General features: G+C 36.4%; 1 protein-coding gene across 1 annotated transcript; it reads left to right on the top strand.

Moving 5' to 3' along the window:
• Nucleotides 1–28,589: 28,589 nt before the first annotated feature.
• Nucleotides 28,590–98,949, top strand: SLC9C1 (solute carrier family 9 member C1). Its single transcript, XM_079155739.1, has 26 exons — nucleotides 28,590–28,690; nucleotides 31,532–31,660; nucleotides 32,604–32,769; nucleotides 35,511–35,639; nucleotides 44,934–45,095; nucleotides 49,116–49,215; nucleotides 52,082–52,225; nucleotides 53,319–53,493; nucleotides 57,106–57,187; nucleotides 58,397–58,563; nucleotides 61,458–61,583; nucleotides 69,575–69,672; nucleotides 72,093–72,212; nucleotides 75,817–76,012; nucleotides 80,680–80,868; nucleotides 82,952–83,101; nucleotides 84,555–84,606; nucleotides 85,810–85,958; nucleotides 87,894–88,019; nucleotides 89,154–89,252; nucleotides 89,746–89,919; nucleotides 92,683–92,814; nucleotides 92,927–93,112; nucleotides 95,190–95,316; nucleotides 97,521–97,576; nucleotides 98,868–98,949. The coding sequence occupies exons 1-26, from the start codon at nucleotides 28,601–28,603 to the stop codon at nucleotides 98,910–98,912; spliced, it is 3,369 nt and encodes a 1,122-aa protein (XP_079011865.1). The 5' UTR covers nucleotides 28,590–28,600; the 3' UTR covers nucleotides 98,913–98,949.
• The last annotated feature ends 14,151 nt before the right edge of the window (nucleotides 98,950–113,100 follow it).

The following is a 113,100-nucleotide window of genomic DNA, read 5'->3' as shown; positions in this document are numbered from 1 at the left end:
CTATTATTTTTTCCCTTCCCCCCCACCCCTCCCACCCTTCTTTTCCCTCTAAACAGTCCTTTCTTCCTCCATTCTTGTCCCCCTCCCTAACTCTAACCCTAACCCTAACCCTAACACTAACTCCCCCCACCCTCCCCCTTATGAGTCATCATCCACTTATCAGCGAGATCATTCGTCCTTTAATATTTTGAGATTGGCTTATCTCACTTAGCATGATGGTCTCCAATTTCATCCATTTGCCTGCAAATACCATAATTTTATCATTCTTCATGGCGGAGTAATATTCCATTGTATATATATATATGCCACAGTTTCTTTATCCATTCATCAATTGAAGGGCATCTAGGTTGGTTCCACAATCTGGCTATTGTGAATTGAGCAGCTATGAACATTGATGTGGCTGTATCTCTGTAGTATGCTGATTTTAAGTCCTTTGGGTATAGACCAAGGAGTGGGATAGCTGGGTCAAATGGTGGTTTCATTACAAGTTTTCTAAGGAATCTCCACACTGCTTTCCAGAGTGGTTGCACTACTTTGCAGCCCCACCAGCAATGTATGAGTGTACCTTTCTCCCCACATCCTCGCCAACACCTGTTGCTTGTATTTTTGATAATCGCCATTCTAATTGGGGTGAGATGGAATCTTAGGGTGGTTTTGATTTGCATTTCTCTTATTACTAGAGATGTTGAACATTTTTTCATATGTTTGTTGATTGCTTGTACATCTTCTTCTGTGAAGTGTCTGTTCATTTCCTTAGCCCATTTGTCGATTGGATTATTTGTATTCTTGGTGTAGAGTTTTTGAGTTCTTTATAGATTCTGGAGATTAGTGCTCTATCTGAAGTATGATTGGCAAAGATATTCTCCCACTCTGTAGGCTCTTTCTTCACATTACTGATAGTTTCCTTTGCTGAGAGAAAGCTTTTTAGTTTGAATCTATCCCAGTTATTGATTCTTGCTTTTATTTCTTGTGCTATGGGAGTCCTGTTGAGGAAGTCTGGTCCTAGGCAGACATGTTGAAGATCGGGACCTAGTTTTTCTTCTATAATCTGCAGAGTCTCTGGTCTGATTCCAAGGTCCTTAATCCATTTTGAGTTGAGTTTTGTGCAGGGTGAGAGATATGGGTTTAGTTTCATTCTGTTGCATATGGATTTCCAATTCTCCCAGCACCATTTGTTGAAGAGGCTATCTTTTCTCCATTGCATAGTTTTTTGGCACCTTTGTCTAGTATGAGAAAGTTGTATTTATTTGGGTTTGTGTCCGTGTCCTCTATTCTGTACCATTGATCTACCTGTCTATTTTGGTACCAATACCATGCCGTCTTTGTTACTATTGCTTTGTAATAAAGTTGAAGTTCGGGTATTGCGATACCCCCTGCTTCATTTTTCCTGCGAAGGATTGCTTTAGCTATTCTGGGTTTCTTATTCTTCCAGATGAATTTCATGATTGCTTGCTTTATTTCTGTAAGGTACATCATTGGGATTTTAATTGGAATTGCATTGAATCTGTATAGCACTTTTGGTAGTATGGCCATTTTGACAATATTAATTCGGCCTATCCAAGAACATGGGAGATCTTTCCATCTTCTAAGGTTTTCTTTAATTTCTTTCTTTAGTGTTCTGTAGTTCTCATTGTAGAGGTCTTTCACCTCTTTTGTGAGATTGATTCCCAAGTATTTTATTTATTGGGATGCTATCGTGAATGGGGTAGTTTTCATAATTTCTCTTTCTGAGGATTCATCACTTATGTATAAAAATGCATTGGATTTATGAGCATTGATCTTGTAACCTGCTACTTTACTGAATTCACTTATGAGTTCTAAAAGTTTTCTGGTGGAATTTCCTGGTTCCTCTAAGTATATAATCATATCATCCGCAAATAGGGATAGTTTGAGTTCTTCTTTTCCTATTCGTATTCCTTTAATTTCCTTGGTCTGTCTAATTGCTCTGGCTAGAGTCTCAAGGACGATATTGAATAGGAGTGGTGAAAGAGGGCATCCCTGTCTTGTTGCAGTTTTTAGGGGGAATGCTTTCAGTTTTTCACCATTTAGAATGATATTAGCCATGGGCTTAGCATAGATGGCCTTTACAATGTTAAGGAATGTCCCCACTGTCCCTATTTTTTCTAGTGTTTTGAGCATGAAGGGGTGCTGTATTTTATCAAATGCTTTTTCTGCATCTATTGAAATAATCATGTGATTCTTGACTTTAAGTCTATTGATATGGTGAATTACATTTATTGATTTCCGGATGTTGAACCAACCTTGCATCCGTGGGATAAAACCCACTTGATCGTGGTGCACTATCTTTTTAATATATTTTTGTATGCGATTTGCTAAAATTTTATTGAGAATTTTTGCGTCAATGTTCATTATTGATATCTGTCTGAAATTTTCTTTCCTCGATTTGTCTCTGTCTGGTTTGGGTATCAGGGTAATATTGGCTTCATAGAATGAGTTTGGGAGGGTTCCCTCCTCTTCTATTTCATGGAATACTTTGAGAAGTATTGGAATGAGCTCTTCTTTAAAGATTTTGTAGAACTCGGCTGAGAACCCATCTGGTCCTGGAGTTTTCTTTGTTGATAGGGTTTTGATGACCTCTTCTACTTCATTACTTGAAATTGTTCTATTTAAATTGTGTATGTCCTCCTCGTTCAATTTAGGCAATTCATATGTCTCTAGAAACCTGTTGATGTCTTCGAAATTTTCTATTTTGTTGGAATATAGATTTTCAAAATAGCTTCTAATTATGTTTTGTATTTCAATCCTGTCTGTTGTGATATTTCCTTGTTCATTCCGAATTTTAGTGATTTGGGTTTTCTCTCATCTTCTCTTTGTTAGAGTGGCTAAGGGTTTATCAATTTTGTTTATTTTTTCAAAGAACCAACTATTTATTTTGTCAATTTTTTGTATTGTTTCTTTTGTTTCAATTTCGTTGATTTCAGCTCTAAGTTTAACTATTTCCTGTCTTCTACTACTTTTGGTGTTGGTCTGTTCTTCTGTTTCTAGGGCTTTGAGCTGTAGTGTTAGGTTGTTTATTTGTTGATTTTTACTTCTTTTATTGAATGCGCTCCATGAAATAAATTTTCCTCTAAGTACTGCTTTCATAGTGTCCCAAAGATTTGATATGTTTCTTTGTTCTCATTTACCTCTAAGAATTTTTTAATTTCCTTCCTAATATCTTCTGTTATCCATTCATCATGTAATAGCATATTGTTTAATCTCCAGGTGTTGGAGTAGCTTCTGTTTTTTACTCTTTCATTTATTTCTAACTTCAATCCATTATGATCTGATAGAATACAAGGTAGTGTCTCTATCTTCTTGTATTTGCTTACATTACCTTTGTGGCATAATATGTGGTCTATTTTAGAGAAGGATCCATGTGCTGCTGAGAAGCTCTTGGTTGGATGGTATATTCTATAAATGTCCGTTAAGTCTAAATTATTGATTGTGTTATTGAGATCTATGGTTTCTTTGTTCAATTTTTGTTTGGAAGATCTGTCCAGTGGTGAGAGAGGTGTGTTAAAATCACCTAGTATTATTGCGTTATGGTCTATTTGGTTTCTGAAATTGAGAAGGATTTGTTTGACATACATGGATGAGCCACTGTTTGGGGCATAGATGTTTATGATTGTTATGTCTTGCTGATTTATGGTTCCCTCAAGCAGTATGTAATGTCCTTCTTTATCCCTTCTGACTAGTTTTGACTTGAAGTCCACATTATCTGAAATGAGGATGGTTACCCCAGCTTTTTTGCTGAGTCCATGTGCATGGTATGTTTTTCCCCATCCTTTCACCTTTAGTCTATGGGTATCTCTTTCTATGAGGTGAGTCTCTTGCAGGCAACATATTGTTGGATCTTTCTTTTGATCCAATCTGCCAGTCTATGTCTTTTGATTGATGAGTTCAGGCCATTAATATTCAGGGTTATTATTGAGATATGATTAGTATTCCCGGTCATTGGTTCATTTTATTTATTTATTTATTTATTTTGACACGACTTGGTTCTTCCTTTATTTGACAATTCCTTTAGGATAGTTCCTCCCATTGCTGATTTGCTTCTTTGTTTTTCATCTCTTCCTCATGGAATATTTTGCTGAGAATGTTCTGTAATGCTGGCTTTCTTTTTGTAAATTCTTTTAGCTTTTGTTTCTCATGGAAGGATTTTATTTCATCATCAAATTTGAAGGTAAGTTTTGCTGGGTATAAGATTCTTGGTTGGCATCCATTTTCTTTCAGGGCTTGAAAAATGTTGTTCCAGGCCCTTCTAGCTTTTAGGGTCTGGATTGAAAAGTCTGCTGATATCCGTATTGGTTTCCCCCTGAATGTAATTTGATTCCTCTCTCTTGCGGCCTTTAAAATTCTGTCTTTATTTTGTATGTTAGGTATTTTCATTATAATGTGCCTTGGTGTGGGTCTGTTGTAATTTTGTATATTTGGAGTCCTATAAGCCTCTTGTACTTGATCTTCCATTTCATTCTTCAGATTTGGGAAATTTTCTGATAGTATTTCATTGAATAGATTGTTCATTCCTTTGGTCTGTTTCTCTAAGCCTTCTCAATCCCAATAATTCTTAAATTTGGCCTTTTCATGATATCCCATAGTTCTTGGAGATTCTGTTCATGATTTCTTACCATCTTCTCTGTTTGGTCCACTTTGTTTTCAGGGTTAAATATTTTGTCTTCCATATCTGAGGTTCTGTCTTCCAGGTGTTCTATCCTATTGGTTATGCTTTCTATGGAGCTCTTAATTTGGTTTATTGTTTCCTTCATTTCAAGGATTTCTGTTTGGTTTTTTTTCAATATCTCTAACTCTTTATTAAAATGATCTTTTGCTTCCTGTATTTGCTCTTTTAACTGTCGATTGGTGCGATCATTCAGTGCCTGCATTTGCTCTTGCATCTCGTCATTTGCTTCCTTGATCATTTTAATTACGTACATTCTGAACTCCCTTTCTGTCATTTCTTCTGCCATGCTGTTGTTGGGTTTCATTGATGTAACATCTAGATTTGTTTGCAGCATTTTCTTTCCTTGTTTTCTCATATTGTTCAGGTATCAGTTGACTGCTGTGATATTGCAGATTTCCTCTATTGACTTATAATATCCCTGAAGATTTCTAGTATATCCCCTCTTAGCCTTCAGTAGCCTGAAGTCTTGGAGGAAGTTGATAATGCGGTGCTCCACAAGGGAGCTGACTCCCTAGGGGTGGTGGCCTTCCGGTGGGGTATATTCCCTGCTAGTGGGCAGAGGTACCTTCACTTGCTGACGAATGGTCATCCAAAGGGGAAGTAGGATGTGGGCTGATGCAAGGCCTGTTTGGGCCTGTGTCTCTGGTTTTACAGTCCTTTTGGGAGAACCTCAACCATCAGGGAGGACTCACCTGGTGGGGAGGTCTCGCTGGTCGGTTCCCCTCCCAGAGGTTCGGTTCAATTCACAACTACCGCCTGGGCTGGGCAGCCTTCTTCTGCAATGTTCCCAGGGACCTGGACCTACCTCCTGGGCCTGGAAGCCTCGCCCTTCGCAGACGAATCTCCTTAGGCTGCCTCTCCTCAGAGAAGCTGCCTGCAGTCCTGGAGCCTTCGCTCCGCCCCTCAGTTTGTCTGTGGGGCTCTTTCACCAAGAAGCCGCCTAGGCCCTGGGACCCTGCTCTGCACTTTTTGCCTGGCTATGCGGCTCCTCCTCTGAGCAGCCACCTGGAGCCCCTTACAGTCGCTCGAGTCCCAGTGACCCGCCACACGCCTTTTCCTCCGGCAGCCACCTGGTGTTCCATGCGGTCGCTCTAAGTCCAAGTGACCCACCACGCACCTCTTTCTCCACCAGGCAGTCACCCAGAGATCTGGTGCGTTTGTCACGAGTCCCAGGAACTCACTGTGCACCTCCCTGTCCCGACTGCCACCCGTAGCCCTGGTGCAGTCACTTCGAGCCCAAGCACCCTGCCGCACTCCTCCTCCTTCTCCAAACAACCCCCCTGTGTTTAGGAGCGGATGGTCTGGGTCCAAACCACTCACCACGCTGCTCCACCGGATAGCTGCCCGGAGCCCTGGCGCAGCTGCTCCAAGTCTAAGCGACGTGCCGGGCCGTATTTCTCCTTCTCCTCTGGGCAGCCCCCTGTGTACAGGGGTAGTCACTTTCAGTCCAAACAGCTCACCGTGCACCCTCTCCTTTGGGCAGCCTCCCAGAGCCCAGTGGGTTGCGCCGAGTCCAAGCGCTATGCTGAGCAGCCACCTCTCCGATGCTCCCAGTTGTCCACATTCACTGCTCCAGCGGGGGGAGGGGTGTCTCGCTGGCAGCTCTACTTCACAAAGTTCCCTGCCTTTGGGGCTACTGCCCCGTCCGGGACGCCTCCCCAATGGGAGAGACTCACCCAGCTGCTTTGAGTTGGTCCCAAGTCTCTCTATATCTCCTCTTCTTGAGTCCTGAGTCCTGGAGCAACACAAAACGCAGCCACCCTCTAGTCCGCCATCTTGAATCTCTCCTAGCTGCTAATTCTTTTCAGGTACTTAGATCTATGAAAATATTTTTTCTAAATATCTGTCACTATTTGTGGCTATCACACAATTTACTCACAGGTTCCTTTTCTACTGATTTGCAGGAAATTTCAATTGGTACTCCTTTTGAGAGTGTTACTAAGCCTTTCCTAATATTAATGTTCTGTTAACCGTGCACATGAAAAATATCAAGCTAGTTTACCCACAGTGAGTGAGATCAAGAAACAAGACTGCTTTGGGTGCCTCATGTTACGGGGCAGAATCCTGCTACAAAGCTGAGGCAGCCCTGAAGAGCCCCCCTTATCCCAATTCTTACAGCCTTGCCAGAAAGATTTCAGACATGTCGCTCAGAGTAACAGACATGAGTTTATTAAAAGGGAAAAGGGGACATTTTCAAGGCAGACAGTGGGTCCCCTCACAGAACAATGTGCTTCTCCTGCCCTCCAGTTTTATTGAGGTTTCCATGGAAGTTTCCAGAGAGCACCACCCAGGTCCACCATTTGACTTTTGACTAATAGCATAAGAACTGCAGACCACCTACAAGAGAGGATAGTGTGGTGCTCCCACAGTAGGAGTTTTCAAGGAAATTGAGTTCTTGCTGCGTCTATTTCCTGCCACTCGGACACTTGACACTGTCTGTTGGAGTAGAGGACTCAACACTTGACACGGTTCTGTTGATTGTCCTCCCTCTTGGGGGCCATAAGCATGGCATGTCTCTATGTGTAGTTGCTTTTTAATATTAATAATCAATATATCATTTAGAAACTTATTGGAAAAACATTGGGAAGGTTTTACAGTATTGGGACACAAAATAGTGCACAATAAAAATTTGGCAGTAGTACATAGATAAATATATGAAAATAAACAATTGTGGCTGTGCTTGGGTTTAAAGGAGACTGTGATTGGTTTAGTATAATAATAGATGGACAAAGAGGCATTCCTCTGAGCTTGGATGCGGTGTTTAGCCTTTGTTGCTTTCTTAGTTTCAATAGTTGCTTCTAGAGATACTTTACATAATAAAAACATTTAGGTTAGTCATAAATATAATTTGTGCTTTTACTATGTTTAGTCTAATTCTTTGAGAATCAGAATAAGATTGTAGTCTGCCATTATATGAAATTAGAATAGACTAAATATTAATTATAAGTTGATTTCTTTGCCCTTTAATAATAGTAAAAACTTTTCACTGTTAAACATTGGAGTTCACGGTGGGGGCGGTTTCTCAGAAAATCTAGTGATGGGTTTGTTCTAAAGGTTGAAGGTGGGCAGATCATGGTGCCCTCAGTTAAGCTGGGAGATAAGGTTGTTTTAACTTAGCTGGAAGACAAGGTTATTTTAATCTAGCTGGGAAATAAGATTGTTTTGGTCTGGACTGTCATACAGAGAGAATGTGTACTTTGAAAAGAAGCATAGATTGTACTTTTTGTAAGGAAAAATGCAGCTCAGCTCAGGACCCGCGGTAGCTCCAGCCCTTCCGATGGAACTGGTGCTCCTTACGCCTGTCTCAGTTGCAGCTCAACAATAGCTCCCAGAAAATCCACGATGGACACAGGGCCTCATGCAAGAGACTTTATTATGCAGATGACTAGCGGCTCAATTCACAGTATCTACATTGTGGAACCAACCTAGATGCCCTAGATGGATAAAGAAAATATGGTACATATACACAATGGAATATTACTTAGCCACAAAGAAAAATGAAATTATGGCATTTGCCCATAAGTGGACGAAACTGGAGTCTATCAGGCTGAGTGAAATAAACAAATCCCCCAAAACCAAAGGCTGAATATTCTTTCTGATATGCAGATGCTAACACATAATGAGGGGTGGAGGTAGGGAAGCATGGAAGTTCATTGGATTAGACAAAGGGGAAAAAAGGGAAGAGAGGGGAGATAGGAATAGGAAAGACAGTAGAATGAATCAGACATCACTTTTCTATGTTCATACACATGAACCAGTATAACTCCACATCACGTACAACCACAAGAATGGGGAGTTATGCTTCACGTATGTATATGTTAAAAATACACTCTACTGTCATGTATATCTAAAAGGAATAAAAAAGAAAAAAAAAAAAAGAAGGACTCTAAAGAATTTGATAACAAAGGATATGGAGAGGGGAAAACTAGCCAATTCCCTTGTCTCCAATCTTTAGGTGGGAATCAAAGCAGAGCAACTTTGGTTATAAAATAAAAGAATGCACTCATAAAACATCTGAAGAAATCCGTCTGCACAGTGGGCATGCAATTTGTTCTGTACATTCCCCCTGCTTGCAGGAGTAGCGGGGTCCTCCATATTGTCCCAGTCTGCAGCTACCCAGAAGTACATGGATTAAAAAATGTCCGAACTCTCTCTGTTGAGTCATTCGGGTTCTTCCTTTGGGATTGGAAAACAGTACTGGGGCTTCCCAACCCTGGGGTTGAACATCTGTTTTCCAAAGATATAAGTCTCTGAAAAATATTCTTCTTGGCATCTCCCCCAAAGAATGGAGTAGAAAAATTAAAAATTGACTTATAAGATTGTTAAACAGTTTCCAATTAAATACTTTTACTTACTAAAATGAAGACAAAACCCATTTAGACATTTTCTTATGAACTCCTCTTACGATACAGCATTTTGCAAAGAGGGGAAGCACTCCTTATCTGGTACTTTCAATTACCCTTTTTGTCATTTAATCCCAATCCAACCACTTGCCTATTGGCATTCCATGTACACAGTTTTTCATGTTTCCCCAGAATGTCTTCCTCCTGGAAAAACTGTGCTCATTCACTATCAGTTCACAGCATATTTTAATGCAAACAATCCATTTGAAGATGAAGATTTTTTTTCCAAATGCATTTAGTGTTTTAATCATTATGGGCTTCAAAACTGTGTGTTCTACTTTACAAATTAGGGGTGAAGATCTTTACCCCAAATCTCCCAGCAGTACACCTAAGCAGCTGCATGAACCACAGGTGGGAGAAATTGAAGCCAGATCCAGGATCTGGGACAAATACTGTTCTCAGAGGAGTACAGTTGGTCTTGGCTTCCTTAGACTGAGATCAGTAGCCTACTTCCACGTTACACATACATAGTTATACCACCCAGTCCACCAAAGGGCTGCAAAGTCCCCAGTATACTATTTTTCCAGTCCCAAAGAAAGAACTTGGAGCACTCACCAGAGCGGATTTGGACATTTCATTACTTATGCACTCGGGGGTGGTAGCAGGCTAGGATACAATGGACGACCCTATCCTGCCTACACACAGGGGAATATATGCGAGGTAGACTGCCTGCCAACATGTGGGATTCTTTAGTTGTTTTATAAGGACATGACTTTATTTGATAGCCAAGGCCATCCTGCTTTGATCCCCATCGAAAGATAAAGGGAAATGGCCAATTTCCCTCCTCTTTACCCCGCTAACACATTCTTGAAAGTTTCATCTTTAGAAGAAAAGGTCTAAGCACTGACTTTTGTTTTACCCCAAACCGCCCTCACATCAGTTAATAACATGTGCAAACGAAAGACACATTCTAGATAATAGACCTTTTCTTTTCTCCTATTGTCACATATAAATCCCTATTAAAATTTATCTTCCCCTTTCCTAACTCCACCCCTAGCTTCTGTCTTAGAAGAAACAAAATCCTAAAAGGTGTGGTGGATGAGACATGCCCCACCTCATACATCAACATTTGTCTTTCCTATGGCTGCAGGTGTTGGAGACTTTGCTTCCCTTTCATCCCTTCAAACAAACCTTCCCTCCATCTATGTTCCAGTCTCTAAGCTACTACCCACCTGAAAGCCATTTTCTTGGTTAATAAGGCAGAGCAAATTCAGTTTCCAAAGAGAAAATGAAGCAGATTCTGTTACTTTGAGTTTTGGAGCCATTCCTGAGGTCTCATTAGTGGCCCAGTTTCTGCATCGACAAGGAGCACAGCTGCTGTGCTGGGGGCCAGAAATTCTATTGAGGAGAAAATCCAACCTCTTACTCATTTTTTTGTGAGTAATGAAGATATGAAACACAAAATTTACAACTTTAAACAATCACTCAGATTCCTGATCTAAAGAAAACTTTGTCTAAAGAATTAAAGTATGGCAGTGATAAGATGGATGAATGTATAATAAAAGAACCAACTACCTGCTTCCATTCTGTGTCAGTTTTAAGAACCCACATTGATTGCAAATGAAGACAAGAGGAAAAAGATATTTCAAATGGTAACCAAAAGAGAACATGGGTGGCTATATCTGCATGAGATGAAATAGACCTTATATGAAAATTGCCACAAGAGACAGAGAAGATCATTAGAAAATAATAGAGGACTCAGGTCATCAGTGGTGTTATAAGCACATACAAACCCAACATCAGAGCACCTAAATAAATAAAGCAAGATCTGAACAGAGAAATAGACATCAAAGGAAGGAATAATAGAAGAAACTTAAATATCCCACTTTCAACAATGGAGAGATCCTCCACACAGAAAATCATACTAAAACAGCAGAACTAAACAACAGTGTAGATTAAGTGCACCTAACAGACACAGGTAGAACATTTTATCCCACAGTAGCAGACTAAATATTCTTTTCAAGTGCACATAAAACATTCTCTAGGATAAATCACATGTTAGATCAAAGAGCAAGTCTTAAAACATTGAAGAACATTGAAAAATGTCAAGGAAGGATTCCAACCATAATGGTGTGAAAATATAAATCAATAATAGGAAGAAAATTTGAAATTCAAAACCACCAGGAAATTGAAAAATCAGTCAATAATGCTGGGCATGGGGGCACACACCTGTAATCCCAGCAGTTTAAGAGGCTGAGGCAGGAGGATTGTGCAAATTCAACACCAACCTAGGCAATCTAGCAAAGGCCCTAAGCAACTTAGTGAGATCTTGTTACAAAAACAATAATAAATAATAAAATTAAATTAAAAAGTTAGGGAATGTAGTAGCTCTGTAGTAAATTACCCTGGGTTAAATCTGGCCTGTACCTTCAACCCCCCTGTAATTTCTGCTACTCAATGACTCAGAAGATTGAGGCAGAAGAACAGCAAGTTGGAGGCCAGCATGGGCAACTTAGGCCCTGTCTTAAAATGAAATGAAATAGAGAAGGGAATGTAACTCTGAGGTAGGCCACTTGCCTAGTCTGTATGAGGTCCTGGGTTCAATCTCTACTACCACAAGAACAAAACAAAGCAAACCCTACTTTTACATTTGAAGGAAAAAGAAAAAGAAAAAACAAACTGAATGCAAAGTTAGCAGAAGGAAAATAATCATAAAGATTAGAGCATAAATAAGTCAAATAGAGACTAGAAAAACAGTAGAAAAGACCAACAACAACTGAGAGTTGGTTCTTGAAAAAGACTAAAAGAAAAAAAAAATCTAGAAATCACTCGCTAAAGAAAAAAAGAGAAGACTTAAGGAAATAAAATCAAGAATGAACTGAGTCATCACAAGTGATATCACAAAATACAAAAGGATCCTAAGAGACTACTATAAACAATTCTATGCCAACAAACTACATAGAAAAAATGCACAAATTCCTAGAAATATACAAGCTACTGAAACCAAGTCATAAAGAAATAGAAAAGTTAAAAATAACAATAACAAGAATCTTGAATCAGTGATTCAAAAAACTACCAACAAAGAAAATCACAGGACCAGATTGCTTCGCTAGTAAATGCTACCAAATATAAAGAACAATTAAGGCCAATCCTTTTCCATCTCTTCAAAAAATAGAAGGCAAACTCATCTTATGAGGATAATATTACTCCGACACCAGTAGTAATGAATAATAGAAAATTGAAATTAAGAAATTAACCCCATTATAATTAGATCAAAAATAATTCAATACCTAGGAATAAACATAGCCAAAGAAGTGCTAGTCTTTTGAGCAATTTTGTTGATATTTAAAATTTTATTAAATGCATTTTCTGCATCTAAAATTTTCATTCAGTTTTCCTTTTTATCACATATTTGTTCCTCTGAGTTTTTTTATTTGTCTAGAGTTCTTATTTTTCATTTGTGACAACTGTGTTCATAATTATTTGGTGAAATATTTTTATTTTTATTATTTTTATTTTTTATTTTTTTGGTACTGGAGATTTAAAACAGGAGCACTTCACCATTGAACTACATCCCCAGCTCTTTTTTGTTTTTTATATTTTGAGACAGGGTCTTGCTAATTTGCTTAGGGCCTCGCTAAATTGCTGAGGTTGACCTTGAATTTATAGTCCTCCTGCCTCAGCCTCCCAAGTCGCTGGGATTACAGGAGGGTGCCACCATGCCCAGCAGTGAAATAGTTTGATGATGACTGTGTTAAAATCCTTTTCAGAGAATTTTAATGTTTACGTCATTTGAAGATGGGATGATCTTCTAATTCAAGTTGGGATGATCTTGGTTCCTGAAGGATTTTCACCTGGATTTTCATCCAGATATTATAATATTTTGGATTTTATTTAAATCCTATGTTTTGCAGGCCTTCTCTAACACTGCTTTGTTGGAAGAAGCAGGGATACTACCTTTTTGGTGGCAGGTTGAGACAAAAGTTCAACTTCTCTACTTGGTCTTAACTGACACTGAGCTGGGGAAGGAGTGTCTTCAACTAGCTAAGAGTAGCAGTTAAGGCTTCCCACTGGGTCTCTACTGAGGTCTGAGGTCTCCCTGTGGCCTCCACTGAGACACTGAAAAATCATTTTTTGGTACAAAGTCTTGACTCTTCTTTTGACTTCCTTCCTTTTGGTCAGGTGTGAAAGTCCCAGATCCCACTGGGCCTTTTCTGATTCCACTTGTTCTGGGGCAGGTGGAAGGGCAAGGTTCTGGAAACTTGTTACAGCCTGGCTGGGTGAATTGTGGGCTTCTCTCTCAGCTTTTGCTGGTTTATGGGTGTTGGAGGTGAGTGAGAACTTTTCTGTGGTGCTTAACTAGAGTACAGCAGTTTTGGTAAAAATGTTCAGTCTTCTAGGCTACCTCTTTCCTCTTTCTTTATCTGGAAAAAACAGGCTTCTCTCTTTTTTGTTTTTGTTTTTAAATGAGTACTCACTGGCATTTCCAGTGCCCAGTCTGGGACAGAAGAGACAAAAAACAATAATTAGAATCCAGGGAACTTGTTACTGATTCATTTTCAAGGTCCCTATCTGGTTTCCTTTCTCTTTATCTTCAGAGTCTTCTTGTACTTATATTATATATAATATACTTATTATATAATGTTCTTATTTTACATATAATGCCTGGGGCTTTTAGCTACACTTACTGAGAGGGATTGAGAAAGACATACTGACTTCGTACTCCCAGGCATCAAAGTGGTTAATTTATCATTTTTTAAAATTGGTGCTGGGGATCCAAGCCAGAGCCTCATGTCTGCTAGACAAGCACATTGCCACTGAACCACTTTCACAGTTTTTAAGAACAGGTAACAGATTTCAACAGGCACTTTACAAGTAAAAACCTTCTAGTCAATTAATACATGAAAAGATAAGCATTTGGCATTATCAGTCATTTCACTTTTCTAACCATTCTTCAGCTCTTTCTGCCTAAATTACCATTACGTGTTCTCTTCAGATCCTTAAAATACACCATCTCCTACCAGTCTATCAAGATCAATGGCATAGCCCCAGTGTCCACTACAATGACCTACTTGGAGTATCCTGAACACATCATATTTTTTCCAAAACCCAGCATGTATACAGCTTGGTCTGTCAGAATCTGCTAGTGCCCTATTTTTACCAATTTCCTATTAACTCTCAAAAAAAGATCATTATTTCCTTGTATCAATAATTAACATAACCAGTTTTATTGTGTATAACTCACCATTGATAACTATTTGTTTACATACAAAAAAGTGTGTGGGGAAAGAAATCACTTGCCGTTTATCTTTATATCCCCCGCGCTTTTATGTATATAGAAATAATGCATGTAAGATGATTGTTGTGTTTTCCAGAGACCCTCATTTCCTCACAGAACTTGTACATTCAACAAGGCTTGGTGAAGCTCAAATCCTGCTTCCTTTGGAAAGCCTTCACTGATCATCTCTGTCAAACTGATCATGATCTTATTTCTGAAGAGCAATAATACAATTTTTATAGCATTTACTTTATACCAAAATAATTTTAAAGGAATCTGAGTTTAGTAGGCTTCAAAAAAATTTTTTTTCATTCTTGCTGGGCATGGTGGTGCATGCCTATAATCCCAGCTGCCGGTAATCGGGAGGCTGAGGCAGGAGAAAGTTCAAAGCCCTCCACAGCAATTTGGTGAGGCCCTAAGCAACTTAGTGCGACCCTGTCTCTAAGTAAATACAAAAAAGGCCTGGGGATGTGGCTCAGTGGTTAAGTGCCCCTGAGTTCAATCCCTGGTTTAAAAAAAAAAAAAAATTCTTCAAAAATTGGAACTTGCCTGGCGCTATGGCTAACGCCTCTCCCATGTGGGCAAGGGAAAGGGTTCCCAGGAAGGATGGGCTGGTTGCAAAATTAAAGCTAAGAAATATATGTATCAGAAATAAAGACGAAAAGGCAAGAATATTTTTGAAGCAGGAAAGTGACTGAGTCCTCTAGAAGGGTCTGGCTCTAACAGAGCAGCTCGCTTGCTTTATTTATAGTGGTACAGATCATAGAGGACTGGTAGGAGTTTTTCTTGCGAAAAACAGGATGGGAGGTGGAGGTGAGCAGGCCATTTTTCTGTAGCGGGTGACTCCCATCTCTGGTGCCTGTACTGGTGCCTATACTTGAAACTGAGCGGTGAGCTAACTCAGGATACCACATGACTCAGGCATTCTCAAATAGTCAATATCCCATTGTGAGTTCCTGAGGCCTGGCATTCCTGGTTAATGGCTCTCCACATATACCTACAATCCCAGTGACTTGGGAGGTAGGCAGGAGGATTGAAAGTTCACAGCCAGACTCAGCAACTTAGCCTCAGCAACTTAGTGAGGCCCTACGCAACTTAGGGGGACTCTGTCTCAAAATAAAACATAAAAATAACTGGGGATGTGGCTCAGTGGTTAAGCACTCCTGGGTTCAATCCCTGGTTTTAAAAAAAGAGAGAGAATGAAAGAAACAAAGGAAGGAAGAAAAAAGAAAACAGCTTTTAATTTTAAATTTTGGAAGTTGATAAGTTTTAATATTTAGTAAACTTCTGGGGTGGTGTGCCAGGAATTGAACTCAGGGGTACTCAACCATTGAGCCACATCCCAAGCCCTAATGTGTATTTTATTTAGAGACAGGGTCTCACTGAGTTGCTTAGTGCCTCACGGTAGCTGAAGCTGGCTTTGAACTCCTGATCCTCCTGCCTCAGCCTCCCAAGTCACTGGGATTAGAAGTGTGTGCTACCACAACTGGCTAGTAAACTTCTTAACCACAAAAGAGGATATCACTTAAAAATTCAAGAAAAAATCTGTGAATGAAAAACATCAATAGGTTTGAATGTATAAAAATTCTAAATTTAATAATGGTGACATTTTAAAAAATCATAATCAAAACAGGAAGCCAAATAACTGCGAGGAAATCACTTACAGTAAAATATATGTAAAAGAAACAAACTATGAATATTATCTATTGAATTTCAGTCAAATTAATTAGAAATAACAGTTACCTGATTCTTATAGTCACTGGAGTGGATTAAGAGAAAGAGGAAACACAAATAATAAAAAATAAAATTAAAATAAAAAATAACTTTAAAATATCTTTCTCAATAAAATATAGTGATTGTTTCATTAACTAATCTAATTCTATCTCTACTACTAGTTATGTATTTCCTTCCAAATGAATGACTCAAAAACAATTTTAATTTTTATTTTATTAAAATATTATGTGCATTTTATCGCTTTAAAAATTCTTTCTTAGTTTCCTTGAGTGACCATTCATCAAAATGGGTTTACATTTTTAACCTTGTGAAGATCATTTCTTTCAACAACACCTATTTATTGTTTTGTGTAAGGGCAGAAAATGCTTCTCTGACAGCCAAGAAGAAAGTTTATCAGCTATTCCTAAGCATTTACTTCTATCTTTGTCTTCCTCTTTCCTTTTTCCAGTCTTTGACCTCTCTCCCCCTCTTCATCCCTTTTCACAAGAATCAAAATAGCTTCACAAAAACTTTGAGCAAAAGTGTAAAGAGACATCCCATACCCCCAAATTATCTGGTTTTCAAAATCATTATAAAATTTCTTACCAAATATTTTGTGAGAGTAGGAATATGGAAATCACCCCTTAGTAATAATGCCAAGTAATTTCAATTAAAATAGTTAAATATTATGTTCAGAAAAAGGAAATGAATGTCATTATTCCTAAACATTTTCTCACATACGACCCAAAATGAACATCCACCTAGTTTGTCTGTCTTGATTTCATTCTTCTACTTGCCTAGAATAGACATGCTCTTTTTTCTAACCCAGGAATCAATATTCTTATATTTCAAAATCTCAATCACTCTATTTTATCCAAGAAAGTCCCTCTCCCTAGAATTCTGAGGAAACAGCATCTATCGACTCTTTGCCAGAAATCTACTGTTCCAAACCTTTACATTAACATAAGCAGTACAATATTTGGAGGTTTCTTTTCACAATATTTATTTATTTATTTATTTATTTATTTATTTATTTATTTATTTATTTATTTATTCATTCATTCATTCATTCATTCATTCAATCAATCACTTGTTTTTAAATAAACACAGCCTTAAAATTTTAAATGCCTTAGGTTCACAGGGAAATGAAGATGTATTTTACTAGCCAATCACGTCAGGGCTTGTGAGTCCCAAGCCAATGGGTACAGCCCAGGGCGGGGCGTGAAGCAAATAACTGTCTGTGAGTTTGCAGTTGGTCTTGGTGGTTCCGGAGTGAGTGAAGCTGCTGGCCTTCACTTCTCACTTTCAAACTATCAAATACTCCTGAGACTCTGGAAGGTGAGATCTATAGTTTCCTTTTGGGGAGTTGACCATTTCCATTGGTTCTTTTTCTCTCAGTCTCTTCTACCAGAACAGTAAATGTGCTTTTAACACGGTACTCAGCTACAGATTCAACCACGCCATGTTGTAGTTTCTGTCTTATGGCAGAAAAGCAAGGACTCTCCCAAAGATCAACTGGACTTTTAGTTTGAATGTCTGGCCCTTTACCCAACCCCTCCTTCATTGTGCTTTTTATCTCAACTGTTTCCAAGTGATTCACTGGCACCTTTTCACTGATAAGGCACTGAAAATCAAGCCCCAGGGAAAAGCACTTAGAAATAATGAATATGGTGAGAGTCCTGAGATGAGGAAAGACTTCTTCTGAGTCATAGTGCATTAGAAGTGTGATAGACCACCCACCTTCACAGTCAGTGAGAAAGAAGTTTGCCTAGTGTACTAAGAGAATTTCAAGACAGTCCAGCCACTGTGATTTTTATACACACACACACACACACACACACAATAAGCGATTGTTTGAACTTTACAGCTTGTTCAGATTATTGGAATCCCAGAGTGCCCTCTTAAGGATACTTATGTCACCACATTCCTGCAAAATGTGAATGAAAGGAAGACTTCTTATTTTCAGGGGCAGGATGAATTAGTGTCACATTTCGTGAGAAAGAATTTCTGAAGGCAGGTGACTCTAAAGGACAATCTACATGCTATTTGTAAAAGGGCAATTACCTTCATATTCAAAGAAATTTGAGTTTGTTTGTTTGTTTGTTTGGTTTTTTGTACCAGGGATTGAACCCAGTGGCGCTTAAACAGTGAGCCACATCCTCAACCCTTTTTTATATTTTATTTAGAGACATGCTCTTGCTGAGTTGCTTTAGGACCTTGCTAAGCTGCTAACACTGACTTTAAACTTGTGATCTTCCTACCTCAGCCTTCTGAGCTTCTGGGAGTACAGGCATGTGCCACAGCCCCCACAAAAATTGAGTTCTTAGCTATTGATAAATTAATGCAGAGAATCTCTATAGTTTATCATTATTTTTTTCTTAATAAGACTTGGTCTATAATCATTTCAAAATGGTGGAATAGAGCAGGTCGCTTTCCCTGGTGGCTCCATGTTGTGAAACCAAGAAAGCACATAGGCAGCTTCTCAGCAAGGTGGGTGAACAAAAAACAGGAGGGAGACTTCACTGAAATTTAATACTGGACACTCAGAGCAGATCAGGGACTCAGGAGGTTGGATATAATAATATAAGCAAGAAATCCCAAGAGTGGTCTCTCCACAAGCAAAGTGGAAGGGTAAGGAAATTAAAGGTGTAAGACCCCCAAAAAGGAGACCCTAACTCTGTCCCACGGATCGACGGCAACCCCAATCAACCGCAGGAGGCGTCACTTGATGCAAACCGCTAAAGGCTTTTATTCCAGCGCGCTGGGACCCAACTCGTGACTCACGCAGGAGTCGAGGAGTCAAGTCCCTAGCAGAAAATCTTACAAGTTTATAAAGGCAGAAACCACACATCGGGAGGGGTCGCACACGGAAGGGAAAAGGGGAACAAAGCCGCCGAGAAATTCCAAAGGGGGTCTGGGTTTGCTGGTAACATACAACATGTTTCACAATGTTTTACAACAGGGCGTAGATTCTGGTCAACAGTTTCTGGTAATCTTATATCCTATATATCTTAACTGTCTGAGCACTATCTTGCTCAATTTACCCTTTTACTCTCTGTTTGGGGCTGTTTCCTGGAACAGCTTTAAGGGCTTTGTTCCCATCACTGGGAGGGAGACCTTAGGGAGTTGAGATAAAACAGACAGCTTAAAAAAATGTCCATTCTTTCAAAGGAACCTGCATTTTTAGGAAGCTTGAGGTGTGTCTGGGTACAGAGAGTTTAAAGATCAAAGACACAGCCTGACTAAACTGAAAGGCATACTGCACAATATTCTTGTACAGGAAAAAAGCTGCATCTCCCCCAGTTGCATGGAGGGTCCAGTAGCTGAGTGAGTTGATTCCTGCAAACCCAAGTCTGGCCTGAAATACAGTCCTGGCAGACCCACACTGCACAGCATTGAGTGTGTCTAAGTGACCAAGAGAAAATAAATTGTGAAGAGAAGTTTACACAGGGGACACATGCTTGTGGAAACCCACTCAATTTTCCCCCTCTCTCCAATCTGGCTGCTTGCAGGACTGGTTGGGAGAGACCCACCTGGCCAGGAGTTTGAAAGAGTTCAGACAGAAGAGATTGAGTTTGGAGACTGAACCTGAAACCAGGAAATATGCCATTCACAGGTGCTGTAGTGGATTAAGAATCAGCTCCTCTACTGCACAAGTGGAACCCAGGGGAAATCCCTGGGGTGCAGTCTTCCAGTGTGAATGGGCAATTGCTGGGCCCTGGAGGTGCGCTGATTTTAAATCTCCGACCAACTGGCATTCAGCAAAGAGCCTGTAGCAAACCTAAGCCTAAACCTGGCCTCCATGAGTTCTGCCTACAGGATTAACTATCTCAATCTGACAACTCCACCCTCAGTGTGAAGCAAGCACCATATTCCAGAAGACAGCACCTAACACTGCTGAGAAGGGAAGCTGAGAATCTTTTGAACTCCAGTGGAAACAGTTCTTTAAAAAAATACCCAGGTATTTTTCCCTCCTTTTTTCTCTTCTCTGTTTAAATGTGACCTTAATGGTTCACAATATATTCATATTTCTAGCATTTTTGAAATTAGTTTTTTTCATGAATCAGTTTTTTTAGGACTGGGATGCTTAATTAGTATATTACAATTTTGTTTTGTATTCTTTCATTTTTATTTTTAATTTCATAAATATTTACTTTCTATATTTTTTTCTCTCACTTTTATGTTTCCCTTGATTCTCCTTCTCTTTTTTCTTCTGCTAACAGCCAGTCTCTATTGTTCTGTTTCTCACTTCCTTTCATTTTTTCCTTGTATCTTCTCTCTTCCTTCCTCATAATCATCACATCTTATATCACTCCTGTTCTTTCCCTGTCCACCATCTGAAATTGTAAAACCTTTTGCAAACTTGCTGTTTTTACTGTAAGCAAATAACTGATCATATCACTTCAATTTATTGTGAAAACACTGGAGATGTCATACCAGGAAATATGTTTTTTAATGCTATAAATTGTTTGCACTGGTTGTTATTATTTGTCTTCCCCAAAACAATGAGGTACGGGAAAAATTCAGGAACACTGTAAGTCTACAAGGTAGGAACTCTACTACCTCAGATCCATATTTTTAGAATGATAGATATACAACATGAAAAAGCAAGAGAACAAATCACCCCAAACAAACCAAGATACTCCAATAAAGAATACATTGACCCCACAGTGGAAAAAATGTCAGAGAAGTAGTTTAGAATGTACATAAACTAATCTGTGAGGTAAAGTACAATGTAAGGAGTGAAATTAGAGAGAAAATACAGGACGTGAAAGATCACTTCAATAAAGAGAGAGATTTTGAAAAAAAATTCAAGCAGAAATCCTTGAAATGAATGGAATCAATAAATTAAATTCAAAATTCAATGGAAAACATCACCAATGAACTAGACCACTTGGAAGACAGAGTTTCAGGCAATGAAAACAAAATGTATAATCTTGAAAATAAACTTGACCATGGAGAAAATATGTTAAGAAACTATGGAAATAACTGCCAAGAAATATGGGATAACCTGAAAGGATCAAACTTAAGATTTATTGGGATAGTGAAGGCTTGGAGATACAAGTGAAAGAAATGCACAATCTGTTAAATGAAATAATATCAGAAAATTTCCCAAACTTAAGAATGAAATGGAAAATCAGCTACAGGAGGCTTACAGGACCCCAAATATATGAAATTAAAGCAGACCCACATGAAGAAACATTATTATAAAAATGCCTACAGAATAAGGATACAATTTTAAAGGCTCCCAGAGAGAACTGACAAGTCATGTTTAGAGGGAAATCAATCTGGAACTCAGCTAATTTCTCAACATAGACCTTCAAATTTAGGAGGTCTTGGAATAATATATATCAAGCTGGGAAAGAAAATGGATGCTAATGGTATACCCAGCAAAATTAAGCTTTATAATTGATGATGAAATAAAAACCTTCATTGATAAAAGTTGAAAGAAATTACAACTAGAAAGTCTGCTCTACAAAACATACTCACCAAAATATTTTATGAAGAAGAAATGGAAAATTAAAGTGAAAACCAGCTAAGGGAGAAACTCAGTAGAAGAATAGTCAGTCAAAGGAGAAACTAATTCAAATTAAAAACCAGATATGAATCAAAATGATGGGGAATAAAAATCTTACCTCAATAATAGCATTGAATGTAAATGGCCTAAATTCATCCATCAAAAGACATAACTGGCAGATTGGATTTAAAAACAAGACTCAACAATATGTTATGTCCAAGAGACTCACTTCATAGGCAAAGACAGCCGCAGACTGAAGATGAAAGGATGGGGGAAAGCATATTGTTCACGTGGATCTTGTAAACAAGCAGGGATTTCTATCCTCATATTAGATAAAGTGTACTTTAAGCCAAAGTTAATCAGAAGGTACATAGAACGACATTTCATACTCTTTAAGAAAATTATATGTCAACAAGACATAATAGTAAATATTTATCCCCCCAAACAATGGAGCATGTGTGTACATCAAACAAAACCTTCTCAATTTTGAGAGTTAAATAGATCACAACACAATAATAGTGGGTGACTTTAACACACCTCTCTCACCACTTGATAGATCCTCCAGATAAAAACTAAATAAAGAAGCTATAGAACTAAAAAAATGCAATTAATAATTTAGACTTAACAGACACTTATATGTCTTCAATGACTGAGTACACTTTCTTCTCAGCAGCACATGGATACTCCTCTAAAATAGGCTATATCTTAGGCCACAAAGAAACTCTCAGAAAATATTTAAAAAGGGGGCTGGGGAGATAGCTCAGTTGATAGAGTGCCTGCCTTACAAGCACAAGATCCTGGGTTCAATCCCCCACACCAGAAAAAAAAAAGAAAATATTAAAAAACGGATAATATCTTGCATCCTATCAGATCATAATGGAATTAAATTAGATATCAACAATAAAAATTAAAAATAGAAGCTACTCAAACACCTGGAGATTAAATAAAATGCTATTTAATGACCAATAGATAATAGAAGAAATCAGGGATGAAATAAAAAATACTTAGAGGTAAATGAGAATAGCAATATAACATATCAAAATCTCTGGGACACTATGAAGGCAGTGCTAAGGAAAATTCATTGCATGAGCTCATTCCTTAAAAAAACAGGATGTCAACAAGAATTAATAAATAATTTAACATTACACCTCAGAGCCCTAATGAAAAAAGAATAAGGTGACAAGAAAAGCAGTAGGAGACAGGAAATAATTAAAATCAGAGCTTAAATCAATGAAATTAGAATAAAAAATAAAAAATAAAAAAATTGACAAAACAAAACCTTGTTTCTTTTAAAAAATAAATAAAATTGATAAACCCTTAGCCAAACCAACAAAGAGAAAGAAAGAATTCAAATTACTAAAATTCATGATAAAAAGGAAATATATTACAATAAAAATGAAATTAAGAAATAATAAAAAAGGAAATATGACAGACACTACTAAAATACAGACAATAATTAGAAACTATTTTGAAAATTTATACTCCAATAACATAGAAATTCTTGAAGATATTGACAAATTTCTGGAGACATATGACTACCCAAATTGAATCAGGAGGACATAGAAAATTTAAACAGATCAATTTCAAATAATGAAATTGAAGCTGCCATCAAAAGCCTACCAACATAGAAAAGCCCAGGACCAGATGGATTCTCAGCCAATTTCTACCAACCTTCAAAGCAGAACTAAGGACAATCCTTCTCAAATTATTCCATGAAATAGAAAAGGAGGGAACCCTTCTAAACTCATTCAATGGAGCTAGTATCACCCTGATATCAAAACTAGACAAAGACACATCAAGGAAAGAAAATTTAGATCAATATCCCCCAGGGATTCAAGGTTAGTTCAACATATGGAAATCAACAAATGTAATTCATCACATCAATAGACTTAAAGACAAGAATCATATGATCATCTCAATAGATGCAGAAAAAGCATTTGACAAATATAGCATCCATTCATGCTCAAAACACTAGGAAACCTAGGGATAGTAGGAACATACCTCAACGTTGTAAAAGCTGTATATGTAAACACAAGGCTGACATCATTCTAAATGGAGAAAACTTAAAAGCATTCCCTCTGAAAACTGGAATGACAAGGTTTCCCTCTTTCACCACTTCTATTTGACATAGAGTTTCCAGGGAAACTCTAGCAAGGGCAATTAGAAGAAAAAAATTAAAGGGATATGAATAGGAAAAGAAGAACTTAAAATATTCCTATTTCCCAACAATATGATTCTATCTTTAGAAGACCTAAAAAACTCCACCAGAAAACTTCTAGAATTCATAAATTAATTCAGCAAAGTATCAGGTCATAAAATTAATACCCATAAATCAATTGTGTTCCTATACATCAGTGAAGAATCCACTGAAAGAGAAATTAGGAAAACGATCCCATTCACAATAGCTTAAAAAAAAAAAAAAAAACTATTTGGGAGTCAATCTAACAAAAGAGGTGAAAGACCACTGCAATAAAAACTATAGAACTCTAAGGAAAGAAATTGAAGAAGACCTTATAAGATGGAAATATCTCCCATGTGCATAAGCAGAATTAATATTGTCAAAATAGCCATTAATATTGTCAAAATACCAAAAGCATTATACTGCTTTAGTGTAATTCCTATTAAGGTTTCAATGATGTTCTTCATATAAATAGAAAAAGCATTCATGAAATTCATTTGGAAAAATAAGAGACCCAGATAGCCAAAGCAATCCTCAGCAAGAAAAGTAAAGCAGGAGGCATCACAAAACCATATTTTAAATTATACTACAGAGCCATAGTAACAAAAACAAACATGAAGAGCAATTAAACAGAAGACTATGGAGACAAATTCACATAAATACAGTTATCTTATACTAGACAAGGTGCTATAAACATACACTGGAGAACAGATAGCCTCTTCAACAAATAGTGCTGGAAAAACTGGAAATCCATATGTAGCAAAATGAAATTAAACCCGTATATCTCTCACCCTGCACAAAACTCAACTCCAAGTGCTTTAATAACCTAGGCATTAGACCAGTGAACCTGCACCTATTAGAATAAAAAGTAAACCAAATTTCCACAAGACTCCTAAATCATAAAATCAAGATTCAATCAAGATTCAATCAAGATAAATGGGATGTAATCAAACCAAAAAGCTTCACAGCAAAAGAAACAATCAAGAATGTGAAGAGAGGGCCTACAGAATGGGAGAAAACCTTTGCCACCTGCACCTCTGAATATTAATCTCCAGGATGTATAAAGAACTCAAAAAGCTGAACACACACACCAAAACAACAACAACAACAACAAAAAAAACCTCCAACAATAAATGGGCAAAGGACCTGAACAGACATTTCTCAGAAGAAATACAATGAATCAATAAATATGTGAAAAAAATGTTGAACATCTCTAGCAATTAGAGAAATGCAAATTAAAACTACACTCAGATTTCGTCTCACTCCAGTCAGAATGGCAATCATCAAGAATACAAGTAACAATAAATGTTGGTGAGAATGTAGGAGACAAAGGTACAATCATTGCTGGTGAGACTGCAAATTGGTGCCACCACTCTGGAAAGCAGTATGGAGATTCCTCAGAAAACTTGGAATGGAACCACCATTTGACCCAGTTATCCCACTCCTTGGCCAATACCCAAAGGACTTAAAATTAGCATACTACAGTGGAGCAGTTACATCAATGTTTATAGTAGCTCAATTCACAAGGCTAAACTATGGAACCAACCAAGATGCCCTTCAGCAGATAAATGAATAAAGAAAATGTGGTAAATACACACAATGTAATATTACTTAGCCACAAAGAAGAATGAAATTATGGCTTTTGCCTGTAAATGGATGGAACTGGAGTCTATCAGGCTAAGTGAAATAAGCCAATCCCCCAAACCAAAGGCTGAATGAATATTCTCTCTGATATGCAGATGCTAACACATAATAAGGGGTGGAGGTAGGGAAGTACAGAAGTTCATTGGATTAGACAAAGGGGGAAAAAGGGAAGAGAGATGAGATGGGAATAGGAGAGACAGAATGAATCAGACATCACTTTCCTCTATGTTCCTATATGAATAGATGACCAGTGTAACTCCACACCATGTACAACAACAAGAATGGGAAGTTTTACTCCATGTATGTATGATATGTCAAAATACATCCTACTGTCATGTATAACCAAAAAGAACAAATTAAAAAATTAAAAAAATAAACTAAACTGGAGACTGTAAAAAAAAAAATCTGGTCTGATAAAGCTGTCAAAAATCAATTTAAACTGAAGAAGAATTATAATTGCATTAAAAACTTGTTTACTCTCTCTGCTGCTTCACTGTCCAAAATTTTAAAATATTAAACTAGTGTTACATTAACATTTACAGGTTAATTTAACATGAAGTCTTTTTCATTGGCTAAAAATTATTTTGAATATTTTAGAGTAACATTTTGGGACACCAAACAAAGAATTTACCACATATTCACAGTCAGGATAGAGAAATTGTGTCAGTTGATAATACATGTCCACGAATTTCAAGGATAATCAGGACTTCTGATAATTTTATTATTTTCTGAAAAGGAATATTAGGACTGATTGTGTAAACACTTATTAAGTTTATTAAATAAACAATTTAGAAATGAGAAAGATGCTATGGGAACATGTATCCCTATTTAGAGTTCAGAAAACAATGGGCTTCTTAATGATTTTAACTTCTGAAAGCATGGAGGAATGTGCAACTATCAGAATCACCTGGTATCTTTTTTTTTTTTTTGATGGAGTCAGTATGTTCCAATATGTTTGACCTTGACGTAGAGTGGGTAATTTAAGAGGGGGCAATGAAAATTGTTTCTAAAATGTTTGATGCTAATTAAGAGCAAGTATTACCAATCAAAATGTTCCTCCCTAAAATCCTAGAGCAGTGATTTCAAACCCAGAGGGCTTGTTAGAATCACTGGGAAGCTTTCAGAATTCCTAATACCCAGGATGAACCCCAGACAATTAACTTCTGAGGGTGGCACCAGGCATCAATACTTTTTGGAAACTCTCTGGGTAATTCCATGTGTAGCCAAGGTTGAGAATCTCTAGGCTTAAGGCACAACTGAACTCTGCTCTGTCACTCACATCAAGATCCCCAGGTCTGCCTCACTCCTGATATGCCAAGGTCGGGATAAGGAGTTAAGTATCTTCTGAGAGAAACAAATAAACAAACAAACACTAAACCAAACCAGTCCTTAGAGCTAGGGCCAGTGTTTAAGAGAGCTGTCCTGATGCTAATGGCTAGAGCAAGTTGTTCTCTTCTTGGACATAAACTATCCCATAGAACATCAAGATTGGTCAAAGTTATCCTAAACCACAACAAAGTGAGACAAAAACAAGGTCATTATACAATCCTTGCAACACCAAACATTCCCACTCTCCTATCCTTTACTATGGAGAGCTTTATCCTTACCCTAATCGACTCCCCCCACAAAAATAGATTTATCCCCCCAATCAGAGAATTGGCCTCACCTTTCAACAACACCCAATCTAGAATGAACCCTGACTTCCTTAGACCCTCTCTAAAACTGACCCAATCTATGCCCATGTCTCATAATAGGTTCTATCTAACACCCTTTTACTGAGAGGTCTCTGGTTCCACATGGTGAGCAATTACCTTTGTGGCAACAAATAAACAAAACCTGTCAATCACAGATGTATTTCTGGTGGTCTTTGGCTGAACAGTAAAAAGAATCCTTTCAAATAGTTGAGTAGATACAGTGTGGATAATAATTGCGTAGTGCTTGGTATTGTAAGTGAACCCAAGGTGTCACTGGTTAGTCTGCATCACATGGGATTCTGCCCCTCTCATTTAACTTAAGTTGAAAGTATCATAAAGGGAGAGGCAACCCTAATTATGGTAAACCATAAAATGTCACTAGAAATAATTAAAGGGAAAATGTGGGAGTTTTTTTGTTTAGAAAATCCTCTGAAGGTCACCTAGAAGGCAAACCCTATGCTTCTTTGATCTTCTCTGAATTTTGCAGGGAGACATAGTCACATTCAGACTAACTATAAGAAATAACAGTATGGATGAACATGGAATCTCTATCAATGTAACCTATTATAACAAAGTTCCTGGCACATGGCTGGAATTTTTCAAGACTGTATTATTGAGCACTCCCCCAGACCTCCCTGAAATCATTCTAGTACTGTCTCTGATCTGTGCTGTTGGAGGTAAGTGTCATTCTGTCTCTGACTTTATATTATGGGTATATCACATCAATGTTACTATGGGGAATTCAGGCAAGTAGCAATAGTGGGAAATAAGAATTTTGTACCTAAATTTATACTTTTATCCCAATATTTTCAATCAAAACAAACAATTATGTAGTATAACTTCTATATTTTCCTCTGTTGGATTAAAAGTATGTACAACTTCTCGATTTTTCAAGGTTCAATTTCAACAATGAAGATAACTGAAGCAAATAAACAGAAAATCATATGCAGGGCTAGGGTGTCTCATGAGTTATACTCAAATGATAAATTTATGCCTAGCTATTATACAAGGAAACCAAAAGAAAGTGCTGTTATTTGGGTTTGTTTTTGGTTTTATTTTGTACTTTAACTCAGTTAAGAATCATACTATGAAAAAGCAGAAAAAAAAATGGAAGAAAAAAAACTATAATATTATTTACTCCACTTTGATGACAATGATGTTTCTCAGGAGGTTTCATTAACATTTATTCATTATCCTTTCATTGCAGAATTGCTAATTAAACTAACTTCTGATTTATGGTATATACAAAAACTAATATAAATGTTTTGGTTAAAAAACGAACAATGAATGGTTGCTAGCAATATTTACTAATGATTCTAAGGAAATGAGATACATTATAGGAGAAATACTGATAGATTAACAATTACATCGATTCTGTGTGCTGCAAGTACACAGGGGAAAGGTCTCAGTTATAGGAAAACAGAAAATTAGTAATTGAACCGTAATTCATTGTCCTCAGTATTAAGAAATCATAGCACATGAAAGTTCTAAAAATGTGATATTATATTGCCTTTCAGTAACAACATTTTTTTGCAGCATTTTTGAACATGCACTTGAAAGACTTTCCAATTCCTCTCCCTGTGATATTATTTTTAATTGGATGCAGTTTTGAAATGCTAAGTTTTACATCTTTCCAGGTGTGTATAATAAATGAGTATTCTGCACTATAAGAATTATATGAATGCAAAGATTGCTTAAGAAAATTTGCAAAAATACTCATCCCTTCTCTGCCCTGATTGTGATTGTGATGGAGATGTTTGTGATATAGAAAAAGGATATAGGGCTGAAAAAGATGAAATCTATCTAAACATAGTCAAAGAAGAACATAGGACCGAAAATATGTAGGCAATTCAGAGTGAGTATGCATACAACCACTGAGCAGGAGTGACTAATGGGTGTTTAAGCAGAATTCAATAGCTTAGACAAGAAATTGACCAACAAGATAGAAGCTCAGGGAGAATGAGCTACTGGTGCAGAATTTTAGTAGCAAAATAAATCTAATATTGAACAACATTGACCATCTTTTGGCCTCAGAAATGTTTTGTAGAGTTTCCATAAGAATAGATGATAGTCTATAAGTACACCTAGGGTAGAATATATAAAAAAAAATTATTTATCTGCAGTCTGGAACAAGGAACAAGGCAAACCGTACATACAGTCAAGGCAGCTATAGTATTGTAAAATAGCTGGGAACAGAGTTAAGGAGAGGAGAGAGAAAATGCTTACTGTATAAGTTATATAGAATGCATTACTGTATACTTTAAATAGTACTGAAGTCCAGGAGTTTGTGGCAAACTTCTTCTGTAAAAGGTCAATATTTTACATTATGTGGGCCTTATGATCTCTGTCCAGCTATTAAACTCTACTACTATAGCTCAAAAGCTGCCAAGGACAGCACATAAACGAAATGGCATGGTTATGTCCCAATAAAATGTTATTTACAAACAAACAAACCAAAACCTGTAGGCCAGATTTAGCCCAGTATCTTTAGTTTGCCAATGTCTGACCTAGTCAGTCGCATAGATATGAGAACTTGCCTGAAAAAAATTGACTTTTCCAAATAAAATTAACCAGTAATGTTAAAAATATTACAAGAAACACACATTCAATAATGCTAAGTGAAATAAGCTAATCCCATAAAACCAAAGGCCAAATGTTTTCTCTGATAAGTGGATAATGATACAAAATGCAAGGGAGGGTTAAGGGAAAAATGGAGGAATGTTGGATTGTGTAGAGGGAAATGAGGGGGTGAGGAGGGGTTGGGGGGAAGGAAAGATAATGGAATGAGACAAATATCATTACTCTATGTACATGTATGATTACACAAATGGTGTAACTCTACATCGTGTACAACTAGAGAAAAACTGTACCCCATTTGTGTACAAGGAATCAAACAAAATTTTTAAAATTTTAAAAAAAGTATAAAGGTAATGTGAACTAAAAGAAAAAAAAAAAACACATATTCATGTAAGAACCAGAAGCAGGTTATTACTTCACTTGTCATAAAGAGGTTTTATAATTACATGATTTTAACAAAAATGCAATTTCAATTACTTCTATAAACTTTACTATTTGCCAGTAACTTCCTTAAAGGAATAGAAAGATGTGAAGGGTCTCAGGTTTTACTCCATTTTCAAGTTAACCTGCCACAGTTTCATGGTCCAGGCAAAAGACATAGGATACCTGGGTTAGAGACAAACGATTTACTACACATGGCAATAATAGTAACCAGAGTATGAGTATTTTCCTGTGCTTGTTCTCAGAATCCCAGCTGCACAGGGAAAAGCAAAGGGGGTTAGGTGAAATCTGCACACACAGTGGGACTGAATTACTCAGTGAGACAACTGAGCTTATGGAAACGGAATCATTTAAATTGAGAAGTAAACTTATTTGTTTGCTTGTCCCAGAGGGAGACATTATTTTTATTACTTTGGACTATAAATTAAACCTAATCTTCACTCTGGAGAAAAAAAACTTGCTGTATTTTTCAAGACTGTTAGCCATACAAGCATTCATGAAAAGCTATCAGAGCCTGCATTCATAAGACATCAAGTAATAAAAGTGATGTGTGGAAAATTATCATCCCAACAATAAGGTACTGCCTAATACAATAGATAGTCAGTGTTTCTTTAATGAATGAATGTTGAGTGGATATCCATAGTAAGATTTACTAATGTCAATTAAGTATTTTATGATGCACATCATTAATTAGTTATTTCATGAGTTATATTAAATTTTCAGTTTCTATCTGTTAGTCTTTTATTACTTTTATCTATATAAGCCATGACTAATTTTAATTTCTATAATTTAATATGATCATTTATTCCTTCATGGATATTTGTGCATGTTAATCCACCCATCTGAAATCTGTCTTTCTCGTGTATGCCTAAAAATATACTACATATTTTCTCATACCTTTGTCAATATGTTTCCTATACCTGTTTACAAAAATAAAATAGGCATAGAAAAGTATATTAACTTTCCTCTGTAATTGATATAATAATTATGAAAAATATAAAAATTATGAAAAACCAATAGAATAAAGACTTTAGCACTTACTACCTTTTCACACCATTTCATACTTTCATAGCCCTTCGTACCATTTCAGATTTCCTTTCTTTCTTTCTTTCTTTTTTTTTTTTGTTCTGTTTTGTTTTTGGTAATGGCACTGGGAATGGAACCCAGGGGCACTTCATCTCTACACTATATCTCCAATCCCTTTTTATTTTTCATTTTGAGACGGGGTCTAGTTAAATTGCTTAGGACCTCAGTAAATTGCTGAGGCTGGCCTTAAACTTGAAATCCTCCTACCTCAGCTTCCCAAGTTGCTCGACTACAGGTGTGCGCCACTTTGGTGCCCTTTTCAGATTTTCTTTCTCTGTTGTTAGAAATAGGGGTATGTGGTATACTATATTGGTAGATATCCTATACTAAGAAAGAGATGGACAAATAAGAATAAAAGGATTTTATGTTACTAGATCCAAAGATATGCAGATGCCATTCAATGGATGAATCCAGAGTTATTTTTTGGTATATTTACACCAGTAATTATCTTTAATGTTGCATATGACATGGATGTATACATGCTTCAAAAGTTACTTTGGCAGGTAAGTATTCTTTTTCAGTAATACCATTCATTCATGAACCACATTATTTTCAGATTTTAAAAATTTGGCTACAAGGTAGAAAACAAAAATGATTGAAAAATGTACAGAGTATCAGAGTCATAAATTCAGCTTAGTATTTTAATGAATAAACTGTGTCTTGGCAATTAACTAGCACATTAGCAACCCAGGGGAAAAATGATGGAAGAAAAAAAAGTAATTCTGAAAATATGACTGGCAGAACTTCAATTTAAATTTTTACTCTGAGAAGCTATAAAAGAGCTAATTTGAAATATACTAGCTCTAGGAAAAAGAAATAATTGAGAAAAATCATGTTTTAATTCTTACAGTCTAAAACTTCCTATATCCACATTTCAAAGAAAAAAAGCAGATAAGAAAATTCATAGAAGCAGCTGTAACCCTGTTTAAAAAAAATTTTTTTTTAATCTTAGGAAATTTGGACTGTATCAGGGAATGAACTTAAGATTAAATACTCCGGAACAGGAGCAGGGTGTACATTTCTTTCAAAGTAATCAAAATAGGTTTGTAAATAAAAGGCATGATCTAAAACAAAACTATTAGAACAATTTACATTTTAACCCAAATCCAGGTACATAAAGGTCAGATGAAAGAAAAGAAAAAGGTCAGATGAATGACAAAAAGATGAAACTGAAAAGAACAGAGATCTGATTTTGGGTTTGGTTGACTCAGACGATCTCTGCTGAGCCATTTCCTGCATCTCTGGTTATGTGGGGTTAGGTGGGGTTTTCGGGCAGGGGTTAGCTGGAACAGAGCCAGTGGGTGGTCCCCCAATTCATGCACTTCTTGATTGGTGCTGTTAGTGTTATCTGGTTCTACATTTCTAATAATCCTGATCATCTGCTTTTTAAAATGGAATACAAAACCAATCTGATTTTGATTTTTCTTCTCCAAACTTTCTTTGCAGATACTTTTGATCACAATTCCCGGTTTTGTGATTAATTATGTCTTAATTATTTGGTATCTGCAATCTGTGAATAAATTACCATTGAAGACCATGCCATGGCTCCTATTTTCAGTTATCCTTATAAGTTCAGACCCCATGCTGACTGCAGCTGCCATAAGAGATCTAGGTAGGTATATTTTTCTTATTTCCTTTATTGCCTATATCATATTTTAGAGTTCATGTGTGTTTATATTAAATCTTTTGTTTGTGGTTGTTTTTCACTATGTGAAGTGGTGTGGTGAGATTGTAGTGAGGATTGAGGATTAGCAAAGATTCTGGAAGTGAAGATTAGGACAGAAGGAAATGCCAGCTATGGGCTTACTTTAGTGTCCAACTGTGAATTAGCACACAGGATTATTTAGAATTCTTTATACAAGCTTCTATCTGAACCAACAGAATAATTACAATGTTACATATTCATGTGGCGACCTTTCTCTTACTCAGGTTTGTTTTTTTGTTGTTGTTGTTGTTTTTTTTTTTTTTTTTTTTTTTTTTTTGAAAATGATCATTAGGATGATCACACTTTAAAAGAGAAATTCCTTTAGAGTCATTGTCACCATTAAGACCGAAAGCCTGAAAAGTCAAAAATGATAAAATTATTGATCACATAGTTTTATAATATATATTGCTTTTGGATGAATAAATCTATATTTAAATGTAAAATACCAGGTTAATTTAAGAAAAGCAAAATAATCTAAGAGCCTCATACAAGAAAACTACTAAACTAGTTTCCTCCCCAGTCACTTTTTAATAATGGGTACTAAAAAGATGCTTTAAAATTGAATACTAATATGGTATACCCACATGCACACATGTGCATACATGCATTCATTTCGATTACATTTTCACTTTATGGCCAGCTAAAGACAAAAGACCTACATGAGGCAAGTAGAAAAAAAGCATGAGAGAGACACAGCAAGGGAAAATATATGAACAAATATATGAATAAAAGGAAGTTAAATATTCATGAAAAGGACACGAAGAGAGAGAAGTAAAACTTTGGAAGGAAGTGCCTACATCAGTCACCCCATCTTCAATTTTTGTCTTCCTCCTCCTACTCTTTTATCCCACATTGCTACTTTTATGTGACTTTGCAAGTGCCAGCCCTTTTCATTTCAATAAATTTGAGAGAGTTCTATGATACCTGGAATCTGATTTTTCACATCTCTCTAAACTTCATAATGTTGTTTTTGTTTTTGTTTTTTTTTGGGGGGGTGGTTTGGTATTAGAGATTGAACCCAGGGGTTCTTTACCACTGAGCTACATTCCTACCTGTTTTTATTTTTTTTATTTTGATACAGGGTCTCACTAAGTTGCTGAGAGTCTCATTAGCTTGCTGAGTCTGGCCACACAATTGTTATCCTCCTGCTTCAGCCTCCCAAACTATTGGGATTACAGACATGCACCACTGTGCCCAGCTTAACTCCATAATCTTAAAACCCAATATTCTACTGATTTTTCTAGCCTATCATTTTTGAATTTAAATAATCTATTTGGTATATTTTACAAGGTTATTCTTATAAATGTTAGCCATCTTGGCATTGCCTTTTGAATTTTATTTTTCTCCTCACTTTGTATCTTTCAAAAATTTTTTTTCACTCTTTTTCTCTTAGCAGCATTTTTGCCTGAATTTTCAAAACAAGATTTATAAATGTTTACTAACTTATATTTATAAATGTGCAAATACATACATATTGATATATTACGTTTATATATCTATTCATAAATATATAACTATTTTATACATACACATTTATATATTATATATAATTATATATCTTAAGGATATATACATATGCATTTGAATGATATAGAGTATCTTTAAAAAGTTAACCTGCCAGGACTATCAGTAAAGTACAGGAGTACATTCATATTGTCTTGAGCACTCTTTGTTCTTTGGCTTATATCCTTAAATCTGTTGTTTCCAAATATTTACTTTTTCCTATACTAGTTCTAGTTTCTAAAATAGAATAATCAGCCCACATAGTAGGTTTTTGCTGAATAATAAATAATAAATGTCGTGTCTTTTTGGTAGGGGCGGGGCACCTGGGGTTGAACTCAGGGGCACTCGACTACAGAGCCACATCCACAGCCCTATTTTGTATTTTATTTAGAGACAGGGTCTCACTAAGTTGCTTAGCACCTTGCTTTTGCTGAGGCTGGCTTTGAACTTTTGATCCTCATGCCTACAGGCATGTGCCACCACACCCAGCTAAATGTAGTGCCTTAAAGCAACAATTGTTTATTATTTCTCTTGAGTATGGCAGTTCTTTTGATATGGGCTGGGCTTTCACATCTGGTAGGGTACCCAAGGAATGCTGCCATGATGGTGGTAGGGATACAAGAGAGAAGACGCTCTCATCAAGTCTCCTAACAAAATAGACTGGATCTTTTTATAGAGTCCTACAGCAATGGGTATGGATACCAGGAAAGTGAAGAATTGGACCATTAAGGTAGATAAGCTCTCTCAGAAACAGAATGCCCCAACTTTCCTTCTCTTCTATCAGCAAATATATTATAGTTAGATTGTGATCACAGTTTTTTATAGAGTGGTTGAGTCACAGAAAGGAATTTTGTCATAAAATAATATTTTTCTCCTACAGTTACTAAAAAATCATGAAATATACTCAAAGTTATAGTTTAGGTAGTATAGGCATAGGGAAAGGACAATCAATAGATGTTTAAACTTGGAATGTCATTGTAAATAGACATAAATTAGGAGGAAGGTAGGTAATACCAAGGTGCTTTCTATTCATGAAGCTTGATCTCTTAAACTATTGAAAGGAATGTGTGGGGAAGTCAGACGATTTCTAACTTTAATTAGATAATCTGGACAATTGCTTTAATACTTTACTTACATATACACAGGTCTTTCGAGAGCCCTAACAAATTTAATTAATGGAGAATGTTTGATGAACTCTGTTATATCAATAATTATATTCAGTTGTATTGTGAATATTAACTTCAAAAGACAATATTCAAACACCAGAACCTTAGGTAAGGACCTACTTTTTTTTCATAATTTCTTAAAATCAGAATTCTGGATTTCCTGAAAGCCCACATAGATTTCATAATATCTTGCCATAAACTATGCTTATAGAAATAAAATAGTATTGCGTATTGATTTACCCTTTACATAGTGCTGCCACAGCTACCTTATTTAATATCAGTCATGGTTTTGTTGTGACTTATGAATTGGGGCTTTTCCTGAGGATGCTTACAAGAGCCCGATTCTACATGCCTGGTCTGAACCAAAAGGCTTTACAAGGGTGGGAGTAGTAGTTGTTGTTAATGTGCTGCAGAGCAGCTTATGGGATGTGCCAAGAAGTATACTTATTAGCAGTGCAAGGAGGCAGCTTCCCCTTCCATTTGCCCTGAGACCATCTCCTAGGAGTCTGATAGAATGAGGTCAACCTAGGGAGAAAGTGTGAGTTACCTAACCATCTACAGGGCCAGAGAGCAGTGCTAACAGCAGAAGTGCTCATAAGCACTCTCATTTGCCTTTTTCAAATAGCCCTGAAACATAAGAGCTTTTCCGCTTTAATCATATGCACACGGGTGCATAAAATAAGCAACATACGTGCATTGTAGTAAGTAATCTTAAAATATATCTGTGTAATTATTAATCAGAACAAAAAATAGAGTGTTACTCTTATAGAAGCATACTTAGTGGTCAAAACCATATCTTCATCCTAAAATCCTAAAAAAACTTCTTTTTTTTTTTTTTTTTTTTTTTGTAACTGGGGATTGAATCCCGGGATGCTTAACTACTGAGCCACATCCCCAATCTTTTTTTATATTTTATTTTGAAACATAGTCTCAACGAATTGCTTCGGACTTCATTAAGTTGCTGAGTCTATCTTTGAACTTTGGATCCTCCTGCCTTGGCTTCCTGAGCTGCTGGGATTACAGGTGTGAGCCTCCATGCCCAGCAAGAAAAATCTCTCTTAATGTGTGGTCTGAATCTCTAGGCAGCGGGGAAGGAGATCAGGGTGTCTATGGAGTCAAAATATTTTCATAATAATACCAAGAATTTACTTACCATTTTTTTTTTTTATCATGTTGGCACTTGAACTCATTTTGGAGAAGTGGTGATTACAGGTCTTCTTGAGAAAATGATAACAGACAGTATTCCACTCACCAGGTCTCTTCTGTAGCATCCCACCATCACATTTCTCCCCTTGAGAAGAGTGTTTCGGAGGTGCCTCCAGAGCACAATCCAGTCCACCAAGAGGTCTATATGATGCCAAATAAGCCACTCTGGTGAAACACAATCTTTCTGCTACATTTCTCTCAGAAATGAAGACGATTCCAAATTACCTTTCCAACCACTCAAAAAGTGTGGTTCCAGCTGTAGTTGTTTCTCCTGTCTTGGAGAGTGCTTCATTGTTGAACATCCAGCGACCCTGTTCACCTCTTCTGATCCACCTATATCTAAACTTAATAATAATAAGTAAAGACTATTCTTTCCCAAGAAAACCCATCCTGGGGACTACTTCTCACCTCTGCCTCAAAGGAGCTGGATAGCTAACAGTTACCAGCTTGGGTATAGGAAGCCTTTGCTTTCAGTCTCTGAGACTTGTGAGCTACTAATGGAGTTTTAGCTATTGTTGGTTCACCCATGACACTATAGCTTAGAAGATCAATAAAGCATCAATAAGTGACTCAATAAAGCACTCAGAGAACTTTCACCATAAATCTTCCTGCAAATATAATCTTCCTGAATATGACCAAGATGAAAATAGGAGATTTTCTGTGTCCCAGAGTATCTTAAAAACTGAAGGGCTGCAGGTGCAAGGGCGTACGCCTGTAATCCCAGTGGCTTGGGAGGCTGAGACAGAAGAATTGCAAGTTCAAGGCCAGCCTCAGCAATTTAGCAAGGCTCTAAGCAACTTAGTAAGCCCTATTTCATAATAAAGAGTAAAAAGAACTTGGGATGTGGCTCAGTAGTAAAGTGCCCCTGGGTTCAATCCCCAATGCCAAATAAATAAATAAATAAAATGATATAATGGCCACAGAATTTCAGAGAAATATATCAGAAATTATATCTACTGTGTAATCTAGAGGACTTTCTTGAAAATCACTATAAGGGGAAAGAAGAGGAAAATGGAGGGGGTGGGAAGGTACTAATGTGATTCAACAATTCAATTCAATTCAATTCAACAATTATTTAGTGATATGCACAATGTCATAGATCTTATTCTAGGATCTAGGAATTCAAAAACATATACACAAAGCTGCCTCCCTTTGATAGAGATTGCCTTATAGTTTTGATAGCAGTCAATGGAAGGTAACTTAGTGGGTTTATTTATTTTTTTATCATTTTTTTAAATTTTATTTTAATTAAAAATCATAAATTTACATAGGGCAATGTTGTTTGATTCATTCTGTTATTTTTTGCCTTCCCCCCACCCTTCTTTTCCCTCTATACAGTCCTTCCTTCCTCCATTCTTACCACCCTCCTTATCCCTAACCCTAAACCTAACCCTAACAGTAACGCTAACCCCTCATACCCCCCCCTTATATGTCCTCATCCGCTTATCAGCAAGATCATTCGTCCTTTAGTTTTTTGAGATTGATTTATCTCACTTAGCATGATATCCTCCAATTTCATCCATTTGCCTGCAAATGCCATAATTTTATCATTCTTCATGGCGGAGTAATATTCCATTGTATATATATGCCACAGTTTCTTTATCCATTCATCAACTGAAGGGCATCTAGGTTGGTTCCACAATCTGTCTATAGTGAATTGAGCAGCTATGAACATTGATGTGGCTGTATCTCTGTAGTATGCTGATTTTAAGTCCTTTGGGTATAGGCCAAGGAGTAGGATAGCTGTGTCAAATGGTGGTTCCATTCCAAGCTTTCTGAGGAATCTCCATACTGCTTTCCAGAGTGGCTGCACTAATTTGCAACCCCACCAGCAATATATGAGTGTACCTTTTTCTCCCACATCCTCGCCAACACCTATTGTTGCTTATGTTCTTGATAATCACCATTCTAATTGGGGTGAGATGAAATCTTAGGGTAGTTTTGATTTGCATTTCTCTTATTACTAGAGATGTTGAACATTTTTTCATATATCTTTTGATTGCTTGTACATCTTCTTCTGTGAAGTGTCTGTTCATTTCCTTAGCCCATTTGCTGATTGGATTATTTGTATTCTTGGTGTAGAGTTTTTTGAGTTCTTCATAGATTCCGGATATTAGCGCTCTATCTGAAGTATGAGTGGCAAAGATATTCTCCCACTCTGTAGGCTCTCTCTTCACATTACTGATAGTTTCCTTTGCTGAGAGAAAGCTATTTAGTTTGAATCTATCCCAGTTGTTGATTCTTGCTTTTATTTCTTGTGCTATGGGAGTCCTGTTAAGGAAGTCTGCTCCTAAGCCAACAAGTTGAAGGTTTGGACCTACTTTTTCTTCTATAAGATGCAGGGTCTCTGGTCTGATTCCGAGGTCCTTGATCCATTTTGAGTTGAGTTTTGTGCAGGGTGAGAGATAGGGGTTTAATTTCATTCTGTTGCATATGGTTTTCCAGTTTTCCCAGCACCATTTGTCGAAGAGGCTATCTTTTCTCCATTGCATATTTTTCGCACCTTTGTCTAGTATGAGAAAATTGTATTTATTTGGGTTTGTGTCCGTGTCCTCTATTCTGTACCATTGATCTACCTGTCTATTTTAGTACCAATACCATGCCGTTTTTGTTACTATTACTTTGTAATAGAGTTGAAGATCTGGTATTGAGATACCCCCTGCTTCGCTCTTTCTACTGAGGATTGTTTTAGCTATTCTGGGTTTCTTATTCTTCCAGATGAATTTCATAATTGCTTGCTCTATTTCTGTAAGGTACATCATTGGGATTTTAATTGGAATTGCTTTGAATCTATATAGCACTTTTGGTAGTATGGCCATTTTGACAATATTAATTCTTCCTATCCATGAACATGGGAGATCTTTCCATCTTCTAAGGTTTTCTTTAATTTCTTTCCTTAGTGTTCTGTAGTTCTCATTGTAGAGGTCTTTCACCTCTTCTGTGAGATTGATTCCCAAGTATTTTATTTTTTTCGAGGCTATTGTGAATGGGGTAGTTTTCCTCATTTCTCTTTCTGAAGATTCATCACTTATGTATAAAAATGCATTGGATTTATGAGCATTGATCTTGTAACCTGCTACTTTACTGAATTCACTTATGAGTTCTAAGAGTTTTCTGGTGGAATTTCCAGGTTCCTCTAAATATATAATCATGTCATCAGCGAACAGGGATAGTTTAAGTTCCTCTTTTCCAATTCGTATCCCTTTAATTTCTTTGGTTTGTCTAATTGCTCTGGCTAGAGTCTCAAAAACAATGTTGAATAGAAGTGGTGAAAGAGGGCATTCCTGCCTTGTTCCAGTTTTTAGGGGGAATGCTTTCATTTTTTCACCATTTAGAATGATATTGGCCATGGGCTTAGCGTAGATGGCCTTCACAATGTTAAGGAATGATCCTACTACCCCAATTTTTTCTAGTGTTTTCAGCATGAAGGGATGCTGTATTTTATCGAATGTTTTTTCTGCATCTATTGAAATAATCATGTGATTCTTAACTTTTAGTCTGTTGATATGGTGAATGACATTTATTGATTTCCAGATGTTGAACCAACCTTGCATCCGTGGGATAAAACCCACTTGATCGTGGTGCACTATCTTTTTAATATATTTTTGTATGCGATTTGCTAAAATTTTGTTGAGAATTTTTGTGTCGATGTTCATTAAGGATATTGGTCTGAAATTTTCTTTCCTCGATGTGTCTGGTCTGGTTTAGGTATCAGGGTGATATTGGCTTCGTAGAATGAGTTTGGGAGGGTTCACTCCTCTTCTATTTTATGGAATACTTTGAGAAGTATTGGAATGAGCTCTTCTTTAAAGGTTTTGTAGAACTCGGCTGAGAACCCATCTGGTCCCAGACTTTTCTTTGTTGGTAGGCTTTTGATGACCTCTTCTATTTCATTGCTTGAAATTGATTTATTTAAGTTGTATATGTCCTCCTCGTTCAGTTTAGGTAATTCATATGTCTCTAGAAATTTGTTGATGTCTTGGAGGTTTTCTGTTTTGTTGGAGTATAGATTTTCAAAATAGCTTCTAATTATGTTTTGTATTTCACTCGTGTCTGTTGTGATATTTCCTTGTTCATTCTGAATTTTAGTAATTTGAGTTTTCTCCCTTTTTCTCTTTGTTAGTGTGGCTAAGGGTTTATCAATTTTGTTTATTTTTTCAAAGAACCAACTATTTATTTTGTTAATTTTTCCGATTGTTTCTCTTGTTTCAATTTCGTTGATTTCGGCTCTGATTTTAACTATTTCCTGTCTTCTACTACTTTTGGTGTTGGTCTGCTCTTCTTTTTCTAGGGCTTTGAGTTGTAATGTTAAGTCGTTTATTTGTTGATTTCTACTTCTTTTCTTGAATGTGCCCCATGAAATAAATCTTCCTCTAAGTACTGCTTTCATTGTGTCCCAGAGATTTTGATATGATGTGTCTTTGTTCTCATTTACTTCTAAGAATTTTTTAATAAATCTTCCTCTAAGTACTGCCTTCATTGTGTCCCAGAGATTTTGATATGATGTGTCTTTGTTCTCATTTACTTCTAAGAATTTTTTAATTTCCCTCCTGATGTCTTCTGTTATCCATTCATCATATAATAGTGTATTATTTAATCTCCATGTATTGGAGAAGTTTCTGTTTTTTATTCTGTCATTTATTTCTAATTTCAGTCCATTAGGATCTGCTAGAGTACAAGGTACTCTTCTTGTATTTGCTAACAGTAGCTTTGTGGCATAAAACATGGTCTATTTTTGAGAAGGATCCATGTACTTGGGTTTATTTTTAAGTTATTATCAGAGGGATAGAAACTATAGGTAATCACTACTAAAATAATAATAGTAATAGCTTCAGTAATACAAACTATGCTGGATTAGTTTACTTATTAGACATTAGGACTTTGAACTTGTAATAACTGAAAGGAAAATTTCCCTTAAGAAATTAAAAGAAAGTCTCCAGAGTAAATTTGCTTTTAAACTTATGTAGTTATTTAAATAGTCTTACTCTTTGAAGTTATCACATATTTCATAACAGAAAAATTAACAAGAGTATTTATTGTTCTTTCCTTGTTCAACTTGGATGTTAGCATTTTAAGAACAGTGTTATGTAGTAACAGATTTATTTGCTTTGAGATTTTTTCCTGGCTAACAATTCCAGGTAACAAACATGTTACTTCTTAAATGCTGTTTTCCTTTCTTAAAGGAGAAAGCAACTTTCCAACTGAAGTCTTCTAACTCCAGATGCCTGTGTGCTTCTGAAACCAGAGTCAGCCTCCATCTCATATTTCAGTGCCAAGAGATGCTGGGCTCTCCTATCATGGCAGCTTCCATGGCTGGAACCCCTGAGGCCAGGAGAGTCACCCTTGGGATTCTCCTCTCACATTCAGACTATTTTGAGAGATGTTATTCTTTCTAGGTGGTAAATTTAGAAACCATGGCTCTCTTTCTGCCATGGAAATGAGTTCAGACGGGAAGGAATCTCAGTCACCTCAGCAATCCTGATGGTGGCCTCCCCACCAATGGGGGTTAAGGACGATACACTTTAACAGAAACTACTTTAAGACATATTTTCAAAATATGTGTCATAAAGCTGAACCTCAGAAAGTCAGAACTCTTCACAAAAGATGTCATTTCAGATAGGGATAACTTTTAATCAACCTGTGTGCTTAAGGACAAATACTCTTAAAAGCACTTTCCCCCTTCATCTGCCACCTCAGAGCACCATTTAAGGTTTACTTGTTGTTGGGGTACTTGGTGCTGCTGTGTGGGCCAGCCTTTGCTTGGGCTGATTTTTTTCTTTCTGCTTACTCCACTGGGTTGCCCCTCAGGTTTCTGACCCCAGGATCCACTCTAAGCTGTGGTTTGAATTTTGCTCCCTCGTTCCCCTGCTCCAAAGGTGAGAGGGCTTCCTTACCCCAAAGTGTGCCTGGTGCCACCCACTCAGGCTTCCTGTTTTCCGTGGCAGGGCCTGGGTCCTCATGTTGCTTTGTGGAAAGCAATTAAACAAAACCTAAAAATGTCAACAATAACAAAGGAGTGACTACCTTTCCATGCAATGATTTCACTTTTAGGAACTAAGGAAATAAACAAGTTTTAAAAAAAATGATGTGCAAAAATATACACTGAAGCATTGTTTATTAGGGGTAACTTTAAAGCAAATGAAATGGGCAACAATAAAGAAGCAGTCAACACAATGCAGAAGACTGACCCAGTAGGGACTCAGAGGCAATACTTTTTCTGTCCCCTATGCATCTTATGTTAGATCTAGTATATGAGTTTCCTGAGTTTTGGATTTCCTACTCTTGTTCATTTCTGTATCTCCAGGGCTTATGAGACCATTTGACACAGTGCAGGCACTGGATGCAAATGTACTTCTTATGGAACCTGTAGGAAAGAAGCTCCTAAACTCCTAAAACCAAATTTTACAAACTTAAGTGTGACTTTTAGCAAATAAAAAGAAAGTATTTCCTCCAGTGTGTAGACCCATGCTTGTAATCCCAGTGACTCAGGCTGCTGAGATAGGAGGATCACGAGTTCAAGGCCAGCCTTGGCAGCTGAGGGAGACTGTTTCTCAAAATAAAATAAAAAGGAAAAAGTGCTGGAGATGTAGCTCAATGATAGCGCACCCTTGGGTTCATTCGCCAGTGCCACACCAGAAAAAAAAAAATGAAAAAGAAAAACACTGTGCATATGTTCCAAAGGAAATGAGCTATTTAAAAATTAATATTGTTTCTAATTAGCAGGCCATTTTTGTATGTACTTGCGGTGTACAATGTGATATTTTTGATACCGGTATAGAAATCAGGACGGGGTCCTCATTCCCCAGGTGAAGATCAAACACCGGAGAGGCAAGCATAGAAAGCAAGTTTTATATAAGAGGGAGAGAGACAGAGATAGAGAGAAGGGGACTCAGAGCTGGGAGTCTTGGAGAGTGCAGGTATCTTGACTTTTTTTAGATCCCAGATTTCCTCTCCCACCTGCCAACCTCGCCCTAAGGGTAGGAAGAGAGCAGCCCAGGGATAATCATAGCAACTCCCTGGAGTGGGAGGAATGGACCCCCTGAGGTGTTATCAACCCATTTCCTTTTCTTTGATAATTAACCAATTAGCCCTCATCTTTCCAACCAGATCATTTACTATCTATGCTGACCGCCTGTCCTTTGCCTGTCTCATTTTCATAAATGTACATAAAGTAAAATGAAATGAAATTAATGAACATGTCCACCATATCGCTTACCTATAATTTTTTTTATGTTGAGACATTTTAAATTTACTTTTAATTATTTTGCAACATGATTATTGACTGTAGTCTCTGCTCTGCAACGGATCTCAGAACTTATTCTTTCTGTCCATGGGAAACTTTGTACTCTTTGATCAATAATTCCCTCCTTCCCTTTCCTCCTTCCCTCTAGACTCTAGAAACCATCATTCTCCTTTCTACTTTTATAAGTTCAATTTTGTTAGATTCCACAGATAAGTGAGATTGTGTTATTTTTCTTTCTGTGCCTGGCTTATTTCACTTTGCATAATGTCCTGTTGTTCATCCATGTTGTAGCACATGACAGAATTTCCTTCCTATTCCTCTTAATGGCTGTGTGTGTGTGTGTGTGTGTGTGTGTGTGTGTGTACCACATTTCTTTATCCATCTGTTTGTTGATAGACACTTAGATTGATTCCGTACCTTGGAAACAAATACCCCAATTAAAAAATGGACAAAGAACCTTAACAGACATTTCTCAGAAGATACACATGTATATAACAGGTATTTGAAAAAAAAAATTCAATATCACTCATCTTCACTAGTCACTAGGGGAATGCAAACTAAAGTCATAAGTGAGATTACACATCTGTTATAATGACTTTTGTCAAAAATACAGAAGATAATAAGTGTTGGTGAATATGTGGAGAAGAGGGAACTCTTGTGCATTATTGGTGAAAATGTAAGTTGAAAGAGCCATTAAGCAAATCAGTGTGGAGTTTCCTCAAAAAAGCCAAAGATAGAATTGTCTTATGAGCCAATAATCTCACTTCTGGGTATATATCTAAAGGAACCGAAAGCAGTGTGTTGAAGGGATAGCTGCACTGCAATGTTCATGACAACAATGAGCTAATTTTTAAGATAATGCCAAAAAAGGAAGAGTTGACCCAGAGTATCACTTAAAATTAAGGACAAGTCAGTTCTATTAACTAGTTTTTGTTTTCTCCTTTTTCTTTTAGGATATTTTGTCCTGCATGGAATTTGGTCATATTTTCTGGAAAGTTTCTTGTTTGGAATTCTAAATTCAAAACTGATTCAATTGTGGATGTCAACGGTTTTTGGTGATGATATCCACCATATAAGTCTCATTCTTGCAATTCTGTACCTCATCTTTTATGTTTGTAAGTGAAAGGTCAATGCCTAATAGTGAGTGATATAGAAGGATTCAAAATAAAAATACTAGGAAAATACATACCAGGGCAAAAAGTTTGTAAAATAATTCAACTGATCTATAAGGAATATTTTTGTTAAAATAATCTATCGAAAAAGATAATATGTGACTATTCATACACAGAAAATAATGTACCAAGAATGGAAAGCAAATACTATTATAAAAGAAAGAAAAATGTGACAAAATCATAGCTGCAGTAAGTATTTAATTGAATGCCTTTCCTAGAGAAAAATTTGCATGATCATTTGGACAAAAAATAATTCTGGTTATAAAAAGATTTGTATAACAACTTATTGGCTTGGGTTATAAGATATACTGTAAGGCCCCCAAAAAGGAAACCCCAACTCTGTCCCATGGATGGACGGCAATCCCAATCAGCCGCAGGAGGCGTCACTTGATGCAAACCGCAAGAGGTGTTTATTCCAGCGCGCTGGGACCCAACTCGAGGAGTCGAGTCCCTAGCAGAAAATCTTGTAGGTTTATAAAGGCAGAAACCACACATCGGGAGGGGTCACACATGAAAGGGGGAAAAGGGGGAACAAAGCTGCCAGGAAATTTCAAAGGGGGTCTGGGTTTGCTGACAACATGTTTCACAATGTTTTACAACAGGCTGTAGATTCTGGTCAATAGTTTCTGGTAATCCTACTGTTTGAGCACTATCTGGCTATCAGGCTCAATTTACTCTTTTACTCTCGGTTTGGGGCTGTTTCCTGGAACAGCTTTAAGGGCTTTGTTCCCATTACTGGGAGGGAAACCTTAGGGAGTTGAGATAAAACAGACAGCTTAAAAAAATGCCCATTCTTTCAATACAAAGAGTTTTACTTCCAAAAACACAGTGCTTAACATTTATACATACAGTAGGCTCTTCCTATCTGCAGGTTTCACATCAACCAACCACAGATTGAATGTGTCTCTGTATTATATCTGTACAGAACTTTTTCTGGTTATTACTCCCTATATACTATAACAATTATTCCCTATATAGCTATTTATATAACAACTCACATTGTGTGAGGTATTTTCATAAGTAATCTAGGGATTATTTAAAGTATATTCAAGGATAGGCATAGGTTTTATGCAAATGATATACTATTTTATATCAGTGACTTGAGTATCAGCAGATGTTAGTATAGGGGTGGTGTTACTGAAACCAATCCCCTGCACCTATAGACCATTTGCAGAAATTAACTAGAACAGAGGAACATTTTAATAAAATCCCAAACATTGACTATGATACAATTAAATTAAACATGAATGACAAAAGGAAGATTTTCTTAAAAACCATTCTGCCTAGAAATTAAGTATACTTTTCTTCATAATTTTTAAATCAAAATAAAGATTACAGATGACGTAAGATTAAATATTAGAAAATGTGTCATGTTATTAGGTCATTTATTTCAGAGGAGCCTGGCAGATACTGATAGTTAACCTTATCACTATCTTCTGATATAGCCTCTGAATCATATTCAGCTAATGTAAAAGTCCTACAAAGATGTGAATTTGACTTGTAAGATAATACCTAGGTACCAAACCTATGATATGTCTTTTACATTCATGAATAAGGTTATGGTGTATATTCTCACATTCATAATAAAAATAGTACTGGAATCTCTAGCTAATGCAGTAGGAAAAAGAAAGAAGTTTATACATATTTTAAAAGAGAAAGTGTTTATGTTTGCTGCAACATTTTTTGTTATATTAAAAATCCGACAGCATTCATTAATGAAATAAGCCAGGAAAACTCTTCAATAGCTCAATATCAGATAAATTTACCAAAAGAAAAGGATACGTAGATACAGTATTCTTATAAGCCAGAAGCAACTAGTTGGAAAATATAAGGAAAATTTGACTACACTTATATTAGCAAAGATTATAAAATATCAAGGAAGAAACATAAGAAATTTGTATCTAAACATAGGACATTACAAAAATTTACTGAGATACATAAAATTTGAATAAATTGAGACAGAGAAAAAAACTTCTTTTCAGAAATGCTAAGGTAACAGGATTTATTATTTTCTTGTCTAAGGAGAGAAAGTCAGAGCAGGGGATCTTGAGGCTAACCAATCAGTGAACTAAAACCAATTATAATACAGGGAGGTCAAAGACTCAACTCAGTGAGTTAGTAGACACTAAGAGAAAGATCAGTTTGTTTATTAGGTCTTCACATACTAGTATAAAAGTGTATGTGTAAATTTCTATCAAAATACATTCCAACATAATTTCCTCTAACATCATCTAATAATTACATACATCCTCAAGATTAAGAATTATTCCCCCAAAATAATTTTAAACTTTAAAGTCAAGATGTCACAATGGATATTTTAGAAAGAAAAGTATCAGGACAGCATTTCATGAAAATAAAACATGGAGAAAATATAAATAGCCTGTAATCTATATTTTAATTTATAATTCTATAATTGAAATAAAATATAAGCATAAAGGGACTTTCACTTTGATGTACATTAATGGATACATGATTGGTATCATGACGATGGTCATTATAAATGTTTTCTTGACTTCACTCTCACCTCATAAGTCACAATGACTCATCTAGACCTCAAATACCTTGTGTTCACCATCCTTTTTTTTTTTTTGTGACTCAAAAATAGCCAAATAAATCATGTGTGGAGGTGCACACCTGTAATCCCAGTGACTCAGGAGGCTGAGGTAAGAGAATCACAAGTTCAAGATCAGCCTCAGCAATTTAGTGAGACCCAAAACAACTTTATCAAGACCTTGCTTCAAAAGAAAAAAATTAAAAAGGCTGGAAATGTGGCTCAGCAGTTAAGCACCCCTGGTTTCAATCCCAGGTTCCAAAAAGAAAAAAAAAAAAAATAGCTAAGTAAAGTGTTTGCTTCTGCCCCGGTAGCATTTCTAGCCAGGACCAGGGAAGACTGTTAAATTAAAATTTATCACAATCCAAATCAAACAATAACCGAATTTTTTGGCTTTGAAATTTTATAAAAACAAGTCCAGAGTTCATTTAGAAAAATTATTGTGTGTGAATACACAAGACAATTTATTTTTAAAGTAGAGAAATTTCCTTAGTAGGTAGATATCAAAACACTTAATATGCCTACTACAAATGAAATAGAACTGTATTAACACATATACAAAGTAAGTCAAATAAACAGAGAAAGGACTCAGACAGATGCAAAGATGCATGTGAATGGCAATTTAACATATGATAAAAATAACACATCCACAATACTCCTTAGGATTAACAAAAAGTATTTTAATTTTTTATTATTAACTGGAATTATATCTGTTAAACAGTGGAAATAAGAGCTTAAACCAATTTTACTGTATAATCTATTTGTTTTTTGGATGTGTGACTTTGTGTACATATACGTTGGGTATATGCCTTGGGAGCTCACTGGGTACTCTAGTCCTCTTGAAGATTTTGATCTAATTATCTTAAAGTTCCAATTCTATAGAAATTCTATGGAAATCCAAAGGTCTTATGATTCCTGTTAATTCCTGGGTGTTCCTTCTTCACGATCTCCTCTTTCTCCTTCTGAATATACAATAGTTTCTGGTTTTAGACGAGTTTGCGGAGGATGGGGAAAAGGGAAGCTCACAAGGAAAGTAATATCACCTAGTTCACAATTCTCTGAGCTCTGACAGTTACCTCTAGTTCCTCACTTTTTTCATCTTTCCTACTATTTTCTTCTTTCCTACTTTCCACTTGTCGCCAGCATAGAAATCCAGCAAGAAGCTAGGCCTGGTGGCACACACCTATAATTCCAGCTACTTGGAAACCTGAGGTGGGAGGATCAATGTTCAAGGTCAACATGGGCAAATTTAGTGAGACCCTGTCTCCAAATAAGATAAAATTAGAAAGGGCTGGGGATGTAGCGCAGGGGTAGGGCACTTGCCTACCATATATATGCTAACATATATTATTTCACCTCTGGTAAAAATTTGTACTACTGTTAATACATTTTTTCCCCCCTTGTAACAACAGGTGAGTTAGTCGAAATGTCTGGAATATTCACCTTGGCCATTATGGGACTTTTTTTAAATTCTACAAGTTTTAAACCAGGAGTCGAAGCACTTCTTCTCGAGTGAGTGTCTAGCATATTTTCATTTTGTTTCATACACTGGAAGCTATAAAATTAAAATAGTAACTATATTTACATAGTCTAAGACACTGACATGGAAACTCTTCCACTAAAAACCTGTGCCTTCAAATCCTTTAATTTTAGACAAAAGTGGTATCCTCACCTTGAGTTTGTACGGGTTCTGTTTCCCTAATGAGTCCTGAAATCTCTGACCATCTACTCAATAATTTCTAATCAAAATCCTAAAACCTCTAGACCAGGCCAGGATTAAACAAGTGAGGGACTCATCTCAGGAATGAAATTACAAAGGGAAAAATTCAATAATTGAGATAAATATTTTGATGCAGTATTTTTTTAAATGAAATTTATGTTAAGAAGACTATTGTTTTAAAAGCAAGGAAGATATACTATATAAGGTAAATTAAAAGATTACAGCAGGGGATTTAAAGAGGACTGACAGTACTAGGAAAGAAAGTATGGTCACACTAAACATAAGCCGGACTGTGGGTAAAAATGTTCACATCTTGTTCTGAGGCACCCAGCTGTGGGGTGCGTGGATCTGCATCAGCAGCATCATAGTCTGCAATCCTTTAATGCACACGTTTGTAATTCAACCTAAACACACAATGGATACATATGTGTAAACAGAAGCCCTGAAAGTAAACAATGATTTTTTGAGTCTGAGAGTATATTACAGGTGATATAATAAATTCAGAAACCAGAAGCTTAAGGAATTCTGTAGCTCTTCATCAAGGAGTTCCTGTCAACCACAATAAAAGTCAATTTTACCTGCAGTGAGGCAGAATTAACTGGGCCATGGTTGTGAGAATAATTTAAAAGTTTTCACAAGTGTTTATAGAAAGTGATTCAGAAAGCTCCCTTCACCTTCTTGTTTTGACTGAAGGCTGAATCTCCCCTGAAGATATTCTTTCCCTTGTGTTACTTATAAATTGTGGTGTGTTTCTGACCTGCACATTGGGATTACTGAGTCTGCAGTTGAGGTAGTTGATCTCTCTGCACCTCAAGGTCATTTCTAGGTCATTCTGTCTCCTACTCCAGAAGAGCCCAGTTTTGAAGTTCATGCCTTCAAGTTACACCACCAGCTGCAAAAAGTTACACACCTGGTTATCTCTAGAACCCTGAGCCACACTCTCCATTTTGTGGCAATTTTGGCTCCTGCCTCTCTTTGACCGTCTCCAACGTTTCTCCATCACTAATCTCCTGGTGATGTCAATATCCATTCAGTTGATCCTTATACTCTTGGCTTTTGGTTCCTGAACCTTCTCTCCTTCAATGAGTATGTCTACCATGCTACTTCAGCCACCCACTTCCATGGACATATAAATAAACACTATACAATCTCATTTCAAGACCCTTGCTATTCCTCAAACATACCTCTTCCATGCTCCCCTATTTGGACTTCTGTCTTCATGTTTCCACTCTTGGAATGGAAACATACTGGCAGAAGTGGCTGCCTCACTTCTTTTATGCTTCTATTCATATATTACCTTGTTAGAAAGAAATTCCCAAAATTGAAACCACTTTCTTGCCAGATTACACAATCTTTTATTCCTTTTAAATTGCCTTCCCCAGAATGCCCAGTCCATTATCCTCCCTCTAGACTATTGGCTATTCAACACTGGACAACAAAATAATACAGATGTTTAGCTGTACTAGAATCAAAATCCATGAGAGTACAATCATAGGACTCAAATAATTTTTATTAAACACTCTCCCCATAATCTGGGCATGGTGGTGCAGGCCTGTAATCCCAGTGACTCAGGAGGCTGAGGCAGGAGGATTGTAAGTCCAAAGCCAGCCTCGGTAATTTTGAAAGGCACTGAGCGAAGTAATGAGATCCTGTCTCAAAATAAAAGACTTTAAAAGGGGGCTGTTGATGTGGCTCAGTGGTTAAGCACCCCTGGGTTCAATCCCTGGTAGGGGAAAAACAAACAAACAAACAAAAAAAGCATGTGTTCAACTAGTGGGACGGTCCGTAGGAACCAGGCGAAGGGTGGCTTCCTTCTTGAAGGAAGGTTGCTTAGCTCAGCTGGTGTGACCGCTCTTCTTATTACATGATCACTAAGTACTGTATTATCTTATCATGACATCTTATGAGGGCTTATTTAATTTTTTTCTTATAAATTTGTATTCTTCACTTGCCCTATAGTTTACTGTGTTGCATATTTGGAATTTGCTAAGAGGATTGATAGTGTTCTCATGGGAGGCACACAAAATATGTGAGGTGATGGATATGTTAACTGGCTTGACTGTGGCGATGATTTCTTTGATATTTTGAGGTTTATATTCGTGTAAATATCAAATAATCTACCTGAAAAATACATAATTCCTATTTTTCAATTATTCCCCATAAAGTTGGCAGGGAAAAAAGATGCACATCTTCTGAATATCAGCTAGATTTTACGTGACGACTTAGTTCTATCACTTCATAAATCAGACTAGACTAGTGTTGTAGTATTCTATTTAAATGTAAATGAGTTTCGCTTTCCTAAAAGAAATGAGGATTTTATGATCAGCATTTTCAAGTTGCATTAGTGATGATAACTAGATGCTTGAGTTCCATCACACAGCATGACTACACCTGAACATTTCTTTCAGGTACAATGAAACAAGAAATACCCCAATTTACACACACAAATTGGTTGGAATTGCTTCAGAATCCTTTGTTTACTTGCGTTAGTGTTCCTTTCTTTGTAGTTCAACTTTAAGTTTTATTGTGTGTTAATACATGTCATATTCATGTTTATTTGATAATGAATGGCATAATAAGTCTTACTGGTAAACTTTGTAAAAAAATGTTAGATTAATTATAATTAAGTGTATTTTAATTTTTTTTCTCAAAATGCAGATTCTGGAATTGTCTATCTTTTGTTGCTTTTCTTATGGTGTTTACCTTTCTTGGAGTTTTAATTCCTGCACAAACATATTTATATGTATCATTTTCTGATATATATTATTCACTAAATATCTACTTCACACTGATTGTTTTAAGGTAAGGATGCAATTTAAATTTTTCTACCTATAGGAAACAGAATAAATCTAAAATTATTTTTTAAATAATAATACTTCATACCTTAGATTGAACAACTGACTCAAAATTTTCAGTTATCAGCAAATAATGCTCAGAAGTTTTCTCAGTTAAATACTTCACAAAATTTCTGAAAATTAGGAAGAAAGAAAACACATCTTTCACAATCTGTTAAGATTATAGAGGCAACTCTGTTAATATTTGGCATCCAGTGTAACTTTTCCTGTGAGGTTTCAAAAAGTTAAGTACATATCATAAATAAAAATCTTGTGTTTTTGCTTAAAATATCTAGCAATTTCTATAAATTAGAATTGGAAGTAGCTTTTAAGATATTGTAAGGAAGCATTCTTATAAATAACTTGTCTCCTCAAATAATTTTTGTAGCCCTTTTTTGCAATTTTAAGAGGCAGATGAGTCTGCCCACACAGTTGACAAAGAATAGCAAAATCCACTGTAACTGGAGACTCACAGCTCCTCACTCAAATTGCTAACGTTCCACTTTCACCTAGGAATGTTAGTTGGGTTGCTGACATCAACTCAGCTCCAGCCAAGTAAGTGGAAATTGGTCCCAAATTATCGGATAAAATTAGTGTAAACATAGGAATGATAGGCGACTGAAAGAAGAAATAGAAAAATATTGACTAATCTTGGACAGATTCAGCAATGCTGAAATCTAAGAATAAAAAGAAAGAAAGGACATTTTCTTCTCATTGCTTATTTACTGAATTTTATTTCTTGTTGGGATGTAGAATATAGCTTAAAAAAAATCTCATTTTATTTTTCCACCGAGAAAGCACCACTCAAGAGCGATGTGAAATGACCCTACCGCTTGTTTAGTAGAAAGAAACAAAGAGAACAATGTCATTCTCTGGGCATGTCTCTCTGTGGGATACATTCTGCCTTCCTCTGATAGCATGTCAACCGTGTGTGAAAGATGGCTCATTTGTTTCAGTGTTAGCATCTCCACAGGGAATAGATTGGAATAGAATAGAGGGAAATGGAAAGAAATTTCTATGACAAGAAAGAATAATGTTTGAAAAATTGTTTTATCTTCCAGGCTTCTGGTTTTTATAATGATGAGTCCCCTTCTGTCTCGACTTGGTCATGGGTTCAGCTGGCGCTGGGCATTCATAATGGTCTGGAGTGAAATGAAAGGGACACCAAACATAAGCATGGCCCTTCTGGTGGCCTACTCGAACTTTTCTGTTGGAACTGAAAGGGAAAAATCTCAAGTAAAGAAAGCTTCAGTTTCTTATCTGAATGTTCTATAAAAAGTGTTGCCATGTGTTTGAAATACGGTTTTCCAGTAAAATAGCTCAACACCACTTGGGCAAGATTAGAGAGAAACTGGGTCACTTTCAGTAATGCTGGGGGATAAAAATGCATTGTAATTGGGCTAGGATTGTGGCTCAGTGGTAGAGCTCTCCCTAGCATGCCTGAGACCCTGGGTTCAAGCCTCAGCACCACATAAAAATAAAAAAGGTACTGTGTGCACCTACAACTAAAAAATATATTAAAAAGAAAAGCATTATAATTGTTAGGCATGGTATCTCTAAGGCCCCAGACTCTGTCCAACAGCTCTCCCTCTACTGCATTTCAAGGCAGGATAATTGCAAAGAGTTCTGTAGGAAATTTTAACACATCTGCCATTTCCATTGTGCATGCATATGTTTTATATAAATCCCATGTATAAAGGGAAGCATATAAAGGTAATCTTTATAAGTCTAATTAAATGATAGCCCAAATATTTAACAATACTAAATCTTTTGACTGCTTTAAAAACCAAATGATCTAACTTTAAATGATCTTCATCTTCTTTTCAATCTATTTTCATCTATTTGAATAATCAGAATCAATGTGACCAATGTGATGGTGAACACTGCACATGCATCTGGGTTCTAAAATGTTTAGTTTAGCTGGGATTTGTTGTGTGGCTATCATAAAGTTTCTTCATTCCCACCCCAAAGGTCAGTTTCCTCCTTTCAACACAGGTAATAATAATACCAGTGGTTTGCTACTAAGTGCTCAACAGGACATTTGTGTATGTGGTGGGGGGGAAGGTCCTAATTTGTAGTATTTGCTAATTTCTGTTGTGTATTCACTTCCATCAACAGAACATCAATCTTCCCATAAACTTCCTGAAAATTTAATGATCAGCTCTCATGAGCTGGTAAGAATCAAATCTAGCACACCATTATCTCAAAGGATTATTACGAGAAATGAAAATTATACATAAAATGCTTAGGACATTATCAGATTATAGAAGTTTTATTTATAATAATAAAAAACTGAAAGCAATTCAGAGATCCTTCACCTGGTTCACATATACTGCTGTGTGCTGCTCAGCAATGAAAAGGACCAAGTTACTCATACAAACTGTTGATACCTTTTGAATCTGGAGAGAATTATGCTGAGTAAAAAAGTTGATCTCAAAAGAATAATAGCTGATTCCAATTGTATAATATTCATTAATGTCAAAATTATAGAAATGAAGAACAGATAAGTAGTTGCTGGTGGTTAAAGAGAGGTAAAAGCAGGAGGAAAGTGGAGGGGTCTGTGAAAAGGTAGCAGGAGGAAAATCCCTAAGGTAGTGGAGCTGTTCTGTGTCCTGGTGCACTTCCGTCACTGTGCTGCTTATCTTAGTACTTTAGCTTTGGTTAACTAGGTAAATGGTACACAGGAACTCTCTGTGTTATTTTGTTGATTTTTTTTTCTTTTTCTTCTCCCTCTCCCCAGTACTGGGGTTGAAACCCAGGGTCCCTCTGCCACTGATCTACATTGTCATCTCTTTTTATTTTTTATTTTGAGACAGGGTTTCATTAAGTTTCTAAGGCAGACCTCGAACTGCAGATCCTCCCAGTCTAGGTTTCCAAGTGGCTGGGATTACAGGCATGTGCCACCACCTTTAGCATTCTCTGCATAATTTCTTTAAACTGTAAACGAATCTACAATTATCTCAAAATAAAAATGTTAGACCTTAAAAAGAAAGAGAGAGAGATGGGAAGATAAAGATTGAGAGAGAAAAATGAAAATTACCAGTCTTAGTAATAAAAAAGGGAACGTGGCTATAAATGACACAATTATTAAAAGAATAAGTGGAAATTTTCCACAACTTTTTACCAAGAAATTCAGCTTTTCACATGGTTGAACTCCTAACCACCCCTGCACACACACACACACACACACACACACACACACACACACACACATACAGGATGAACTTACCAAACTGACACATAGAAAAAAAATAAAAATATGAATAGCTCTATGTTTGTTAAAGAAATTAGATATTTAAATTAAAATGTTCTCACAGAGAAAACTAAAAGCCAGATAACTTGATTGGCAAATTCTACCAAACAAATAAGAAATGAATAATTCTACCCAAGTTGTTTCATAAAATAGAAAAGAATGAAACACTTCTTTAACTGGTTTTATATGACCAGACCACTCTGGCCATAAAGATATTACATCATAAAGATATTACAAGAAAAACTAATCTACTCACAAAATAGGATTTTAAAAAATTCCCATAATATTTACCCAATAAAATCTAAATGTGTATATGAAGAATATCATCTTAGGGCTAAGTAGGTTTTATCCAAATATTTAATGTCAGTATTCAAAAATCAATCAAAATCATTCGATATAATACAACAATAAAGGAGAAAACCCCTGTAATCGTCTCCACAGTGCAAGACAAAGCATTTGACAAAATTTAACACATAGTCATAAATTTTAAAGAACAGAAAAACTTTCTGTGAAATAGAATTTGAAGAAAATCATCTTAATCTGATATAATATATATATATATATATTAGTCTAAAACTTATATGGCACTTAGTGGTAACATACTGTATGCTTCCCCCTAAGTTTGGAACAGAGCAAATACATCTACTTTCTTTACTTCTATAGAACATTGTCCTCAATGTACTGTCCACTGCAATGGGGGAAAGGCACAGAGATTTGTTGTATTACATAACCACTAGAACTAATAAGCAAATTTAGCAAGATCATGAGATGCATGTGCAGTATTCAGAACTAAATTTTTTTCTACATGCAAACAACCATCAGAAACATAAAAAATAGGGGCTGAGGGTATAGCTCCAGTAGTAGAGCATCACTTAGCATACCCAAGGCTCTGAGAGAGAAAGAAACTTGAAATAATAACTAAAATAGGATCGGAAAGCATGACATAAGATAAAATAATAAAAATATGTATGTATTAATTACCTATGGCTGTGTGAAACATGATCCTCATATTTTAGCTGCTTCAAAGAAAAAATATTATTTTGATTTCTGTGAGTCAGGGATTAGCTGGATGCTTCTGATCTAGTTTCTCGCATAAACTTCTGTTTAAGCACAAATTAAGGGGTCAGTCATCAAAAGGCTCAATTGAGGCTCAGAAATGTCCTTCCAAATCCACATGCTTGGCTGTTGATAAGATTCAATCCTTTTCAGGCAGCTGGACCAAAGGGCCTTGGTTTCTTGATGGACTTTAGCCGGAAGCCTGCCATAGTTCCTTGTCACTTGGGTCTCTCCATAGCTCAGTTCATAATTAGGTAGCTGGCTTCTCTCGGGATGAGCAAACAAGAAAGCTAGAAAGAATACTTCCCCTAAATAGAAGCCACAGTTCTGATTTTGGTTTCATTCTCAAACATGAATGAAGTATGCTCAGGAAGATAGAATCTCTGGAGTGCTTTCATCGTACTTGTCATACAAATTCCTTACCTGCTATAAGTATCTATTAACATCATAAAGTCTAGCTTAATTTACACAGGAAAAGACAGAATATATTATAATAAACTATCCTGAATACTTACTTTGTATATTTTTTTGAATTCTAGGTACTATTTCATGGAGTGTCAGTATGTTTAATTCACTTAATTATCAATAGATTTATTTTGCCAATGGCAGTTACTAAACTAGGTAAGCCTTACTATTTACTATTCTTAGTGAAGAGAAAATTTTTCTAAATATGCTAATGAAGTACTACTAAGAAAAAGTCCATATAAAGATGACTCAATAATTCCTAATTAAAGGTGAAATTAAGTCTCTACATAAAAGTATATTAATGGCTCAGGCCAATAAGCTTGTTTATTTAAAAGGATTAGTGATTTACTTTAGTGTAGCTAAACTAATAGTACAAATCTATTTAATTATTCAATAACTTTACAAGCCTTCCAGATGGTTGGCACTACTCTAACTGGTAGTATTGCATCCTGAAGATAGAAAAGATTTCTGAACTGAAAGATCTAATATTGAAATGAAAACAAAACAGTAAACAAGTCAATATCAGAATCATATGTGCATCTAAATAAACAAAACAAATATGAAATAAAACAGACAAGAGGGTAGATGCCAAATTCCTGAGGAAGCTAGGTGTGTTTAAGGACAGAAAAATGTTTCAGATATTGGATCTTAAAGAATAATGCAGATAATTCCTCACATGTGCTGAAATGGCTTATGCACCTATGGAAGCTAGGTGCCACATCTACAGTTGAATGCCTGAGTGAATGGTCTAAGTTTCAGCCTGAGCCCAAAGGCAAGAGAAGAGAATGTTCCAGCTTCAAGACCATCAGGCAGACAGAGAAAGTGAATTCTCTTTTGTGTTAGTTTTTTCTTCCCAAGCCTCCACGAGACTGGATGAGTCTCAGTCACATTGGAGAGTCTACCAATTTAAATGTTATTCTCATCCACAAGCACCCTAACAGACATACTTAGGATATGGTTTAAATAAATATCTAGACGCCAATCAAGTTAACACATAAAATGATTCATCACACCTCTGTTATTCTGTTTACTCATCTATCAAACTGGGGAAAAAAGGACTCACCTAAAAAGGTGGTCAAGATAACCAAAAAACTTAATACACACAAACAGCCGGTGCAAGTTTTTCAGCATAGAGTAAGTACCCAATAAACTTTAGCTCTCATTGTCATTATTGTATCTCAACTTTTTGTAAGAAGGAGTATGAAAATTAAAAAAAAAAAATGTTGGCATTCCTATTATTAAACAATTTATATTGATTCTTTAATGTTCAAAATCATTATTGAGAATAAGAACAAAAGTAAACTTTATAATCTATCAAAATGGTGGTGTTCCTGTTGTTTATGAAATGTGCTCTTTTCATTGAAGGTCTTCGTGATGTCACATCAACAAAATATAAAACAGTTTATTATACTTTTCAACATTTTCAAGAGCTAACCAAATCTACTGCATCTGCACTCAAATTTGACAAAGATCTTGCTAATGCTGATTGGAACATGGTTGAGAAGGCAATTATTCTTCAAAATCCATATGCAGTAAGCATGTTATATCTTTCTATTTCCAAAAACTAGATATAATCACCACTAAGTATAGATTGTTATAAATAGTAATTCATGACTTTACATATTTGTAATTGACAGAGAAGTTGTATTGGTTATTCCTTGTTTACCATAAAAGTAAGGTGGGCATCTTGAGAAATTTAGTGATCACAGTGGGACAAATAGAAGTCACAACCCCTTTGAATACATATAAAAATATATCGTAAGTTCAAAAAGAGAAACAGCATATTGGAGCTACCTTTAAAAGATAACATAAAAAATAGGAGAGTGAACCTTAGAAAATGCTTACTTTTTGACCAGATTGGGAGTGGACAGAGTGTTATGTTCATTTGCTTATTTAGTGTTTATTTAGGCAATTTATATATACTAAGCATTTGGTAGACCCTAGTTCATGGTTAATGAATTTTTCAACTATAAAATAGAATTCAAAGTCAGTAGCATGAATTAACTGTTAGTGAAATATAACCCTCTATTTGTGAGATATGCTTGGAATCTCTATGGTGTCGCTGGCTCTTTGCGGTTCCAAAATCCGTGGATATTGTCACCACCTGCAGCAACAACTTGCACGGGTCTTATGGGTGGTGGAGTGGAAACTGAGGCACTTCCTATCTTTCTCTTTAGTGCACTGCTTTCTTGCTTGTTTATAGAGGATAGAGGAAATGAGGTTTAACTTGCATATTGAGAGGAGAGAGAGAGAGACTTTGCTTAAGAGAGAAACTTTGAGAGAAAGACAGGCCGGTTTGCTTAGAGCTTAGAGGAAGAGACTTGCTACACCTTAAAGTCCTGCATACCTGTGAACTAAGGGTACGTCCACCCAGGTGCCCTAGTGATGCATCTCAGTTCTCTGTTCCGCGATCTGCCTTCCGCCACTGCCCCTATTTGCTGCTGCCAGCGTGTTTTTCCTTTCTTCTGGCTGCTGTTGCATATATCCCTACTAGCTACTGCCGAGCATGTATCTTTCTTCTCCTGCTTTTCTGCCAATGGCTGCTGTAGCTGTCTCGCTCCGCCCACGCTTATATCACCTCCAGGAGGCGGAGAACAGGGCCACGCCTCTTACGCAAAGATTAGGCGAGACACACCGAGCAGGCAATTAGTGCTCGAGAACACATGTGCATACATTGTGTGTGTGGAGGAGAAAATCACCTGAGTGTGCTTATGTCAATTAACCTCCTCACTGCCGATGTGATCAGGCGCCATCCCGGCGCCGCCAACATGGCACAGCCCCCAACAAACTTCTAGGAGTACATTGGTAAGAAAATTAGTCTCTACAAAATAGAATTCCCCAAATCCATTTCATATCCATGAACCAGTGCTTGAAGCTCCAGATGGAGACTCAGAACGAAGCCCTGTGCTTACTTGCAGTAATCGTGCCAGGATCTGGGTGGGACAACTACCAAGTCAAATCTGAACATCTCCAGTAACTCTGATTGTAGATTTTTGATGACCCTCCTACCTCAGAATCATCTGGAAAGATTATTAAAAATATTGAGTTCCCAAAGTTCCTATCCTGGAGATTCTGAAGCAGGTAGCTTGTGCAGGGTCCCAAGAATATGTGTCTTTAATCCACTATGCAATTTACTCTAACAGCTCTCTACTTGATGTTTCAGAAAGTAGTGGCATTGTCCTCTTTACCATGCAGACAGGGGATATCACAGTGTTATAGATACAACACTGGCCTTGGATTAAAAAAATCCAAATATATATGCTAGCTTTGTTACTTAATAAATTGCTCTGTGATCTTGAGCAAATCACTTACATTCTATAAGCTTCAGCTTTTCTTATCAGCAAATTATCCACATTCCTATCTCCTTAATGCATAGTCACCTTTTATTCTGCCTTGAGTGATTCTTTAAACCGTGGTTGATAACTGGTATTGAGAATTGATCAGGATTGGGATCTGTTCCCTCAGTGTTAAGGATTGAACATCTGAGAAATGTGGAGGCAAGCACAAAACAGTTTTATTTAAAAGATAAAACAGAGACAGAGAGAGAGAGAGAGAGAGAGAGAGAGAGAGAGAGAGAGGGGTCCAAGTTGGAAGTTGGTGCCCAAGGAAGTGGGGGTGTCCTACCCCTTTTATAGATTTTAGATTTCCTCTGTTCTCATGCTCTCTCCTCCCTGCATCCTGCCTACATGATTCAAAAGGTGAAGTGATCCAAGGGCAGGAGCAAAACTGCCCAGGGGTACAGGCAGGAAGGGAGCTGCCCCAGGGGCATTTATTAACAGCTCTTTATTGGGAGGAACAGTTCCCTGGAGGAAGGTGGCAATAGGCAACAGTTCCCTGGAGGAGGGGAAGTGTCCTGAAGGTATTAGCACTTTATTTCCTTTCCTTTTGAACCAGCCCTCATCTTCCCAATCTCACCCCATCATTTGTTACCTACACTGACTGTCCTTTTGCCCCTGGCCTCATGGTTGCCAAAGTATGACTGAAGCAGAATCATTGAATGAGTTTGTAGCATATCACCGCCTGCCTTTCCCAGTTCTGATTTGGTGAGTCTCAGTGGTCTGAGAATGTGCATTTCTAACACTTCCCAGGTGCTGCTGCTGTTACTAGGGGACCACATGGAAGTACTGGCTTAAAGTATGATCATTCATGTGATAACTTTTACAGACTTTTAATAATGCCATGTAAAAGTAAATATATGATATAACTCCTTCCCCTAAATCTGGCAACTATTTTACCTTTAGCGTTATTGAGCAAATGGTGAGGGCATTTGAGCAAATGATAAGCATAAGAACATTTTTCTATATCTACCAGATTCTCTGTCATTTTTTTAAAACCAAACCAGAGTGAGTATTGTTTGGGTTTTAAGCTAAATGATGCATTCATATTCACGTATTATTTGTTGCTTTTTAATTTGTGTTTTACTTAGTTAAAGCAAGGAGAAACAACAGAACATCAGAAGGTGATTTGTCCAGACTGTAACAAGGAAATAAATGAGACCCTTAACATTGAAGCCATGAAGCTGGCCAACAGGCGTGTCCTATCAGCACAAATTGTTAGTACTGTTTTTCTCCTTTAATATCATTTGGGGGCCTACAGTTACACGAAAACCTTCTCCCTTGCTAAATACATTTGACTGTGCTCACCTGTATAACTTAATAGATTGTCTGCAAAAGCAAAGGGAAGTTTAGCATTTTCTTAGAAATTTGCTTGACAAAAGGAAGCAAGGGAGGGAGGGAGAAAGGAGGGAAGAAGGAAATCTACTTAAATTAGTTTAAGTAAAAGGTGATTTATGATGAAGATTTGGGAATTTCACAGACACTAATGGGCTAAACTTCAGGTGTGTTAGACAGTCAGTTCCTTGACACTGCCTTCTCTGGCTCCAATCCAGTTTTTCTTGGAAGGATTCCACCAAATCCTCTAATAAATGCAGGTAGAAGGTATCATATCTTTATCCAAATCTAGCATAAAAATTATAGACCTTCTACCGTACAGTAGTCTACAGGACTCAGACATTATTTTTCATCTACTGCCACCCATCTCAAATATTCATGTTGGGCTTTCCTGTTGCATATGGAGCTGTCAAGTATTTATCAGCTATTCTAGCCACATGGGGGTCTTAAGAACTGTGCTCACACAGTCTAACTTGGAAAATGGAATCTGTTAGGCACGACTGTTCTGTCCTCAGAAATAGTGCTGATGGGAAACTTTTCTCAAAATCAGTTTTGGGGGTAACCTAAATGACTTAATTAAGCAACTGAAGCAGTTTCATAAAAAATGAAACTTCTGCCCACATAGCTGTACTCCTTCAACAAATTTTCCATTTGTACCAAATTAGGTATTGCTGCTGGCTAAGCAGTAATATCCTCCCGCATAGTTTAATGCGGGGAAAAGTCATCTTTCTTGTTCTTCCCTCTCTTCTAAATCTGATGCTCCAGGGGACATGAGTCTGTGAGGTAAGTGGACAACAGCCAATCATCCAGTTTCCCTTGGAAACATCTCAGAGCAGCTTCCAAACAAAGGCAAAGGGAGGACTGTTCTGAATACAGACAGAAAGAATGAGAGGGAAAAATGGTCAGTGGAAAGGCAAACAATGGAACAGGCTAGACAAGCAATCAGAGCAGAACTCCAAAATAGGAAAGGATTTAGAAACAATGGAGTAGGACCTAATTCTGACATAACACTGGGTGAGTCTGATCAGCCCGTGTGGCTTCCCTACGCTGCAATAATTGCTCACTTTTCTTAGGAAAGCGAGAAAGGGGAAGTTTGCAAAAACTTCCTCCATAACTGTAAAAAAAGTGATAGAATATGGAAAAGTACATGAAAATCTGCTATATAATTTAGGAAGTAGAAATTGCTACTCTGTTTTTTGTTTTTTTTTTTTTTCCTATGAAACCCCCAGATCAAACATTTTCACGTGAGAGAAAAAATAACAGCAAAGGAGAACATGAACACCTAACCTGGAGAAAATCACCCATTAACATAATGACATAATCTTTACCTGTCAAATGTGCTATTCATGCTAAATGTTACCTCTCAAAATCTGCAAAGTGACTCCGTTTCAAACCTCTTCTCAAAAGTTCAGGGTTGGCCCTTCCAGTTGCATATAGAGCCATCATCCTTTTGTCATTCATCAGACCGTCCCTGAAAGCCCACACTGCAGCCTTTATCTCACTTCACCTTGGGTTTGACCCAGTTCATTATGTTCTCCCTTTTATTCCCTTTGCCCCCACTCCTCAGATTTTGTGAGACATACATTTTGATCTCTCTCATTTCTCACTTGACTTTTCCAATATTACCTCCACTTCTCCATGTAATATACTTGCTTAGCAAATTTTCCTAATAACCCTTCTAGAGGAACTCATGACCAAAGGCTCTCCCACTGATTCACTACAACCCAATTTTCCCCCCACCTTACTGTTACACATACTTTGCACATATATATAAATAACTACACACAACACACACACACACCACACACCACACACACACAGTATTTTCCTAATCTTTAGGGAAAAAAAAACAAAACTATGTCTGTTGGTTTGCTGGTATCTTTGTACATCAGTTATTTAATTTTACCTTTTAGTAGAGGTCATTTACTTCCAGTAAATCTAACAAACCAAGGCAGTATCCAAAGGTGTGATCTGTCCATTAAACTATACACCTTTCGTGAGTAGCATAATGTGGAGCACATAATTGGTGCTAAGTTAATGTTTGTTCAATTGATTAATAATGTTTGTTCAATTGATTAATGATTATTACCAGAACAAATAGTTTGTCTATTTTACCATCTCAATTTTGCTCTTGCTTGCCATCTCTCTAGGCATTTTAATTTTCTCTCCTTCTGTTTTCTTTCTTCCTTTTTTCTCTTTTGTATGAAACTATTTTGTTTTAGTCTAACAATCATACTTATTAGTATACATTTTGTTTTTTTTTTGGTCTGGTAACCAACTTAAAAATATCTTTAATTTTTATCTTATAAAATATCTATAAACATTAATACCTATGTATAACTTTTTAATTAAAATGCTAACTACAGCTCTTTGAATAGATATATTTTTTCCATTTCCTTTTCTCCAATCTTGTAATCTAACTTCATTCTTTAAAAGGAAAAAAAAGAAATAATGTCCTAGGCACTGTACTAGTGGCCAAGAATAGTGTTCCAAAACAACTTTGTTACTCCTCTTTTAAACGTGTAGCTATTTTAAATTTTTTGTTCTAACAATCATGCTCATTCATTATTTATAAAGAAGTCTTTTATAGATGTTCTTTCTTAAGCATTATATTCTTCAACATTCAATGATATTTATAGTTGTCACTGATTATTTCTAACATTTCCAATTGAGAATATCTTCAAAATTTATGTTCTAATGGTTTGGCCCAATGCTTTTGTCCTGACACTGTAGCAAAAAGCAAATTTGATTAGTAATATCTAAGATGATTTAGATCTGAAAATATGAAAATTATATCTAATTAATGATATGTTCATATGAAGACAACTGAAGTAATAAGTATGAAATCAATAAATATTTATGAAATTAAATGTAGCCTCTTTTTCCTGCTTAGATGCATGTAGAATTATTTGTTTCTGTATCACTTAAAAATAGGAGAGCATGTCTTTAAGTCACTTCCAGATTTCTTATTTACTTCAGGAAAATATAATATTAAACAATCATCATAACAATGCAGGAGAACTCCATTTCAAGTCTTGCTTTGTTATTAGTTTGGTGCGTAACTCAGGACTACTCCTTTTAGTCTTTATTCTCCCCATTTATGAAAGAGATGTGACTCACCTCTTTGGTTCTTTCCTCTGTGTTTTCTGCAGTGATCACTCCCTGTGTCTTTTGATTCCTTGCCTCAAATGTTTCATGTCTACTGTTACATCTCTGATCGGTGTCTCTGTGTGCTGTGTCCTTAACCAGGAATCCCTAGTTTTCAAAGCAGGCTGAGTCTCTCCCCTCTGCCTCCTAAAGCCTCAGCTCACTTTGTGGGGTTTTAACCCATTTCCTTCTAGATGTATTTTTACATTTATCTTTTTCTTTTAAATTTATTTTAATTAAAAATCATAAATTTACATAGGGCAATATTGTTTGATTCATTCTGTTATTTTTCCCTTCCCCCCCCCCCCCCCCCCCCCCCCTCTTTTCCCTCTATACAGTCCTTCCTTCTCCATTCTTACCACCCTCCTTATCCCTAAACCTAAACCTAACCCTAACCCTAACACTAACCCCTCCTACACCCCCTTATATGTCCTCATCCGCTTATCAGCGAGATCATTCGTCCTTTAGTTTTTGAGATTGGCTTATCTCACTTAGCATGATATCCTCCAATTTTCATCCATTTGCCTGCAAATGCCATAATTTTATCATTCTTCATGGCAGAGTAATATTCCATTGTATATATATGCCACAGTTTTCTTTATCCATTCATCAACTGAAGGGGCATCTAGGTTGGTTCCACAATCTGGCTATAGTGAATTCAGCAGCTGTGAACATTGATGTGGCTGTATCTCTGTAGTATGCTGATTTTAAGTCCTTTGGGTATAGGCCAAGGAGTGGGATAGCTGGGTCAAATGGTGGTTCCATTCCAAGCTTTCTGAGGAATCTCCATACTGCTTTCCAGAGTGGCTGCACTAATTTGCAACCCCCACCAGCAATGTATGAGTGTACCTTTTCCCCACATCCTCGCCAACACCTATTGTTGCTTATGTTCTTGATAATCGTCATTCTAATTAGGGTGAGATGAAATCTTAGGGTAGTTTTGATTTGCATTTCTCTTATTACTAGAGATGTTGAACATTTTTTCATATATCTGTTGATTGCTTGTACATCTTCTTCTGTGAAGTGTCTGTTCATTTCCTTAGCCCATTTATTGATTGGATTATTTGTATTCTTGGTGTAGAGTTTTTTGAGTTCTTTATAGATTCGGGGATATTAGCACTCTAGCTGAAGTATGAGTGGCAAAGATATTCTCCCCACTCTGTAGGCTCTCTCTCACATTACTGATAGTTCCTTTTGCTGAGAGAAAGCTTTTAGTTTGAATCTATCCCAGTTGTTGATTCTTGCTTTTATTTCTTGTGCTATGGGAGTCCTGTTAAGGAAGTCTACTCCTAAGCCAACAAGTTGAAGGTTTGGACCTGCTTTTTCTTCTATAAGATGCAGGGTCTCTGGTCTGATTCCGAGGTCCCTTGATCATTTTGAGTTGAGTTTTGTGCAGGGTGAGAGATAGGGGGTTTAATTTCATTCTATTGCATATGGTTTTCCAGTTTTCCCAGCACCATTTGTTTGAAGAGGCTATCTTTTCTCCATTGCATATTTTTCGCACCTTTGTCTAGTATGAGAAATTGTCTTTATTTGGGTTTGTGTCCATGTCCTCTATTCTGTACCATTGAATCTACCTGTCTATTTTGGTACCAATACCATGCCGTTTTGTTACTATTACTTTGTAATAGAGTTGAAGATCTGGTATTGCGATACCCCCTGCTTTCGCTCTTTCTATTCTGAGGATTGCTTTAGCTATTCTGGGTTTCTTATTCTTCCAGATGAATTTCATAATTGCTTGCTCTATTTCTGTAAGGTACATCATTGGGATTTTAATTGGAATTGCATTGAATCTGTATAGCACTTTGGTAGTATGGCCATTTTGACAATATTAATTCTGCCTATCCAAGAACATGGGAGATCTTTCCATCTTCTAAGGTTTTCTTTAATTTCTTTCTTTAGTGTTCTGTAGTTCTCATTGTAGAGGTCTTTCACCTCTTCTGTGAGATTGATTCCCAAGTATTTTATTTTTTTTCGATGCTATTGTGAATGGGGTAGTTTTCCTCATTTCTCTTTCTGAAGATTCATCACTTATGTATAAAAATGCATTGGATTTATGAGCATTGATCTTGTAACCTGCTACTTTACTGAATTCACTTATGAGTTCTAAGAGTTTTCTGGTGGAATTCCTGGTTCCTCTAAATATAATAGAGAAGATATCCCCCAGCCACATACATTTATCTTTATTTGCTGCTTTGGTTTCTGCAATCTCAATTGTAAATAATAGTAATTCATCTATAACAGTTTCAGAGCTTTGAGAGCTTTCCATTTAAATCTCAGTCACTTCTCCTTAACTGGAGGAATATCTTCTATTATTGTATGTTAGGGAAACAAAGCACAGCATGACAAAAACATGGTTCAGAAGAGGTGGCATACCAATTCTTAGAAGAAAATGTAGGGTCAACACTCCAATACAGAGACATAGGCAATGAATTTCTCAATAGGACCCCAAGGAAAGTTCAGGAAATAATAACAAAAATTAATAAATGGAATGGCAAACAAATTAAAAAGCTTCCTGCACAACAGAGAAACAAGAATGTGAAAGAAGAAACTAGAAGAAAGGGAGAAAAATCTTTTGCTAACTATCTTCTGACAGAGGATTAAAATCTAGAATATGTACAAAACTCAAAAAACCTATATAAAAAAATCCCAATTAATAAATGGGCAAATGAACTAGACAGACAATTCTCAAAAGGAGATATACAAATAGCCACCTATATATTAAAAATGTCAATTGTTTTAAGCATTTAAAGAAATGCAAATCAAAACTACACTGAGATTTCATCTCATACTTGTCAGAATGAACAGTCCATCAAGAATACAAACAATAACAAGAAAGAGAGGCTATTGGAGAAAAAGGAACATTTTACACCACGGATGAGATTGTACATTAGTACAACCACTATGGAAATCAAATAACTAGGAATGGAACCACATATGACCCAGCTATATCACTGTCTCAGGATTATTGTCGAGAATTAAAGTCAGCATCCTATAGTGATACAGGCGTATGGTGTGTTTTAATTCATATAACTATGCGACCAGGCTGTCCATCAGTGGATGAATGCAACATATACATACAATAGAGTTTTTTCTTTTCAGGAAAATGGATGGAAATTGAGAACATAATGTCAGGCAAAATAAGCCAAACTCAGAAAGTCAAGGATTGAATATTTTCTCAAATATGTGGAAGCTAGAGAGGAAAAAGTAAAAGTGGACTGGGGGAGGGGATCTCAAGAAAATCAAAGAGAGATCAGTAAAGGGACCAGGAGGACTGAGGAGAAGAGGGAGAGGAGTTACATTGTGTGCATGTACAAATAGGAGATGATGAATCCCACCATTATGTATAATTACAATGAGCAATTAAAAATAGGGGAAAACAAACAAAAAAAGAGGCAGCATACCATAATGGGACTGGGGAGAATACTTTAAATTTAGGGAAATCTGAGTTTCTAACGTCATCTTTGGAAAGTTACTTAACTCTCTGAGCCTCAGCTTTCACATTTACAAAATATAGGTTCGAATATTCTCAATGTTTTTGCAAGAATATAAAACACATTATGTAGATCAGTTAATTCAATGGCAATTACTTTTTAGGAATCAACCATTTTCTAAATTCTTTTATTTGGTGGAAATGATCATGTAGGATAAACATCTTTCTAGTTTTAACTGCCTTGTCTGTCATTTGTATTGCTAAGCTTTTCATGAGATTCATATTATTTTTGACATCCTCATTTTTTCCATAAACTACAGTTTTTATCTTTAGAGGAAAATGAAAATGTTTTTTAATTTATGTGTTTTTTGTACATACTTTAATGCTCTTTAAGGAGAAGAGTGCCATAGATTTCCTGTCCATTATGAAGAGATAAATTTTTTAATCCCACATCCTCAAATTTAGTTGTATCCCTTTCTAGTTAAATTCCCCAAGAACGAAGAGTGTTTTAATTGTGTTTAGAGAATCCTGCTACAGGACCCAGGAATCTTTAGTCCCTATATATATTGAGTTAAAAAGTTGGTTTCTAGAGTGATTCTCAACAGTGTCAGCACACAGATACCAAGGACAATTCAGATCAAGCTTTCTGCAACACCCTACTCATACATGTAGGAGACTTGAAGCTACCCAACCATCTATGTATTGGACAAATATGTTATGTGCATGTTGACTATGCCACAGTGAGCCCCACTATTCTATATCAGTGTTATATACTAATTTTTAAAAAGACTGTGCTTTGCAACAGTCTCTTTTTATCTTTATAATAAACTGCAGATAGCAGCGTTCTGATTGGAAATAGTTAGGGAAATGAAATTAAATAAAGCTATCAATGGGAATCACATTAATCCTTTAGGATTTCCCAGAGTCTTTAGCATTCAAACATGCAATTTTTTTTTTTTTTTTTTTTTTTTTTTTTTTTTTTTTTACTTTTAAGATGGAGATACAGCTTACAGCAGTTCCCAGAATTATTTGTCATAGAACTCCACTGATTTTTGGGGAACTTAGTTAACAATTGTCAATAGGTCCTTCAGCAATAGTTGTTCTACCCGCAGCTCAGATCTTACCTTTTGTGCTGATCTGATGGTCTGGACTTCATAGAATGATGCTCTTTGTGGACAATTGGATATTCGGGGATTTTGACTTCTTTCTCAAAGATTATCTTTACATAAAGGCAGTAATAAGTTGTCATTGTCTTTCCTCCTATCTAATAATTTGAATCAATGTTTCTTTTAGGCGAGCTACCAAAGACAATACAAGAATGAGATTCTGTCCCAGAATGCAGCCCAGGTGTTGGTTGGTGCAGCAGGAAGCTTTGGTGAAAGGAAGGGAGAGTAAGTATGTGTCAAGAGAAACCTCCTACCTTAAGTCACGGCATGTAGGGAATTATGCAAGTGAGTTTTCCTGCTTTTTTCTGGTAACTTGGGTTTCTCAAGTAGTGTGAGGACAAGCCACCACCTGTTCTACCCTCAGGGTTAGGCCAAATCACCTACTTCCACTTTCCCAAGCTTGCTGAACTCATTCATTCCTGTGCATTTGTGCAAGCGCTCCTTCTGACCAAAGTGCTCCCCGCTTCCTATTTCTGACCCCTGCCTCCAAAGTTAAGCTGCGGTAAACTATTTAAGACAATTGGAATGCCTAAGAGTTAAACTGCGGTAAACTATTTAAGACAATTGGAATGCCTAAGAGCAAAGTGTTCCTTAATCTCTGCATGCCCATCTTCCCAAAGCACAGGTGGCACTTCATACATCATCGGTTAATATTCAACATACAAATTTTGGAATATATGATATTTTTACTCATGAATGTCAGAGACATACATTGAATGCTAATATGTGCAAAGCTACATGCCAGGCACTGTGGAATGTCACAATTAGTAAATTGATATTCCAGCCCATAGAGAACTTCTGTTGATTGGCTTTGCTTCTTTGCTGTGATGTCCTGAGAGTTGACCTTGCCATTTATTGATCATTCATATAGTAGCTCCTTGGGTGGGGTGTCCTGTGACAAGAAAAAGTCTAAGCATAGAAGGAGTAGAGGATTTACACAAGAGCCTAAGAAATTGCCTAAGAAATCATGTATAGTTTATTGTGTTTTGTGCCAGGTACGTTTTTGAACACTTTATATGCATTACTTATTTTTATCTCACAAAAATTCTGAGAGAAGTGCTATTATTGTCTTGGATGCAGGGAAGAAAATGAAGCATAAAGATTTTAAATAACTTAGCCATGATCTTTTGTATAATAAATTTCATAAACAGGATTCAAAAGCAAGGTGCCTCATTATTCAGTTAGAGACATCATCCTGTTTCCTACATCATGTTTAAATAGTGAACATGCTGATGTAAAATATGAATTCAAGAGTCTGCATTACCTATAAATTTGGGCTGTAAATGATCACATACTTATTGATACCACAGAACTTTAAGATTCATAGGAACCCATGAAATCATCAGATCTTAACTTAGACATGAATTCATTTAGGAGGGTTTCCTGATTCTCCAGGAATCTGTTCAATGCCCCTGCCCCCGCTTGAGAGTACCTCTTATTTATTATATCTGTGGCAACACTTACTACATTTCACTACAAATGTTATAGGCAAGTTTTATTCTTCTAGTCTTTTGGGTACACCTTTATGTATAAAATTGCTAGGTCATATGGGAATTCTCTATTTAATTTCTTGAGGTACCACCACATTATGTCAAAGGCAGAGACCAGTAAATCCACAGCACACAAAAGGTGGGGAGGTGTTCAATAGATAATTTTAAAATAGTGAATGGATCAAATCACCTATACACTCAAGATTTTCCATGTAATTAGCACATTATTATATTGAATCTTGGAAAATCAAATGACATCATTCTTTTCCATTACATTAATAGCCCTCTAGCAGAGAAATTGCACACACTCTTTAGAGTGAGAGCATTTTAATCAATAGAGAGGATGAGGTCTACCTTTAAATAGATTCGATTGCCCTTCCATGAAACCACAACATGAGCTTGGGCCTCAGGCCCATTTACCCAGAGTTCTGTCACTTGCCTGATGAAGGCAGTGAGAGTTTCTGTCAACAACAGGAAAATTTCTTATAAAACCAAAAGGGTTAACTGAGCAAGATCAAGTCGCAGCACAGGGATCTGAGCCATCTTAGCACAAAACCTGCAGACAACCTGAAACAGTGCTCATAGAAAGTCTTTGGGGTCTTTCATGACACTGACCTTTCCAAGTAATTATCTTAACCCTTTGTGTACATCGTAACTTAACTGGTTGCCCTGAAGCTGAAACAAAAGAGATGGGATGATGTGTGAGACGGGCTGGATACTTTACATACACAGCCTCATTTAATTATCCTACTCTGACATGGGTATTTTTACCCCCTGCTTGTAGAAGGATAGGCGTGTTTGTGAGTTTATGTGTTCACTGCCATATCAGACAGTAGGGGATCCAAAACAAAAATCAAAGTGAATGTGAATCCTGAATATTTGAATGATATTCTCTTCCTAGGCCTTGAACTCTGCTATTTTAAAGCATGTATACCCAATTTTGTTGGACTCTGTTTAATGAGTGGATCTTACAACCTAACTTTTTGTTTATATATTTACTTGAGTCTACAATTTCGTGACTTTGATCCATACTCATGAAAATGCCTCATTCATGGATAACACTGCACAAAATATTTTTACTGCTTTTTGACAACACTGCATTGAACTTATCTCAAAATGTTTAAGGCCATATTTAAAGATCTCTCTCTTTTTTAGATATATGACTCCTGAGACAATAAAGCATTATTCTGAAAGCAAAAAGCTGCTTGGCTTCCTTAGAAAAGTACTGCTCAATTGGGTATACAATACTAAGAAAGATAAAGGGATTCCATCAAGGTAAATGCTTTTGAAACTTAAATGTTATTTATGTTCTTTTGAAAGTCACTTTTAATTCTCTTTTTAATTATAACCTAAATACTTTGCAAAATATTTTTAAGTAGTTTAAAACTAAATTACTTGTATATTTAAGTAACAAAAAGTTACTTTAAAAAGGAAAGAGGAATAATAATGTACTACTTTTTTTAAATTGAGATAGATTTCACATAACATAAAATTGCCATTAATTATTTTCAAGTGTACAATTCAATGTTATTTTGTACATTCACAATGTTGGACAGCCATCAACTCTGTCAAATTCTATAACATTTTCACTAACCCAAAAGTAAGCCAGTCCTCATTTAGCAGTAATTTCACATTCCCCTCTCTCTCCAGCTCCCAGATAGCACTAAATGACTTTTTTTTTTATCTATTCTGAATTTTAACAGAATCATCAATGTGTAGCCTTTTATTTCTAGTTTCTTTCACTTACCACAATGTCTTTATGGACATAAATGTAGCATTATCATTAGTATAATATTCATCTACTTTGTAGTATATATCTGTATTTTTCTCCTTTTTGCATCTGAATAATATTTCATTGCATGGATATGCTACATTTTTTTTTACATTAATCAGATCATGGACATTTGAATTGTTTCCACCTTTTGGCTAGTATAAATAGCACTGCTATGAATATTTGTGTACAAGTTATTTGTTTGAATGCTTGCTTTCCATTCTTTTGGGTGAACCTCTTTGTATAAAATTGCTAGTTTATCTTATAATTTTATATTTAATTTCTTGAGCTACCACCAAATTGTTTTCCACAGCTGCTGAACAATTGTGATATCAGAAAGTACAAGTTCTTCAACTTCATTTTTCTTTTGCAAAACTGTTCTAGCTATTTGAACTCACTTGAAATTCCATATGACTTTCATGATTATCCTATCTATTTCTGCAAAAAAATATAGTCATTGATATTTTCATAGGGGTTGCATTGAATCTGCATATGCATTGAATCTTTTAGTAATGTATTTAGTTCTCAGAGTATAAATCTTCGGTTAAATTTAATCTTAAGTATTTATTCTTTTTAATGCTATTTTAAATAGAATTGCTTTCTTAATTTCATTTTCAGATGGTTCATTCCCACTGTATGTGCCATAAAAAATAAAGATGATTTTACTTCTTTCTTTTCAATTTGAATGCCTTTTATTTCTTTTCTGAGAACCGAGGGGAAGGAATATTGACCCCTCTTCTCAATAGGAATTTCAAAGAACTTGTGGCTATCTTTAATCCACCACACTCAAATAGCAAATGTTTAATTTTATATTACAACTCTGTAAAAGCCTTTAATAGTGATTTAAGCTGCAACTCTTCTGAGTAATTATTTTTGTTGATGAAATTTGAAAAAAAGAGATTTGAAAAGCTAGTATTGGCAGTACTGTATCCTTTAAATATCACCATTCCAAGGTAAATTGTGGTACAGATTCTGGAGTCAGGTGACTCAGTTTAGAATCCCAGCTCCATGATTTATTAGCCAAAAGAGTTTTTCAGGCCTTGATCTGGGGATGGTTGAGAAATAATATGTGTCAAATGGTCTTTAGATGAACAGTTGACTAGAATGACACTTTTCTTAAGAGAACCTGGTTACAAAAGGGAGGAGATCAACTACTATGTGGTTATTTCTGCAGGTCTCTGAGGGCCTATTTAGGGTAGTATACGTAGTATCAGGTCAAACGTTCACATGGATCCATATCCTCTAGAATAAGATCCATTACAACAGTAGTGGCCAGATGACCAAGTAGAACCAATAACCAAAATAGTAAGTAAGAGGCAATGTAGCATTTTCAGGAGAAATGAAGGAGTTAACACAAACTCTAAAGATTTAAAGGAAATGTAAGTAGTCCCCTAGTCCCCATTCTTTCTCCTGCAAAATTTGCTCATGTGACACCAACAAGACAGATTATAGTCAACCATAAACTTAAGCCAAAAGTAGCTCAAGTGCAGTACTGTACACAGTTTTGCTGCTGGAGGAGATCAAGAACAACAGTCTAGAGAGCAGACTGAGAAGGGCAGAGGTGGCCCTGTTGTGAAGTTAACAAGGCCTACTTTCCACGGCTCCTCTCCCGTGCAAGCATTGCTCAGGCTTGGGAAGAGTCTAGCAATGTAATCACATCAAATTATAAAGAGCTTCTGCCCCATAATATGAATGTACCCCTGAGAGTGAAAAAATAATCCAGCACTACTTGATTTATTGATCAATCACATCATTTGATTTTTAACAATAATGCATTTATTACACTACTTGAAAAAATTTTTAAGTATTGTTAAAAACATAAAAAGTAAATCTTCTCATCTACAGTTCTACTCTTTAGTATAATCCTTGGTATGAGAACTATTTTTTAAAGCACACACATCATTTCCAAATTTTTTGATAAGATTTTGTGTCCATACCATTCTAATACCACACATCACAGGCTTTCTTTCCAATTTTATGCCTGGACAACATATTCATATTCAGTTCTTCAAAAGCAGGTAATAGAAAAACATATACATGCTATCATTCCTTTTCTGTTCATAATATAGGTGAGAGGAATTCTCATTGTTTAATTTCAAAATATTTCCAGTTTGAATTATCCATATTTTATACCAAAAGCATTCTATTAAAGTAAAATAAAAGTTAATGAAAGGTGATAAAAGAAGGAAAGAAAAAGGGGAAACTAGATTCAGAGATTTAGCCGAAGAAGAAAGTAAAAGGACAATGTCTGAGTCAGGGAGACAATATTAGCCAGTGGTGGCTGCTTCCTAGACTTCACCTGGGTCTGTGGCCACTAATTCTTAGAACAGAACTGAGTGTATAATGAACACAATTTAACATAATCCTTTTTTTAATTTTAATTAAAAAATCATAAGTTTACATAGGGCAATGTTGTTTGATTCATTCTGTTATTTTTTTGCCTTCCTCCCCACCCCTCCCACCCCTCTTTTCCCTCTATACAGTCCTTCCTTCCTCCATTCTTACCACCCTCCTTATCCCTAACCCTAAAACTAACCCTAACCCTAACGCTAACCCCTCATACCCCCCCTTATATGTCCTCTCCGCTTATCAGCGAGATCATTCATCCTTTAGTTTTTTTAGATTGGCTTATCTCACTTAGCATGATATCCTCCAATTTCATCCATTTGCCTGCAAATGCCATAATTTTATCATTCTTCATGGCAGAGTAATATTCCATTGTATATATATGCCACAGTTTCTTTATCCATTCATAAACTGAAGGGCATCTAGGTTGGTTCCACAATCTGGCTATAGTGAATTGAGCAGCTATGAACATTGATGTGGCTGTATCTCTGTAGTATGCTGATTTTAAATCCTCTGGGTATAGGCCAAGGAGTAGGATAGCTGGGTCAAATGGTGGTTCCATTCCAAGCTTTCTGAGGAATCTCCATACTGCTTTCCAGAGTGGCTGCACTAATTTGCAACCCCACCAGCAATGTATGAGTGTACCTTTTTCCCCACATCCTCGCCAACACCTATTGTTTGCTTGTGTTTCTTGATAATCGCCATTCTAATTGGGGTGAGATGAAACCTTGTCAGATAAAACTTTCTGTTTTTTTTTTACAGATATTGCATTCCTCGTCTATGCCATAAAATCGTATTTACTGATGAATTTGAGTATATTGGATACCTTGTGGTACTAATGAATATATTTCCTATTATTATCTCTTGGATATCCCAGTTAAATGACATCTATGAGCATGAAATAAGATACACTAACTACTCTTTTCTTGCATTTTATATTCTAGAGGATCTACTTAAGGTAATATAAAATTTATGTGTGAGAATATGTTATGTTTAATGAGACTTCCTAACCTCATGATTTAACACTAGCTACAGACGATTTTCTAAAGGAATATATGAAATTCTCCTTCTCAGTACAGACTTTTATTTTTTAAAGATGGTTTTAGGGGTGACTCAATATAAATATGCATGTTTATAGCATTGATTCCATATTGCAAAAATAAATTTTAAACAGTATGAGTTGCCGGGTGTGGCGGTGCACACCTATAATCCCAGCAGCTCAGGAGGCTGAGGAAGGAGGATTGCAAGTTCAAAACCAGCCTCTGCAAAAGTGAGGTGCTAAGCAACTCAGTGAGACCCTGTCTCGAAATAAAATATGAAATAGGGCTCGGGATGTGGCTCAGTGTTTGAGTGCCCCTGAGTTTAATCTCCAGTACCCAAAAAAACAAAACAAGACAAAACAAAAACAACAGCAACAGCAACAACAACAAAAAAACAGGACACAGTTTAAATAGTATTAGGAATGTTCTTAAACTCAGCAATGTGGTAAGCACATGGATGTTCATTTTATTATTTTTATACTAGATAGATAAACAAATGAATAGGTAGCTTGACATTTTTTTTATACTTGAAAAAGTCATTACTGGATTTTTAAATGCAATGACAACAGTATTCTGTCATATGAATCAACAAGTTGTAGCATAAAATATTTTTAGCCAGAAAATTTAAATAGAATAATTCCATCTAATATTTGGACAAAATAATAAATCTCAAATCTTTTGCTATAAAATGTATATGCTGTTGCAGAGTCACAGTAGTGGAAAAGAGCAGATTCAAATCCAATCACATGGTGCATGGTAAATTCCAAGCTAGTTGGAAAGAACGTAGGAGGTATCAGAATTAAAGGGAATAAAACAATTTGGGGTAGGTTTAATAGTGTGCAGGTTAGGGTAAAGAGTACACTAACATTATTTAAGACACACTGTAGTTGGAAAAAAAAAAATCAAGCTGGAATTCAGTCTACCTTACCTCTGGTTTTGGTATTCTCTGATAAATTATTGATCAAGATACTGAACTTTTCCCAACCATAATTTCCTCAACTATAGAAGCGGGGCAGTGTTGATCTAAATGACAGATGAAGATGCCTTTGGATCTAATAATATATATCTCTTTTTTAAAATGTTATTTGTTAGATGCCTCTATTACTCTCTGTACTGTACCAAGGTTGAGCTGCTGCCATAGCTCTGGTTGGCACATGGTCAGGCTCATTAAGACATCAGAACTGGACTGCAGAGACATCACATGCACTTTCGGGAGATACTGAGAAGAAACTCCCACTGTGCAATCCTGGTTTTGTCTCTACCTTCAACTTAACTCACAAATGAACTCCTGAATCAAATAATTCTTAATTCAAGGATCATTCTCACTGTTCAGTTTGCAACCTGGAACTTGCTTATTATTTTTTAACCTTCTTTTCTATTGATTTCAGCTCTGCCCTTTTCACCCCACCTTAAAATTCCATTATGTTCATAACAATAGTTTACCAACTATAAGGATATCAGTCATTTCAATTATAAGATTTAAAATCCTAGAACTTTAATTCTGTAAGATAGATATTAGCTTGTGTTTTACAAACCAGGAAACCTCAGTATTTGATAAGTTGTATAACATGTCTAAAATCAGATAACTAATGAAAAGCAGTTAGGATTCAATCCCTCAAAGTTCATGTTCTTTCTGTTATATGGTGCATCCTTGAATTTCCATGCCTTGTATTTTCAAGATTTTCCAAAAAATATTTCTCATTCTGTTAGAGAACTGGTCTCTTGAAACTCTTAGGGAAGACCAATCACACTTCTGCAACTGAGATCCAGCACATTACCCAAGCTTCCAGCCATTCCTTGACAACTTTGTGTTCAACAAACCCTTTCTCCTTTTGAAGCCCATGAAATCCTTTTACACAGGGCTTTTCCTCTCCTGTGGTCATATTTCCATAAATTCCAGATCATTCCTTACACATCCAAATACTTGAATCTGGATAAAGTCCTACTTTTTATACCAGTCCTTTCAAGTACTTAAGTGAATAATCTAATCAATGCTCTATTTCATTAAGAAGGTAGTGAGACATCTACAGAGGCTACTGATGACTTGGGAAAAATAAAAAAAAGGAACCAGTCCTTTCCTTTCCAGATTCAGATGCTGAATTTCCTCAGCCTGGACAAATGTGAGCAGGGCTTAAAGAAAATAGTGATCACAAGCACACAAGACTCTGTTTATTAACAAGCATGGCAATTTCTTTGAACGGATCAAATACTTTCCATGAAACATGAACAGGTCCATCTCTGATACGACCTTAAAATCAAGTGAGTGGAGTTAGGGGAAAAAGCTGGTAAAACAAGATGAATAATCAAAATGACAAATTAGTATCTTCATGAGTGTAATGAAGGACTACACAGGATACTATGGGAACAAACAAGAATAATGGTAAGGTCTTTCAAGAGGAGACACTTGAGTTGAAATTTGAATAATGTGTAGGAGTCAAAGAAGAGAATGAGTACACAAGCAAGTGGCATAATGGATGAGAACAAGGGAAAACAGAGAACATTTTGACACAGGCAAGGAACATCACTCCTCAAGACTGGAGCTCAGGAATGGGTTGACTGATTTAGAAAATTGGAGAGGTGTTAAATCTTTATGGAGGATATGAAAGATGAAGCAAGAGACATGGACACAAATTAAATAATAAAGGTCTTCATCGATTATGCTAACTCATCTATTTCCTTAGCATCATAATTATTCATAATTAAATAATAATTATTCATAGTTAAATGACTTCCAAATTTATGTTTCAGACTCAAATTTTATCGAGAGCCCTAGTTCATATAGACAACTATCAAGTGGATCTCCCTGACAGAACACGATGATAATATCTCAAAAATCATATTCAGAAGAAATGTAACTTCTGTAAACATAGTCTTCCTTCTAAGTTTCACTGGAAACCCATTCTTCCACTCTGAAATCCACAGTCATCATTGAAACCTTTGTTATAGCAGACTTTCAATTATTTGAAACAGAGAAGGGCTAACTAAATGAACTATCATAAAATGGAATGTACTTTGAATAGTTTCTCCCTAGGAATAGATGCTCCAATATTTCAGCCACTTCCTTTCAAATTAATATGTTTAGTACTAGTACATGTATATATTGTAATTAAATGTGTCTAAATTAAAATAATTATGTTGAAGAAAAGATGTTATGATATTAAATCACCACAGCTTGTCTCCATTCTGGAATATTTAAAAATTTTGTGTTCCTGTGTTATAAATGCCATGGATCAATCAATTAATTACTATGATAATAGCTAAATGACATAAACTGGGATTATAGATATAGAATATTAAAATTTTCAAGTATCTTCCACTTTAATTTGTAAAATAAGCTCCTTCCAGAATATCCACGTTCTACTAGAAATTTCATATTCACTTAGAAACCTACCTCAACTGTCCAGTTGGCTCTGGAGAGAACTGTCAAAAAGTTTTCTCAGTTGTAAATTTAAGGCAATGAAATCCTTGATTCCAAAATTCATATCGTTATAATATAATGCCTTCAAATTAACATAGTTAAACAAAAGGAAAGGGAACTATGTAATCTTACCTGGTCTTATTCCTAATACTGAAATTAGTAAGAGTATTAATTTCCTATTTCTTTTTTTACTTGTAAAAACCATCCTTTTCAAGGATTTTAAATAAATGAATCAACAAATACTCTGGTTGTCCTCATTGGTTCTCCAGATGTGTGAAGAAGACAACAGGAAAACAAACATGGAATTAGCCTTTAAAAAGGCAGTTTCTCAGCTTATAACAATCTTATTGAAAAGGCTACCCTATAACCTGAACTGTTGAAATTTTCAACATCCTGATAAGCTACTCTTCCCCTAATGTAGGAATATATGATTATATATGGTTATACATAAATAGCTTCTGAAATGTACTTATTTGGATGTGCACATGATGACAAAACCTTATGTTAGTTATAAAATTAAGTATATTGACTGAAATAAAAGGATTGGTGTGATTATTAAGGCAATTCTGGTAAAGAATTTACTTTTACTTTGATTTTCTAGAGATTAAAAGTTATTTTCCATCATGACAGAATGAAATTACACAAGTGATTTCAGTGAGTAAAACATACCCTTTTAATAAATAAATCTTTACATCTTAAGCTACTTTAATAAAATCTTGCCCATATGTATCACAAAAACAGCTAGATTTTTTACATCACATTTTTGAATATCAATCATATAGTTCCATATAATGTGATATAATAACACTCAGAATTATTGTGGCATTGTGGGCTATTTATTTTACATTTAAGGACCGTGACACACTGCGCGTTTGCTTGCCTTTGTCTGCCTTTCCACTGCTGCCACTTGTCTCCAGTGTCATTTATAAATCTGCTTCTTTCCATCTGTGCTTGTACTTTATGACCCATTCTAAGGCAATGGTCCTGAGTGCTCCTTTACAGAATGCTTTGCTGCTGAACTTGCTGGTCTTTGTTTTCCTGGTGGCATTTCAGACATGCAGACTCTTCAGGTAGATAGAGAAGAACCTAGCCGGTGATATTTAAGGTATTGTGGAAAATGATGTCAAAGCAAAAACATGACCATGTCATTTCTTTTTAAATCAACAGATGGCAGCAATGAGGAAGGACTATTTTTCACACACCTGGAACATTTTTGAGTTAGTGATTACATTGATTGGCATTGTAGATGTAATACTTACTGAGACAAATTCCATTAATTATTATTTGAATTTCATTGAATCCAAAGTGGTCTTTATGAAAATTATTCGATTTCTTCGTATATTACGCATTTTGAAGGTAAAGAGCAAGTAAATCATGCAATTTCAGATTTCTCCTGTTTAATGAAATATAGGCTAAAATCAGTTTACTTATGACAACTTTCTGTTGGACTGTTATATTTTAAATTTTAGCTCCCTTCAATGTATCAAGTTTTATAACATTTTGTTTGGTACAATTAAATTATATTAGAAATTAGTTTATCACATGAAAGTATAGACATACTCATGACAGCTTTTCCTTTAAACAGAGAGAACATGAAAAATTTCATATTAACACAAGTTAACCTTGAAGTAATATTTCTTTTTGTGGATACAAGAAGATGAAAGGTGGAGATAAATAGAACAATAATTACCCTAACCTGTCACAGGAACAAAACAAATGGCATAGATTCACACAAATTAAGAATAAAAATACATGTTCCATATTATGTACAGTCATAAACTGTTGAACAATGGTATCAAAAATGACCTTTGATATCTCAAATGTGCTTCTTTTTCTTTTTTTTTTTTTTTGGTATTGGGAATGGAACCCAGGGGCACTTAACCACTAAGCCACATCCCCAATCCTTTTATATATATATATATATATATATATATACATATATATATACATATATATACATATATATACATATATATACATATATATACATATATATACATATATATATACATATATATATATATACATATATATACTTTTTTTTAATATGTATTTTATTTTTGAGACAGGATCTTACTAAGTTGCTTAGGGCCTTGCTGAGTTGCCAAGGCTGGCTTTGTACTCACAATCATCCTGCCTCAGTCTCCCAAGTTGCTGGGATTCCAGGCGTGTACAACGGCACCTGGTTCTAAATCATGTTTCTGTAACAAGTATGATGTGTAGTTTTCATTTCTTGTATGATTATTTCAATAACATGAAACTCCATGACAAGGCATGTAAGAATATATGACTACAGATATAATTTCTCTGGTTCTCTTGCTATTTGTACGCAGGGCATAGACCCAAATAATACAGCACCTGTGTGACATGCTAAGCTAAATGAGACACATTTTATCTAGAGTTTAAGCTAACAGCATAGACTGTTTATAATTTTTATTTTGCTACTGAGAGGCATAAATCAAATAGGTTGAAAAGATGTAATCAATACTTCTTTAGTATTCTATAAAATAGTAAATAATCCTAGTGTGTAATTTAACCCAAGGAAGGCAAGTTTAGTGTATTTTAACATCTAGTTAGTTCTTTCTCATAAGAGGATATACAGAACCTACTGAAAAGTTTAGATAAAGAAACTCATAACCCAACTAAGAAGTTGTTTGCTTATATATTCTGGAAAGACAATTTAGATAGTCTCTGCACCAATGGAGTTTATTACAGAAGGGAAATGACAAGTATTCTAGACACTCTAAAGTTATATGGTAGGATAAATGCAAAACAGTAGTATGAAAGTTAACCCTGAAGTAATAAAGGAAACGGCTTCCTTTATTAGGTGATACTTAAGCTGAATTTTGGGGGATTAGTGGTAAGTGGTTGGGGTGTAGAGTATGGAGATTATGGAGCATAGAGGAGAAAACACAGGGAACAGCTAGCTCTGCTGAAGTTAGGGAGATGCACAGTTAACAACATAAAATCTGGAGACTTAAATCCTTGGCAAAAGGGAGAAGTTAATTGTGGAATCTAGCGGGGATATGGTTGTGGTAGGTTCTCACACAAAGAGACCATCTAGTAGGAAGTTTTATAGTTTTAGCATATGAATGTTTCAATACTTTATAGTCATTTTACAACCTAAACTTAGAAGATAAATCACATTGTTTCACAAGAACTAAAACCATTTGAAAATAGCATTCCACACTCTATAAGGTACATACATAAAGAATAAAGTTGTAAGCTACAAATAGGTACCTAACATCATTCATTATGAGAAATAGCTTTAGTCATGAAGTTATAAAGACAACATGAATAAAATAAGAATCCTTGCAGGTTATGTAGTTACCTTAGAGGGCACTTAATTTTTCATTATTAATTTGTGTTAAACTGATCAACATATAAGCAAATAAAATTTGTGCAATTTATATTACAATAGTAGTCCTGTTTTTCTCAGCTCGTAACTCCAAAGTTGCTGCAAATAATAGATAAAAGGATGAGTCATCAGCTGTCCTTTAAGTATGCTATACTAAAAGGATACGTCCAAGGTGAAGCAGATGTCATGAATATAATTGATCGAATTGCAAGTTCTGAACAAGTTAAACAGGTGAGGAAAACTTTAAAAACTAGGAAAAGGCTTCACTCCTTCCACCTGTGTTGACCTCATCCATCATGTCCTCAACCTGCACATTTAGCTGTGATCTTTGACTTCTGGTTTGTTAATTAATCTCTGCAAAAGCTTAAACCAATCTACATTTAAATTACTCCAATATTTTCTTACTGAAACATCTGTTTCACATTAGCAAGTTACAAGGCCCTTGTAAATCACCTTTTGGTCCTTGTGAAGCTCATATGCAGTAGTCAGCTTTCTCCCAATGCAAGCTCCAAGATTTATTAGACTGCAGATGCATCAGGCAGGAAATACTGGAAAGTGAGAAGAAATGGCAGTGTTGGGCAAAGGTTCCTGGTAATGTCCCAAAGCTCCTTCAATCTCTTTGTTTTTCTTTTAGTAAACAGTAAGGGAAATTAAAGTGAGTGATCTAACAAATAGAAGTAAAGAAAACAATGGTGCACCTGCAAGGAAACCTCGTGGAAGTCTCTAATTATGTAGATGAGACATATGAGACCGAGAGGGGTTAAATGACTGACTCAAAATCCCATGGCTAGTAAGTGCCAGAGACACTGCTAGCACCTAAATTCTATATTTTATTTTTTATTTTCTAATTTGAAGCAAACTAATACTGTCATATGCCCACAGTTTATTGTCCAGGTAGAATTCAGTATTTGCCTCCAGAGGCAATTTAAAACATTTGACTGTTATATTTTATGTGCCCAAAACTTTGTAACACTAAATCCTATACCCTCAATGTATGGTGGATCACACAGAGTAGTTATTCCTCTCTTCATCATGCAGCTTTAAAACTGTTTTTCCTGAGTTTTATTGTCTTTTTTAACCTTTGATATTTAGTACTGGAATTGGAGGCTGCAAAAGAAAAAATGCAAAAAGACTTAGATGGCTAAATTACTGTCCAATTTTTGTCCTCGTTTCGACTCTCATACATGTGGGCCAAACCTTCAGGTTGAAAGCCATTCCTGTGTCCTGAATTCGTAGGGTCTCATAAAGATGAATGGTAAAGTGCCCCACATGATCTCGCAAATCAATAATATCCTAAAGCAAGTTGCCTTGAGGGAAGACATATGATGTACCTTTAGGTTTCTCAAAATCAGCCTAGGTAATGCCATTTCTTATTTTCTACACTGCTCTTGCTGAAGCAAAGAAGACTTCAGAGCTGGAGATGTAGCTCAGTAGCTCAGTGATAGAGTGTGTGAGGTTTAATTCCTTACACAGACAAAAAGGAAATAAAAAGAAAAAAGAAAGAAAAAATTTTAAAAAGGAAATGGAAACCTTTCATTGCACAACATTCAATTCTAGTCCTTAAAAAGCCTCCATTATACTTTTTTATAAAGTTATTAGATTCGGTTCAGTATCCAAAAGTTGCAAATGTAAAGACATAAAGTTTCATTTTTCTAGTGAAAATAATATTTCTTTTGTTCCATAGACGTTATTAATTCAGGTAACAAAGAATATGGAACAAGCTATGAAAGAGTTAGGTAAGTACTTTTCTTCCTACATATTTAGCATGATCATCTCTTATCATCATGATTTGAAAAACAATGATTATTTTTAATAGCTAAACTACTCTTTAAGGAAACTTATTTCCAATAATAATAGTAAAGGGCATAACTTCAACATCATCATAATTGTATTTTCTAGTATATATGGGTATAGTGTAATAGACCCATTTCTACACTTGTTCTTGCTGTCAAATACAATGAAGACCTTTTAATTTCTGTTTAAATAGTCCATATCGGCATGCCACAATTATGCATGCCATTTTATATCCTTATTAATTCCATTTTCTTCCAAACTTATACTTTACTGAACAAAATAGGGAAAGAAGTTGCTTTTTCTCTCCACTAGCCACAGAGCTGTCATTCAAGGGTTCTGGAGTACACTGAGTTGAAATCAGAATAAAGTGCTAGAAATCTCTATCAGAAATTCTGGGGGGCTCAGTGACCTATTCTCTGATGTTGGGTCATGCTCCTAGTGGAGGACGAGTCTTAGGGTATCATGCTCATGTGTGAGGAGGGAAAAGAGGTCCAGTACCAGGTAGTAGGCAGCCAAAGAACACAGGAAGCCTGATAATGAGGTCAGATTTGTGAGATTGTGTATGGCGAACAGGTACCAGGACACACCAGAGGTCATGACCAAAGAAAAGTCCAAATGTAGAATCTGAGTGGACAGAACTTTCCAAGAATCCAAGAACCCTGAAGATATTAGCAGAAAACATAAATGGATAAGTCATCTAAGTACATAGGCAAGGCGAGAGGACAATAATCTGGATGAATGGAAGGATTTAAACCAGATGCTATATCTGAGCACACAGTTCATAGTGAAAACTCCTGATTCAAACAGAATAAAAAAGTAGTATCATGGACACCAGATTTAGAGCCCCAAGCAAAGCTCCCGGTGTCCAGTGTCAGTGGGTCAGCATGACTCAGCTTTAGGACGAGGCCTGTCTGTCCTTTCCCGTGGGCTCAGGCACAGGTGTGAGTGCTGTCAAGAAAACAGCAGATCTCTGGCACTACTGGTGAGTGCTGATTGACTAACAGTGGGCCAGTCAGGGAGAGCTTCATTTCCCTGTGTTGAAGGCTCTAGTCCAGGAAGTTAGAGAAGAGACATTAGCTATTATCCACATGAAACATTTACAACCATGCTCTCATTGCTTCTGAAAATAATTTGTCATCTTTCAGGCTACTTAGAGTATGATCACCCAGAGATTGCTGTCACTATGAAAACAAAGGAGCAGATTTATGTCATGCTCAATATGGCTAGAGAAATTGTCAAGGCGTTCAGGTTAAAAGGAATTATTCATAAAATCGAAGGTGCTGAAATTTATAAGGTAAGGTAGAATATTTTCAGAGCAAATGAGTTTACTTCATATGTAGTCATTCATGGTATTGAAGCCTACTTTTGACTCTTTCAATAAATATCATTCTTCAGATATAAAAATCTCACATAACATAATTATTTAAGGACAGGCTCCCACCATGGAAAGTTTTCTTTCTATAGCCCCGGTGTCAACGTCTCTTTCCATTTTAACCACAGTGAAGGATCATATCTTTCTCCCAAACCAATGGTCTAATGAATCTACTCTTCATCCTACACGCCAATGGATATCAATGTGTTCTTGATAATTATCTATGATACTGAAATAACACTTCCCATGTAAACCATAATCTATGAAAATGCTCAGTTGTAGGTTAGGACTAACTACAATATCTTTCTCAAAGTTACTTAAGTGGTACAATGACATGTTAAAGGACAGAAAGGTTCCCAACTCATTCTATAAACTGCCACTATTTGGTCATCATTTAATTAAAAATCCTAAGTATTTCATTTAAAAGCTGTAAAATTATTAAGAGAATTCAATAGAATGCCCAGAAACAAACTAGTATATAGCAAAGACAATGGGGAAAAATATTCTCTCTCATTGTTCCTGGTTATCTACAGGATAAAATCAAAATCCCTTTGAAGGACATGTAAAGTCCTTCCACAGTCAGCCTCCTGCCTACTTCCCAGCCTGTTTCCCATCTATTAACAATTGCAATTAAAAACTCTAAATCCTTAAGTACAGACCCAGTGAGAGTTATGTATCACCCACATGGTAAGAGCTAAAAGAAAAAAAACTCACTGAACACATATTTCTGTTGAGGAGGGTTTGACAAACATTTTCTATAAAGGGCAACACAGCAAATATATTATGCAAGCATTGTGGTTCCCTGCCACAACTATTCAATTATGTAATTGTAGCACCAAAGCAACTATAGAAAACATGTAAATGAATGACTTGACACTATCCTTTCCCCCAAAAAAACTATTTACAAAAGCAGGCCTCAAGCAAAGTTGGCCTACCAGGTAATAGTTTTCAACCCATGCAGTAAAGAATCAAAATTTTAAGATGTGAATCACCCATAAAATAATCAGTTAATCTAATAAACCATACACTTTTCAAGGGAGTCTAACAAATAGGTTAATAATACAATTTATTGCTCAGAAATTTTTTTTTTTTTCCAAAAACATTGAGTGTTGAGCTGGGGGTGCAGGTTGGTGGAGAGTGGTTACCTAGGTTTGATTCCCAACGTACAAACAAAAGTGAGAAGGAAAACTCCAGAAATCTGTTTCCCCATCTACACAAGAATTGCACTGGAAGAATCTCTCTGATGTAACCATGTTGGAACTTTGGAGCCAATTGAAGGGTTCACATATTCCAGGGGAAGGTGTGGATACTTATTTGTGGTTAATGTCTGTCAAGTTTAGCTCTTAGCAAGGTATCAGTTACCCATTTCTCACCTTTTATCACCATGACGGCTAAGTGTGCACATGTCTCAGAAGCATTTCATACAAAACTTGAAGAAGACAGAACACACAAAAAGGGCCTTGTCCCCCAAGTATCAGAAGTTTGACATTTGCAAAGGCAATTTAGAGGAGGAAGGTTTATTTTAGGTGATGATTTCAGAGGTTTTAGTCCATGATCAGTCACAGCATTGCTTTGCATGGACTTTTATGCTTTGTGCGTTTTTTTTTGGACATCTGCTATACTTCAGTAAGAGGATTTGCTTTAAAAAGCTTAAGTTACTACTTTAGAATAATTATCATACAAAGAGATTGAAAGATGTGATAAGAGGGGAGAGGTTGACATTTCTATGAAAGAACAAAAATCTCAGAAGATCGAGATTAAGGAAATAATAGAAAATGACATAGCTTTTTTTTTTTTTTTTTTTGTTCTGGGATCTCCAATTTGGCTTAGCTTCTTTCTTAAATTTTATGGTTTTAGTTAATCATGGCCAGAAAAAAAGAGGTGCTTGATTTTCAATCTGTTATCAAGCCTCTTACTGTTGAAGAAACCATATATCACATTCCGTGGCTTGAGAAAGATAAAGACTGTATAGACTTTATTCAGGTAAGATTTTTATTTCCTAATAATACCATCTTTCATGTACCAACAATTAATCTTTTCAAAAGTAAATATTTAGCCATGATACCCCTGTTAAAAACTCTCCAATTGTTCCAGGTCATCTACAGGATAAAATCAAAGTCCCTTTGATTGACATGCACAGTCATTCCACCTTCTGGCTCCTGCCTGCTTCCCAGTGTCCTCATCTGTTTCTCGTTTGTTGTCTGTCCTTAATATTCTACTCATACCGATCCACTCGTGGTGCCCCACATACTTTACACTGTTTTCTAATACCATTTATCTGTGGATGCTATTTACTCTCCTTGCAATGCCCTTCAGTTCCACTTTTTTCAAAATTTACTTTCTGATTGTGTCTCCAGAAATATCCCACCAGAGGTTCTCAGAGAGGTAGGTCTTGGATCCAGATTCCTTTCCATCCTATAGTCCACCTTGAAGTCAGAGGACCAAAGGTGCTACCATCGTACCCAGTGTGTTTTCATTACAGTGTTAAGTGCCTTACATTACAATTATTTTTACAGCTCTGTCACCTACTATGTTTTTTTAGCTCACTCATCTTTCGAATATCCGACTTCTCTCACTTTGCATACTGCATAGTGGTTACTCAATAAAGCTTTTAGGAATTAACAAATAATTGGGTCTAACCAGCTTTAATAATATTTTTTCTATGTAAATCTGGTGCCAAAAGACCAATTATATTTTTTCACCTACTTAAAACAATTAGAGTGAATGAATTTTTTAAAATTTATTTAGTTAGCTATTTAGAGCATGAGTATATGAATCATATGTGCCTTAAACCTTCATCTGTTTCCATTACTTTTTACTCACATAAAACATTTTCATTCTTCCATTATATTCTTATTCTTAGATTTCTTCTTTTCTCACCTATATAAAAATATTCCATCTGAAATTTAAAATGGTTATGAATATCTACCTTCCTCTCTTTGCTATTCATAATTTCTATTTTCTCTTACAAATTTATTACCCATACAGTATATTACATTTTATTGAATATTTACTTTAAAAATATAAAACTTTTATTAAAATGTGAATTTCAACATTCTCAACCACTGCCAAAATATCATTGATAAGTTATGTATTTGGTGATTTTTTTTTCCTTAGGAAAGAGCTAAAATTGTAACATTTGATTGTGGAAATGATATATTTGAAGAAGGTGATGAGCCTAAAGGAATCTATATTATTATTTCAGGCATGGTAAAGGTAAAGCAGGAATATTTATTAATGTGAGCATTGGTTTAAGAAAAATTTTATAAAACTGAGAATAATATCTTTCCATGTTAAGAATTACATAGTTCATTTTTTAGGACAGCAGATATCATTCAAACTATAATTTTGATGATCAGAGAGAATGGATAACAATGTACATAACCTTTTAAGTCACATTTTCTCATAGATAACAAGAATCCACCAAAAGGATCATCTTTTAAGGCAAAATTATAAATTATTTTTCATTTTATGTTTATATAAAGTAGATTGGGAGAAATCAGAAAGATCAGAGTATTTACGTCTAGTATTTGTGTCTAGGCTGTTGCTAATAATTTTACTTACAGAGAAATAAGTATTTTTATCTTCAAAATAACGTGTATCCATTATAATTGTTAAAACCAAAGTGGGAAGAAACCTTAAGATTGACAGTTTGGACAATATAAATTACCTGGCATATGCATTTTTCTGTTTCTTTGTTCTTGAACAGCTTAAAAGAGTAAATCTGGGTTTGAAGAATAAGCCAATACTCTTGGAGACAGAGGAGAAAGCTTACCCAGTCATTTACACAGACTATGTGCTCAGTGGTGAAATAATAGGAGAGTTAAACTGCTTAACTAATGAGCCAATGAAATATTCTGCCACCTGCAAAACTGTAGTGGAGGTCAGAAAACATCATATATGTCTTACTGTAGTACCTCATCCAATGTCTAATATAAAATTTAAGGTCTTTTCAATGTTTAATATATGACTACTGTCTAGTTTCAGCTTACTATTTAAAAAAAAATACAAAAAGTAGAACAAACTTTATTGCAAAGTTGTACTCACCTAGCATAATGTCCAGACAAATGGCTTCTGAAAGTGAATCTGTCATATCAAAAGAGGAATTTAACCACAAAAACTAATCCTCTGAGCTGCTTCATGGTGAAATCGAGTCAGCAATGTTAACTCTCAATAACATAATTTGGAATGTAAGGAAAGGGAAAAAGTCAATGATAGAACTTAATAGAAATCCTCCTTACAGATGACTGAAGACAAAATCTCCAATGTGTGGGGTTCCCATTGGCCTAATCTGAACTCAAAAAGAATGATGGCTTCCACCCATGAAGTCACAAAAGCAGAAAATATGTAGCTCTACAAACCATTATATCAACCGAGTTTATGGAAAATACAAAGCTAGAAACAAGTTAAGAAACACTAGGAAGGACTATTCAGTTAAATCTAGAATATGGAATATTCTGCAGGACAAATGACGTGATTTCTCCAAAAAATCAATGACATAGTGTGTGGAGGGAGAGGAAAAGAAGGCAAGAGAAAATTATTAAAAATCAACTTAGGAAATACAATGGCCAAATACAAAGTCCTAATTTGAACAAACCAATTATTAGGAGTTTATTTGAGACAATTTGGGAAATTTTAATATCAGAAGAACATCAGATGATACTATTATTTTTAATTTTGTTAAGTATGATAATCACCTGTTATGCCTCTGAAACATTTCTCTCACTGGGTGATACATATTAAAAAAAATTTAAGTGAAATTATGTGATACTGGGATTTGAATTTAAATATTAGCTTTCTACTTCAGACTTTGACAAAGTTACTAGCTCACTCACCATACATGACCACAAAATTTGCCAAAATATATGAGCCATACATGACCACACCATACATGACCACAAATTTGCCAAAATTTGCCAAAATATATATGCCAAAATATATGTTTTCAGTCATTGAAATAGGAAGTTTGTGTCTGAAAACCTTAAGAAAAAGAAATTTGCAACGGAAGCCCTATATGCACCCTGATCCCACCCATGAGGCAGCAAGTAAGAATCTCATGGAAAGAGAGAAGTGGGAGAGGTTAGGATGGCTGAAAACTGCCAATCAGGGAACAAGGGAAGGAGTTACAGAAGGAGTCCCAGGGAGTCTCTGGGATAGTTCTCCACAAGCCCTCTGTTGAGGATGCACTGCACATGCACAGAGAGGCAAAGCTAGATTCACTAAGTTTTGGGGTTTTTTTAATTTGTTTGTTTGTTTGCTTATGTACTGTGGCTTAATCACTGAGCCACAGCCCTAGCCCTTTTAATATTTTATTTAGAGACAGGGTCTCACTGAGTTGCTTAAGGCCTCTCTAAGTTGCTGAGGCTGGCTTTGAATTTGTGATCCTCTTCCTCAGCCTCTGGAGCCTCTGGGATTACAGGTGTGTGCCACCATGCCAGGCTTTATTAGATTATTAAAAATGGAATGGAGACTCTTGAGGTCTAGAAGCACCAAGGATTAGGGACTTTTAAGGTTCCATCTTGCCCGAGAAGGACATATTTGTTAAAACCAAAAGTAGACAGCTAAGGGAGAAGAAAGAATAGACTTCAGGAATAAGGATCATGATCTAGATTGGGTATTGTTCTAGATCCACCCTAACAGCTTAAGAACAAGCCCTGATAGAATCCTTGAGGGAAAAGTTTCCAAGTTGCACTGTCTTAGAAAATATGGTTTTCTGATTGACCCAAACAAATCGGAAAACCCAGCTCACACAAGCCCACAGTAATCAGACTGTATATGAATTGCCTCCTCTAGCAAGAATCAACAATTTTCAGAGGAAGATGAAAGAATCTGGAAACTCTATAATGTATCATCAGGAATCATGAATTACCAAACATGCAAAGAAACATGAAATAATAACCCAAAGTAAAAAATAACTATATAAGAGTCACTACCCAGTAAGCATACATAATTATTATTTATCAATTTAAAATAAATTAATAAAAATATGTGAGATAATGGCTATCATTTTACAACATATACATATATCAAAACTTCATATAATGTCACATAAATACATACAATTTAATAGAAGAATACTAAAGAAGCTCTTATTAGATCATGTGGCCTCTTAAAATTCAGTACAGTGGTGCCTGGCATTGTGGTTCATACCTGTAAATCTCAGTGGCTTGAGGGGCTGAGTCAGGAGGATTGCAAGTTCAAAGCCAGCCTCAGCAACTTAGTGAGGTCCTGAGCAACTTAGAGTTATACCCTGTGTCAAAATAAAAAATAAAACAGGTTGTGGAGGTGGTTCAGTGGTCAAGGGTGCCTGGGTTCAATCCCTCATACCAAAAATAAATAAATAAAATAAAATAAAATTAGTAAAGTGGAGCTGAGGATGTGGCTCATGGTAGAGCATTTGCTTAGCATGTGCAAGCTCCTGGGCTCAATTCCCCAACACCACATCACAAAAATGAAAATAAAATGTAATACAGGACAAGAGCACAAAAATTGTGATCAATATATATATTTTATTATGTTTCTAAGCCACAGCAAAAAACTTAGTAAATTTAAAATCTTAGTTTTAATGTTATTATAGGGAAAATCTTATTTCTTCAGCTATATTTGCACAGAATGCAATATTAAATTTATATCTTCCTTTTCCCAGACATATTTTATTCCCAAAACTCACTTGTGTGAAGGCTTTCAACATAAGTATTCTGTCATTGAAGATAAAATGTGGCTAAAAATTGGACGTGGAATTACTGCCCAAAAAATCAGGGAACATTTATCTTACGAGGTAAGAAGTATTTGTGCAAACTTCACATTAAGATAATGCCAAATATTGACTAAAAATTTATATTAAAATTTAGAAATAATCAATAGACTATGAGACTGTGTTTTTCCTGTAGGACTGGAACTACAAGATGCAATTAAAACTCTATAACATGCACATAAGAGATATACCAAAAAATACCAAAACTGGTATCTATGATGAAAGCGTAACCTATGTTATCCTCATACATGGAGCGGTAGAAGATTGTCTGTTACGAAAAATTTATAAGGCACCTTTCTTAATTCCTTTAACATGTCATCAGGTAAAGAAATATTGATTCTTGTCTTCAGGCCAATATTCTTTATGTCCAACAGTGTATTAGTATCAGAAAAGTTATTACTAGAATTCAGCTTTCCACCTTCCCATGATCCTCTTTTTCCCCCACTCCATAAATACCCACCACGGCCACAGACAGTCTTCACTGAATGCTTTGGCATTCAATGGCCTAAGTAACTAGCTATTTCCATCCAATACCAATGAAACAGGCCAAGCTGTACATTTTGGCCTGTAGATTTTGGTGCAGGCATATATGACAAAACAAGGCCTATTAGTTTTACTTATGCATTGCAGAAGAACCCTATCAAAAGTACTCTAGAAATCAGACCCTGCTGAATTGAATACCAGTGTTTTTTCCCCAGCTACATTTAAAGTGAGTGTAGCTGAGCCCAGTGGCACACACCTGTAATCCCAGCAGCTGGGAGACTAAGGCAGGAGGATCAAAGTTCAAGACCAACCTCAGCAACTTAGGGAAGTCCTAGGCAACTTAGTGAGACTCTGACTCAAAATAAAAAATTAAAAGTGCTGTGGTCGTAGTTCAGTGGTAAAGCACCCCTGGATTTGATCCCCAGGACCAAAAAAGAAAACCAAGTGAGTATAAAAGAGAAGGCCTTCTCATTTAAACTATTAATTGAGTTACTCTGCCTGTCAAAATGAGAACTGGTTCATGTGTAAAAGAAAAAATGTAAGTGCACATGTGTGTGCACTTTTGTGTGTTGAGGGAAAGTAAGAGAAACATGTCAGAAAGAATTATGGGACACATAAAAATATAGCTACAGAAAGTAAATTGGAAAGCGGAATGCAGAGTCCGGTAAATTAATCTCAAATATATTTAAATATGTTTTTAAAGAGCTAATATATGGCAGAAATAGTGCTAGACACTCAAATGATAAAGACAAATGGGAATTCCCCTCTGGAGATCTCTCAAACAAGTGGAAACAGACACATAAATACATTAATTAGATGTTAACAACTATGATGGAAGTACTTACAGGCTAAATCGAGACCCAAGAAAAATTGTGAGGTGGGATGGGAGGAGCCTGAAGTGAGGAACAGTCTTAAAATTTTCTAAGTGGACATACCAGCAGTAGTATAAGAGAGGAAGTGAAGCATTCTTCTCTGCCATGCTCTTTCCTCTCTTCCTGAACACAAAAGAACAGAGCTTTAGGATGTGTTTTAGTCAGCTTTTTCTTGACTGTGACTAAAACACCTGACAAGAAAGAGGAGGAAAAAGTTTTTTTGTGGGCTCAAGGTTTCAGAGGGCTCAGTCCAATAGCTGCTCCATTCCTTGGGGCTTGAAGTAAGGCAGAAAATTATGGAGGAAGGGTGTGGCAGAGGAAAGCAGCTCAGGACACCATTGCACCAGGATGTGGAGAGAGAGAGAGACTGTGCTCACCATGGACAAAATATAAACCCCAAAGGTATACGTCCTGTAACCCACATCCTTCAGCCACACCCTACCTGCCTGCAGTTACCCCCAAAGGATTGATTAAGGGAAGGCATTCATAGACCAATCATTTCACCTTAACTTTCCTGCAATGTCTCACATGTGTTTTGAGGAAACACCTCATATCTAAACCATAACATTATGGGTGCTGGTTGGGAATTTAGATAGCCAAACAAGAAAGTCCCAAAGCCCAACTCTGTCTCTTCCCTACTCATAGGGCCTTGCTCATTGTGGATTTGAGTACCAGTGTGATTCAATGCATCCTGAAAACAACCGCAAGGTGGAATGATTTCTTGAAATGTTGTTTTTTAAACTTTCTTTCTGCCATATAGAAAAACTCTTTTGTTGATTTTTTTAAAATAATAATTAAACTTCATAATTTTCTCATTTGAAAGAGAAAATATTTTTAAAAGTAGTGAGAGTATATGGAATATTGACCTTCCCCCAATCAACCTATCTAAGAATCTTAAGATATCTGTCTTATTTCTGTTGATTTATTGATAATTTCAATCATCTTTTAAATGTTTAGAAAGGGCCTGAAATAGTAGCTAACTAGAGAAATGTTTAATGGTGTTATATGTATTCAGAAATTAACTTGCATTTTATCAACTTTCAGATACAAGGCATAGAAGATTTCACAAAAGTAATGATTATTCAAACTTCAGTTGATGTGAAAAAATATAGATGGAAAACAAGAAAGTATATATCAACACATACAACTTCCCTGAAACTAGGAACAATAAGTGAGTTATTTCTTTTGGGAAATTTGAGAATTTACTATCCTTTTATAAGATAGCTATATATATATTTGGAATAGGTACTTGCATGCTGCCTAGAATATTGAGAAATCCTTTCAACTGCCATATTCAATACTCAATATATGAACTCAGACAGAATATCAAGTTATGCTTAGAAATTACTGTATTTCATCTATAAGAATTTACATGCATAATTATCTAAATAATATGAAAAAACTTACTGAGAGAACTACTAGCTCTTCCCCTGATTAAAATATTTTATATAGTGGTAGTAATAAAAATAATGTGTACTTTTTGAAGAACTGACATATAAATCACTGGAACTAAATGGCTAATCTTGATGTAAATTTTATTCTTCATAAAATTTCACACCATAAAAATGATATCAAAACATTTAATAATTACTATGAATTCATTGACTAAAATTTGAAAAATAATTTTGAGAGATTTAAAAATTATGAAGAATTAAACTTTGAAATAAATAATAGAAGTTAATAGTTGTCATTTATCTAAAGGAGAAATAATGTCTAAATTTAGAAATATAAAAATTAATTTCAAAATCTTGAGTGCCAATATCCATATTAGTAATGAAGAAATAAACAAATAAACAATTTAATGAAGAAATTGAAAATGAAATACAGAAAAATGTTCAATATTACTGATATAATAATATAATAAATATTTGGTTTACTTTCTTAGTTTTTTAAATAATACTTATAGACTAAAAAATGTAGTGAAATTTACTATATGTTCTTACTTTGTTGATACCAGATTAAATCAATAAAGTTATAGAGATTCCAAAAGCCATAAAAGTATTTATGTCCTTTGATTAAACAATATAATTTCTAGACATTTATCCTAAAGATATAAAGCAAATAAGAAATGAAAATGGTCATTGAGCATGATTTATAAGAATAAAATCTTAGAAAAAAATCAAAATGTATAATGATAAACATGGTTAAGTAAATCAACAAGCAATCAAGAAGACTCTAAGTAGACACTAAAAATTAATTTTCCAGTGGTGTTGTGGCGCACAACTATAATCCCAGCTACTTGGGAGGCTGAGGCAGCAAGATCACAAGTTCAAAGCCAGTCTTAGCAATTTAGTGAGGAGCTAAGTAACTCAATAAGACCCTGTCTCTAAGTAAAATATTTAAAAAGGGCTGTGGATGTGGCTCAGTGATTAAGCATCCCTGGATTCAACCCCTGCTACCCAATAAATAAATAAATAAATAATAAATAAATAAAAATAGAAAGTAAATCTTCTCTATTGCAATGTAGAGAAGACCTAGGATACTTGTCATGTAAAACTACCAATGATAAAAATACTGGGTTGTTAACTTTAAATGAATTATATCTTTGTTATATTACAGTTGTATGATTTTGAAACTAAGTGGATAAATTATTGTCTTTATATAGGTTTCCACTGACCTTAAGATTAAGCATCTACAGGAAATGTTAGTGGGTCCTTCACCATCTGCTCCTTCATCAGATGTCTCTTCTCCTCCTTCTCCAAAACGCAGCCATAGCAAACTTAATGGTTCACCTGAAATGGGAGGTCTGGGGTATCCCACTCCTAAACCTTCACGATAACACTCCTTCTGCCTAGAACCCTCTAAACATGCCCTTACCCACAGGTCTCCATTACATACAGCTAGCTCCTTCTTATCCCTTTAATCTTAGTTTTTTCTTCAGGAAGCCATCAACAATAATTCCAAATCTATAAAACTTCACCGAGTAGTTTTCTTGTGTGCTCCTGTAGCCCAATATGTGCTGTCCCATAGCCCAATATCAAGTTGGCTTTGGTTTTATTTGTATGTGTGCTGGTCTGCTGTTCTACTACCAAAAAACTCCAAGAAAGCATGGAATCCTAAAATTATTGTGCTTTCTTAGGTGTCCTCATTGCTTACTAAGGTCCCTGGCACTCCTATTATGTATTAAAAATATTTGAGGATATTGAGATAATAGATGATTTTGTCTCCTTACCTTTCAAACTTTCTACACATTGTTATATAATCTTTATAATAAAAGTTATTTAAGCCTTTTTTTTTTAAAAGGTTATCCTTCACACCAATGTGATCACAGATCCCAAGTGTGAGTGAGTTGAATATGGTCTAATTTAATAGTTGAACTGTATGAAACTGTGACCCACTTCAGTGGTTGAATTAACACCATCTTTTTTGAACCAGTTTCAAGTGAATTCTTGGATGAAAATCTGCAAGAAGAAAGTAATGTTGAGGAAAAGGTAAACTTGGAACATTTCTTTTTAAAATTTTGTTTGGGTAAAAGAAAGTCTGCAATTTATGGGAACTACCAATGTATTTTTCTTATTCTGAAGAGTTCAAACACTAATCTTAGTGGTTCAACCACTTACATAGATTTTGGTATGAAAAATTTCCGTTATCACAGGGTATACAATGTAAATTGTTATTTGTAAATACTAAAGAAATGACAAAGAAAAACAAATTTCAAAAGATATCAGAACTTCCTTGACTTACATTAGCATACAGGTACACCAGAGATGGCTGTGGTTGCAGTGTATCTGAGCCCCTTCCCCTCCCCCTCATGTTAAAATTGGATTGGGGTGAAGGTTCTCAGCCTGAAAACACAATGCTCTTGTGCTCACAGTGCCTGAAAAAAGCAGGAACTCAAAAATAAATGCCCTATAACCTATTCTGTCCCAGGCTTACCTAAGTTACACAGAAAGTACCACAAATATTGATCAATGTCATGGTTCACTATGAATTTGGATAGATCACTTGGGAATCTGAAGGTCTTCTAAATCCTAAGTCAACTTTGCAATACTGTTCTGAAACAGTATTTGACCCTGTAATTGAAATTGAGCAGAGAAATACAGCATAACTGCCTCATTATGTCTATACCAGCCTACCTCTGCCTGGAAAAGCAAAGGGAAATTATAATAAAAATAAAAAGATGAGGAGGAGATTAAGATGAACTATTAGGTGATTTCCAGAGCCTGCTGGTTAGGTCATCTCTCTATTTATGGGACTAATAAGCTTGCAGGGTTGAGCTTAGTATGTGGGGTGTGAGGGGGAGGTGGTGGGAAGAGCAAGGGAGGCAAATGTTCTTCCTGAGCCTATTCTCAAAAAGTACTGCTTGTCCATCAGTTAAAATTAAAAAATGATGGCATGATGATTCAAAGTAGGAGTTCACTAAAGGACACAAACATCAGCCTGTGGAACATGTAGAGAAAATCATCAGACTGTGTTACCTAATAGATACTTTTGCTCCCTGATTTAGATCCTAGCTGTGTTTCTGTGCCAGCTCTCTTTCTGCTACCCAAACCCTTTCCCCACCACGACTACCCTAGGATTGTGGCTTTCCTTTTGCAACATCCTTGCAAAGTGTCCTGGTTCCCAGGACAATGCACACTGTGCTGCCACTGTCAGAAGTCCCAGCTCTGACTATTCTGCTCTGAGACTCGATTGTACATTAGATTGTAGACTAGATCGTGTAAATCAGACCCTTATTAACAGCTTCAGAATTTGACTCCTGTCTCCTATCTCAATTTCTAGATTGAAGAATCTGAAATACCACTTGAGAAGGATATTGAAATATAAAGGGTCTCTCAGAAAAAACCTAAACAAAAGCCTGGTAAGCTTCCCCAGTTTCCTCAACATGACCAGGAACATGCCCATTGGAGACAGAAACCAGAAGTGCACTTGCCCTTGGTAAGGTAGTGTGAATTAGTGCACTTCCCACTGGCTAGTTGATTCTCCCAGTGTCTCCAAACTCCAATTTGAAAAGTTATCTTTAAAATAACTTCCTCTCTCTAGATTTCTTAAAACATTAGATTCCTGGTTTCCCCTCTCTGTTCTGCTACTTAACTCCACATTGCAACACTGGTGGCTCCCAGTTCACCTGTTTTTCAGGGGACCATGTACTGCTGAAAGATATCAAAAGGTAGTAAGTCATGATTTCAGTTCTAAGTATTTATGTTTTAGTTACACAGACAAAATTAAATAGCAATGCAAAATACACTATGGATAGTGCAGCTGATGTTGAAGGAATTTGAAATAGAAAGAGGTGGCAATGTCTCCAGAGTCTTTGGAGGAAAAAAATGATGTTCAGAATGGAGCACATGAGAAAGCAAGACCATTGGGGAAACATGAGTCTAGCGATCTGACAGCTGGCCGTGCAAAATGTGTCTGTTGGAAATATCTTTGTGTATGTATGTCTGCTTTACATGACTTTATGTCAAAGGACATATCATTGGGTTCAAAAATAAAAACTGTCAGATAAATAGGTTTATCTCCATCTAAGTAAAATGTAACCCTGCATGCCTATGACACAGGGGGCATTTAAAACTAGATTTCTTAAAAATTTAAAAATAGATTTAAACGTGAACAATACACTAGGGAAAACTATTTGTAAGAATTATGTGCTCGAAATACAAGTAATATCTTTATCTTGGAAGAGCACATATAGCATAACAAGGAAAGCTGTAAAATTCTAATAGGCAAGCTCATGAAAGTCTGTTTAGGTACAAGACAATATCTAATGTGGTAAAATAGGAAATTACAAAATGCAAAATTAAACAACAATGAAGTAGCAACATTTGCTTTTTAAAATATGCAGTTTTTTAAAATGTCAAAATATTTTTCCTTTGAAATAGATGAAAATTGAATGAAACTGATTTTCTTTTATTTTGCTGATAGATGAGTAAAAGCAATTTATAACAACGGTCATAAACGTATTTTGACAACGTATTTTGACTCAGTGGTTCTTGGAAGTAGTCCAAGTACTGAGGTAAATAAAATGCCCAGGACACTATACTATTTCTAATGGCAATAACCATAATAATTAAAAGAGTCCAAGTGTTCAATACAGAACATTCGTACAAGGAAATATCATACAACCATTGAAAAGACTGGCTGTGTAGTCCAATGTAAACTATGAAGAGGAAAGCAAAACATAAACACACAACAGACATCTTTTAACCCAAAAAATGACTAGAAAAAAATAAATCAAATGGTTATGTTGTAATTAAGTGAGAGAAGAGGTGGTTTTGTTCATTTCTATTATTGTGTGTGGTTCTATTGGTGCTATAATGAAAATGATTATAACTATTAAGCATTATTGAAATATAAATTGAGTGGTATCTATTCCTTTCTGTCATTCTTTACATTCTTTGATGCTATGTTAACAGAGTGGGAAAAACCTGACCTGAAGCTCAGCTGGAGGTAAGGTACTTAGTCAGTGTTTGCCAGAGTGGAACATCTTCCTCCTCATAATCCATAGACCACCTGCATTCAGTTCAGCAGACCCCAGATACTGAACTGAGCCCCAGTTTGTCTTGTTGCTGCCACTTTATCAATGATGAGATAATGATCTTGCTCACTCACTCCTGCAACTTCCTTTTTACTCTTGACAATAAAGGCCAGGAGATGTTCCATGGGGGTGAGATGACTCTCCAGTACATCCTATTCCAGATTGTTGGTCAATGCTGCGAGATTCCAAAGCTCTCAGCATTTTTGTTTTTTTCTTCTCCCTTCAGTTAGAAGCAGCTGAAAGCCTGCTCTGAAGATGGAAGTGAGCATTGGTGTGACTATGATATGAGGCCTGCTGTGGCTGCAGCACCCTTCCTTCATCCAGAGGGGCCACTTCTGGTTGGATCCTTCATGGATGCTTTGGAGCTATGCAGTAAAGAAGTCTGGACTTGGTGATCCGCCAGTTCAAAACATTTTGCAAAATGTTTTACAAAATGCTCTTGATGTAAAATATCTGTTATTTTAAATATTCAGAGATCTCAAAAATCTTAGAATAAGTTTTAGTCTTAAGAATCAGAAAAGAAAGTTTATAACACCCAGATAGTTAGCACATTGTTTTTAGAGTGATAATGAGTCGATTCATTTTATGAATAATAAAATACCATTAAAATGTGGTTTAAATGTTGCTCTTGATCCAAGTATTGATTTTTGTCATTCTTCATACTTTACCCTTCCTGGGAGCTCAGAGTTCTCAGAGAGTCATAATAGTAAATAATGGAACCTGATTCAGACTGAACCACTTAACCCAACCCTAAATGAAACCTCTAGCACCCATTTTATCCACAATATTACAATCACAAATTTAGAAAATAGTCATCCCAGGAGAGCGCATGCTTTGTTAGGTATACTATCCTGTATAATACACTATACAGGTGTGAACTCCTGTGATCTTTACAGCCACTATATTAAGCAGACACCTTTATTTCTAATTTACAAATGAGTAAACTTGAGTGAGTTTGAGTAATTTGCAGAAAATCTTACAGCTTGTAGGAGGCAGATTATAGATTTGAAAATAAGATATCATACCATATATCCCCTCTATTCTGAACTCTAAATAAATGCCTAAAGAATTAAAATATTTATAAAAATATTTTAAAATATAAAAATTTAAATATATGCCTTCAGGCTCAGACTTCCATGGGAGTTAAGAAATCTCAAAACTGTGCCAAACAACTGGCGATGGGCACATTCTTAGGAGTGAAGTGCAGAGATTCCAGTCACAAAAGTGTCCTTTGTATTAGGGGTTGTGAATGTCTGGCTAGGTTTTTCAACTGGATTGTAAACATCTCCCGACATAAGGCACTGAAACACAAAGTAACTCTGGTGGTGTCCACCTGCCTGGTGTGCAGAAATGTGGGGCTCTGTGCCCAGGGCTCCACTTTACCTGAAAGAAAGTGACTGGCCTGAAGAGGGCGCGTACAGCATGCTTCCCTTTGACTCTCAGAGGTAACCCACTTGTTTACAGTGTCCATATCATTGCTTGTTTTTTAAAGATTTTTTGATAACAAAAAAAAAAAAAAAAAAAAACTTTCCTTGGTCCTTTCACCTTGATTTTTAAAACTTTAGCTAAGTTCTTGAATTTTTACTGTGACTGCCCCTCGTGTTTTGTATTTATTTTCCTGTAGATGTTTATCTTTTATATTCTACGTTACTTTTTCTAATGAGAAACTTTTCAAAGGAAGAAACTTTTTCTCTCAAGGGTCACTCATTAACAGGGAAGTACTGTGCTATGCTCCTGCCAGTTAACATCTGTAAGAGACTTTCAGTGAACTGGTCAAATTCCCACTTTGCTTTCAGACAATGGCCTTTCCAATTGAAATAACCTTCTGGGTTATCTTTGTTCTTGACAAGTCTTCGGAGCTGATTGCAAAATCCCAGCCTCAGACTTCACCCAGAGAGTTACTAGGACAAACAGTTATCACCTTTTTTAAAATGCTCTTTACGGAATGGTTTTCAGACCTGTAATAGACTTCCTCACTGGCTCATCTTCTGCAGCACAAAGTAAGTAAGTAAAAGATTACCAAGAAGATCCATCAGTATTATTCCCCCTACCCCCACCACACACACATCATGTTATCCACACACAAAATGGTAGGCCATGGTTGCTATCCCAAGTTTTCTACACATAGATGATTTAGATACTTAGAAGATATCCTTTAATATTTATTGCAGTTATCCAGCCTGGGAAAGGAAATGGTTGTAGAAAAGAAAAATGGAAGAAACAGATTAGTATAGCCCCATATTTCTTAAAACTATATACAATGAGCACCCTAAATTTAAATATAAATTTTGTCATGTGTTTTCTTTCTTACTTCGCTATTCACCTAATTTTACTATTAAGAGAGATTTTGTGAATTTCGGATATTCCCAAAATAAGAAAATCTGCCTCCCTAACATCTTTTAATTATCTGAAGGATTAATAAAAAATTTAATGAAATGACTGTTGGGGAAATGTAATTTAAATCAAAATCTCCTGTCACTCCTTTAAGCCTCTCCACAAAAGTAGAAGAGAAAGAAAATCCTTAATTTTTAATAGGCATTAAACTGGAGTAAGTGCAATGCACATCACAATCCCTGAAAGAAGTTACAAAAACAGAAATCTTGCCCTTTTATATAGCCAGGCAAACAATCTATTGCATACATTTTCACAAGATAAAAAATGACTAGTTTTCGAATAAGAGGACATTTGTCCCACACAGTTCCTCCTCAACTCTTTTGTTAATGTGTTCACTAATTTCCTGTGCTACACTCATTTATCTTTTTTTGTGGGGGTGGAGGGCATTTTACCAGGGATTGAACTCAGCGGCACTCAACCACTTAGTCATGCCTCCAGCCCTATTTTGTATTTTATTTAGGGACAGGGTCTTGCTGAGTTGCTTAGCATCTCGCTTTTGCTGAGGCTTTGAACTCACGATCCTCATGCCTCAGCCTCCTGAACCGCTGAAATTACAGGCGTATGCTACCCTGTCTAGTCATTTATCTTTGATTGAAGATGGATTTGCAATTTGGAGCCAGGTTTCAGAGGAAGTTAAACTCCTATCCTCCGAGGGTTACTTTTCCAAGAGAAATTTTCTAGGTGCTGAGTTGCATACTTTGCGTTTTTTTGTTTTTTTTTCTAAAGTACATGCATTTCAAAGAACAAAAAACCAAGTTTTGTGAAGTAAATACTCTTAAGAAAAAGGACAATCTCTTCCCTTATCTTCAATAGTGAGAATTAGGTCTTATTTTAAATATGTCTTTGTGCATGTAGGACTAAAACATTGCAAATAATAATATAGTTTGCTTCATGCATCAGGTCCGTCTGGATTGGCATTACCCTCCTTTCCTTCACAGGCTGACCTCACTCTGGAATACTTTCTTCTCCTAGGTAGGGATTGTCTGCTTCTCTACCCATTTACCTGGGAATCCCTCCCAGAGCTAGACTGAAATCTAGAAACTGCAAGGACAATTGTGTTCTGGATAGATCTGGTGTTGTTCAACTGGTTCCCTAGTTTCTCTCTTACTATTCAAGATAAAAAAAAAATTTTGCTTTTGGTATTATTTCCTTTCAAGTTGCTCCATAAGGGCAGGCAAACATCCACTTTGGTCACCATTGAACCCACAGTGCTCAGCACATAATAGGTGTTCAACATATACAGCTGTCACATACAAGAATAATGCAAAAATATTAGAAATACAAGTAGCAATAAATGTTGGTGAAGATGTAGAGAAAAAGGTACACTCATATATTGCTGGTGGGACTAAAATATGGTGCAATTGGGTGCTGTGGAACATGCCTGTAATCCCAGAATCTTGGGAGGCTGAGACAGGAGGATCATGAGTTCAAACCCAGCCTCAACAAAAGTGAGGTGCTGAGCAACTCAGTGAGACCCTGCCTCTAAATAAAATACACATCCCCTGGCTGGGGATGTGACTCAGTGGTCAAGTACCCCTGGGTTCAAAACCTAGTACCAAAAATAAAAAAATAAAAAATAAGTAAATAAAAATAAAAATTGGTGCAACCACTGTGGAAAGCAGTATGGAGATTCCTCAGAAAACTTGGAATGGAACCACCATTTGACCCAGTTATCCCGCTCCTCAGTTTATACCTAAAGGACTTAAAATCAGTGTACTACAGTGACACAGCCACATCAATTTTTTTTTTTTTATTGTTGAGTCAATATTTTTTTTTATTGTAAACAAATGGCATACATGTTGTTCTCTGTTTGTACATGGCATAAAGGCATACCATTTGTGTAATCATAAATTTACATAGAGTAATGTTGTTTAATTCATTCTGTTATTTTTTCCCTTCCCCCCACCCCTCCCACCCCTCTTTTTTTTTTTTTTTACTTTTTTTTTTTTTATTGTAAACAAATGGCATACATGTTGTTTCTCTGTTTGTACATGGCATAAAGGCATACCATTTGTGTAATCATAAATTTACATACAGTAATGTTGTTTGATTCATTCTGTTATTTTTTCCCTTCCCCCCACCCCTCCCACCCCTCTTTACCCTCTATACAGTGCTTCCTTCCTCCATACTTGCCCCCCTCCCTAACCCTAACTCTAACCCTAACACTAACCCTTCCCTCCCCCCCATTATGTGTCATCCTCCACTTATTAGCGATATCATTCGTCCTCTGGCTTTTTGAGATTGGCTTATCTCACTTAGCATGATATTCTCCAATTTCATCCATTTGCCTGCAAATGCCATAATTTTATCATTCTTTATGGCTGAGTAATATTCCATTGTATATATATACCACAGTTTCTTTATCCACTCATCAATTGAAGGGCATCTAGGTTGGTTCCACAGTCTGGCTATTGTGAATTGAGCAGCTATGAACATTGATGTGGCTGTGTCTCTGCAGTATGCTGATTTTAAGTCCTTTGGGTATAGGCCAAGGAGTGGGATAGCTGGGTCAAATGGCGGGTCCATTCCAAGTTTTCTAAGGAATCGCCATAATGCTTTCCAGAGTGGCTGCAGTAATTTGCAGCCCCACCAGCAATGTATGAGTGTACCTTTCTCCCCACATCCTCGCCAACACCTGTTGTTGCTCGTATTCTTGATAATCGCCATTTTAATTGGGGTGAGATGGAATCTTAGGGTGGTTTTGATTTGCATTTCTCTTATTACTAGAGATGTTGAACATTTTTCCATATGTTTGTTGATTGCTTGTAGATCTTCTTCTGTGAAGTGTCTATTCATTTCCTTAGCCCATTTGCCGACTGGATTATTTGACTTCTTGGAGTAGAGTTTTTTGAGTTCTTTATAGATTCTGGAGATTAGTGCTCTATCTGAAGTATGATTGGCAAAGATATTCTCCCACTCTGTAGGCTCTTTCTTCGCATTGCTGATAGTTTCCTTTGCTGAGAGAAAGCTTTTTAGTTTGAATCTACCCCAGTGGTTGATTCTAGCTTTTATTTCTTGTGCTATGGGAGTCCTGTTAAGGAAGTCTGATCCTAGACCAACAAGGTGAAGATTTGGATCTACTTTTTCTTCTATAATCTGCAGGGTCTCTGGTCTGATTCCAAGGTCCTTAATCCATTTTGAGTTTAGTTACGTGCATGGTGAGAGATATGGGTTTAGTTTCATTCTGTTGCATATGGATTTCCACTTCTCCCAGCACCATTTGTTGAAGAGGCTATCTTTTCTCCATTGCATATTTTTGGCACCTTTGTCTAGTATGAGAAAATTGTATTTATTTGGGTTTGTGTCCGTGTCCTCTATTCTGTACCATTGATCTACCTTTCTATTTTGGTACCAATACCATGCCGTTTTTGTTACTATTGCTTTGTAGTAGAGTTGAAGATCTGGTATTGCAATACCCCCTGTTTCACTATTCCTGCTAAGGATTGCTTTAGCTATTCTGGGTTTCTTATTCTTCCAGATGAATTTCATAATTGCTTGCTCTATTTCTGAAAGGTATGTCATTGGGATTTTAATTGGAATTGCATTGAATTTGTATAGCACTTTAGGTAGTATGGCCATTTTGACAATATTAATTCTTCCTATCCAAGAACATGGAAGATCTTTCCATCTTCTAAGGTGTTCTTTAATTTCTTTCTTTAGTGTTGTATAGTTCTCATTGTAGAGAGATTTTGTGAGATTGATTCCCAAGTATTTTATTTTTTTCGAGGCTATTGGGAATGGGGTATTTTTCCTAATTTCTCTTTCTGAAGATTCATCACTTATGTATAAAAATGCATTGGATTTATGGGCATCGATCTTGTAACCTGCTACTTTACTGAATTCACTTATGAGTTCTAAGAGTTTTCTGGTGGAATTTCCAGGTTCCTCTAAATATATAATCATGTCATCAGCGAAGAGGGATAGTTTGAGTTCTTCTTTTCCAATTCGTATCCCTTTAATTTCTTTGGTTTTTCTAATTGCTCTGGCCAGAGTCTCAAGAACGATGTTGAATAGAAGTGGTGAAAGAGGGCATCCCTGCCTTGTTCCAGTTTTTAGGGGGAATGCTTTCAGTTTTTCACCATTTAGAATGATATTAGCCATGGGCTTAGCATAAATGGCCTTTACAATGTTAAGGAATGTTCCCAATATCCCTATTTTTTTCTAGTGTTTTGAGCATGAAGGGGTGCTGTATTTTATCAAATGCTTTTTCTGCATCTATTGAAATAATCATGTGATTCTTGACTTTAAGTCTATTAATATGGTGAATTACGTTTATTGATTTCCTGATGTTGAACCAACCTTGCATCCCTGGGATGAAACCCACTTGATCATGGTGCACTATCTTTTTAATATGTTTTTGTATGCGATTTGCTGAAATTTTGTTGAGAATTTTTACGTCGATGTTCATTAAGGATATTGGTCTGAAATTTTCTTTCCTTGATGAGTCTCTGTCTGGTTTAGGTATCAGTGTGATATTGGCTTCATAGAATGAGTTTGGGAGGGTTCCCTCCTCTTCTATTTTATGGAATACTTTGAGAAGTATTGGAATGAGCTCTTCTTTAAAGGTTTTGTAGAACTCGGCTGAGAACCCATCTGGTCCCGGACTTTTCTTTGTTGGTAGGCTTTGGATGACTTCTTCTATTTCAGTACTTGAAATTGGTCTATTTAAATTGTTTATGTCCTCCTCGTTCAGTTTAGGCAATTCATATGTCTCTAGAAACCTGTTGATGTCTTCGAAATTTTCTATTTTGTTGGAGTATAGATTTTCAAAATAGCTTCTAATTATGTTTTGTATTTCAATCCTGTCTGTTGTGATATTTCCTTGTTCATTCCGAATTTTAGTGATTTGGGTTTTCTCTCATCTTCTCTTTGTTAGTGTGGCTAAAGGTTTATCAATTTTGTTTATTTTTTCGAAGAACCAACTATTTATTTTGTCAATTTTTTGTATTGTTTCTTTTGTTTCAATTTCATTGATTTCAGCTCTGAGTTTAACTATTTCCTGTCTTCTACTGCTTTTGGTGCTGTTCTGTTCTTTTTCTAGGGCTTTGAGCTGTAGTGTTAGGTCATTTATTTGTTGAATTTTACTTCTTTTATTAAATGCGCTCCATGAAATAAATTTCCCTCTAAGTACTGCTTTCATAGTGTCCCAGAGATTTTGATATGATGTTTCTTTGTTCTCATTTACCTCTAAGAATTTTTTAATTTCCTTCCTAATATCTTCTATTATCCATTCATCATATAATAGCATATTGTTTAATCTCCAGATGTTGGAATAGTTTCTGTGTTTTACTCTTTCATTTATTTCTAACTTCAATCCATTATGATCTGATAGAATACATGGTAGTGTCTTTATCTTCTTGTATTTGCTAACATTAGCTTTGTGGCATAATATATGGTCTATTTTAGAGAAGGATCCATGTGCTGCTGAGAAGAAAGTGTATTCGCTCTTGGTTGGATGGTATATTCTATAAATGTCCGTTAAGTCTAAATTATTGATTGTGTTATTGAGATCTATGGTTTCTTTGTTCAATTTTTGTCTGGAAAATCTGTCCAGTGGTGAGAGAGGCGTGTTAAAATCACCTAGTATTATTGTGTTATGGTCTTTTTGGTTTCTGAAATTGAGAAGGATTTCTTTGACATACATGGATGAGCCACTGTTTGGGGCATAGATGTTTATGATTGTTATATCTTGCTGATTTATGCTTCCCTTAAGCAGTATGAAATGACCTTCTTTATCCCTTCTGACTAACTTTGGCTTGAAGTCCACATTATCGGAAATGAGGATGGATACTCCAGCTTTTTTGCTGAGTCCATGTGCATGGTATGTTTTTCCCCATCCTTTCACCTTTAGTCTATGGGTATCTTTTTCTATGAGGTGAGTCTCTTGCAGGCAACATATTGTTGGATCTTTCTTTTTAATCCAATCTGCCAGTCTATGTCTTTTGATTGATGAATTCAGGCCATTAACATTCAGGGTTATTATAGAGATATGATTTGGTTTCCTGGTCATTTGGTTCATTTTTTAAATTTTATTTATTTATTTGTTTGACACAACTTGTTTCCTCCTTTATTTGACAATTCCTTTAGGATAATTCTTCCCTTTGCTGATTTGCTTCTTTGTTTTTCATCTCTTCCTCATGGAATATTTTGCTGAGAATGTTCTGTAATGCTGGCTTTCTTTTTTTTAAATTCTTTTAGCTTTTGTTTATCATGGAAGGATTTTATTTCATCGTCAAATTTGAAGGTAAGTTTTGCTGGGTATAAGATTCTTGGTTGGCATCCATTTTCTTTCAGGGCTTGAAAACTGTTGTTCCAGGCCCTTCTAGCTTTTAGGGTCTGGATTGAAAAATCTGCTGATATCCGTATTGGTTTCCCCCTGAATGTAATTTGGTTTTTTTCTCTCACAGCCTTTAAAATTCTGTCTTTATTTTGTATGTTAGGTATTTTCATTATAATGTGCCTTGGTGTGGGTCTGTTGTAATTTTGTGTATTTGGAGTCCTATAAGCCTCTTGAACTTGATTTTCCATTTCATTCTTCAGATTTGGGAAATTTTCTGATATTATTTCATTGAATAAATTGTTCATTCCTTTGGCTTGTTTCTCTAGGCCTTCCTCAATCCCAATAATTCTGAAGTTTGGCCTTTTTATGATATCCCATAGTTCTTGTAGATTCTGTTCATGATTTCTTACCATCTTCTCTGTTTGTTCAACTTTGTTTTCAAGGTTAAATATTTTGTCTTCAATGTCTGAGGTTCTGTCTTCCAGGTGTTCTATCCTATTGGATATGCTTTCTATGGAGTTCTTAATTTGGTTTATTGTTTCCTTCATGTCAAGGATTTCTGTTTGGTTTTTTTTCAATATCTCTAACTCTTTATTGAAATGATCTTTTGCTTCCTGTATTTGCTCTTTTAGCTGTCGATTGGTGCGCTCATTCAATGCTTGCATTTGCTCTTTCATCTCATCGTTTGCTTCTCTGATCATTTTAATTATGTACATTCTGAACTCCTTTTCTGTCATTTCTTCTACCATGCTGTCATTGGGTTTTATTGATGTAACATCTAGATTTGTTTGCAGCATTTTCTTTCCTTGTTTTCTCATATTGTTCAGGTATCAGTGGACCGCTGAGATATTGCAGATTTCCTCTATTGACTTACAATGTCCCTGAAGATTTCTATATATATCCCCTCTTAGCCTTCAGTAGGCTGAAGTCTTGGAGGAAGTTGATAATGCGGTGCTCCACAAGGAAGCTGCCTCTCTAGGAGTGGTGGCCTTCAGGTGGAGTATAATCCCTGCTAGTGGGCAGAGGTACCTCCACTTGTTGACCTGTGGTCATCCAAAGGGGACCTAGGCTGCAGGCTGAGGCAAGGCCTGTTTGGGCCTGAGTCTCTGGTTTTACTGTCCTTGTGGGGAAACCTCACTCGGCAGGGAAGACTCACCCAGTGGGGAGGTCTCGCTGGTCAGTTTCCTCCTAGAGGTTCCTCTCAATTTACAGCTACCGCCTGGGCTGGGCTGCCTTTCTCTGCAAAGTTCCCAGGGGCCCGGCCCTACCTCCTGGGCCTGGGAGCCTCACCCTTCGCAGATGAATCTCCTTAGGCTGCCCCTCCTCAGAGAATCTGCCCGCAGGCCTGGAACCTTCACTCCGCCCTAAGCCTGTCTCTGTGCGGCTCTTCCACCACGAAGCCTCCTAGATCCTGGGACCCTGCTCTGCACCTAATCGCCTGGCTATGAGGCCCCTCCTCTGAGCAGCCACCTGGGGCCCCGTACAATTTCTCTGAGACCCAGAGACCCACCACACACCTCTTCCTCCAGACAGCCGCCCAGTATTCCGGTGCGGTCACTAGGAGTCTAAGAAACTCACTGCGTGCCTCCACCTCCCACCAACCACCTGTAGCCCTGGGCAATCAATCACTCCGAGTCGAAGTGACCCTCCCCGTTCCTCCTCCTTCTCCAGATAATCCCCCGGGGGTTCAGGAGCGGTCGCTCTGAGTGGCTCTGAATCCACGTGACCCGCTGCACGGGTCCTCTGGGCAACCGCCCGGAGCTCTGGTGCGGCCACTCAAGACCAAGTGACCCACCACGCTTCTCCTCCAGGCAGCCCCCCTGTGTTCAGGCGCTGTCACTTTAAGTCCAAACAACTCACCACTCGCCTTCTCCTCTGAGCAGCCACCTGGAGCTCTAATGCAGTCACTGCGAGTCCAAACGACCCGCCGCACTCCTCCTCCTCCTCCTCCTACTCCTCCGGGCAGGCCCCGGTGTTCAGAAGTGGTCTGAGTCCAAACAGCTCGCCACGCAGCCCCTCCTCTGGCGACCGCCTGTAGCTCGGGTGTAGTCACTCCGAATCCAAGCGGCCACGCTCCTCTTCCTCCTCCTCGTCCTCAGGGCAGGCCCTGGTGTTCAGAAGCAGTCATTCTGAGTCCAAACAGCTTGCCGCTCGGATTCTCCTCTGGCAACCGCCTGTAGCTCTGGTGCAGTCACTCCAAATCCAAGCGGCCACGTTCCTCCTCCTCCTCCTCAGGGCAGGCCCCGGTGTTCTGAGTCCACACAGCTCTCCTCGCCACTCCTCCCCTGGGCAGCCGCCGGAGCCCCAGTGGTTGCTCTGAGTCCCAGGGCTGTGCCGAGCGGCCTCCCTTACTGCGCTCCCAGTTGTCCGAGTTCAGTGCTCCAGCGGGGGGAGGGGTGTCTCGCCGGCTGCTCTACTTCACAAAGTTTCCTGCGTTCCGGGACCACTGTCCCATCCGGGATGCCTTCCCAACGGGTGAGAGTCACCCGGCTGCTCTGAGTTGGTCCCAAGTGTCTCAATATCTCCTCTTTTGAATCCTGAGTCCTGGAGCAACATGAAATGCAGCCACCCTCTAGGCCCCCATCTTGAAACCCGAGTCAATATTCTTTTAAAGCTTGGCAGATGTCAATCTGTGATAGATTGGGCAGGTCAGATGGCAAGATGGTGGTCTGGTTTACACAGCCTTAAACCTGACTCCAACTTCTCCAAGGACATTTGGGATGGGCATTCTAGCATTTTCAAAGTGGAGTACCCAAGCTTCAATGCTGTAATTTTTTTCCTTTCATCAAGTTGTCAGTCAGCAACCTCATTCTTTTTCAAGAGAATAAATATACTTTATAGTCCTCTGTTGCCAATAGAGACCATTTCTTGGTGCTCAGGAGCCAGGCCTGCTCCTTGGGGATCTTCAGCAACCACACAGCAGAACAACTGGGTACTCAAAAACGCGAGAGTGAATCCTAGCGCTGAGTGGCAGGAATCAGCCACATCAATTTTTATAGCAGCTCAATTCACATTAGCCAAGTTGTGGAACCAACCAAGGTGCCTTTCAACAGATGAATGAATAAAGAAAATGTGGTACATATACATATTGGAATATTACTCAGATATAAAGAAGAATGAATTTATGGCATTTGCCAGTAAACAGATGGAACTAGAGACTATCATGCTAAGTGAAATAAGCCAATTCCATAAAACCAAACTGTTTTAGTCAGCTTTTTTACTGCTGTGACTAAAAGATCTGACCAGAACAATTTTAAAGAGGGAAAAGTTTATTTGAGAGCTCACAGTTTGAGGTCTCAATCCATATACTGCAGGCTCCATTCCTTGGGGCTCAAGGTGGGGCTGAACATCATGGTGGGAAAGGGTGGTGAAGGGAAGCAGCTTGCATCATCAGAAAGCAGAAAGAGAGGGTCTCCACTCTCCATATACAAAATATATACCTACCCCAAAGTCACACCCCAAATCCCATCTCTTCCAGCCACAACCTACCACTTCATTTAATTCAGTGATTAGGTTAAGACTCTCACAACCCAATTGCTTCTCCTCTGAACCTTCTTGCATTGTCTCACACATGAGCTTTTGGGGGACACCTCACATCAAAACGATAACACAAAAGCTGACTGTTCTCTCTGATATGCTGATGCTAACACAAAATGGGGGATCATAGAAGTTCATTGGATTAGATAAAGGGGAATGAAAAGAAGGGAGGGGCATGGGAATAGGAAAGATAGTAGAATGAATCAGACATAACTTTCCTATGTTCATGCATGAATACCTGACCAGTGTAACTCCACATAATGTGC

The sequence above is a fragment of the Sciurus vulgaris genome, assembly GCF_902686455.1.
Source record: "Sciurus vulgaris genome assembly, chromosome: 10".
NCBI classification, from domain to species: Eukaryota; Metazoa; Chordata; class Mammalia; order Rodentia; family Sciuridae; genus Sciurus; species Sciurus vulgaris.
The sequence above is the reverse complement of the archived record's forward strand: the minus strand, read 5'-3'. Positions and strand labels throughout refer to the sequence as shown.

Bases quoted from the DNA above. Each gene is read 5' to 3' on its own strand.
- SLC9C1 (XM_079155739.1), top strand. From the start codon at position 28,601: ATGCACTTGAAAGACTTTCCAATTCCTCTCCCTGTGATATTATTTTTA. The intron at 58,564-61,457 runs GTAAGCATGTTA...TGTTTTACTTAG, and splicing joins TTCTTCAAAATCCATATGCA to TTAAAGCAAGGAGAAACAAC. The intron at 72,213-75,816 runs GTAAATGCTTTT...TTTTTTTTACAG, and splicing joins GATAAAGGGATTCCATCAAG to ATATTGCATTCCTCGTCTAT.